At 37.6% G+C, this 144,179-nt stretch overlaps 1 protein-coding gene and 1 long non-coding RNA gene across 2 annotated transcripts; one reads left to right on the top strand and one right to left on the bottom strand.

Annotated features, from left to right (window-relative positions):
* Positions 1-47,655: 47,655 nt before the first annotated feature.
* Positions 47,656-91,754, bottom strand: LOC132424875 (uncharacterized). Its single transcript, XR_009519295.1, has 3 exons — positions 91,506-91,754; positions 90,661-90,725; positions 47,656-48,813 (listed from the first exon to the last, which is right to left on the bottom strand). It is a non-coding gene; the product is annotated as an uncharacterized lncRNA (long non-coding RNA).
* A 401-nt stretch (positions 91,755-92,155) lies between these two features.
* On the top strand, positions 92,156-138,938 carry RRP15 (ribosomal RNA processing 15 homolog). Its single transcript, XM_059998318.1, has 5 exons — positions 92,156-92,320; positions 104,896-105,170; positions 107,615-107,712; positions 110,114-110,315; positions 138,434-138,938. Exons 1-5 carry the CDS (start codon positions 92,176-92,178, stop codon positions 138,575-138,577), a joined length of 864 nt encoding a protein of 287 aa, XP_059854301.1. The 5' UTR covers positions 92,156-92,175; the 3' UTR covers positions 138,578-138,938.
* The last annotated feature ends 5,241 nt before the right edge of the window (positions 138,939-144,179 follow it).

Below are 144,179 nucleotides of genomic sequence, written 5' to 3'. Positions count from 1 at the left end.
ATGTTTCATAAAGTAGATTTTTCTAAGTTATTTTATCTTATAATTTTAACATGTCCTTCAAATAATTTTTAAATGTATTGCTAAACCCGAATAACAAGCTTTGGTTTTTTTTACCCTTAAACATCAAAATACAAAACTAGAAATTAATACAGAATTGGCATCTTCTGGTGCGTATTCAAAGTGACATGAAGTAGCCAGAGAGGAAAGCTTTTGCATGATTTATGTTCCTAAAAGATTTAACCAAACAGTGTGAAAAATGTTCATAGTTAAAAAGAAAAAAACATATCTTGGTAATTGCCTCCAATTAATTGCCTCCAATCTCCATTTTGCTCAGCGTATGTAGGCAAAGTATTAGGACTGCACTGGTTGTTTCTGGTGTGGCTCTTTGATGTCTTCATCTAAGAGGCTGTGTGACACTCAGAACAGAGAATGCCACTGATCTCCGAAAAGATTCCGTCGTTGTAGCATTTCATAAATCCTTCTGTAGTGGCAGATAAGCGATAGTATCCTAAGATCAACATCTGTTTCTTCCTCATTTCTCCACAGCTTTAAATTGAATTAATGTATGGGGTGGGTGGTCATACTGGCTTGGTTATTGGTCTTCCTCATTGATGCCCTTTATATCATGCAGGAGATTGAATTCATCGTTTATTGTGAATCTGCTGAGTAAACTTTCAGGAGAACTTTTCGAATACTCAGGAACACTCAGCAGTGTGAATGGGAGGCATTCTCCTGTACCACTGTAATCAAAGACGTAAAAACACTTCTATTAATTTATCCGTGAAAGGTTGATATTCCCACAAATTGATGAGAATCTTGAAAGAATGTTTTAAAAGTAAGAATCAATTTTACCATTTACATAGACATTGCTCTGTAAAGCCCAGGTAATTTTAGGAATGCTAAATAACAGAAGCCATAGTGTTTTTTTTCCCCCTTTGGAGATACTTATTCTTACATTAAATAGTTATTGATGCAGTTACATTATGTATGAAAACTCTCTCTCCAAGTGCTTTGAAGATAGGATATCTTTCTTAACAGAGACTTGTGAATAAGGAATGCAAAGAAATTTCAAAGCATTTTAGAATAAAAACAACTCTGTGTATCCACTAATGAATGTTGGTGTTCATTTCTCCCGTAAAAATACTCAAGTTTTTTCAGGGCTCTTTGAATGGGAAGCCCGTGTTCTGCCCTCATCACACCCTGTCTCCCCATGCTATGAACTCTCTGCTGTTTTCATAGCTCTGAGAAAAAGGATGATATCAATTTTTTTTCTGGCTTTTGATTTCTCAGTGCCTGTCACATGGTAGGATTTCAATGATTTTTTTAAATGAATAAATAATTAATGAATGAATGCAAAAGTGCTTTTCTTTTTTTTCCTCCAGTATCAGTAATTTTCGCCTAAAAGAGAACATAAAATTCCAATACGCATCTATCCATGCTTGAGAGAAAACAGCAAGATAAATTATTACAACACACACAGTCACATTATGTGTGAAGGCTTTGAAAATTCTTTTCTTTGGACAATAAAAAGAAAAAGAAAGAAAGAGACGAGAACCTTTACAATTAAGCAATCCTTGGGGTCCATGTTATAGAAGTAGGTACATGAAATAGACAACGTTTTAGCTGCTAATATCTGCATTGATAATGTTTATACAGTGAGATGCCATCTGTTATATGAACATTTGCACACATTAATGGGCCCTGAGCTTACAATGATATATTTTACATGCAGAAGCATGTCAGAAATTTGTAACAGATCAAATGTGTGGGTCCGTAATAGGCACTCCATTATCATGTTAATCATAATCTGAGCATTTGGTTTTCTGATGATTTTACTATAAAATTATATATTTTTAGAGCCCTCTTAATTTCCACATCTTTCCTGATTGCTGCTGACCACATTATTTTTTCCGTCTGATTATATCCTGTAATATATACTCTCTATGCTTCTCATTTGCTATCAACAACCCTATAAATATAACTATTCACTAATGACAGAATTGTCTTTCCCAAATGGTTGCAAGTTCCCCAGATCAGGGTGTGTGTCTCCCCTCTTTGGTATCCACGTACTTCGCAGAACCAGGGTTTTCAGAGATAATGTTAACTTTTGAAGGGCCAGTTCTAAATATGTCCTGGATATTTGTTTTTATAGAAATGCTACTAAAATATAAACAGATTCTATGAAACATAAAATGTTTCCTTGTTAGCTGGTTCAACTAATGTTATCTGGAGCCAACCCCACTCTGTACATTAGCCTATTTTTTCCCCCATGGTGTTAATCACCTTCTAAAATTAACTTACTTGGTTGTTTTTTAAAACTTTTTTATTATCTATCTCCCTCACTAGAATCTAAGCTGCATGGTGACAGGGACCTTTCTGCCTTATTCATAGCTCTATCCTCCATGGCTAGAACTATCTCTGTCTATAGCAGGTGCTTAGTAATTGTTAATTTTCCCCTAGACACTCCATTTGGAATTGACAACTTGCTAGGATTTGATTCATAGTGTTAGAAGGGAATTTAGAGTTCATTTAACCTCATTCTATAATACCTCTGAGAGGTACCCATGTGACTTCTGCTTGTATTTTCATGACAGGAGGCTCATCATATATGAGCCATTGTTGGAAAGCTCTTGTTTTTAAAAAGAACTTTCTTGTAATGACTTGAAACCTGTCTTGTCTTTGAATAAAATATTACTGACACTGTCCATTCACTCCGTAAGGTGAGCCAGACAGGAACAATTCCTGTTTTCATGTCCTAGTCAAATGGGAGAGACAGATAACTAAACATATTATGTTTACAACACATGTTAAGCATAATGCTTGAATAAGAACTACAAGATCAAAAAGAACCAAAGTAAAATCAGGTTTAGAGAGAGGCAGCCCCAGGTTCTGCTGTCTCAAACAGATGTACAATGTAACACCCTCCTGCATCCCTCCACAAGATGTACATTACACAGAAACACTTCTGAAACCGGATGAATGGGTTTTTTCTAACTATGATAACATAGTAAGTATGGCTGCAACAGAGTCACAAGACAAGAGAAAAATCTACCAAAAAAGAGCACACTACATTTGGTTTACTTATATGTAAGACTGAACGTTACCATCATCTGCTGGAATTTCATTTTCTTCTAATTATTTTTGTCTCTTGAAAAATTAAATTGGCTTTCCAAATACAGTTTCATATTTTTCCTAATAAAATAATGTGTGATCCTCATAAAGCAATCTTCTGTTTCTAAAACTTGCTTATTTCTGATATGCACTTTTCATTTCCTATTGCAAAGGTTTTTTTTATAAACATTTAGATCACTAAGCAAATGAGTAGCTTCTTAAACTAAATAATGCATGTCATCAGCCATATCATGCAAAGTTGTTGATCAAAAAAATTTGAATGGAGATGCTTAGATGTTATGATATATACTTATAACTAGATTTAATCTGTTCGCAGGGTGAAAATTAACTGCTCTTACAAGGGTTTGCTTTTAAAACTTTTCTCCCAAGTTTGTTGCTTACCTTCAATCTTAATATTTTTATTTTCAAAGTGCCTGCCACTTCTTATCACTCATACTGAAACATACCACTCTCTTCATAGTCTCTTGACACAAACTCATGCTCTTTTATTATTATTATTATTCTCTTCCATTCTCTCACTTTCTGAACTTAGTTTGATCCTTGATATGGAATCCAAGTGGTCCTGGAATTGCATGGAAAGAAAGAATGAGTTCCTTAACTCCAAGGAACTTACAGATTTGGTCATTCCACAGATTTTAGACAGCAAAATTAACACAAAAGAAAGAAGAAAAAAAATAAAAAAAACAAGCCACACAGAAACGTCTTTAATGGTTATGGCAGGTTGTGTTTTCCAAAGATGGCCATCAAAATCTCTCTCGACCCATATGCTATTCTAGAATCTTGTCACTCCCCCATCAAGAGATGGAGTATAATTCTCTTTCCCTTGATTCTGGGAAGGCTTGTGGCTCTCTTGCAAAAATAAAATACAATGAAGCAAAAATTAAGCTGTGTGACTTCTGGGGCGAGATCATAAAAGGCAATGTAACTCCCATTCGGTTTGCTTCTCTCTAGAAAACTTCAGGCCTTGTGAGCAGCCTGATTACCCTGAGGCTGCCATGTTGTGAGGAAGCACAAACTACCCATGAGCAGAGGTCACATGGAGAGGCCCTTGGACCATATGAAGAGATCCCCTAGCTGACTGCTGCTCCAGCCCCACCCCTGCCACTGTTCCAGCTCCAGCCACCATCTGACTGCGATCAGAGTCCCACAGCCAGCTCAACCCTTCCCAAATTCCTGACCCATGGAAATCATGAGGAATAATAAAATGAATGTCATTGTATTAAGACACTAAATTTGGGAGTCATTTGTTATGTAGCAATAGATAACTACAATGGCTTTCAGAAACTTGGTGCTGAAATTAAGGTAGTGAAGAATAATCTTGTTCTATGCACAGCTTGAAAAGCAGTGAAGGCTGAGATTCAGAATTCTTTGGTCCTCTAGAAGGGTCTCCCAGCTGTTGATATTTGTTCTTTGATAGTACCTAAAATTATGCTTTATCATGATGTGTTAAATGTTATTGAATTTTATAAAATATATATCACATTAGTATAATTTCTTTAAAAAACAGTATCCACCTTTCTATTAAATATATCAAGAGATTTTATTATTATGCCCTGTAATGGTAGGTAGCCAAATGGAGGCCTTATAAACTCTTTTATATGTATTACTCAACAAATATGGTAACTCTTGGCATAAAACGGCATATATCCGTTAAGATTACTTCATCAACGAATGATAGAAATCCTCAGCTTACATTGATGTAAGCAAGAAAGAAATTTATTATCTCAAGAAGTCAGGGATCTTCCATGATGGCTTGGGCTCTGCTTCTTTGAGTCTCTTGGGTCAGCCTCACCTGTGGGTGGGCTTCACCCTTACACTGGTAACAAGATGGCTGCAGCAGTTCCGTGCAACACATCCAGACACAGCAATGGCCTGGAAAGAACAGTCTGTTCCAATGAATTCTTATTTTGAATGAAAAACTCTTTAGCATTTAAAATCCATTCATTCAATAATTATTTATTCAACACTTGATAAATGCCTGCCAACAGTCTAAGTGCTTGAAATGCAGCTATCAGCAAACTAGTAGACCTCCACTTATATGTCACTGGACGTCACTGGGTCACATGGCACCTTGTACCCATTCAATGGAAAGAGTTATAAGACCACAATGATTGATTGGAAGCCAATCCAAGATATTTCAGGAAAAACGATCCCTCTTCCCTAAATCATGTAGGAGAGGCATAATCACTTGAACAGATTGGGGCGTTTCTAGCAAGGATCCAGTGGGGGAAAAGGATATTCAGTAGATCACTTAGCAGTGTCTGTAAACAGAATGTATAAGAATATATTGTTATTCAGTTTATGAAGATTATCTAATAACGTAGATATGTCTTGTTACATAATGTTAGGTTAAGTTACCAGGATTTTTAAAAGGTACATATAAAATGATCACAACTATATATGTTTAAATCTTGGCATATTCAAAAGGGCCAAATAGCAATACTAAAATGCCAGTAATATATTGCCTGTTTACTTTTTGTGATAGAGCTATTTGTGTATTTGTATATCCTGTTTCTACTTTTGCCACTAAATTTTCTTTAATGAGCTTTTTCTTCTTTAAATAGTTCTTTAAATGAAAAATAATTTCTTGTCAACTGTGTCCAGCTACATTATCTACTGCCTAATCTAAATCAAATAAAACAAATTTATGGAGCCTGAAGTTTCCTAGTCTCAGATCATAGCAATGACATCTTTTTTTTTTTTTCCAGTACTTCCAGCTCAACCAAGAACAAGCAATTTTAAATAAAGAAAAAGAACTCCCTTGCCAAGAATCTTCAGATCAATGATCAGGAATATATGCTATTTTAGAGTTTAAATATTTGTCAAAGATTAAGATGATTATAAATTCACTAAATATATACTCTTACAGCTATACTAGGTTTTGGTTAATGTTAACATATCTTATGTTTAAATTAATTAATGATTTACCAGAAAATCTGCTTTATAGTATAAAGAGAAATAGAAACCTTTCCTCCAAGCATCCAGATGCCTGGAGCCTACTAAGGTCAAACCCCAAAATAAATCATATAGTTCACTCATCTCTCCTTCTCCTTACTCTTTGGTTTCAGTTTTCATGGGGACTGATGTTTGAGGGGCTAATTATGACCACGTAGGCTGTTGGGAGACACACATTCTCTTGGGAAGAAAAGCTATGAGGTTGAAAAGCAGCAGGGCTTCTTTCTCCCACTGCAATCAGGATAGTCCACAAAATGCACTCAGTAAGAAGTGTTTGCTAGCTTAAAAAAAAAATGAGTATCGTAATTTCTCAGTTGCACTAACACGCCTATGCTCATCAGCAGGGTTCAGTTGAAGATTTAGAAGAAGTAGTTTGGGGAGATGAAACATTCAGTAATTTGCCTTTTAAAGGTGACTACCTATAAAGCAAATCTTCATGGCTAATGTAAATTGATAACCTCTTGCCTCCATCTAAAGAACAGAAGCCTGTCTCTAGCCGTAGAGATGTGTTAACTGTTGGCCTCTCAAAACTGCAAGAACATGGTGAGCACTGCTCTTCCCTATCAGTGTGACATCTAAACAGCTCAGAGCTGATAGGATTCTTCATCAATCACCTTGATCACAATGGCTGTATGGACAGGGAATTTAAGAGAGCTGATCTGCTCTGTCACTTTGGGCTACCTTGTTCTTTTTTTCTTTCTTACTTTTCTTTAGGCCATCTCATCCATCAACTGAACTGCACAACAATTGAGACCTAAAACTAAAAACACATATAATGACACTTAGTTAAATGATTGGGCACTGCTAAACCCACAGGGAATCAGAGTAACCCTCCAGTTTGATTTAAAGAATCAGTCCACCAGTTGTGAGGTACTCACGCAAACAAATGAGTATTTGGCATTACGCATCCTGTACCTAATAGTCTCTGGTATTGCAAAGACTTTAAATATCCAATGTAATAGAATACATTTTCCAAATAAAATCAAAGAGATCAGATTTGTGGTTACCAGAGGCAGGGGGTGGGGGGAGTGAGAATCGGGTGAAGGTAGTTAAAAGGTACAAACTTCCAGTTGTAAGATAAATTAGTACTAGCGATGTAATGTACAACATACTAAATGAAATTAACACTATGATACACTTTTTATGAAAGTTGTTAAGAGGGTAAATTCTAAGAGTTCTCATGACAAGGAAAAATATTTTTTTCTATTTGTTTAATTTTGTCTGTACATGAGATGATGGATGTTCACTAAACTTACTGTGGTCATCATTTCATGATGTGTGTAAGTCAAATCATTACACTGTACACCTTAAACTTACACAGTGCTGTACGTCAGTTATATCTCAGTAAAACTGGGAGAAAAAAATTAAATCACCGGATGTCAACATCTTTGAATGAATACTATTCTGAATAAATCAAAAAGGACATTGTTAGAAAAGACAAAAATGAATACCAAATATAATAGTTCTGGTAAATGAGTTTCACGTGCAGGAGTTTGTAGCTTATAAGTTCAAGTATAAGCGGTGGGTAGATGTGTCAGCCCGGGATGTAGTGATGCATCGTGAGAAACACAAGGAGCACAGCTTTAGCTCTCCCCAGGGACAGCCAGGGAATCTCTGAAGCCTCTGATACCTTGGAGGTCACATCTCCCTCTGAATTTAAAGGTACCTTATTTTGTCTTTTACATCCGTGAATATGATTAAACTCCTGCTGTTGTGCTAAATTTCCAAGATTGTAAAAAGTCAGGGGAATTAAAAAGGTCACTGCAGCATTTCATTTCACCAGCAGACTAATGTTATAGGAGGACATAGGAAATTGCTTGAAAAGAGAACCTGTATCCAAATTCTGGAAAACCTGAGTGGGAAAACCTAGGTGGGAAAGAGAAGATTCTTTTAGGTGTGTAAGGACAATGTGAGACTCCTTACCAGAATGTCTTAGTCAAGAAAATTAAAATGTCATTTTAATAGTAAAAAGAGGCTAGCATCTGGTCACTTAACATGAAAATTTGCCAGGAGTTAGTTGCAATATCCATTTTTCTGTGGACCCCTGGACTTGTTTATAAATTTAGAATATTGCTTTTATACCTTAGAGCTACAAATTAACTACACAACATAACCCTTTCTGTTTTAGTACAATACCACTATTTTACACAACTAGGAGTAAAATGTTAGATGTAAATATAAAATTAAGAAATAGCTTCCCAGGCTTCCCTGGTGGTGCAGTGGTTGAGAGTCCGCCTGCCGATGCAGGGGACGCGGGTTCGAGCCCCGGTCCGGGAAGATCCCACATGCCGCGGAGCGGCTGGGCCCGTGAGCCATGGCTGCTGGGCCTGCGCGTCCGGAGCCTGTGCTCCGCAACGGGAGAGGCCACAACAGTGAGAGGCCCGTGTACGGCAAAAAAAAAAAAAAAAAAAAAAAGAAAAGAAATAGTGAAATCAACAAAGATAGAACATATACATGAATGACCAAATCTGCATTCATTCAGGACAAAATGTAAAACAATTTGCTTACATCTATAAGATGAAAAAATACTCATGTTGGCCTAAAATAAAAATAATTGCAATGCATGTTAATGCATATGTGCTTTGAAATCTGTTGACTCCTATGAGCAATATGATATTTTGTGATAGTTGAAAATTCAAGTTGTTTCAAAGACAGCTCTTAAGCAGATCCATCCAAAAGGACTGCCTCAAGTTTATCCCAATTTAGTGTCTGCACAACATGAGTTATCAACATGGAGCATCTTCAAAATAAGTTAATATTCGTGATGTTTCTGAGGTGCACATCAAAGAAATTATTTCAGTAAGCCCAGACTCTTGCATCTTCCCATACATAGAGAAACACTAAATTCCTTAACTTGAGATGTGGCCTCCTGGGCTTGAAGCCCTCAAAATTCCTGATAACTCTCAACTTTTAGGTTGTGAATATATATATATATATTTTTTTTTTTTTTTTTTTTGCGGTACGTGGGCCTTTCACTGTTGCGGCCTCTCCCGTCACGGAACACAGGCTCCAGACACACAGGCTCAGCGGCCATGTCTCACGGGTCCAGCCGCTCCGCGGCATGTGGGATCTTCCCGGACTGGGACACGAACCCGTGTCCCCTGCAGCAGCAGGCAGACTCTCAACCACTGCGCCACCAGGGAAGCCCGGTTGTGAATATTTTTAAGTCTACAGGTATAAAGCAGACACTTCCAAAGCAGAACAAAAGACAAATCTCAACATTTGGAACACTGACACCGGTGGCGGACACTCTCAGAAAGATCCATCTGAGGAGCTGTTAGAACGTTGTCACCCTTTTTTCCACAAGATTGTGAAATGGACATTGACAGTGGGGAATTGTCACAGGCAAGAGCTAAATCGGACTCCACGTTGGATCTGTTTCTTTGACTTTAACCTTTGCTTTTCGTTGATTTTGCTATTATAATCATACGTAATGGCCTGCCTCAGGGAACACTGCCCACCTGTGAATGGTTGCAAGAAAAAAGAAACCAACACATCCCCTCACTGAGGCTGGTCATTCCCGAAGATGTTTTGCAAGACTGACGGCCCTTTTACTTATTACTTCCTCACTGCCTCTCCCTCTCTGACTCTATAAAAGAAACTGGCATCCAGACCCAGATAAGATGGGTTTTCAGAGGCACTAGTCTGCCATCTTCTCAGTTTACCACATTTCTGAATAAAGTCGTATTCCTTGCCTCAAAAAAAAAAAAAAAATATATATATATATATATATTCGTGATGTTTGATTATATAAAACGTTTAAAAATCTTATAATTCTTTAATATTTGAATTTTGGATAGGATGTTTTTTTAGATTCTCCCAGGGTAAATAGTGTGCTTTATTAGTAAACATTTATTAAATTCATAAAATATGTCAGACAAATGCTTTATAAAAATCATCTCATTTAATCTTCTCAAAAATCCTATGAGATCATATTATTAGGCCCATTTGACAGATTAGAAAACTGAGATACAGAGAAGCTAAGCAACTTGGATGAAGTATATGTTGGAGATGGAATATAAACCCACAGCCCAAGCTCTTATTCAGTGTACTAGTCTGTGTAGAAACAATTTAAGCCACAAACCACAGAGTACTTCCTTCAGTAAATTCTGGTACACCTATAACATCATTATGAAAATAGCTTCAAACTGTTATATATAGAATGGATAAACAACAAGGTCCTCCTGTATAGCACAGGAACTATATTCAATATCCTGTGATAAACCATAACGGAAGAGAATATGAAAAAGAACATGTATATATGTATAACTGAATCACTTTGCTGTACAGCAAAAACTAACACACATTGTAAATCAACTATACTTCAATAAAATAAAATTTAAAAAAAAGAAAACAGTTTGACAACAAGATGTTGGGTAACCAACGCCCTTTAAGTTGCAAAACTAAGTTCTTTTCAGACTCAGATAACTGTCCTGAATGAGAGCTGTTGTGTTAACTGGAATTTGAGGTTAATTCATTTAATAGAGAAGCCGTTTGCCTTTCAAGAAGGCCTTCCTATGTAAACAAATAGAAAGATCATTGAGAACCAGCTCATCTTTGTAGCCCAAACACCTAGTATATTTCGCACATTCTATGTGCTCAATAAGTATCTCCTGCTTACATTAGCTAATCAACTAATTTATTATTGAACATTCAATTAAGTGAATCTTGATCTTATAAGCAAACTCATATGTGTATTAGCGCATGGGCTCTGTAGTTTGTGGCATGCAGGCTCTCTAGTTGAGGAGCTCAGGCTCAGTAGTTGTGGTACATGGGCTTAGTTGTCCCGTGGCATGTGGGATCTTAGTTCCCTGACCAGGGATTGAACCCACATCCCCTGCGTTGGAAGGTGGATTCTTTACCACTGGACCACCGGGGAAGTCTCTGTATTACATACCTTAAAAGAGGTCTCATAAATACACAACATTAACTTACCTCTGGTGATTTTCTGAATTTACTTGTTGGGTAAATCTATAGAAAATACAAAATACTATTCATACTCAAATCAAAAGTTTAAATAAAGGCATTGTCTTAGTTCAGGCTATAATAACAGAATATCATAGACTAGGTGGCTTAAGCAACATTTATTTCTCATAGTTCTGGAAGCTAAGAAGTCCAAGATCCAGCATCTGGTTAGGGCTCTCTTCCTGGTTTGCAGGTAGTCATCTCATTGTATCCTCACATGCAGAAAGGAGAGAGAGAAGAGAGAGCTTTCTCTCTCTTGTCTCTTCTTACAAGAGCACTAATCTCATTCATGAGGGCTCCACCCTCATGACTTAATTATCTCCCAAAGACCCCACCTGCTAATACCATCACATTGGGGGTTAGGATTTCAACATATGAATTTTGAGGGGACACAAATATTTAGTACATAACAGACATTAAATAATATCAAGTCTTAATAAATAATTCTTATTGTTCATTCTTTATTCTGTATATGCCTTCATTCTGAGTTAAATTTCTGCTCTTTCCTTAACAGTCCAATGTTCTCATTTGTGAATTTATTCATGCCTTTGTAAAAATATTACCAATCTCACATAGCAACCTATGTATCATGTGTAATTCCCTCCTGAGTATGACTAACAATTAATCTAACTTGTAGGTGTTAGATAATATACCATAGTTACCCACTTGCCTAAAACTATACCAGAATTTTAGTCTGTGATCAACATATATAAAAATCTCTCTGTATAATTTCCAAATCTTTTTTTCAAAATGTCCTTGTGTGCAACAGAAAGACAGCTTGGCAGTACAGATTTCTGGACATGTTGAAGAGTGATCTATTCTCCGTTTATTGCTTGAGACTGTTGGATTCCCTAGCATGCTGACTAACTGATTAAGGATTTGGACTGCTCTTACTGCAAGGCAGTGATGGTATTACATTGCATCATTTACTTCCATGAAACAAATGTCCTTAACAAAGTCCACTTTTCATGACCAGTAAAAGTTTATGAATAAATGGGGAAATATTATAGCTCACACATTATTGAGGTAAAAACATACCTAGTTGGAGGGGTATACTCAAAGCTCTGGTATCTCTCTTCACACCCTAAAAAACTGGAGGAAATAGACACCATATAAAGTTCTAGGTGTGCATGTTCGCATACACTCTAAACCCTGTATTTCAAACTACTTTAACTTGTTGAGGTTCCTGAGGACAAAAATAGAGAGCCGAGAGCCTGGTGAGTCCTTCCTTTCCATGTTAGGAGGGTGGATGAATTGCTGGGACTGTCGAGCTAGCCTCCTGATTTGGAGATGAGAAATGAATATTAATATTCAAGTCTCTTAATGTCTTTCCTAAATTTCCACATCACAGCATCAGAATAACCAGTTTACAGGCTTTGTATTGAAAACTTGGGTATGAATTGGTGTCCTGCCTTTTTCTTAGGATTCCTTCCTCGTTGTTTACATGAGCAGTCCTTGGGAAGCAGAAGCTAACCCATCACTTCCACTCTCCTCCTCCCATACAAAATTCCTTTCCTGTGTGGCTCACAGATTCAACATTTGTGATTATTCACAATATAACAGAAGCAAAGTGTTTACCCTAAAGGACTGAGTTATCTATTTAAATGATCTGTACAGACAGAACAGGCAATGGAAGGAAAAACCCCTACATTTTGAAGGCAGTCTTAATAAATATTTTATTGAAATATAGTGGTGTTTCACAGAGACAGATATGCTCAAGTTTATCCATTTTATCTTGAAATTTTTTTTTCATTGTTACAGAAAGTGAAATAGCAGAAGAAAGTAGAAACATAACAGCAATCATTATAAATGTTTATAGACATAAGTAAAGCCCTTATCTAAAGTTCATCCTGTTTAAGGACATGTTTTATGTTGTACAATTCCTCTTAGAATATCAATCTAATAAGCACCAAATGAGGCTGAAGACAATGCTGTTATAAAAAATGGAGAAAAATGATTAAAATATGATAATTATACTGATGGCTTATATGTTCAATCTAATCAACCAGGCTTCCAATTTGTCATAATGTACACTCACTCATACATTATTACTTAATTATAGCAACACTTCTATTTGGAAAGGTTGTCAATCAAGTGAACACCCAGCATTTTTTCTTTTTTTTTCCCTAATAAGGGGCATATTTTCAGTAAGGATTTGAAGCTGTCATGCTATTGATTTAACCCTTGAAATACTTTGCATGCAAAAACTATAGTTCCCATTGAATATTTTTCTTTATATACATATAAGTTTATACTATGTAACATCATTCTTTTATGTCAGAACTGATATACCACATTCTAAAAGAAAATTAAATATCGACAGAATTTGGTGATTTGATGGTTAAGATATCCACGTGCTTGCACTAAAAGACAAAAGATGTGCTGTTTTTAAGAGAGGGAAAATTTGACCATAGTGTTTCCCAGTTTGTCTGTGATCCATATTGAATAAGAAACAGCAGTGAGGGTGAAATTTAGACAGCTCTTGGACATGAATGCTTTACAGGCTTTACCCATAGCAAATTAAAGGTTTCCCTTACCTTTTACTTTATCTCTTCTGGCTCCATTGCTCTGCCTTCCATTTGGTAAAAATGTTTAACATATTGCAAAAACAATCATGTAAGTGCATCTGCCAGGGTCACCTACTAAGATGTTAGTAACTTGATCATATAACCAAGTCTTCTCTAGCAAAATGAAGCAATAAATTGAAACAGCTACTCATATTACTGAAATGACTAAAAATGTGTCTCAATTATTTTGAATATATTATTGCCTTTGGAAGATACATTTCTGTATATATGCATACAGATCTATATATATAGATTAAATATGATCTCTGTATGTGTATATGACTTATATGTATACAGTATATTCTCAATTTTTTAACCCAGATTATTTAATAGACCATTTTGTCAAGATGGTCAGATTATTGACTAAGAATTTAGAAATATATATTCTTATTGAGTGTGGACAGTTTGTGTCCTTAAGTCTCTGGATAATTGGTTCTATGACTCCATTCAACCAATATGGTAGATAAGTCCATGGGATCTATTTTTTTATAATTAGTGGGAGAGAGAGAGAGAGACTTTATTTCTCCTTTATTTCTTTAACTATTCTTCTTTGCAAGTGTAAAATAAAGAAGCAAATGTTCATATTTGCAAACCTCCATTATTCTTTACATCTAGTGTTGTGATTACACTAGATGTAATCTAGTGTTACACTTGTTACACTAGATGTTACAATTGCAAACATGGAATATGAGCCCATATATCAACACCACTACATTTCTATCACTTTCATGAATTACTAACAAAAACAATTATATCAAATGTTTTGTTTTTTGTTTTTTTTTGCGGTACGCAGGCCTCTCACCGCTGTGGCCTCTCCTGTTGCGGAGTACAGGCTCCGGACGCGCAGGCTCAGTGGCCATGGCTCACAGGCCCAGCCGCTCCGCGGCATATGGGATCTTCCCGGACCGAGGCACGAACCCGTGTCCCCTGCATCGGTAGGCGGACTCTCAACCACTGCGTCACCAGGGAAGCCCTCTTTAGATGTTTTAACTTCATTTATCCTTTGTAACAACTGTGGGATTGGTATTATTGTTCATTATTTTCAGTTGAGGAAATTGAGGCACAGAAAGATGAAGTAGCGTGCCAGAATTATTTACTAAATATTAGAAAAATTTCAAACTGGAGTCCCTCTCTGAGTTTTCTGAGAATGTCAACAATAATAACAATGAGAAAAGTTTGGGGGAAAGTCAGGGCTTATGCTCCTTGCCTTAACTGCAACCTCACCTCCTCTGCCGCCTTTTTGCCCCATTGTGGGGTGGCCTGCTCTGCAGTTTCCTCTCCTCCTGGCCCCAGGGAGCTGCTTCTCTGGGCTTGGCTCCCTCACTTCCTGATGACTCCATTTTGATACTTGGCTGACTGCTCCAGGGAGGGATCCAGGTTCATCCCGGTACCCTATCTTAAACCCTGGAACTCCACCATTAATTAATCTAGTTGCATTCTGCTGTTATCATATGTTCACACAAAAGTGGATCCAAACATCCTAAGGAGAATTTGTAAGTTGTATAAATATGGCAACCAAATAACATACCTGAACATGTAAGGAGGGGAGATGAGTTTGGGTTTGAAGCTATCCAAAGAATGGATATGTTTTCATTTCTTTCATACAGTAACACAGCTGAAAGCAATCTTCCTTTACCGTGAAAGAAGGCAGGAAAGAGTCAGGAGAGTACTACACTATTAAACTCCAAGGAGGGTAAGAATGAAAAGTACCTGAATTCTGCAGAGTTAGATTGACAGCTCTTCACTGTAACACTCAGGATCCCCTGAGCCCTGATCCTGAGCACATACTCAACAGAGACCAGAACAAACAACAATATTTTAATAATCAAGTAGTGTATCATAAAGAATGTAGGTTAGACATAAGGAAGAACAATCTGACATGGAGAATATTTGACCATGACACTAAAATCCCTAATAAATTTAGATCAAATTTCAGCCAATTGGATTAAGAAGAAAAAAATCCAACCAGGACATATATGTGGCGTCATGAGAGCTATGAAGTCTATTAATGATGGGCTGAATTCGTTATTGGCCTGATTAAATTTACCACACAGTTTGCTATCAACATGGGTGTCATTAGGTACTAAAGATAATGTATAATCTCATTTCATGGAGATGTTGAAAAACATAACTGCCTTCTTGTCTCAAAGAAAGAGGCTAACTCTTTCTAAAGAGAAAAGGGGACTTCCCTGGCAGTGCAGTGGTTAGGACCCCACACTGCCAATGCAGGGGGCGCCAGTTCGATCCCTGGTTGGGGAACTAAGATCCCACATGCTGCGTGGCCAAAAAGATAAAGAAAATTAAAAAATAAAGAGAAAAGAATAAACAAGTTCATGCATTCAAGAATTTTTCTAGTTCTTCTAATCAGTAACTAAGTACATATAGATGTAAAAATCATATAAATCATATAAATTTCAGGTTAAGGGAAGCAGATATGTTGAACATTTTTTCTCCTGTAGTATAACAATTAAAAAATTCAACACACATTTATTGCTATGCGTCTGGTGTTGTAAATAAGCACTTCCATGTCCTCTATCTTATTTAACATTGTTATTAAACATTTTCATTTTCCTTGTAAAAAAGAAATTCTAATCCCTCTGTAGCCTGAGGGAAACCACTAAACCTTTATTCTTCAATTTTATTTAAAATTGAGATGATAATATTTAGCTCCCTAGGTACTATGAAAACTAATTAATTAGCGTTGGCAAAAGATCTTGAAGACCAAAAAATATGAAATTCCTAAACCTAATATTATTATATTTTTATTCTTCACAGTGCCCTCAATATTAGTCTCCTTTTTTTACTCTACTCCCCATCAGTAAATAACATTTAACTTGAAACAATTTGACATGAGCTTAAACCTATGAGCTGTTATCAAGATCTCTTGGCTAAAGACGGTATTTATGCGAATGTTTGTAGTACATACCAAAACATATGTGCTTGTTCACTAAAGATAGGAAAGTTTGAGTGAAAATAATATGATGAAATTCTTTTAACTGGCTCCCATGCGATTTCGGAATGGAATATGATGCTTTGTTTTTCATATTACTGGTGATATGACATAACTGAAGCAGCTTCGATGTTAAGTAAAAAAATGTAAAGTACAGCCAATTGCCTTTTTTTTTTTATTTTTATTTTTTAGGTACGCGGGCCTCTCACTGTTGCAGCCTCTCCCATTGCGGAGCACAGGCTCCGCGGCCATGACTCACGGGCCCAGCCGCTCCGCGGCATGTGGGATCTTCCCGGACCGGGGCACGAACCCGTATTCTCTGCCTCGGCAGGCGGTCTCTCAACCACTGCGCCACCAGGGAAGCCCTCACCTGCCTTTTGACTTTGCTAATGGACATCACTTTCTTTTAGGGTAGTCCCATATCACTGAATATGCTTTGGAAATACTCAGAATAGTATTCTTCTTAGCTTTCTGAAGCTTATTTCACAATAATTAAGCAGCAATTTTATATTCTTAACCCAAGAGCCAAGCTCTTGGAAAAACTACCATTGAATTATGGTACTTATTAAAATTCTCTGAAAATAAACCTTGTAATACTAAGGTTTTCAAATATGACATATTTTATATGGAATTCATTTGAATCAAACCACTGTTTGATTCCTAACACCTGTAGCAATGAAAGGACCTCAGGAATCCTGAAACAAAAAGGAATGAGTTTGCAAGTAAATAGAATGGGCAAATCCGTGAATTCTTAGTGTGCTTTTTTTTAGGCACTATTATGTGTTATATTTTAAATGGAAAAAAAGAAAGAACTCGCTTAATTTCAAGGTCAATGATAATCTCAGTCTCTCCTCTTCTCTTTCTTTTCTATTTCCAGCCCAAATACCTATGAATTGTGAGATGATGCTGAAAACGAATTATCTTCCAACCTAGGGCAACATATTTGCCTTAATTTCTTCCATATTCTGAAATTTAAAGAATTAAATGGAAAATATTTCATAATCAATAGTTGATTGATTAACTCCCTGTCTTATCAGACTCAAAGCAATTCTATCACCACTGTTAATACAACACAATATTTTATGTATACATTTTTTTTGTGTGGTACGCTGGCCTCTCACTGCTGTGGCCTCTCCCGTTGCGGAGCACAGGCTCCGGACGCGCAGGCTCAGCGGCCATGGCCCACGGGCCCAGCCGCTCCGCGGCATGTGGGATCTTCCCGGACCGGGGCACGAACCCGTGTCCCCTGCATCGGCAGGCAGACTCTCAACCACTGCACCACCAGGGAAGCCCTATGTATAAATTTTTATAAAGTGTCCAAGGTGCAATATAAAACTAACACAGCAGACAAAATCTATGAGGAGTTTGCAATCTATCTTAAAGTTACATGTAAAATACTCTTCGAATCCAAATAGGTTGACGTATTGTAGCACAAGATCAAAATTAGGGCAAAAGAGGTAGGTTTATGGGACCTTGGACAATTGATTCAGCCATCTTAAATTATGTATGTAATGATGTCATGTAAATGATAGTATATTAGGAATCAAAAATGAGAACAGAAGTGAAATCATTTTAAACTTCTATACAAATGGCAGATATTATTGCAACTATATAAATTAATATGAACACAGAGAAAAACATATATGTTGAACTACTCCATGTTTTGAAAGGACGGGATATAGGGAAATGATACAACTCTGTTTCAGGTGGACAAGTTTTCACAGGGTGACATTACAATGCTTTAGACCTAGTAAATTACATGCTTAACGTACATGCTTAGGAATATCCCATGCTTTCAAGGCAAGGTCTCCAGAATGAGAATAGAAGGACCAACCGCAGAGGAAACTGGGGGTCTTGGAAATGAGGGAAGTCATGTTTATGAATGAGGGGTGGTGGTTTGTTACCCAAGTGTTTGCTGCCTCATTGCTCCAATTTCTGGGGCCACCCTTGCCTATGACTTTAAAACAAATAAACACTTTTGGACAGTGATATTTAGTCAATTAAGATGTGGAAGAGAATATAATCAAACTCATAAGAGCAGAGAGTAAGTTGGTTGTTACGAGGGGGTAAAGGGAGGGAGAAATAGGGAGGTGATGGTCAAAGGGTACGAAGTTTCAGTTACACAATAAATGGGTTGTAGAGATGTACTATACAACATAGAGCCTATATAGCTAACAATGCTGCATCCTATATTTAAACTCTAAGGGGGTAAATCTTATGTTAAGTGTTCTTACAACACACACCACCCCACCCCACACTCACTAATCATAAAGGGCAGGAGGAAACTTTGGGAGATGATGACTACGTCTGTGGCCTTGATGGTGTGATGGATTCTTGTGTTTAACCATCAAGTTTAGACATTGAATATATAGAGTGTTTTATATGTCAATCATAACTCTACAAAATGGGTTTTTTAAAAGAAATGTATACTTGCGTTGGGTTGCCTGGAATGATGATCACTTAATATAATCTGATTATTATATCTGAGTGGTGAGACATTTTTTAGCAATAATTATTTTTACCTTTGTAACTGGGTTTCTTATACTAGGCATGTATATTTTTTGGAAAAAATCCTTATTCTGCAAAACAATTTGGGAAAATAAGTCCATGGTAAAAGAAAGCTTCACTAGTAATAAAATGAGTGAAAACTTTTAAAATGAGCTGTCATTCTACACTTCTATAATTAAAAATAGTAAAATCTGATAATATTATTAAATGTTAAGGAAGGTTCAATGAGACATGTACCTTCATACACTGCCAGTAAGAGTGTACTTTGATATAACTTATCTGAAAAGCAAGTGTGCAGTATGAATTTCTAAAAAGGCACAGCCTTTGACCCAACAGTATGACTTCTTGTATCCTATCCTAAAGGAAAAAAAAAAATCAGAGATACATACAAAGATACAAAGAAATATTATTCATAACAGCAAAATTTTGGAAACAACTAAAAATTCAACAATAAGGAAATGACTAATGAATAATCGTATATCCATTGAAAATCATATTTAGGAGACCAATGACCTGAAAAAATGATTACTCAATGTGAAGTGAAGAAAAGCAGAACTCGATTCTTATACACGATAAGGTTTCAATTTTACAAACCATGTATGGGGGGAGGGGACTCACATAGGGAAAAGACCATTGGAGTAAACATACTACAATGCTACTAGTGTTTATGTTTCTAGTTTGTAGGATTGTACATAATTATTATTTTCATCTTCATACCTTTCTGTATTTTCAAGATTTTCTACAACTAGAATGGGTTAAAAATCTCTCTGCTTTATCATTTAGGAAAGAAATACCCTTTCTCAAAATTTATTCTAAGAAATAATATTCAATTTGGGGGAAAAACTGTACACAAAGGAATTTATCACAGAATTATTCATAATCTTAAAAACTGAAAAAAACTGTAATGCCCATTAATAGAAAGGATAACTAACTTGTGCAACATCTCTCCAAAGAGTGTAGCACATTAATTTATACCAATGACTAGGATGATTATGTAAAAACAAGGAGAATGCTTAAATGAAAAAACAAAGTCATCGAATGGTATGCAAAGTTTCATTTAAATTGTTGAATAAAAGCAAATATACGTGCACATAAAACACTGAAAGAAAACTTGCAAACTCTCATAGTTGTTATGCTATATCTGGGTTCCCCGGTGAGTGAACATTTTATTTACCTTTCTTTTCAAGCTCTTCTGTAATATGCCTAATTCCTCCTTGATGATAAAACCGATTTATAACACAAACCATAATGTCTGAATCAGAGAAGAACAACTAGTACAGTCATTCATTCCAATTCTGTTTATTCTTCTTTCTTAATTTCTAACCATTTGTATGATCTTGCATCTTTCAGCCTCATATTAAGCATTAGTGTTTGTCAGTGAAGCTTTATGGACTTTAATACTGAGTTTATAAGGTATTGAGTTAATGTGACTCATTTACTTCACATTTCAGGACGTATACATGAAGAGCATCCTTCTAATGTTTACTTGTCTTTTTGGGTCAAGGATGCAGGTACTCCACATGTCTGTGATGTTTGCCTTTTGTAGGCATCCTCAGAATCAGAGATCACTTTTTTTTTTAATGCCATTTATTAAGTAGACTAAAAAATGAGAGGTGGGGTGGGAAGAAAAGCAGGACTCAAGGACACAAGTTGAGTCTAGGATGACTCTCAGTTTCCTTTTTGACAGTTTAAACAAACAAACAAACAATTCCTTCTCTACTTTGTATTGCCTGAGAACCACTATGGTTTTGTAAAGTCTGTAACATTAATGACATTTAATCACCCACGAGTACATTTGTTTTAAGCCTATAAATATTATGTTAGTAATACTAAACTATCTCCATTGGCTTATTTGTAAAAAGAAAAATATATATTTATATTCGTATAAAGTTAACAATGAGGGCAGAGAAAAGGGAATGAGAAGCAGTGTTTAATCACAGTTTCTCTGGACAGAAAAAACAGACTGGGTTCTTACTCAAGCTAGCTGGTCAAGCAGCATCTGAGGAAGAGTCACAGGAGACAGAGATGATGGAATTGCCACTTTTAAGGATGACACACATTGGGTTATATAGGATCAGATAAATTTGCTTTAAAAATCTAAATCTTTTATAACAACACCTCATATATGTTAAGATGATGAGACACAGCCTCAATATTTTATGAGATAGTTTTCTACTACTGATAGGTTCTCATTTAAGTTATTAAACCACCAGCCTCACAATAAAGGGAAACATATGTACTAACCATTTTTCTCTGCTATGAAATTCAGGCTCTATAGAATAAGTAAGTTGACTTCCTTTTGGAAAGATTTTGTCTGACACTAAGTTTTATTTCTTCACTTAAGATAATAAAATTGTTTTGAAATTGTTTGTTTCATCAGTGGAGGGTGGGTGTTAGGTTGAGAAAGAAAATAAAAGTAAAGAGTGAACACATATTAGGGGAATTTTCCTCAGTGAAGTGAACAAAGGCTCCATGGGTTGGGTGAGTTTCCCTAGCATATGGTCTTTGGACTGTGCCCTTTCTTTGCCAGTATTGATACACATTCTCCATTTCACTTTACCCAGTGCCAAAAAGTGGGGAAAGGAGATAATGACAGATTGAAAAAGAAATACACATATATATGTAATCTCATTGGATGAAATATATAAATAGTTGGAAACGTCATTTTAATTACTACCTCGTGAATACAAATGTATTTGACTCCACACTAATGATCTTGATTCTGGCACTGAACCATAACTAATGTCAAAAATTTGCAGAATTTCAAAGAAGAATATCACCTATAATATCAATGTGTCCTAACATCAAGGTCATTCTCTAATGATGAGGATTTTACTCACTTACATAATTTACGTGTGAATGAAGAATATGGATACTTTGTGTTTCTGAAAGAAAAAAAAAAAAAAACTTCTACCAGTTCCAAGTTTCTGATCCCAGGTAGTGCTCTTATTAATATAATTCCAAATGATATCACATTTCCCAAAAAAATCTCTTGAGAGGGACTTGAGAGCTGCACCACTGTCTCTAAGAATTACCAATTACTGTCTTTCACATTTCCTCCTGAGCTGGATAAAAAGTATCCATCTCAAATTTATCAGCAAATATAGGATAGTTCTGGGACTGAGAGTAAAAGAAGCTTTTCCTTAAATTGGAAGCCCTCGGAAGACTGGCCTTTCCTAAATGTTGGAAGATTGAGCCCTCATTACCATGGCCTTTGTCAGTTTGAAGACTTTACCTGAAGAAGCAGTCCATCTCCTGTCCTCTTTACCTTGGGTTACAGGGTCATTTAACTGTTTTCAATCCAGGGAAAATATGTGTCTTTCAAACTGGTGTCAAGATACCCAAATGGGATAACGGGAGAGTGTTCAGTGGAGTCTCCTAGACTATACACACTGCAGAGCTTCAGATGCCTTCTCAGTGAAGATGGGTGATGGGGAGATGACGCTTGTGAATTTCACAAGCAGGCCTCACCTGCTTCTGCCTTCATTCTGTCTGGTGTTTTAGGATCCACTACAAAGCTGCCACAGCCCTAATTGACAATAACACCAAGTGCAAGGGGGAAAAGCCCATTTGTTAAATTACTAGGATAAAGGAAGTGTAGTAAGTTCCATGTGCTGAGATGCCTCCTATAGGGTAGGAGGCCTCACTTGTTAATTTCTGCTACCATATCCTAGAATGAAAAATGTATTTATCCCTATTATGAAGATGAGAAAACTGAAGCTCAGAGAGGTTGACTATCTTACTCCAGGTCACAAAGCCTCTGAGTGGCAGAGACAGGATTAAAACCTGGGTTGATTTGTTACCAGGACCCCTGCTTTTTTTATTTTTTAACCACTTCCCTAAGAAGGAGTGATATCCCAGCATGTGAAATTGTGTGTTCTCCCTGGGAGGTCAGAGAATAAAGAAATCATTGAACCCCGGAATTCAAAAGCTCCAACAGGGTCATTATTGTGAAGAACGGAGGAAGTTATATCCTGCAATGAATAGTTCTGTGCATTGTGGTTTTCTAATGGAAGGCACACAGGCAGAGCAGAAGTGAGATACAGGGGCTGGGGGTGGGAATAATGATCAGACCCAAAAGAAGCAGAAGGTAAGTAATACAGTCATTCAGTGGTGGGAGAACAGCCTAAAATGTACTATATACAGGTCAGTGCAGACCCGCTCGGCTCCAAACGGTGTTTTCAGTCCTTTTGGAAGCAACCGGTTTCAGGCTGCAGGTAGTAATGGCCAAGTTTTCACCTTCACATTTACACCCAGCTCTTCACCCAGAAGATCATTCTTTGAGCTGAAAGAAATAGCAGTCAGGAGCCGTGCAGTGGTGCATGCCTGCTCAGCTTATTAAAACATGGGAAGAAGGCAATATTTCACCCCCCAGAAATAAAAAAAGATAGACAAGTGAGAGCAGCTAATCCATCAGAAGAAATTAGCAAGCAGAGTATGTAGCTGTTTGAAATGATGAACGAGGCTGAAATAGCTACACAGGCTAACATCCAGTGGGATAATTACTCCAAGCTCTCAGGCTAAAATCTGTCTTGGAGGAACTGGGAGGCTTTGATGACTCAATTTCAATGGGCATGCTTATGAAATACATAGTAAAAGCTATTAAAATTGAAATTGTTCTTGGTAAGTATTCTGTGACTAGGCTGCTGACCCTGTCAGGCGGCTTTTAATAAGGTACACACTATTTTTATTCTCAAAAGTGGCATGTGCTTTAGCTGCCCACAAACTCAGCTTTAACCCTATAGTCACTTGCCCTGTGATTTTTCCATAGACGTATGCTGCGTTTACTTTTATTCTTGTTATGTAAAATGGTGAGTTTCCAAATCAGTGTAGACATTGTTCGTTTTTGCTATAAGAGAAGCTGCTTTCCTTGATTCTGTCAACCAGTTTTCCAGCTTCAGAGACAAGGATTTGTTGACAGGACTGATCCTACTTGATGTGCATGGAGCAAATGTCTTCATAATACATACTTGCTGATCTAAAACAACCTCGTTTTCCCACTGGTGCTGATATTTTCAGCCATGACCATCATGACGTTATTCCTGTGGAATATATCCAGGTATAATCTAAAATAATCCCCACATTTTAAAATGAATTAAAACTAAGTAGGGCTTCCCTGGTGGTGCAGTGGTTGAGAAGCCACCTGCCGATGCAGGGGACACGGGTTCGTGCCCCGGTCCGGGAAGATCCCACATGCCGCGGAGCGGCTGGGCCCGTGAGCCATGGCCGCTGAGCCTGCGCCTCCGGAGCCTGTGCTCCGCAATAGGAGAGGCCACAGCAGTGAGAGGCCCGCGTAACGCAAAAAACAAAAAAACCCAAAAAAACCCCCCAAAACTAAGTAGATCTTCCTCTACATACCTGGGCATAATTGTTTTAAGAAAATCCTTAAATGTAAGAAAGAAGCTAGGGCCATACTACTCCAAGTGTGGTCTCCAGAGCAACACATAGGCATCTGGGAGCTTTTTAGAGATGCAGTATCTCAGGCTTCCCCTCAGACCTACAGAATTAGAATCTGCATTTTAACAGTATCCCCCAGGTAATATGCGTACACAGTAAAGTTTGAAAAGCCCTGCTCTCGTACACAACTGGTTTTAGATTTCTATCATCATTCACCATCTAAGCAACTTTGCACTCAGCCAAACCTTTCTCAAAACATATTTGGAGGGAAAACAACTACAAAGAATCAGAGGAAATCCACTCAAACTCCCTCTATTTATAAAACCACGCCTTCATTCAAAAGTACTGAGAGTCAAAGCAACTCAATGATTTGAGGAAATCTAACAGTATAAATAGATGCTAAAGGAAACATGTAATTCAGGGAGTAGAAGAGAATGTTTACAAATTTCCAATTAGCATCTTCAGAGAGAGCTGAGGCAATGCCGCGAATTATAAAAGAACAAGCGTCTTTGAGAAAAGACCACTGAAAGAAAATGAATGAGCTCTTGTGAATTAAAAATATCATGACTGAAATCAAAATACAATTAGAAAACTGGAGGTTGAGGCTAAAAAGAATTCCAGAATGTAGAGCATAGAGACAAGGGAGGGAAAAATTCTTTCATTCATTCATGCACGGAACAAGTATTTATCATGCAACTGCTTGGAGTCAAGCAGGGGCTGGGGATGTTGCCATGAACACAACAAAATATCTGTGCTCTCGGAGCTGATGAGGTGAAAATGATGTAAATAAAAGTTAAGAGCTATGGAACTTCCCTGGTGGTCCAATGGTTGGGACTTCGCCTTCCAATGCGGGCTGGGAGTGGGGCGGTGCAGGGTCCATCCCTGGACAGGGAGCTGGGATCCCACATGCCTCGTGGCCAAAAACAAACAAACAAACAAACAAAAAACTCATAAAACAGAAGCAATATTGTAACAAATTCAATAAAGACTTAAAAAAAAAAAGTTAAGAGCTGTGGAAAAGCAACCAAGGAAGTCTGCGACTCATTCAAAAGGAGGTTCAAAAAAGAAAACAGAAAATAGGACAGAGAAAACTAAATAACAAATGAATAAGTGAATAAAATTTTCCAGGAGTTGAAGGAAAACATGATTTTCACATTGAAAAAGTCCGTCAAATACCTAACCGGGGATAACTATATATATGTATGTACATATATATTGTTTTATATACATATATGTACACACATATGAAATTTCATAATACCCACCAAAAAGTGGATTATCTACAAAGAAACAAGAATTGAATTAGCAACAGAGTTTTTATTAGCAATATTGTATTTAGATAGAAAACAATGGAAAAATACTTCAAATTCTAAGGAAAATGCTTTTCAGTCTAGAATTCTATTCTCAGCCAAAGTTGACCAAAGGTAAGGACCACTTGAGATACCTGAAATAGATTTCGAAGGCACACTTCTATAAAATAAACTTGGACAATATAAAGGTCAGGGTAAGCTGGGAGAGGTTGAGAGGTGGGGATGGGAAAGTGAGGTGAAGGATCGTGCAGGAGCAGGGTTTCCTTCACTTTCGTTCATAAAGTCAAAAATTACTATCCAAACCTGACACAATTAAAAAAAAAAAAGGAGTTTATTACTTAAAGTAGAAAGAGTAACCGATAGAAGTACCAAAAAGTATAGTCTAAAATCAGAAGAGAGGAAAGATGAAAGTTATGGAATTATATTTCTTATCTGTCAGGATGGGGCATCGGAAGATGCTGTTGCCGGTTGTTAAATCAAGAATCAAGACCAGATACTGTAAAACTCTTAGAGGAAAACATAGGCAGAACACTCTTTGACATAAAAATTGCAGCGGTGGGGCTTCCCTGGTGGCGCAGTGGTTGAGAGTCCGCCTGCCCATGCAGGGGACACGGGTTCGTGCCCCGGTCCGGGAAGATCCCACATGCCGCAGAGCGGCTGGGCCCGTGAGCCATGGCCGCTGAGCTTGCGCGTCCGGAGCCTGTGCTCCGCAATGGGAGAGACCACAACAGTGAGAGGCCCACGTACCGCAAAAAGAAAAAAAAAAAAAATCTACAAACAATAAATGCTGGAGAGGGTGTGGAGAAAGGGGAACCCTCTTGCACTGTTGGTGGGAACGTAAATTGATACAGCCACTATGGAGAACAGTATGGAGGTTCCTTAAAAAACTAAAAACAGAGCTACCATATGATCCAGCAACCGCACTCCTGGTCATATATGTGGATAAAACCATGGTTCAAAAGAATACATACACTCTAATGTTCGTTGCAGCACTGTTTACAATAGCCAAGACATGAAAGCAACCTAAAGTCCACCGAAAGATGAATGGATAAAGGAGACGTGATACATCTATACAATGGAATATTACTCAGTCATGAAAAAGAACGAAATAATGCCATTTGCAACAACATGGATGGACCTGGAGATTATCATATTAAGTGAAGTAAGTCAGACATGGAAAGGCAGATATACAATACCGCTCATATGCGAAATCTAAGAAAAAAATGATACAAATGAACAAATTTACAAAACAGAAACAGACTCACAGACTTAGGGAATGAATCTATGGTTAGCATGGGGAAGGGTAGGGGAGAGGGATAGATTTGGAGTTTGGGATTGATTTGTACACACTGCTATATTTAAAATAGGTAACCATGGGCTTCCCTGGTGGTGCAGCTGTTGAGAGTCCACCTGCCGATGCAGGGGACACGGGTTCGTGCCCTGGTCTGGGAAGATCCCACACGCCACGGAGCGGCTGGGTCCGTGAGCCATGGCTGCTGAGCCTGTGTGTCCGAAGCCTGTGCTCCACAACGGGAGAGGCCACAACAGTGAGAGGCCCGCGTACCGCAAAAAAATAAATAAATAAAAATAAAATAAAATAGGTAACCAACAAGGACCTACTGCCAAAAAAAAAAAAATTAAATTAAAAAAAAGAATCAAGGCTCATACAGTTAAAAGCCTTTGAAGAATCAGGGTCGGGTGAGGCAAGGCAATTTATACTCCAACGATGATTATATTTACAGCTGAAGATGATGGGTCATCCTGTCAAAGACCATCTCCCAGTCCTCTCCTTCCTCCTCACACCCCATTCACTGGCCCCATCCTCTTTCCGGAGTCTCTGTTTCCCCTCACTCTTCTCCTACAGTGACATTTCAGCCCCCATTTCACTAATTTCTTTATTTGCTCTTTCTTCTATTATCTAGCCTGCAGTTTATATTTTGAACAATAAGCCCACTGAGGACACCAGTGTACCCAGAAGACGGCGTCTTTTTACTCTAAAGTAAAGACAAAAGCATTAGATTTAGAACCTGGGATTGCTGCATATAAAGGAAGCTTGCTGTTTTTATCCAAGAAATGTCCATTCTTCTGAGTAGTGAGAGGTGGACTTGAGTCAGGTCGCGCACAACAGGAAGCTGCTCTTTTCCAATTAAGAGAGAGTTAAATACAAAAAAGAAGCAGACTCACAGAAGTTATATTCCATCATATATATATATTATATATATATATATATATATAATATATATATACCACATCTTTATCCATTCATCTGTCGATGGACACTTAGGTTGCTTCCATGTCTTGGCTATTGTGAATAGAGCTGCTATGAACATTGGGGTCTAATTTTTTCTTGTCCATGGTCAATCTACTCCCATTCCCCTCAACATATTTTCAAACCTTCAACACCACCCTCAAACTCTCTTTTCAACTCCTGCCTCCTTCCAGTCTTCAAGAGATAATTATGCCTCCTTTTTTATACATAAAATTAAGGCATTATCTCTCAACTGCTACTCCCTGTTCACTGGTTTCTTTCCACCCACGCTCATTCCTAACTTCCTCTCTTTCAATTTTCGAGAAAAGAAGATCTTCCCCTATTCACCCCCAATCTGTGCCCTTAATTCCTCCTTCTACCAACACCGTGATTTTGCTCCCTCAGTCACCTCCTCTCTTACTCCCTCTTGCATCTTCCTCTCCTCTTCCTCTCTCTCTTCCAGCTTATTGTACTCAACTCGTAAGCATAGTCAAGCTTCCCCCGGACAAAAAAGAAAGAACTGACCTTTACCCCAGAGCTCTCTATCTTCAGTCCAACCTTCCTTTCGCATCAAAATTCCTCTCCAGTGTAGTTTTAATTTCACATTCTCAATGCATATCAACCAACTGCCTGTATGACTTCTATCCCCAGGTTGCACTTGCTAAAATGCCAGTCTTATTCTCAAAACCAAGTTGCCATCTTATTATATTTCTCTATGGCATTTGATACCTACTTCTATTTTCTCAGCATCCAAACTCTTCATTCTGCTGGCTGTCCTCCCATCCCTGGCCATTTCTTCCTCATACACACGATCTCCTCTTCCTTCTCCTACCTTTAAATACTGGTGTTCCTACATCTATCCCAAGGTGCAACTGACTTGTTATATTTTATCCTGAGCAATCAGATTTACCCACTTGTCATGGTTTCAGTAACTATTTGTACGCAGATGATTAACAGATTCACACTTTTAGACGTAACTCTCTTTAGGGTCCAGATCGTTTATTCAAGTCCCCTTTTGGATATTTCATCTAGCTACCACTCAAGCACCTAAAATTCATTATGTCCAATATGGGCCTAATCCTTCCCCAGAACCGCACCTTCTCCTGTGTTCCCAATTTTCATGGCATCACCATCCAAAAGACACCAAAGTTAGAACTTTGCTTTCTCGCCAAAGAGTTGATTATAAAGGGCCAGTGATATAAACTTCCTAAATATTTCTGGGCTCAAATTCCTATTTGTTCTTCCTACTAGTTCAGGCAATTATTGTGTCTGATGAGGATTACTACAACCTCCTGCTTTTAGTCTTGATTTCTCAAATTCAACTTCCACACAGACATCAGAGTCCAATATTCATTAGTTGGACCAGGTGAGAATGGCAGCAATATATAATTCCATACTATATGGCAGGGGTCAACCGCTTGTTTTTTTTGTACAGTCCATGAGCTGGGAACGAATTTTATATTTTTACGTGGTTAAAAAAGAAGAGAAGTCTTTCATGACACATGAATATTACATGAAATTCAAATTCAGTATGCCAAAATAAAGTTTTATTGGAACACAGCCATGCTCATTCATTTATGTATTTTCTGTGACTGCTTTCAAGCTAAGAAAGAATAGTTGATTAGTTGTGATAGAGACTATCTGGCCAGATCATCTGGAAGTTCAGATATCTGAAAATATGTACTATCTGGCCCTTTATAGAAAAAGCTTACTGACACCTGCAATATAGTATTTTTTAAAATTTCATCATATAGTGCCAAAAAAATTGGGCGGAAAGTGGTTTAGAGGTGCTTATATTTTATAGACTCCAAAAAGCCTATTTAAGTTTATGTATCTTCAAGTAATACTTTTGGTTTAATAGACATTATACATAAAAATTACTCCTCTGGTGAGTCCAATAAAATATTTGTTGAGTACCTACGCATCAAGTAGTTTTCTAGGCACCGGGCATACAAAGATGATAAATATAGGCCAGTGGGTTAGAAAAATAGAAAATTTTCATAAAATTAATCAGAGCCTTGAAAAGGTTTACAAAGGGTAATAGGTTATAAAAGACAGAAGAGGGACCATCAGTCAAGCAGGGATGTTCAGGAAGGTGTTCCCGGTAGAAAGGACCATTCAGCTAGAACTGAAAACAGCGTGTTCTTACCCTCTTCTGTTGATAAAAGTAATTCATCTGTTACATTCATTTTTCTTAATATTCTAAGCGATAAGAATTGTTCATGTATTTTTTCAAGTGACAAATAATAGTTTAAATTCTCTATTAATACTATGTTGCAACCAGATGAATCTAAAAGCTTTCATTCCCACACAACTGCTTGCATACCAGTATCTTCACCAGGGTAATGACCACTGCCATTTGAGCCTACAATCATAATGAACATGGAAAATAACATAAATCTGATGGATGGCGCCTAGTGCAAATATTTTATACTTGTTAGCTGGGTATGTATGTCAGATAATTGTACATTTACTACTCTGGGATCTCAATTAATACATTCAAGATGATTGGATATTTGTGAAAATAAAAAAATGCAAACACCGTAACATTACCTGAAAGTGTACTTCATTACCTGGAGAATGTAGGAGACATTTCTCTCATTAGTGTCTTCTACTAAATTAGGCTTTTATGTTGTCACAGTATTTGTGGCTTAGTCAAAGCTCATAAAATAGACAGTAGCCAATAATGGAGAGGAATGATTTATTGGCAAACAGCCAAGTCTCGAAGTCTTTTTTTTTTTTTACAGTCAAGTAGACTGAAACTACTAAGACACAACTTTTCATATTTCTTTCAGGAAAAAAAGGAGAGAAGAGATTTTTTTTAAGTCAGGGACTTTTTAAAAAAGAATAGATGTAAATTTAAAGACCTTCAGCATTTTACACTGGTCACTAAAATTTCATTTGTACTGATCCAAGTACCAGTTGCAGATACAGAAGTAACTTGATTTTTAAAAGTCATTTTTCAGGTGTCCCTCCCGTTATATTTGCCAGCTCTACCAGCTAGATAAGGAAATAATTTAAGATGGGCTGAATTACTGACTTGAGGGCGTATTAGCAAACAAGATCAAAACTGGGAGTTAGTTTTCATAACTCATCCAAGATACTGTGCTATTATCGCCCTGTATCCCTAGTGGACAATAGCTGCAAGTGTGTCTGAGCCTATGAGTATTTTTGTAGGTTTCGTTGACTTCCACCAGCCCTACCAGCCTCAAACACTGAAGTGCTGCCTTTGCAACATGGATGTGTTCTATAAATAGGCGGAGTAACTCCCCTCGAAATCAAAATAATTTGAGTTTGGAATAGATAAAAAGGTTGAGGAGGAGTGAGTGATCGAGAATGAGTGTGGATAATATAGGGAACAAACTAGTGGTTACCGGTGGGGAGAGGGAAGGGGGAAGGCGCAAGATAGGCACGGGGCAGGGGGCGAGAAAAGAAAGGGTGATTATGGGATTATACGAAATCATGTGTGTGAAACTTGAAAATTGTAAAGCACTATAGAATTTAAAGAACACTTTATTCCGTATAAAAAAGAATGACTGTGAAAGCCTGAGAGATCATGTACACTCGGTAAACATTTGTTTTATAACTTCTACTGCAGTTTTGGAGGATTTGTCTAAAGCCAAAATATTTAATGGATCTTAGGATTGCAAAGCCCTTTTTCTTAGGGCTTTCTTTATTTTTACAGACCAGATTATTTAAATTTTATTACAAAATGATACTCATTTTAAATATAATTTAAATATAATGAGGTGCAAAAGTATATTGTCATTCAAAAACACATTTTTGAAACAACTTCATGTCTTAGAAATAATATTAAGTAGCATATGCCTTTGGAATAATAGTAGCTAGCATATGTATCATTTAGCAAAGAATTTCATAGAATGAGATAACATTTGTAACAAAATATTTTTAATTAAAGAATTTAGACAATATTGGCCTCAACTCATGTGATTTAAGTTGCAAACTAGATTTTTAATTTTAAAATGTCTAAGATCTTGGAAGTATCCAGTGGAAGTATCATTCTCTGAATCAAAAATATTTATTCAGTGCTTATTATATATAAAATACTATGCTAGGTAACTGAATATATAGAAGTGTCCTCAAACTACTTATTGTCCAGTATTGGAGACCACAATTCAAATAGGTTATATCAGGTCAAATATAACAATAAACTAGGCTTTTCTCTGGTGGAATAACAGAGCTTAGTGTGTGAGATTTGTTTAATTTTATGTTGTCTTACAATTAATTTCTTATGCAGTCCATTATCAAATATATTTACAATCTAAAAAATACCTGTTCACTTCATGTAAGAATTTGCTAAGGGCTTCCCTGGTGGCGCAGTGGTTGAGAATCTGCCTGCTAATGCAGGGGGCACAGGTTCGAGCCCTGGTCTGGGAGGATCCCACATGCTGCAGAGCAACTAGGCCTGTGAGCCACAACTACTGAGCCTGCACGTCTGGAGCCTGTGCTCCTCAACAAGAGAGGCCGCGACAGTGAGAGGCCCGCGCATCGCGATGAAGAGTGGCCCCCGCTTGCCACAATTAGAGAAAGCCCTCGCACAGAAACAAAGATCCAACACAGCAAAAATTAATTAATTAATTAAACTCCTACCCCCAACATCTTCTTAAAAAAAAAAAAAAGACTACCCTTTCAGAACTGCTGCTGTAGAACTGAGGCAGAAGTTTAAAAAAAAAAAAAAGAATTTGCTAAGTTGATATTTTATGATACTATGATTTTGAAGGTTTAACAAAATATAAAAGCCAAGAAAGTACCTTTGTAAATAAAATTCTGTTACTTCAGCTGATGTAACTCCTATGTGTTTTTTTGTGCTTTAGTGACGATATGACTTTCTGATGACATCAATAGCAGAAGTCTTCACAACATATAAATCAACTGTATTTCAATAAAAATTTTTAAAAGTCAGAAGTCTTTTCCAATACCTCCTATGACTTTTTCTATCTATTCCTTTAGCCTGCCTTTTTTTTCTTCATAGCAGCTTTCGCATTCAAAATCTTTCCTGCCTTCTCCTTTTTTCACATAATGAAAGTTTACTCAGTTCTTTGGAACCTACGGGCAGAAATACTATAGCCCTTCTCCTTCTATGTATGTAAATAAAAGATTGTCTGGCTCAACCACTTGAGTACACAATCCGAAATCTTAACATGTTAGGACTTAGATACTCAGTGGATGCTTCACTGATACCTTATAGTCAAAGTCTACAAAAATAAACATTATTTGTAATTTTTGTTAATGTTCAGTCATAATTTGGCTTAATAAAATCCCCAAGTAAGAAAGTTTTCCAAAGAGAACTATGCCAGAAATTCCAATTTAGTTTGCTGGCGAAGTAATGTTTAGAATGTCTGTATCAATAATATAGGAAAATGATGTTCACTTTTTTCTCTTAGCTAATAAAAATGTAATATTTTCAGTTTAAATGAATTTTCCTTTCTACTTATGGATTTTTTTTCAGACTTTTAGGGACCAAATTTAACGTTCCTGCCATTCACCTGTTTCAAAACAACTTGTTTCCTAGGTCAGCATTATTTCTTGGTACAAATAAGAGAGTGCCATTAAATGAATCCTGTGTTCAGACTTCAAAGCGATCAAACTTGACAAGTATTGCAGCCGCTCGCTGTCTATAGCTGATCTTACAGGAGTAGGTGATAATGGACACCATTCAGTGGACTTTTAATTTCCCTATATTTTAAGGAGTTATAAGGAATAAAACATGGAAGGTAAAGAAGTATAATATTCCAGAATTTAGAAAAAATGCATTATTGAGTGTGAAATATTCAATTATAAGAAAGAGTAGAATTAAATTTTCTACTGAATTTGCTAACTATAAATTGTTTCATTCAACACTTTAATATAAATTTCTGAAGCTTTTTAGAGTAAGATATTTCTTTGCCTTTATTTTTTAAACCTATATAAATCAGAGGAATTTAACAACATTTAAGGCAACAATCTATGATAAAACATAATTTCAGATCTTTTTTAAGAAGTTGTAATGAAAAACCCAGTTGATCATCAGATAAGCTCCACTAAAAGACTATTAGATATAACAAGATAACTCAGAAAGTTGACTAGTTGCAAAATAAATATCAAAATCAGTAACATTTCCAGAGAAGAGCACTAATCAGAAAAACAATGGAAAAATTATTCTTCCATTCACGTTAACAACAAATATATATGAAAGAATCAGAAATTAATACAAGCAAGGTATAAGCTTTTGTGAAGAAAAGCACAAAAATTTCCTATGGGATATGAAAGAAGATTAGAAAATAATTGACTTATTTGTAGCTAGTGAGATCTCATAGTATTTCTTGAATTAATTTGTGGGTTGATACAATTTCTATAAACTTCAACAGGATTTTATTTTGCATCTTTACAAAATGAATTTAAGTTTACCATGAGGAAGAATGAGCTAGCAAAACCTCTGTGTGTGCATGCTCATGTGTGCATGCATGTGTGTGTGTGTGTGTGTGTGTGTATAGAGATAGAGAATCATGGGGGGAGAATTGATTTTTATGTATTCAAGATTATGTCTTATAAAGCTAAAGCAATTAACAAAATATACTAGTTGGATGTTATAGAGACTGAACAATGAATGCATTAGAAAACCCCCTATTTATCTACCTTATGTAAGAATTTAATATATAATAAAGATGGTATTTCAAATTAGGAAATGGCAAACTACTCAGTAAATTGTACTAGCACAATCGAAGGAGGTTATCATTATCCTCATTTTACAAATGAGGAAACTGAAGCACAGAGAAGTTAGGTAAGTTGCTTAAAGTCACACAGCTAGCATACAATATGTTTAGGACTCAAACTCAGGCCAATTTACTCGGGAGCCCAAGCTTTTACTATTACACCATCTGTTCCTAATACTTGATTTTTCCAACAACCTTATTTTACGAATAAGAAAACTGAACAACAGAAAAGTAAAGTAACCTCCTAAGATGATGTATCTGAAGTATTCCAGAAACAGTTCTGGAATTTGAGTTCAGGCCATCAGGGTAGTTATTTAATTTTTCAAAATATCTTGTACTTATTAGGACTTCCCTGGCAGTCCAGTGGTTAAGACTCCACGCTTGCACTGCAGGGGGTGCGGGATCTATCCCTGGTAAGGAGCTAAGATCCCACATGCTGTGCAACACGGCCAAAATAAATAAACAAATAAAATATTTAAAAACATGTATATATTTTGTACTTACTAAATCAGAATTTATAAAAATCTAGGTCTTCTAAAGTGGTCAGATCATTTTTCTAAAATACAATTACTAACATACAATTGTAGTAATACCACTAAAATACAATTCACCAATTACTATAAGCTCTCAGATATAGTGTTATTTCTAGTGTCGGATAAGAAACTGTGAGAAAGAGGAGATGTCTCATGTCAACTATGGCCTTCCAAATTTAATAGAGACACAGATCAAGAATTATTTTTATATTGCATAAACGTCTCCAAAATAGGCTCAGTTCAGATTTCACCTTCTCTGAGGATTCTGGGGGGACTTTATCTCACTCTCATCCCAAACTTACGACAAAACTAAATTGTTCCCTCCTCGTTGTGCTGTTTCCCTTTGCCGCCCACCTCTAGTTGAGCACAGACCACATACTGCATTATAGTTATCTGTAAAAATGCTTGTTGTGCCAAGATATCAATAGCAAAGCAAGAACTATTTGTATTCTCACTGCATGCTACAGTGTCTGGCACATAATAGAGCTGAATAAATATTCTGCCTTGTCCTGAATCTGCTCATCTGTACTTACAGAGCATCCTTCTATATGGTACAAAACTGAAGGCTCTTGGGAAACAGACAAGAATTTTTAATCCATAATCTCTGAAGCACTAAGGGAGCAAGTAAAATGCCAGAAATAAGATTTAAAAAATCTGGCTTCAAATCTTGACTCTGCAGCTTTTTGACTATTGACCTCTGAGTTTTTATCTTTCTATAAAATGGGAATTATAATATTTACCTCCCAGGGTTTTTGTGAGCAATAAACGAGAGAAATTTAGTAGAAGGGTCAATTATACCGTCTACTATGTACTACCAGTCAACAATATTTATCCTATTAACATTAATATAGCCATTTTTAAGTTATTGCAACATCACCTCTTCTGCCAGCCATTTTATATATCATCTAATCCTCATGACAGTGCTTTCATTCAGCAATGATATCTTCACTTTACAGGTAAGGAAAGATTCAGAGAGGTGAAATGGGTTGCCCGTGATCACACGGCTAGGAAGTAGCAAAGCTAGAATACCAACTCAGAAGTTGCTGATTACATTTCCTGCTCTGAGCCACTATATATTTTTTTAATAAAGCAATATCTTAAAAAATTGCAGATCAATCTACACTAAGAAAGATGTTTTCTAAAACATAGACACTAAATAGATAAAGATTTGGGGGAAAACAATTTAAAAAAATACAGACTTCCTGGATGACTTAAGTTTCACAAAACATTCTGGAGCTGAAGTAGTAGAGTCAGGATTTAGAGAATGCCAGGTGACTTCCAATCTCCCTCTCTATTCCAAATTTTGATTTTAATCTACTAACTACTGAATATTTTTACTTGAATGTCTCAGAGACTTTTTAAAGTCAAAGATCCAAAATTAAATTAATCCATTCTTTTTTTCTACCACAACTTTTGTACTACTTTCCTCCCTACTAAAAAAGTTCTTTCTTTTTGTTACTATATCTGTGGACTACAACTCCATCCCCTCTTTTTTTTTTTTTTTTTTTTTTTGTGGTACGCGGGCCTCTCACTGTTGTGGCCTCTCCCACTGCGGAGCAGAGGCTCCGGACGCGCAGGCTCAGCGGCCATGGCTCACGGGCCCAGCCGCTCCGCGGCATGTGGGATCTTCCCGGACCGGGGCACGAACCCATGTCCCCTGCATCGGCAGGCGGACTCTCAACCACTGCGCCACCAGGGAAGCCCTCCATCTCCTCTTAATTGCCCATCTCAGAAATCTGGAAATCCTTCTTGAACCTCTTTCTTTCATAACTACCTTCTCAAATCCCTCCATTTCTTCTGCTTCCCATCTTTACCACTATTTCACCACGAACATACCTGGCAAAATTCTTGCCAAGACTAATGTGCAGATTGAGCATATTAAGCACTCTAAGAGCTGAGACAGATTCCCGAAACGTGTGAAGGAAAATGATCAGAAAAAGAAGGAAGCCAAAGAGAAAGGTACTTGGGTTCAGCTGAAGCTCCAGCCTGCTCCATCCAGAGAAGCACACTTCGTGAGAACCAATGGAAAGGAGCCTGAACTGTTGGATGGAGCCCATTCCCTATGAATTCATAGCATGATGGCTGTAAAGAAAATAAAAGACCGGGACTGTAAAAAAAAAAAAAGGAAAGAAAAAAAAGCGCAAGTCATCTACTTGACTTGTATTAAAATTATGTTTACAGGGACTTCCCTAGTGGTCAAGACTCTGCACTTCTAATGCAGGGGGTGCACGTTCCATCCCTGGTCAGGGAACTAAGATCCCACATCCCACATGCCACGTGGTGCGGCCGATAAATTAAAAAAAAAAATTATGTTTACTGTCCATTTCCAAATAAAGAAGATTGTGAATGCACTGGTGGCAGAAAGTTTGTCTTCTTCAAATTCTAGCCTATGCTTTGCAGTAGCTAGCCTAGTGTTTGGCTCCTAATGAAAAAAAAAATTCTATTTGTCTGTGTATGTACGTATGCATCTATCTGTCTATACATCTATCTACCTACTTACCTACATACCTATCTTTATTGGTAGATTGTACACAAACGAATATCTAACCAATTTAAAGAGAATGAATTCTTTGACTATGGGTAAAGTGTTCTGTTTCTCATGATCTAGTTTTAGTTAATATATAGCTCACTTCAAATAAATATCCCAACCTTCTACATAAATGCTGGTTAATTTTTAATACTGAATAACTTTTTAAGTACAAATAGAATGTTTTGGCAAAACATGCTCCCTTCATTTCAGTCCATTCTCAATTTAAACATAGCATTTACTTCTAAAACACTACAGAATTTTGGTATGATCACATGGGAAAAAAATTCCATAATGTAACTGTTTTTGCTTTCTCCAAAGGGTTAAATATTTTGAATTCAAATTCTCAGCCAGAAGTTAATTTTTTTAAAGCTAAGTACGTATATTTATGTCTATCTAACAGAAAGATTTTGAGGACCATATCCCAGGCACGTTGCTAGGTCCTAAGGATAAGCAAAGATTTATGAAACAAGATCCCTGATCATTAGAAGCCCACAGTGTACAAAGGCTGACGATATTCACAGTCAGCAAGAGAGCATGTGAGAATATGTAGTTCAGTGTTTGCTGCATACAAGGTGCTCAATTAATGTGTTAAAAGAAATAATCAGACTATGATACAGTAATGGCTACCTTACTGGTTTATACAGAAATTACTTTCAGCATCCTCTTTGCAGCTGAAATTATTTTCCAGAACACAGAATTCCAAGAGATTAACCAAAGATGTTTTGATTTCAAAAGATAATACCTCTTTGTCTACATGCATCTGATACATATACCAATTTTAATAAAGTGTAACACATTTAGGGGAAAAAAACAATTATTTATATTAAATAAAAGGCAGCTGATTGATAGAAGCAAATTCACAACCCAAGTAACTGCAATTATTTTAGCTATTTCATTTTTGTCCTAATGCTAATATGTCCCTGAATTGTTTTCAATGGTTTTAAAGCAGTGAGGTGATTGTTTTGCTACAGATTCAGGAAATCATGGTTTATTGGCCAAGTCACTGACCTTCCAAGATCCTGAGCTAAAATCCCATTAGCACAAGTTGTTTTAATGTGAACTTGATACAGCAACTCAGAACCTGAGAGAGGAGATCTGAAAGGCACCTTTCTAAAAAACAATTGATTTGCTTCATTTCATTGAAATGGCTAATGCTTTGATGGTTCATATTTACAATGGCTTGTCCTGCTCTTCAATAGAGTTGATATGTTGGAGTCTTTAACACCATAAACTTGATCAGAACTTCCTCAGTAATAAACAGACTGGATGGAAGGGGAGTGCCCCTCCTCACCAGGTCTCTGGAACCTATTTGCTTACCAATTTGTAGCTAAAGACATTGAGAATGGTGTTCTTCATGCTCAACCGCTCCAGGTAGTTGAAAAGAGTTCTGGGAAACTCAATATGCAAACTGGTTTGGGAGCCTGAAAGATTTCAAAGGGAAGAACATTTGACCTTCCTTAGGAAGAGCATGTTGCTCAGTTACATTCACTTTTAAGTATGGAATTTTGGTAGCATTCATAAAACCCATGAAGAAAATCTATTTCCCTTGTAAGTTACTTCCTAAACAACTCAGAAAATTAACAAGCTGGGATTCTAGTTTGTACATTTTTTTCCTACATTCCAAAGATGTGTCAAACTTCACAGCGACTTATGTTGAATCCCATGATTGTTAAAGACAAGAGACACACACCTCTTCTCCACATTAGGGCACAGAGAAAGCTGAGACTGAAACTTAGCAGCCACTAAAGGGCCTGAGTGTGTTGCTTTGTTTTTTCTTTTCAATTCTACTCTTTTGGAGGTGTTAGGGTCAGTGGAATTTTTTTTCTTTACTTTTGAACAGCAAGTCCAATTTAATTGTGATTGCGTTAAAATCAAGACATTCAATCAGCACAAAATGCAGATTTAACCTGCCCTCCCACCTTTTTCTTTTTTTAATATCAGAAGGTTTTCTTTGAATCTCTCCCAAGTTACTTGCCTATCAGTTTGCGAAGTGATTTTGCCATAGCAGTACTTGGGTAGGTGTGATGAGGTCAGGGTTAACTTAACAGTCACCAACAAAAATTCCTACCCAAACCCTAAAAGATAAAAGAATACTGTTGGGGTCATACCTCAATACCCGGAGATAGAAAATTTACCCTCTGCAGGTCTGTAGAAAATCCTTGACAACTAATCCTATCCCAACCTCTCCACACTCCTGCCAAGAAGAATTATATGAATTCCTTATGGAAAATCTCAGGCCAAAATTTAAAACATCTTTTTATGCCTCATAGTTGATTCCTACTCAACTTCTCACCTGCATTTCAACAAAATCCCTCCATGACTCTTAGCACCATTTTTAGTGTATTTCTCTGGCATTTAACCTACTTCTTTTCATGTTAAAAATAACTGACTCATAAGTTCTTCATAAAAATGATGGTAAGGGACCTCCCTGGTGGTCCAGTGGTTAAGACTGCATGCTTCCATTACAGGAGGCACGGGTTTGATCTCTGGTCAGGGATTGAACAAAGATCCTGTATGCCCCGTGGCCAAAAAAGAAAAAAAAGAAAAAATGATGGCAATCATAGAAATACCATGATTAGTAGTAAAAGTCATTTGTGCAGGAGACAAAAGACAAGATAAAATAATTTTATGTCAGGATTTCTTTACTTTTAATTTAAATAAAAATAAGCAGCTAGAGATTGTTTAAATCATTTGGAAAACAAATTCAAACTTATAAGATGGATCAGAAAGCTATTGTATGAAGCTGTTCATTACCAAGGGAACATTATCAAAGAAGAGTTAGATCTATTAAAAAGCAAGATCACAGTTTAAATAAAATTAAACCAAAAAATTAGAAAGTCATTTTATTATTTCAATGTATATTATGTATGTATACATGCGTGTATGTATATATTTGAGAATAGCATGTGCTGCTATCTGTATCTGATATCTAAACTGTCCAGCAATTTGTAAAAGCAAAAAATTAAAAATCTCCTTATTTTTAAATATTTTAATATGTATTGTTATATGTATTGAATAAAATGTGAATATAATTTTCCCCTCAGTTTTCTTCTTTGGGAGCTTAGTTGCCAATTAAATGAGAGAATATATAAATAAACAAAAAATTAAAAGGATAATTAAAGGTAAAGTATCTAGAGTGATTAAGTAATCCAAGTATTTCAGATTATGTAGTTAAGATAAATAATATCAATAAAGATGAAAAATTAATCTGAGGTCTCCAACTATTTACATATTTGTATGTATGTGTGTATTTATCTACTTTGTCTCTCTCAACTTGATAAGTAATAGCCTGGCAGAAAAACTCATAGAAATCCTTTTTCATTTCAACAATGATTCCTAATCTCAGCAAAAATACTCAAGAAAATTCTAAATCCATTCCTATCTCGCAGGCTTGCTAGCTCACACTTCAGAAGTTACTTATTTCTCTTGAGTCTGTCTCAACTACAAAATTAGGCGAAAATCCGTCCTTCTCCAAAGATAACTTGTATAAAATGCTCAAATTAAAAGTTACATATCAAGTACAAAATAATGCCAGTTCTCTTATTTCTTTGAAGAAGAGTCCATATGAAACACAATCTGCACAGTTGTGAATGAAAAGTGGAAATTAAAAGGGAGTAGTAATCGATAGCTGTGAAATCCCAAAGCCTATGAAATCCAATCAGAAAAGGGAAGAGTTAAAATAGGAGAACTCCCCAAAGCTTAGATGACTTTGGAAACACAGATCAAAAACAAAGACAGATAGTATAATTAACTCCATTACTGCTCAGTCAAATGAAAACAGCCATGACATCCTTACTTATTTATGACACCAGCAAATAGCTCAATTCCACCCCTGGATATTGCTGTAGGACAGCACTGGTTCCACAGCAGGTGAAACAGAAACAAGCTGCTAAAATTTATGTCACTAGATCATGTTAGAGATATAAGATTTATGCAGAAGTCCCATAAAAAATAAGTAGCTTTTATATCTTCTTAAAACAATTCTTGTTCTTGAGCAAACCAAAGTCTATACACAGAAAGCTGTAATTTTCTCAAGTGTGTTTAGAATTGTGAAAAGCCTATTTACTTAAGTATATATTTTGCCTCAGGTATTGGAATTTACCAGCAATAATAAAATCTTTGCATCATCAAGCCGTCTATTAACATTTACGAAATATTTTCATTTCTGAGTTGTCTTCCTTAGCAAATTGGAAAATTCAGCAATGTGGTGTATAACCCCCACTGTACAGAAGGTTCAGAAGGAAGGAGAATAAAGGGGATATCCAGGTCACTCGCAGCATTTCTCCCTGAGATGTTGTCTGATTCCTCTCCACCTCTGTTCTTACCTTTCTGACCAAATCTTACCTTCCTGATCACTTTGGTATTCCTACTGCCTAGGGCGGTACATGGCGTGTAGTAGGCATTTGTCTGCAAAGAATTTCACTGTGCATATATATTCTACTCAGACTCTCTTGTATATCTTTGTATCCATCTTCAATGTCTAGGACAAGCACCTTATTTACAATAGATGTATAATATTTAGTTGGTTGCCCGATTTCCTGAGTTAGATAGATCGTTTTACCAATGGTCTTAAATCTTTTCTTCACTGCTGGTGGGAATATGAATGGTTACAACCACTTGGATGGCAATCTGTTTTTTACACTTTTGGTCAAGAATATTCAATGACAAGCTGCAGAACACAGTTTGTAAGAACAAAGGAAAGCAGAATGGGTAAGTAGTGGTATATTCATAGGAGGCAATATGGTAGACTAGTGAAAAAGTATCAACTATCCCTATACAGGTTACCAAGGAGACTCTCCCAAATAGGATGTTGAGGGAAAAAAAAAAAACTAAATTGTACATCATTTATATAAAGTTTTAAAGCATGAAAGCAATACTGTCTATTTTATTATACACTACACATTGAAATTATGTTTTTAAATGCATGGAAATGAGAAACGTTACGTTCAGTGGAGTGGTTGCCTTGGGGAAAGAAAAGGATATTGCAGTCAAGAAGAGTACACAGGAACACGGAACACTGGGGAAGCCAAATGTATTGGTAATGTTTTACTTTTTAAGCTGGATGTTGAGAACATGAGATTTTTTTATTGTTATCATTCTCTTCACCTTTCTGCAAATCTGAAATAGTTTTTAAAGGAATAAGAAAATAACATTGACAAGGTAGTAGTTAATCTACCGTGGGATAAATATCCTAATTAGATTCTTTTTCTCTTTGCCATCTCAAAATTGTTAAGGAAAACAGTGCCCTGAATAGAAATGATATGTTGACATGAGGGGCACCATTTAAATCAAACATGGCAAAGGGACCAGAGCCCACAAGAATAGATATGAAACTTTAAAAAGCAAAGGCAACATACTCTCTTTAGCCACTCAGTAAAATATGACGACACAGTGGCCAGGAAGCCATCAGACACCTCCTTCTGCCAGCAAGCTCAAAAGGCTGCTCAAATTCTTACTATAAATTGGGCGAACACCTAAGTTATCATCCAAGTAACATAGTTTTAAAAGCAAACACGGGCACTGTTAAAAACTATACTGGAACAAAAAATGTAAACCAGGACTGTCCCACCAAACCAGACTATAGACTATAGACTACAATTGCTAGATGCTCCACTGCAGTAACAGGTTTATCGAACTTAGTGGATTTTATGGAGGCAAATATGAATACAGAAGTGTAAACGTTACACTCCATTTGAAATACTAGTTTTAGATGAACTGGGAAATCGAAGAACTGGAAAATAAACTGACAAAACTCAGGTAGACATAGGAGAGGAGTGAAATCCTCTTCTTTGATAGTGGTCTATCTGGAGATTTTGTCTAAAATTGACATTTGTGACTGTCAGATGTAGGCATTTAACCCAGTCATAGTGGCAATTTAAAAAGTTTTAAGTGGTTATCTCTGGGAAGTGGAATAGCAGTTGGAGGAGGAGTGATTACGTCAATATCCTTCCTTGTGGTTGGAGACATTCTTTATCATAAGCATGGTATAATTAGAATTTTTATAATTAAAATGTTAAAAATTTATAAAAATGATAATAGCCAGTACTCACAAGTGCACAGGGTAAATAATGGTAATAGCTCATATTTTTATTGAGCATTTATTATGTGCCATGTACTTTGTTAAATGATGAACATGAGTTATCTCATTTAATCTTCACAACAATCCCATAAGTTATTATGCCCACACTCTAGATGAGAAAACTGAGATATTGGGTGGGTGTCACAACTTGTCGAAAGTCAGACACAGTTCACATGTGCAGGACCTGAGACTTGTACCCAGGCAATCTAACTCCAAAGCTGCCCTCTCAAATCATTCTTCTCTTCCGTCTCCTATTTGAACATGACACTCCAGGGAGTATACATTGGTACAAGTTTTCATATAGTATTTTGACAACATGTATCAAAACTTTTAGTGTGTATACTCTTTGACTCAGAAATTCTGTTCCTATATATTTATGTTAAGAAATAATGGTAAATACGCCCCAAGGGATATTTTAAAGGAAGTCCATCCTTGCAATGCATATGAAAGCAAAAAAAAAAAATTAATATTCATCAATAGAGGATTGATTTTCTTAAATTATGATATAATTCATACAATATAATACACTCAGTCTATACTTATTTACATGGAAGATTAACACGGTTATATTGAAAAGGCAAGTTGCAAAACAATATGCATATATGATCTTGTTTTTGTCAAAAATAAAAATGCATAAACAGAGCCATAGAATACAGTTTGGAAGGCCATACTCTACAATACCACTTCCCAGGAGAGATCATTTCTAATAGCTTGACATAAGTAGTACCTTCCCTGTTGATTTGCCATCATGATTCTCTGCTCTTAGCCATCAGAAAAATAATATACATTCATTTGCTTTCTTGCCTATTTTTTGTATCTTTCACCAATTTTATGTTAACTAAGGGCAGGAACCACATCTGTAATAGTTATCCTATTTACCAAGGCCCAAGTGGTACAGAATATGTGCTTCAGAAATACTTGTTGAACTAATGCCAATCAAATTTGTTTCCAGGTGATTTTCACCTTCAACTTTCTACCTTAATCCACTGTTTCAGCTTTTACAAAGAGAAGGGTGGGGATTGCTGGTATAATTATGGAGAAAAAAACCCCTGTAAAGCTATTTTTATTATGGTAAAGCCAACCAATCAACCAATCTAGCGATGCAGAGGCAGTGCTGATGAAATTAAAAACCACACTAGGGCTTCCCTGGTGGCGCAGTGGTTGAGAGTCCGCCTGCCGATGCAGGGGACACGGGTTGGTGCCCCGGTCCGGGAGGATCCCACATGCCGCGGAGTGGCTGGGCCCGTGAGCCATGGCCGCTGAACCTGCGTGTCCGGAGCCTGTGCTCCGCAACGGGAGAGGCCACAACAGTGAGAGGCCCGCGTACCGCAAAAAACAAACAAACAAAACCCACCACACTAGATTTGCATCCACAAGACTTGAGTCTGCAGCCTGCCTTCCAGCTCAGGCACTTACTAGCTGGGTCATCAGTCTCTTAAACTTCACCCATCTTCTCTTCTTTCCTTCTTACTCTCATTGAAAAACTTTATTCCCATATTTATTTGCAGAGCAAAGAACTGGGCTACCTGCCTCAAGGAGGCTACAGAATCTTCCAGCCCTCAGTGCCCTAGGTGGACCAGGAAGGACCCAGGGGCAGAGACTACAGAGGAAGGGCTGCTGAGGATTTGGTTTAGGTTTTTTTTGGTTTGTTTAGATTTTTGAGTGCCATCAGGAGGTGGAGGCCATAACTTAAAGGGCTGCAAAGCCTGCTTTCTCTCTTATTCTTCTCAAAGAGAATAGGCTGACCTAGCCCCAGCCTCACACTGTCAAAGGTATAGTCACTCCGTAAATATTTGTTACAAAAATGAATGAATGAACATGTAAAACATTCTTTTTCATTGGGCTTGCTGTGGCAGTCAAAGCCCTAAAAATCGTAACTGGAAAAATGTAAGATTTGTTAAATATTGAGTTTAGGGAAGAAAAAAATGTATTTATAAATTAATTTGTTTTCAGTATAAGACCTTGTATGTAAGGTTCCAACACAGTGAATTTTTACAGTGAAGCTATAAACTCTAAAATGGGGATTATGAACGTGGACACTATAATTTATAATACTTGCATAGCTTTCAATTATTCAGGTGCTCAAAGCCCAACAAATTGAATAATGAACAGGGGTAATGAATTGAACGCTGAGAAGATGATAACAGAAAACACTGGGTAGTCACCACGGAGAAATTCACATACAGAAGTAGCCCTGAAAGAAACACACTTGTTTGAAGGACACATTTCCTTTTCTTTCAAGCCAAACATTTACGGAACAGTCATGCAAGTAGGAATTGCTTTCAAGAAATACCTGTTAAAGGCAGAAAGCTGCTAAAATAGTATATTTTAGATGACCAAACGGAGAATTAGAATCGTAAATTGGCCTGTCACATTCTCGGACAGCGCGGTTCTCTATTTCATTATCTTTAACCACATGGAGAAAGGGGAGATGCGTTCATATAAATTATCAGCACCATTGCTTTAGATTTAGGCTGGGAAATGTGTGGCTATTCCACAGATCCTAAAGCACGGGGTTCTTCACGGTATTTCATACAACACTGCAGATCAGAAATTTAAATAATGAGATGGCTTCTGAACTTGCTGTTCAGACCCGGGATGGATGATGCATGCTCGTGTCTGCCAGTGAAGGTTCTGGAGGAAGGATGCCTACTTAGCCTGGTACACACATCTCTGCTGTCAGTGATACTGCAGACCCAGACAGGCACAACGTGCAGTTGGCCAAAATCGTTGAAAGATTCGAATTAACTGCAATTAACTAAAGTCAATAAAAATTAATGGTCCCCGCACCTCTAACCTCCACCACCATCATACACACTACTCAGTCTGCACACCCATCATTTTCCACATAAAGGGTATTTATCAGAGCAACTTAAAAATCATTTGTCTTCTAGACTATTGCAAGCCACGTGGTAATACTGTATAGTGATTAGCGTATTGTCCGTGAGGTCAGTACATCTGGCTTCAGATCTCAGCTTTCCTGTTTTCTAGATGTATTTTAGGCAAACTATTTAACCTTCTAATATTCAGTTTCTTTGTCTGTATAATGGGGATAATAACAGTACCTCCGTCTTCAGATTATTGGGAGTATTAAATAAGATAATATATGCAAAACTTTCAGTACAGTCATAGTTAGCACTCAGTAAGTATCAATATTAGCTATTCTTACTGGCTAAAGCTGTATTGGCAAAGGCTGTTTCTATGTATCTGAAACACTGGGACCTGGCACCCATAAACAAGAGTTGTGCCATTCACAAGAACCATTTAAGTGATCATTTGGGGCTCGAGGCTTTCAGGGGCAGCTATTGCTATTATATCCTTAGAAACGGTTTACCAGCAGCAACATGGAAAAATTCACATGGAAAATGAGTGCCTATTTACCTCTGACAATTGTTTTGATGGGTAGACCAAAGGAACTCGTCAGTTTGATATGAATTATAAAATATGTGTCACGTTTGTTAAACTGTCGTACCTGTATAATTTGAGTTTGATTGTTCTGATCCTAAAATATTGTTCTACCCAGTGGAAATCACGATAATTATCCCAAATCTGTCCTGGAACTACAAGATCAACAGTGCAGAGCTCTAAAACCAGTTATTTTCCTGGGAGAATTTCATAGAAAATTTTCAGTGATATTTCACCACTCAAAAAATAATTTAAACCTATTGAGGTACTTCAAGACTTTTCTCAGATGCAAATGTAAACCTACTAGAACATCTGGACTATTCTGCCTTTTGTTTTTAGTCACTCACTAATCAAGGAAAGTGGAAATGTGTAAGAAGCTTAAAGATCATCTAATCTGACCACTTTATACTAGAAATGAGGCAATAAGGATGAAGAGAGGAAGCTATGTTTCAAACAGCCAAGGTTCAAATGGAATTTTTTCGTGGGCCATAAACATATTTTCAGTGATGTTGGTGGCTGCTGAAATGCCCAGGAAACTTTATACGTGGACATTATAGAACACAAAATATAAATTGTTATTGATCACTTTTACTTTATAATCCCAATAGTAAATTAATGGCTCTCTAAATATTAATACAAACACATGGTCTTTAGTTTCTTTAAGATAAAGCATAGGACACTTACTCCATAGAATTCTCTTTATGCACAGCATTTACACACATACATCAAGTATTTCTTTTTTTTTTTCATACATAAGAATTTCATTTTTCCTCTTGCTATTTATATTTCTTAAGTCTCCAATTCAATTGTAAGATATTAGGTGCAGAAACCTCTTTCCCCTTTTTTAATCACCTATAACATGTGGGGCATGTTCATGATAGGTTCCCATGATTCACCGCCGATGAATGAGTTCTAAAGGGAAGCATTTAAACTATTAAAGCTGATGGACTACGAACTCTGAACTCTTAGAAACCTTGGGAAAAAAATTTTTGTTTAAGGGTGACCTGAACAACCAAAGGACAATAATTCACACTATGACCTTGGATGAGTCAATTAACCTCTTTGGTCCTGGTTTTCTTCACCTGTAAAGCAAAGGGGTTGGCCAGAATGATGTCTAAAGAGCCTTCCAGGTCTCCACATTCTACAAACCTGTGTTACTTCATTACCTTGGTCTATCTGTACAGTGTTAGGTTATAGCCGTCACCTCTTCTAATAGCCATTCAATCTTACTTCTAAAAGCCAGGTCCCGCCGGTGTCGCTGGTAGCGGAGGCTGCATTGCTTGTTTCTAACCTGCAGTGGAGAATTCAGTGGTGGGGAACAGATGAGGATCGATGTCCCTGTTATGGCCACAGCTGGGACACAATCTCAACCTTTGTGCAGAGGGCTCTTTGCTTTGGGGTTGGGAGTATTTGAGATGGCAGGAAGGAAAACGACCACTGGCAGGACAATCCCAGCAGGACAGCTTCATGTTTGGGGATGTCTTTGGTCAGCATATCACTCCCCTCCAGTGAGCATTTGGTCTGGAAAAAAACAAAAAAAAATGTGTATCTGTTGATCTGATAGCATTGGGAGGCTTCCTTCCTGTTCAGCAAAGTAGAGAAATGGGTCCTGTGAAATCACAGACAAGTAGAATATCTCCCCTTTGCCCCCCATCCTTAACTTTTCACTCCAACTGAGATACACGGCCAGTATCAGCAGTCTTTGCTCTACCCTCTGGAGACCTTCAGAGGGTAAAAGAGACTTAAAAAGAAAAACTCCTCCCCCAAATCATAAAACTGGCATGAATAGAACGTCTCCACAGCAGGAAAGCAAAAAGGAGGGAAGAAAGTTGGTTTAGGCAAGAGTGATATGAATATTCAACTCAAATAAATCTTATTAGGTGAGGGTATAGCAAAAGAAACAGCCAGAGGCAAGAGAAACAGGGAGACCCTACAGCAGTATTAAGGAAGGAAAATGCTGCCCACTTTTTCAGCTGAAGGTAAGTTCATTGACAAAGTAGGGTTACAGGGACTTCCCTGGCGGTCCAGTGGTTAAGACCCCATGCTCCCAATACAGGGGGCATGGGTTCGATCTCTGGTTGGGGAATTAAGATCCTACATGCTGCATGGCCAAAAAAAGAAAGAAAGAAAAAAAACCAAAGGTCTAGTTAAAAAAAAAAAAAAAAAAAAAAATATATATATATATATATATATATATATATAGAATAAAAAACAGCATTAAAAAAAAAGTAGGGTTACAAACAGCAGTCGTCTCCTTGGACAAGGCTAATGACTCACCTAAAAGCCTGGAGAAAGAAGACAAGTAGAAAATTACGAAAAATTACAATCTCTTCCTCACCACCATAACCCCCTTTATCGTGTCATTTCCTTAACTGCCCAAAACTTCTCCATTAAGACATTAGTAATGCTGACCAATAAGCTGAAAGAATAAGCAAGCCCTGTCAGACAGGCCTCCTGGCTGGCTTAGCGTTTGCTACTCCCCTGCCCCCAGCCTTTTCCCTGGGTATTTCCATGACTCTGTCTTTCTCAGCCTCAATGTCATCAACTCAGAAAAGCTTTCCCTGGCCACACAATTAAAGTAGCCTTTGCGCCCCACCGTCTATCGCCCAGTTACTTTCTATTTCCTCATCTGATTTTTTTCTCCAATAAAATTTATCAAAAATTTGAAATAAAAAAAAAAGAATAAGCCAGCCCTTAGAAAAGTATGCCTATTTGAGAGTAAAGGATAAAAAAATCTCTTAGGGATGGCAATTTCAAAATTGAACAATTTCAAATTATTCCACCTGTTTCTTCCGAAGACCACCAATTTTGCTTGGAAAGGTTTTTTTGTGTGTGTGTTTTTAAATTTAATAATAGGTTAGAAATCTTGTTGCTCATATCCTAAACATTTTCTACCCCATTATCTTCATTATTTTTCATTCACTTTCTCATTCTCACAATAAAAACTCGAGGAGACAAAAATAATAATTAACATAGGATTCCTATCTTTAGATTTATCAAGTCCATATCTGACTCAGATAGCAGAAGGTTAGAATACTGGCTCTTCTTATAAGCCAGTTATGGGCAAGCAAACTCTTCAAGCTTCAGTTTCTTCATCTGTAAATTAAAAATAAGAACATATTTCTAATAGAGTGTTGTACATAAAATACCTGGAATAGTCCTTGGAACATAGTGGGAGCTCAGTCAATAACAAGAATTATCTTTACCATCATTATTTTCTTGTGTGTTGTTAGCTACCTTCCAATTACGTACAGAGAGCTCTACTTCAATGAAGTTTCAAGCACAAGGCAATAAGTTATATTACATACATAATAAATCATCTTGCTTTTCTTATCAATTTCAAATCTGCAAAATCATAGGAACAGGAGGTGTCATACTCAGCCAAAACTATTCAAGTAGTATGTCACCAACAGGAACACTAAAAACAAATTGTCAGTGACAGTGATAATTGCTACCATTTATTGAGCTCTTATTATATATAAGGCCCATGATAAGGAATTTATATGGATTGTTTCCTTTCATCCTTTATAAAACCTCGTACGGAATTGGTATTTTTATCCCCACTTTCCAGATGAAGAACAGGGATGCTGCAGGGAGTTGCTTGGAAAGAATGCATCACATGTGTCCAAATTTACACAGCTAGTAGCAAATGAAGCAAGACGTGAAACCAGGTCTCTCTATGACAAAGTTTTAGGCTTTTACACAGTATCGAGGGTCTAGTATCCTTCTGAAGAATTATAGCATTTTAGAAATTTAAAGGAGGAAGAAATTTGGGGGGTTTTTTAGCACAAGACCATCTTTTGAGAAAAAGCTTTCTCCCTTCTTAGTAAAATCCCTGTGTATGGAGCCTAAGACATATATACGTCCAAGTTCCCCAAAGTGGTTTTTTTTGGGTTTTTTTTTTGCGGTACGCGGGCCTCTCACTGCTGTGGCCTCTACTGCTGTGGAGCACAGGCTCCGGACGCGCAGGCTCAGTGGCCATAGCTCACGGGCCCAGCCGCTCCGTGGCATGTGGGATCTTCCCGGACCGGGGCACAAACCCATGTCCCCTGCATCGGCAGGCGGACTCTCAACCACTGCGCCACCAGGGAAGCCCCCAAAGCAATCTTGACAAAGAAAAACAGAGCTGGAGGAATCAGGCTCCCTGACTTCAGACTATAGTACAAAGCTAGAGTAATCAAGAAAGTATGGTACTGGCACAAAAACAGAGATATAGATCAATGGAACAGGATAGAAAGCCCAGAGATAAACCCATGCACATATGGTCACCTTATCTTTAATAAGCGAGGCAAGAATATACAATGGAGAAAAGACAGCCTCTTCAATAAGTGGTGCTGGGAAAACTGGACAGCTACATGTTAAAGAATGAAATTAGAACACTCCCTAACACCATACACAAAAATAAACTCAAAATGGATTAAAGACCTAAATGTAAGGCCAGACACTGTAAAAGTCTTGGAGGAAAACATAGGCAGAACACTCTATGACATAAATCACAGCAAGATCCTTTTTGACCCACCTCCTAGAGAAATGGAAAGAAAAACAAAAATAAAGAAATGGGACCTAATGAAACTTAAAAGGTTTTGCACAGAGAAGGAAACCATAAACAGGACGAAAAGACAGCCCTCAGAATAGGAGAAAATATTTGCAAACAAAGCAACTGACATAGGATTAATCTCCAAAATATACAAGCAGCTCATGCAGCTCAATATCAAAAGAACAAACAACCCAATACAAAAATGGACAGAAGACCTAAGTAGACATTTCTCCAAAGAAGATATACAGATTGTCAACAAACACATGAAAGGATGCTCAACATCACTAATCATTAGAGAAATCCAATCAAAACTACAATGAGGTATCATCTCACACCAGTCAGAATGGCCATCATCAAAAAATCTAAAAGCAATAAATGCTGGAGAGGGTGTGGTGAAAAGGAAATCCTCTTGCACTGTTGGTGGGAATGTAAATTGATACAGCCACTATGGAGAACAGTATGGAGGTTCCTTAAAAAACTAAAAATAGAACTACCATACAACCCAGCAATCCCACTACTGGGCATATACCCAGAGAAAACCATAATTGAAAAAGAGTCATGTACCACAATGTTCATTGCAGCACTATTTACAATAGCCAGGACATGGAAGCAACCTAAGTGTCCATCGACAGATGAACGGATAAAGAAGATGTGGCACATAGATGCAATGGAATATTACTCGGCCATAAAAAGAAACAAAATTGAGTTATTTGTAGTGAGGTGGGTGGACCTAGAGTCTGTCATACAGAATGAAGTAAGTCAGAAAGAGAAAAACAAATATCGTATGCTAACACATATATATGGAATCTAAAAAAAAAGTGGTTCTGAAGAACCTAGGGGCAGGACAGGAATAAAGACACAGATGTAGAGAATGGACTTGAGGACATGGGGGGGGGAAGGGTAAGCTGGGACGAAGTGAGAGAGTGGCATGCACATATATACACTACCAAACGTAAAATAGATAGCTAGTGGGAAGCAGCTGCATAGCACAGGGAGATCAGCTTGGTGCTTGTGACCACCTAGAGGGGTGGAATAGGGAGAGTGGGAGGGAGGGAGACGCAAGAGGGAAGAGATATGGGGATACATGTGTATGTATAGCTGATTCACTTTGTTATGCAGCAGAAACTAACACAACACTGTAAAGCAATTATACTCCAATAAAGATGTTAAATAAATAAATATATAGATCTTATGATTAAATACACATTTGGCTTGTATCTTATCAGTGCCCAAGTCCCTAGCTGGGAATGTCTGTTGACAAAAGAAGGTTACTGATACAATTGCACTAATGGCACTCATGTTGCTCTGGAAAAAACAAATCAACCTGGCTTTGTCTCAGAGGGAGGCACTGCAGGCACTATGAGGAAATCAGGTCTATTTTTTTATGTCTGGACTTGTAGAAAAACATGTTTTCCAAAGCTGATTTATAGCTTGTAGGCACGTAGATGCTGGTCTGTTGAAGCAACTTGATCCAAGCCGAGAGAAAGCTGGAGAGAAGTCTCCCTGCTCTGAGCAAGAAACCCATGACCGACAGAGCCAGCCTCATCAGGAGCATCTGTGGTTTTAGTAAACCTCTTCTTCAAGCCTGACTAAATCACAAGGGCACCCTGACAATTCTCCAGAGAGAAAACCAGAAGCAAGAGGCCAAAACGACTCAACAAAAAGCTCTCAGGAGCTTACAGAGATGAGATTTAGAGCCCCGGCACTAACAACACACCAGACACTTATTGAGGACTCGCTGTGGGTCAGGCACCGTATTCCTTGCTTTGCACACATCCAATTCATTCAGTTCTCACAACAACCCCAAGAGGTAGGGATTAATATTATCCCCATTTTTCAGAGGAAGAAACTGAAGTTGAAAGCTGTTAGGTCACGTGCCTTAGGTATCTTAGGTGTAAGAGGTCCCTGGAAGTCTGGAGCCTGAATTGATGCATGTAACGTCTACTATCCTAACTCTAGATCATGAGCCATTCTCCAAGGTAATGCTTCCATTTCCCTGCCCCTTGGCCCCTGGACTGAATTACCATGGACTTCATATTCACCCTTCCCTGGAGACGTGGTGAATGTTGTTCAAAACTGCCTATATGTGTTGAACCCATACTTTATGCATATTTGTTCTATCATATCTCAGTATTGTTTCAAATTTTTCCTCCAGGGAAATCTTTGCTCTTTATTTGAAGGAAACATTAACAATAAAGTTGTGATGGAAAATCGTGTCCTGAGTGTGCACTGATTCATTCATTTAGAAGATATTTATTGCAGTATAATGTAGTGATAGAAAGTGCAGGCCCCACACCAGACTGCTCATGTCTTAATATCAGTGTGACCATTCTCTAGCTGGGTGATCTTAGGTATATAACCTCTTTGTGCCTTGGTATCCATCTTCAACATAGGGGTAATAAGATAATGATATTTCATGGAATTATGAGGATTAAAAATTAATATATATAGAATGTTTAGAACAGTGTCTGGCAAGAATAAATGCTTAACAAATGTTAGCTGTTGTCATAGTCAGTTTGGGCTACTATAACAAAATACCATAGACAGAGTGGCTTAAACAACAAACATTATTTCTCACAGTTCTGGAGGCTGGGGAGTCCAAGGTCAAGGGCAGATTCGGTGTTTGGTAAGCTCTTTCTTCCTGGTTTGCAGACTTGCTGTATCCTCACATGGTGAGGAGAGGGCTTTGTCCTCTTCCTCTTCTTATAAGCACACTAATCCCATAATGAGGTTCCCACCTTCATGATCTCATGGAAAGCTAATTATCTCCCAAAGGCCCCACCTCCAAATTCCATCAATTGGGGGTTAGAGCTTCAATATATGAATTTGGGGGAAGACAAATTCAGTCCATAGCAACTTTGGATGTGATTATGATTATTTGCTGGGTGTCTTAGCTCTGTGCCAAAGATTGTGCTAAAAGCTTGGGTTGCAGAAATGGATGCCAGTGGATGGCTAGCTTGCACAGTTTTTTACATAATTATCTCATGTAAAAGAAAAATGTGTAGTTGGTAAGTAGAAAGGGCTCCATTGCCTCTAGGTCCCTGTTTCAAAATGCTTTCCCATGGAGAAGAGATAGAACTCATCTTTAGCAGTTTGTTGAAAGGCTGTAGGAAATCAGCTTCAGTTCTTTGTGACTAAGTCCACCCAAGGCCATAGAACCTTAGGTGACATCTTCCTAAACTGATGCAGCTGTAATTCCATTGAACTAGTGAGACTTCCTCAATTGCAATATAAAATATGCAATTAACAGCTTAGATATGTCAAGCAATTTTCAAGGCATTTTAAAATTATTAATTCATTAATTTTCAGAATAATCCCATGAATTAAGTGCTATTATTATTCCATTTTAAAGATGAAGAAACAGGCACAGAATGTACCTAGGGACATACAGCTTGTAGGTAGCAGAGCCCAGTTTGGCTCCAGCATCCTTGCTCTTAAATGCTGTATCATAGTGCCTTTTTATACTTAAAGAAGACTGCCTACATCTCTGATAATTCAATGGTTATTCATATAAACTATGATTGATAAGGATATACAAAGAGCTCTGGATTGCGTAGTTCAGAAATTCGGTGTCACATTCATGAGCATTTCTTCAATAAGAAATAACAGTTCCTGGATCTCTGTCTCACCAAGGACTAGAAACTTCATGGCACTAAACAGCTGCACCTCCAGTCTAATTACTCAAATACATGAGCTCATTGGGTTTACACAGAACAAGCAACTTGCCGATTTACTGGTCTTTTCACACATCAGTGAATCGTTTGGTGTTATGAAAACATAACATGATTCAAATGCATTGATAGAGCTTGTTTGAGGAAGCACAGATAGCTTCTATTTGGTGGGTAAAATATGTATAGGTAGTCTAAGTCTCAATTTGACATTTCAGCAAGCATTACATTTATAGAAGGAAGTCTAAGCGAGCAGAGGTCTTTCTAAACAGAGTAACTTAGAGGAGTGGCAGGTAGATTTCCATTTGATGTAGCATCCTATACACAGGTGAGCAAATTAAGGTTGTAGTCCTTTTGTCAATTGGGTGAAATTGTTTTCTTTCTTTTTTCATAACTCTTTCAATTATACCCTCTATAGACTCACTTTTAGAAGTTATCAGTGAGGACCATGCCCCAAGTACTCCTGAGGTAGATGGGAATTTCCCCAGAAGCCAGAGAACCTTCCTTGGTCTTTTCCCCAAACATTCATGTTTCCATTACCCCATACAGCCTGCCTTTTGGTAGCATCCAAACACACAAGGGGGAATTCTACGAATGCCCCAAATCAAATGCCTAATTTGGTCATTCAGTCATTTGTCTACAAATTTTTTTTTTGTTTATTCTTTTTTAGGGATGGATCTATGCTTCAATTCTCTACTGCATTCTTAAGTTATGCACAGAACATGAACAAAAATTCAGTGGAGTTTTACTTTCAAATTTTAAGTCTCTAGTTGCCTCAGGGTAGGTTAGTTCTTCACTTGAGTTCATCCTTGTCTTCTGTGTTGAGACTGCATGAGGATAAATGCAAATGATGCATAGGCAGAATGGTGATCATCAAGGTTTGAAATGAGAATAGAGGATCCAGGATGGAATGCCATTCACTTTATCCATTCACCCTCAATTCACCCTCGTAAAAACTGGTATAAATGCCTTTCAACAATCTGGAACTTCAGCACGGGGAGGGTCTATCAAGTTGCTGGGGAGAATTGGTCTTCTGCCATCTACAGAGCTTAGGTACTTCGGGAGAGCTAAGATTTCTCCTCCTAGCCATTCTCTTACTCATCAGAGCTCCATTTTAGGGGACTCTGTGGATCAGTTACCTATTGAAACCACTCTCAGTTCATATCCATGAAAACAGATAATTAGCACATAGAGATACTTGCTCTATATTTTCTATAGAAGGAGAATATACATCTTGATGAACACTGTCCGATAGAAATAAAATGGGAGCCACATATGTAACTTAAAATTTTCCAATAGTCATGTTGAAAAGAACAAAAAGAAGCAGGTGAAATTCATTTTAATATCGTATTTTGTTTAACCCACATATCCCAAGTATTATCATTTCAATACATAATCAATATATCAATTATTAATGAGATTTTTTTATCTTTGGTACTAAGTCTCCATCCTGATTAGCCACACTTCAAGTGCTCAATAACCACATGTAGCCAGTGGCTACCTTACTGGGCAGTGAAGCTCTAGATCATCAAAAAGAGGTGGCAAATCATTAAGTAAAGTTAAAATAAAGTGCCTCCAGACCATTTTATTTGACTCAAAATTGTTAGTTTCTACCGAGACACCATAATTATATACGATTATATACAATTAGCTTAAAGATAAAGGTTCTATGTAAACAGGAACGTATTCTAAGCTGATAGAGTCAAACTGTAATAAATTTCTTTTCACAAGATCAAAGGTCAAGGATATTTCTATAGTTCACAGATGTTCTCAAAATTTTTGTACTATAATTAACAAAATGCTCCATAAAAAGTTAAAAGTGAGTAATGTGGATTAATAGTAAAATGTGCTTATTTGTTGCTGATTAACGATCTTAATGACCAAAATTATTGCCATCTACATAGCTTGATTACATAGAAATTTAATTAATGTAAAAAGAGATATACATTTAGCAAAATAACAGGTAGCCTCTTCTATATCATTCATTTTAATTTGATTAATAATTTGTGTTTATGTTTTTTCCCTTATTTTCTCTAACAACCAAAATCCCAAAAAACAAGTCCACATTTACCTAAACCCGAAATAAAAGCAGTAATCTGTTGATATGGAATAAGAGGGGGACCATTCTGTCAAACCACCAAAGAGAAAATTTCTACATCTACATACAGAAGAAAATCACAATTAAAATTCTAAACAACCTCATATTATACTTTGCACTGAATAGTATTCATTATATCCTTTTATCTTTTTATGCTGAAGGGAGTAGATGCAGGTCCATTGACAACTACATCAAAAGTGAAGATATTGGCAGTTTCTCCTCAAGTTAAAGATACAAGTATTATAATGACCCAGCAGTACTACTCTTGGATATTTAGTCAATAGTAATAAAAACATGTTCAAAAAATTATTTTAAAATGTTCATGGCTTACTTAATAATAGTAAACAGCTAGAAACAACCCAAACATCCATCAACAGGTGAATGGATAAACAGTTGTGATGTACTCACACAATGGAGTGTGAACACAGCCATAAAGAGGAACAAGCTACTGAGAGGGGGAAAATCTTGAATACTGTGTAGCTCAAAAATAATGTGACAAGCAAAAGAAGTATGTCCCCCATATAATTACATCTACATGATGCTCTAAAACAAGTAAAACTAAGTTATGGTGACAGAATTCAAAACAGTTGGGCAGCTGACTAGAAAGAGGCATGAGGAAGTGTGAGTGATAATTGAATTGTTCCATAGCTTGATTGAGGTGGTGGTCATATTGCTGTATACTTTTGTCAAATGTCATTGGACTGAGCACTTAAAACCTATGCATATATAAATAATAAAATAAATTCGAAATTAAATAAAAAACTTTAAAAATGAATAAAAGGACAACGGTCGCTTTTATTCAGACTGTAGTTACACCCTGTTCTTGCATGATAGCTTTCAGTCTCTTCAACCTATTTTACAGATATTTTAACTCCCCCTTCTCCCTCCCAATTCGCACTAAGAATGAACAATGAAGAGTCTCCTGATGACCGTTTTCACTGAAGAAAGAGCTAATATTAAGTGAAAATATGGATGGGGATTTGTAGTCTACTCACACTTCTCCATCATTTCTACAATAGTTGTATTATTTTTTGGCAGATATTCAATGGTGACAAGTGATTTTTTGAAATGTAAACAATTAGTATATAAGATTCCACACATTAAACAGATTTCATGGTCTCTTTATTCATCTTGAACTTGATAATTTCTGGAAATTTTGAAACAAGGGGTTTCTGGTTACTTTCCAATGATGTTTAACAGTTAGACTTAAAAATACAGAAAAAAGCATTATAAGTTTTATCCAAAATGATTATGGCCATCATTTGAATAAAATACAGATTTTGCAAGCTGTAAAGCATATCATTACTACATACTGGCCTAAGTAAGGTTTGGTTCACAAACTATAGAGCTCTAACCAAGTCATTAAATCTATCGAAAATGGCCTCATTTGAGAAGCAATAAAATTTTTAATCATTTTATTATTAAAAAAGTGTTTAATATGTAGCTAATTAAATGCCAAAGGCAGGTTATCTGAGTTTAACCTTCAAAAAGAAAATGATGTATCAAAGTCTGCCGTTGGCATCATGGGATAGAAATGTCATCCTCATAATCATTGCGTGACAACTAGCTGGTGGCCTTTTCTAGAGCTATAGTTAAATTACCTGATTAAATTAATAGCCATTTAGATGTTTTAGGAACTGCACAGATCTATACTAAATGAAAATTAGGTCCATTACATTTTCTGAGTGGGCTAGATAGACTCTAAAATAAAACACGTATGCCATTGCCCACATTACTTAGATTAAGCAATTAAAAGCTCTTTCTAAAAAGCGACTAATTCCCTGTAAAGTACAGACAACTGGATTTACACTAATGACCAGAGGTAAGTTTTTTTTTTCTGCTTATTTTTCCCTATCCTCAAATTCTCTGTTTATTTTAAAATAAAATATTAAAATTTGAACACACCTAAATATGTAACTAGATAGCTATTTGTAAGTATATTTCTGTAAGACAATGAACAGTGATTATGTGTAAGTAAAACAGTAAATTAGAAAGTAAAATAAAATGTCATCCTAATTGGGAATTCACCAAACCATTATTGAAGCATTCTAGGTAACAGCTTTGAAACTATTCAGTCTCGAACGTTTGGAAAGAATACAAAAAGAATTCATGCCTTCTTTCCTTACTATGTTGATTCTTTCATGTGAAATCCAGATCATCAAGTAAGTAAATACGCCAGAAAATGCAAACAGCATATTTATTAACTTAGTTAAGAAGCAAACTACTATTCTCTCCATACACCTCCAGTTGCAAATGAATACAGATTGCACGTGTAAGTTTTAAGGACAAAAGGTATGGTCACTGCTATATGCCTAGTACCTAGAATAGCATCTAACACATAATAGGTATTCCATAAATATTTGTTGGATTGAAGGCAAGGCTGAAATGTTTTCTCAGTTTCAATTAATAATATTTATTTAAAAGTCATATTGACATATCAAAATCCCTTGTTTTGACAGCATGTTATAAAACTAAATATTCAGCAAGGAATTTTTAGTCCAGTGCCATTTGATAGGTAACTAATAAAAAATGAACTGCATCAGTGTGGGGACTTTATTTATAATTAAGATTTTGCCTAACTTCATTTCATTTCATACTTATCAAGGATACAATGTTGTATCCTATTCAGGGACTTTAAGGTGTTCAAAATAGATACAAACTCTTAACAATATTTCTTAAAATCCTTCTTGTGGCTATAAAGCTTAGATCTACTGTAACATCTGGTACTATTTACAGATAAATTTCACCTGTGACATGATCATGATGTTTTAAACATAAAGCAGAAAGAACCAAGGCAGCATTGATAAGACTGTGTAAACAGATCACTCTTTGGGAATCAACAGTGCTTACATCATAACTTGGTTGCACGTGAGTAGGTCTTTATTCGTTGAATCCTCATTTATTGGGAGGCTTATGGTGTGCCTGCATTGCATTAGACACTTTGTAGAAATACAAAGAGTAATAAAACAGCCGATGTTTTAACTCTTGTGTAAATAAATAACCAACACTGAATATGAAAGAGTAATCAAAAATGTGCATGAGCCACATTAGAAAAGTGGAAAAGTACAATCACCATAGTGAGACAGAAGTGATGAACCATCTCATGGATGGTGAAGGCAAGCTGGGAAAGAAGTTAAAAAAAAGAGTGTTCAGAATTGTTACATGACAAAATGAAGATGGAAACTTGTACATGAGGATGTCAAATCCAAAAAACAAATCCTAAAAACCATGTGTGAGAAACTAGATTTAATTGAATACAGATCCTTCTTAGAAAATGTCAGAATCTGATGTAATGGATTGCATTTTTTAGGTTGTTTTATTGGTATGTCAAAAAAAATCTCTAAGTACTCTGTGATTTTTTTCAAAGTTACCATGGAAAAAATTCCTACAGAGGAACATCATAGGATATTTCCATAATAGAGAAGATAGAGGAATGTTGTTATATTTACAGGAAAGCACAGAAATAAAAATTTAAGACTTTCACGGACCATGGGCTTTCGAATGTATTCTATAGATAGCATGCTGTGTCCCACTGACCCAAAGCCTAATTGTCCTGGTAAGGGAGTTGTGAGGAGAACACCCAAATTCAGCTCATGGTAAGGGAGGAAAGAGTGGGAAGAAATAACCAGGTAATCATAAGAGAGATGGATCTAAGACAGAACATATTGGAAAATCAACCTTGACAAACAATTTTAAATTACCTTTCCAGTCTAAGCCCGTCTTAAGTTTTAGTTGTTTTGCCTGTCAAGAGGCTGGCTATTTGACAAACAGTAACATTGACAGGAAATTCCTTATACATTCATAGAAGCCTGTCTCAACCTAGATCCATTTTGGATGTCACTAGAGCTAATTGAGAATAGTATTCAAGCTGTACAATGGATTATGTACAAGATCTCCAGGGAGATCTTGGAGTTCATTCATAAGGGCTAGAAAAATATTTAGTCTATTCACCCCACATACACAATGCTTCTTTTTTATGTAAGATCTAGTATTGAAGTATTGTAGGTAATGGTAATAACCATGATTTCCTACCCACCTGCTATGCTCTGTACTTACTAGGATTTTTCAACCTTCACACTATGGATACTTGGGCCAGATAATTGTTTGTTGTAGGGCCTGTCTTGTGCTTTATAGGGTGCCCAGCAATATCCTTGGCCTCTGAACACTAGATACCAGTAATATCCCTTCTCTAGTTGTGATAACCAAAAATGTCGCTAGACTTTGCCAAATGTCCCCTGGGGTGGGAGACAGGAAAGAGGGCACAAGGTCATCTCCTATTGAGAACCACTATTATAAATGACCATTTACTTGTTGCCTATTTCTTTTTATAACAATCCTGCATGGTAGGAATTATTATGCCTATTTTAAAAACGAGAAAACTAAGTTTTATAGGAGGATTTAAACCTGGGTCTTTTAACCACAATCTTTATTCTGCACACCATGCTCTATTATTTCCACCTTTAAAGATTTTTTACTCTGAATTTTCTAAAAGATTTAACATTAACCCCAGAAACAACCTTGTGATACACGTCTAGAATTGACTGTCCTTAACATACTCAACCACATTGAGTGTGTGGTTCAGGATTTTCTTTTAGGGTTGCTTTGTCTTATCTACCAAGCCTACTTCTAATCTACTGTTCTATCTTGTTACAGCCTCACGGTCATTTTTGGATGGTAAGCAAGGAAATCAAAAACTTTGGGTGACTTTGATTGTTTGCTGATTTTCAGAAATGTTTTGTATGTGTTTTATGGGGTAAAGAGAAGGAACTCTTAAATAAATCTCTGTAATTCATAAAAATATTGTTTGATGTTCATACCAAACAGTAAAACTTTCTCTCTCATCTTATCATTGTGACTCTGTTTGCATATTTGTGAATCTGTCAAAAGATTTAGGGATTCCTAGTGGTTTTACAAGTTGAATTGATTAGGGCAATGATGAAGGAATTGCGTTATCTCTTTTTCCTGCTACCAACTTCCATAATTACTCCATATCGTGTTCTAAGTTGCTTTTGAAAAGTTCTGCCTAATGGAAGAGTTTCCTCCCTCAGTTCAACAAAAGCAACTGTTTGGTGTTACATCATATATGTTTTTACCTGATTACCCAGCACAGAAGTCGAGGTTGAAAAATGTCTGTTGAATGAATAATAAATAACGAACTAATGTCAGATCCATAAATAATCGGCAGATTATTGAATTCGGCTACACATAAAAGATGTTTTATTGCTATTAGCTGCAGTGAGTCACCTGCAGGACTGGAGGAGAATATTAGAGATGATCATTTCTTTAATTTCTAAAACTCACTCTTCCCCTCTCCTCCACCACTACCAATTTATGTGGTGGGAAGTCAGGAAAAAGGTAGTGTCGGTTCTTTTTAAAGGAAGAATTAGGTACTTGCGAAGTTTGGGCTTTCACACTTAAAACATTCATTAACATGGAGAAAAAAAATGTAGAGTATGAAGAAAGAATAAACTATTACTTTTGTCCGTTCTTCTGAAATAATAGTCTAAAGTTTTCCTTTGAATGTTATAGTATGGCTCTTTAGACTGTAGAAATCACTCATATCTACGATAATTCAATTTTTTTAAAAAAAGAGCTGTGTATACAGATTATCAGACAAACTAGAACAAGGAAAGCAAAATCGTCACTTTACAATTGATTGTACTGATCAAGAATTTTGAATCTTTTTATAATTATGAAATGTTAGCATGAGTGTTATTATTTGATTTACTGACATTCTCATCCTTCCTTACACAAGTATATTATGATTTTTAGGAATTATAGAATGCCACATTTTGAAGCTAAAAGTGACTTAATGTTACCTGTTCCAATCCACATTCCCCTCTTAAAACGAACAAACAAAAAACCCCAAAAACAGCTGAAGAAAAAAAAAAACAATGAAACTTAAGAAGTTACCTTATACCTTGCCTTCCTTTTTCAATTAAGTAAAAATGTAACTGAAATTTTTAAGTTTTAATTTGAAGTTGTGAAATAGGTCATTATTTTGACCCTTTAAGCTCCAGGGAGCATTCCCAGCATTATCAGAACGTATAGTAAAGAGTCTTTCTCTAGATCTGTTGTTCAGATGACATGGGTTGAGATTTCTGCCAGTTTTAAGCAGGGGGCCTTGCGTTAGCTTCTTAACCGTTCTTTGCCTCAGTCTCCTCTCATAGGAAATAAGCGCTTCAGCTTTGATCTCTGAAGACCCTGCTAGCGTTTCTTCTCTGACTATAGCTCCTATTGGATTTTCCTTCTACAAAAAGCAGACTTCTTTTCTTAGCCTTAAGAGGGGTGAGGGTTAAAACCTATTTTCAGTATTTATTTTGGAAGTGTTCCATCCACTGAGCTGCCATTTGATTAACCAAAATTTCTAGGAATATCTCTCTTTAAAGTAACTTTTGAAGTGGAGAGTTAGAATCCGTAATGAACACCAGGAATGAGCAAGTTTCATAACCTCAAAGGGTCAGGTCATGACAACCTAAAAGGATCATGACACACATACTAGTAGTAAATTTCCCAGTAAAATGCCACAAACAGCAAACATTTACTGGGAACCTACTCTGTGCTCAAATCTCATTTCCCTTTTCTTAATCTCTGCAGTGATCTCATCTACATCTGGACTTTAAACTACCATGTGTATCCTTAATTCATCACACCACATCTTCCTTCTGAGCCCTGGACCCATGCATATTGGAAATAATTTCCACATGTTTGTCCCACAGGCACCTCAAATATATTAAGTCCAAACAGTCCTTTCTATCCACCTTCTAATCTCTTCCAACACTTCTCACCCATGTGAATAGGGCTACTACGCCCTTCGTCTTCTAATGCAATAAATGTGAGGGACCCTGAGGGCAAATAAGAAAAATGCGATTAGTAAAGAGGAGGTGAACTCTGACGATGGAGAAACAGAAGGCGGGAAGACAGGCAAAAGATTGTTATGATTGACCAACCAGACATGGTAGGATAAAAAGGTTTGGAATGGGAAATAGGCATGACCACTTCATAAATGAATGATGAATGAATGAATGGCTGTGTGCATGTAATTTGTGTGTGTGTGGTTTATTAAGAAAAATAATAAGACAAAGAAGAGTTGCTGAAGGGAACCACATTGATGCACTAACTCTTAAGTCATCTAAAAGGCATGTTAGATGTATTATTAGTTCTTACTTCTTTGTTGACGAGTTCATAGAAAGGGCAGGCTCACTTTTATTGAAAGCGTGAGGAGAAGGCAAAATCTGAAAATTGCAACCATTTTCAAACTAACTGTGACTTGGCTCAATGTGTTTTGAGGCAAGGAGTGACAATGAAACATCCTTCGTTCAGTGGGGACTCTTCACTCTGAGTTCTTCCTTGGAGAAGGTTAGCAACGTCTTCCTCACTTATGGAGTGCATGATAACTTTATCAAAAGGCTTGGCACATGGTACTCAGTCCTTTTTCCTGTCTCAGAAGTGTGCTGATATGTCCAAAAAGGTGATGTCAGCATGATGATCATTTTCTAGAGAATCCAATATATTTCCATGCCAGTTGATCTTTAGGCACGAACTTTAAGTTGCATTTTGTACTGTTATCAAACATTACCACTTAGATTTTTAATTTACAAAGGTATATTAAAGCTTGTCCAGCAAAAGTAAGCAGCTCATTTGTGCCTTTGTGGATGGGGAAAAGCAGGGCATCAAATATGTGTCTGTCACTCCCACACTCATGATTCTCCAAATGATGAGTAGAGAGAAACCCATCTCTTTCACACATTGAGGGTTGCTAGTTTTATGTTCCTTACTTGATTATAATCTCCAGGAAAGCAAAGGCTGTGCCTCACTCCTAATCGATGAGCTAAAGTTAGAGCAAAACCAATACGTTCCTGCTCCAAGAAGTTTATCATACAATACATGGAGGAACATATGTATAAATGAACCATAATGTAAGTATTATGTCAGTGGGTCTCAAACTTGGCCATGCATGAGAATCACCTGGAAGGTGTGTTAATCCACATATTACTGGACCCCCACCACCAGAGTCATTAATACAGTAGATGTTAGGTTGTAATAAGGAAGAACTTTTGTATTCTGTTAAGCTAACTTTTGTATTCAAGTTAAGCACTAAAGGGATATTTCCTATAAGCTTAAATTATACATAATGGCCCATCTCCAGGAACCCTGCCTCCCAAGTAATGAGCGTTAAGTTAAATACCTTGTTTGGCTCACAGGAAACATCCTGCCCAGGCCCACCATGAATGGCTGCAGGAAAAAAGAGATTAACACATCTCTGGAATCTGGCTAAAACAGGGACTGCATCCCCCTCCCCTTTTAGTATAAAAGAAGCCTGAATTCTAACACGGGGAGGATGATTCTTTGGGACACTAGTCCACCATCTTCTCAGTCTGCTGGTTTTCCAAATAAAGTCACTATGCCTTACCCCAAAAACTCTTCTCTTGATTTATTGGCCTGTCATGTGGTGAGCAGTATGAGCTTGGACTTGGTAACAGGGTGATGCTAAGCCTTTGCATTTTTAATGAGTGATGCTGATTCTGCTGGTCTGGGGACCACACTTTGAGAAGACTAAAATATGGTGTCAGTGGTGGGTAGGTGAGATTATATTTACTCCCAAATAATCATAAGATGGCGGGGCTGACTTAAAATTTTAGACTTGAAAGGGAATTCTGAGATCTTCTAATTTAATTTCTCAAATATTGTGTAACACGAGTGAATAGTGGTGGGTCCGTATTCCTGACCCAACTTTTCTCCAACTTCTTTTCTGCTTCCCAAATGAGGTTTCCCAGATCTAGTAAAATCCCCGAAAGCCATCCCGCATTTGTGTCTCCCATATAAAATAGCTGTGGAAATCTATAACAGTTCTGTGTGTATAGCGATCTCAGAGGTTGCTTATGGGTTTTATTCCACCAGTAGAAATAACAGAAAAAATACACATGCATTAGATTGATTTTGGTCCCTTTGCTCTACCTTTAGAGGAAAAAATGAATATGAAAATATGTGTTCTTTCTGCGATTTTTCTCCCAGGAATTTCCCTTTTTATTTCTCAGGCAAAGTTGGCTGCCATCTGAATAGGAATATAAGGCTCCCTGGTCCTTTTCACCCACCATTATGCAGAGTCAGTTTTCCACCATTTAGAATTTAGTGCATCTTTGGTGAAGCCTGACAGGTACATGGAGGGTTGGTGGAGAGAGGTTGGAGGAAGGTAAGAGGGCTAAGAAAGCAGCTGTATAATTTATAATCTTCATGACCATAAAAGCACAGCAAGCAGATAAGGTTGAGCGCGCTGTCACGGGGGCACTAGCCAGGCCTCCGCAAGCTACAGGGTCTTGTTTCGTTGTCCTGTGACCTGCATCACAGTGCACAAAAGTCCCACTCTAGGGCCATAGCTAATCTGCTCTGACAGAATAGGAAAACAACTGCAGAACTCTGCAGCTTCTCTTTCCCATAACCAGGAGGCCAAATGCAAGCAACAGAACTACATTCTTTTGGAGAACCATCGTGACAAGTTAGAGCATCCAGAACTTACGATCAGGCTTTGACCCTGTGCTTTCATAGCTGCTACTGCAATGCTGCCTAGATGCTAAGTGCGTGGGTTTGGAGTTCACATTTTCGTTCTGCCATTTGTGAGCTGGATAACCTTAGCTTCTACTTCAATAAGTTGCATCTTCTTTAACTATAAGATGGTGATCAGAATAAAGCCAAACACTGAGCGTTGTTAAGAGAAATGAAAAAACTAATCCATGTGAGATACAGAGTACAGGACACGTCCCATAGGAAGCATTTTTGATTATGACAGATACCTCATCAGTATATGTGCGATATGTCAGGCTAATTTACTTAGACCTGCTTATATATTTCTTGGCTGTTCGTCTTTATCTATTAAAGAGACTGTCCTCAATTTCTACAGGTTAGGCTGATCAACTAGGCAAATCACAACAATGAAAAACTCACACCTTGACCACATTGTGACAATTACCTGAATAACCAAGGAAACAGTTACAAATGTGTTCTGCAAAGGAGAGCTTCACAAAAGGTTAACCCTGCATGGGTTTCTTATAATCAGTTCATTTTTTTTTTATTATTGAAGGTTAGCTGATTTACAATGTTGTGCTAATTTCTGCTGTACAGCAAAGTGACTCAATTATACACATATAGACATTCTTATTTTATATTCTTTTCCATTATGGTTTATCCCAGGAGATTGGATAGAGTTCCCTGTGCTCTACAGTAGGACATTGTTTTTTATCCATTCTAAATGTAATAGTTTGCATCTACTAACCCCAAACTCCCCCAAACCCCAAATTCTTATAATCAGTTCTTATCCTTCCCTTGACACAGTTCACCTCGGGATAATGTAATAATCACAATAAAGATACAACTAAAGCAAAGTAATTAATTTCATGTGCTGTTTTGCCATCGATGAAACATGATACCGCCTCCATCAGGTCACAAATAATGTCTTACAATAAAAAGCTCCCCTAACGTTAAAGAAATGCTGCACATAGACTCTAAAAACTGAACTCCTTCAGATTAGCCTCTGTATCAATGAGTCCTTTTGTTAGTGGACAAGGAAATAAAGGAGGTAGCAGTCAGCATGCAAGCGTTACTTTTTAGATTTGAAAAGAAGATGACCCATGGGGATGTTTCTGATCTACAGTGAAACGTAATATTCTGCTCAGGAGTTGACATTAGTATCACTATATTGGCGAAGGAGGGGCAGGGGGACAGAGGAGATGCTGCATATTTTTTGCTTGTTTCCTCTCTCATCAACTGGAAACGTGACAGTGTTAGTAGCAAGTGTTCTATCTGGTGTACAAAAACCGAGCACTTAGGCATTTTTGAGTGATAATTCAATAGGGTTAAATTACACTCGTGCGACAGCTCAACTTCGCTAATGAGGTACATTTCAGTAAACTGTTGACAGAACCGTCTGGAAGGTTTCTTTAATTTACCAACATGTAACAACATGGGAAAAGCATTAGTCAACTAGATGAAGATGAATAAGCAGTGAGGTCTAGGGGTATTTTACATTAATACCTGACAACCTGAAAGGGTTTTTTCACCTGTTCCATTTAGCCCAAGGCAGGCACAGAATCACTGGTACCTGTTAGTGTGGTTGACTTACCAAAGCAATGAAGGGAATTATCTAGAAGAGGGCTGAGTGGAAAATATGTCAGAGAAATTTCTTTTCCTTCCAGTTAACAGGAAGCATGTTCCTTGCAAAGTGGGGGATGGTTGCCCTAAAGTTGAAAGAATGTTTCAAAGCTTTTCAGATGGCTACACCAACATTTTCATTTTCAAATTCTTTGAGTTTGTCTTTACAGATGAAAAAATCTGTCTGTATAGATTTCTAGCCAGATGTTGATTGGGAATAGTGTAAGGTGCTCAACGAAATAATTTATTCCAAGCCAAGAAAAGAAAGGAAGTATAGGAAACATGGAAGAACAGTAAATAGGAGACGAGGAAATATGCTTATGAAGGCATCAAATGTTTATTGAAAAGATGCTCTAGCTAAGATTATACTAGCCAATAAGAAGGCCATAAAATCATTTGCATCCTTTGAAAAATGTCCCCAAACTACTGTTCTTCTAGCATCTGGCAAGTAGTATGTTTGAAGAGAAAAAGCCGACTCTAAGTGGATAAACATGGCAACCATTAGGGGGCGCTACAGATTCCAAAATAGATATTTATGTACCAAAGTCTACCTGTTTCCCTAGACTCACAGACATAGAACACAAACTTATGGTTACCAAAGAGGAAAGGGTGGGGGGGATAAATTAGGAATTTGGGATTAAAATATACACACTACTGTATATAAAATTGATAACCGACAAGGACCTACTTACTATACAGCACAGGGAACCATACTAAATATCTTGTAATAACCTATAATGGAAAAGAATCTAAAAAAGAATAGGTATATAGGTATATGTATAACTGAATCACTTTGCTGTACACCTGAAACTAACACAACATTGTAAATCAACTATATTTCAATGAAAATTTTAAAAACAAAATATAATATAGCAAAAAAAATTGTTATTCTCCATACCTAATCATCCTAAAAATGTTAATGTATTGATATATTCTCAAGGGAAGGTGTGCCACAAAGGAGAGGCAGAAGCAAAGATGGAAATACTTTCTTACTACATCTGTTGGCCAGAAATTCCTCAAAACCACTGAGCATTTTAGAAGAATTAGGAGAAAAAAAGAATCAGTGACACCTTTAACTCTTGAGTGTCAAACACATAAGAGAGGATTGTTGGTTTAACTAACTCAAACTATCAGCTAATCCATAAACCACATCTGTTTAGCTTTGAGAGAATAAAGTGTATAGGGTTTCTCTGCAGCAAGTTACCTTTCTCATTTCATCTTGATATGGTGATTATTCCAGTGGTTTTGCATTTCCAGAACACACAGTGATTTGTTGGAGGCCCTTGGGATGACAGGCTAGGAGGGAGATGATGGAAAGATCTAAAAGACAAGAAACCGACTTTTCATAGTTTCCGCTGTGTCAGCTCAAAGTATACTACCTGAGGGGTAACAAAGGTGAGAAAACCATTCAGCAATATTGTCAACACACACACATACCTAGAAATGTCAAGCTGGACCTTGGAGTAAGACAGAAGTTCTGCCAACAGAAAAGCTCTAGGAGGTCTGAAAATACTGATGAAGGGTATGCTGAACAGAATGGAAAGTATTACAAAAGGGCCAGCTATCCAGAAATGACTCCTTTTGCTGGCCTCAGACACTATCTCTGACTCTCTGAACATTATTTCCAGTCTCAATGATAATCATAATAACAACAATTGCTAAAATGTTCCCCATGTTCTGTTATTCACAAAAACTTCCATCACCTCATTTGCTCCTGTGAGGTAGGTAAAACTTGACAGACAAAGAAGCTGACTTCAGCAACTGCCCACTCAGGCTGCAAAAGCAGCCAAATAAGACACAAACTCAGGTCCTCTGACTTGAAGTCCAAGTACTTCATTTTCACTGTGCTGAAATGTCATGGAATGTCTAGAGGCGAACTTGCAGAGTTTGAGCAGGGCTCGTACAGTCCAAGTGGGAATTAAATATCTTGGCAGGTTTTTGATCAGAGTGATCCTCATAGGGAATTCGAGAGGAAGGATTCCATCTTTCCACAGTCAGGCTAGGCATCTGGATGACCAGCAACTTGATTCTATCTTTCCTTTACTTTTCTCTAACTATATAAAAAACATGGACCTGGCAGTTTCCAAAGTAGTGAAGGCCAAGCATTCTTTCTGAGTTCTTTTTTTTTTTCTTACTCTATTACTTTTTTATTAGTAGAAGCAATAGAACAGAAATATGAGGAACAGTATTTGTAGATTTTTCCAAATATCTCTGTTACATAAATTTCTAGAAGTAGAACCATTGGGTTCAAAAATATGCACATGTAATATTTGATTTATATAGCTAAACTGCTTTCCATTGAATTCTACTTGTTTTTAGTTGAAGTATAGTTGATTTCCAATATTGTGTTAGTTTCGGGGTACAGCAAAGTGATTCGGTTCTATACGCACACACACATATGTATACACATATACAAACACACACACATATATATTCCTTTTTCTATTCTTTTCCATTACAGATTATTACAAGATATTGAATATTGTTCCTTTGCTATACAGTAAATCCTTGTTGTTAATCTATTTTATATATGTTAGTATGTGTCTGTTAATCCCATACTTGAGTCCTTTCACATTACAGAACAATATAAAATTAATAATAAAAGCAAACTAGCAACAGAGAAGGGAAATAAGACATCATGCCTATAAAATATTTTCGTATAAGGTCTCAGTTGAAAACACTTATCTGAACAGTAATACTTTTCTCACCCAACAGTGTGTATATAGTAGTTGCTAAAGCTTGGACCATATCTACTCAGAAGACAGTTCTAAACAATGTTAGGTCAACAGAATTGTCTGGCTGTTATTCTGACCAAGTAAAAATTGTCAAGTAATAGCTTGATGTAAACAGTTTTAAATTAAAAATGAACAATCAAATTTTGTCTGGGATTGACTCAGCTATCTAGTCAATTATTTTGTAAAGTTTAAACAATATTAATAGCCCACAATAGTTAAGATTTTTTGACTGCTTCCTGTGAGCCAGAAACTGTGCGTTTACAAGCATTATGCAATTTCATACTGCTACAGTTATATGAATGTCGGTGCTATTATTAGCCACATAGAGAAGAATGCAAAAAACAGACTTAGAGCCTAGGTAACTTGCCCACATTACACAGCTAGTAATCAGTTGAGCTACCATTTGAACCCAGGTCTGTATTATTTCAGAGTCTAAACCCTTTACTATGTCTACTTGACTCTACCTTGGCCAGATACTCTGTCTCAGTTAACTTCCTAATGTTCTGCTATATTCCTAATTCTGGTTCTCAAACCCAGAGATAGCTTACTTTAGAAAGATGGAATGAAGTTAAATCAACTGAGAGCAAAATAGAACACACATCAATAGGAAAGCCCGCTTTCTGCAATGGGGTAGTTTGGCGCCAAGCTGAGTAACCAGTGCATGGCCAGGAATAGTATCAGAAATGACTCTTTTCAAAAAAGAAATTAATCTTCCAGATATACTTGAATTCAAATATAAAAATGTATTACAAAGATTTTAAAATTGTGTGTAATAGGAAAAGACACACAATTTAGATGGAACCAGAAGAATAAACGAATTATGACAAATACATAGAATAGAGTACTGTGCAACCTTAAAAGAAATTAAATAGATTAACGTGTGCTAATACGGCAGTCACCAAGACATACTGTTACATGAAAAGTCAAGGCTCTGACTAGTATGAGCAGTAAGTTACCAAACAGACCTTAAAAGATAGACATACAAACTCATGCAAAATAGAATATCACTGGGAAGATCTACAAGATCCTGGTATTGTCTCTGGAGGGGGTTAACTGTGATTCAGCGAAAAGAGAAAGTCTACTTTTTACTACATAATTATTTGTATTGTTCTATCTTTTATCATGTACATAAATTACTTAGAAGTATTTTAACATTAATAAATAATAATAGGTGTGCAATCTATGTTTGTGGATCTGAACAGTGATCGGAACACATGGGTCATGCCAACCTAGAAGCACTGGACTTGGAAACAGACAAAAAAAAATTTAACTTGGTTCTGTCACCAACTAGCAGGGCAGGGTTTGTGTAAGGGACTTAAATCTTTTAGCTATAATTTCATGTATGGGAAATTGGTATAACAGCCGCTCCACAGATTCTCAAGGATGAGATGAGACCATATACAGCAGAGCATTCTCTGAAGTGTAAAAATGCCAGGAATTATTATTGTTTGTTGTTGCTGAAGCAGGCTGTGGTTCAGATCAGGAAGCCATGTCTTCAGAAAGGGAGGACTTACCACGTATAGCCTGACTTGCCACGTCAAGCAGATCAACCAGATATTTGCCAAATATTCGCTTCACTTTGTACCATATTCCCATTCTTTTGCAACTAGATGTGAAAATATTTATGATTTCTCCTTTAGAAAGGGGAAAATGTTTGTTTGCAGAAATGGTTGTTTCTTTGGGGTAGAAGGTAAACCTAAGAGGGACCTCGGCAAGATGGAGAGAAACACTCTTGTTCCTTTAAAGAAGAAGGTGAAGAGGAGAGAGGAATGGATAAAGGCTGAGACCAGCGAAAGATAGGGTGCTCAGCAATGTGACCTCACCAGACTGCTCGTCATTAGAATCACAGAATGGCGGACATGAGTAGCGTCTAGAAGAAGCTACTTAAAAAGCTGAGGACAACACACACAGGGTCTCTCAAGACAATAGAGACAGGGAGAATGAGAGTGAGGTTAAGAGAGAGAGGCACAGGAAGTAAAAACCCAGGACCTCTCAGAAACATAAGGAAGAGTCTTGGACTGTCACATAAATGGACTGGGATCCAGGTTTACCCTAGAAGTTCAAGGGGCAGGGGCCCCAGCTGACCGCAGGGTAACGTACTGTTTCCCCAAATACATGCTTGGCCAGCAGTACGCCCGAGTATTAGACTGAGTTTACAGAATGCAACTCCTGGACAGCCAGCCCAGTGGATTGACTGTCCACAATCAGCAGGAACATTCCTGGGTGAAGCGCAAATTGCTTTCCTTGGTGCTTGACCCTTCCAAACCATAATGATAATTGCTGCTGTGTTGCAAGCTGGGCTTATGCACAATGCAGGGGTTAGTGCCCTCCCCTCAGGAAGGCTACCAAGGAGTAGGGACTACACACATCTGATTGTGACAAATGCCTAGTTTACCTGCTAATCAGTGCACAGTAGTAGGTATCTTGTAATCTCACCAAAGCAGAAAACCCCACGCATCTCAGCTCAAAAAAATCAAATCAAATCTACTGCTTCTATATATTTCTGGTAAGAAATGAAATACATTCAGTTTTAATCACATGAGCAGTCAATCAAATATCGAATTGAAAACAATGAACTGCAAAGAGCCACCTCGAAGTCACTTAGCATTGATAAATTAGTAATGTATTATTAAATTATTCATATCTTTTTTTCTTCCTTCGAACTATAATGATATACTGTACACAGCACTGATCATTTACTTAGGCTGAGTCCATTCATTTAATTATGCTGCTGAACTTGGTAGGCCAATTGGTCATCATGAGAGTTTCCAGGCAAGCTTATCACAAATATATAGAACATGTTTCTTATTGCCCCCAGTGGCTAAGTGCTAAAATGCTATTTAGTGCTCAGAAGGTTAATGTCCTGCTTATGTAAATTGTCCAATTTAACATTCAGCAGCGGTATCATAAATTCTGGCTCCAGGATTTCATTAAACGTATGTTCAAACTAGTTGACCTTAAAGGTTAACAAGCACAAGTTAAACAGGACAATTATTTAACTCACTTCTTATCAAGAGACTGAAGTGTACTAGCCGTTTAATAGCTCCGCAGACTTCACAATTAGAATTCTTAGAAGGTCTCTGATAAAACGGCAGGTCATGAATTTTCATAAGGATGTCAGATAATAACTATTTATCTGCACTTGTTTTTTCTTTCTTATAAACTTAAACTTTGATCTTAACATTCAATTAGAAATGAGTCCACAGAGAAGGACTAGGTAACTCAGGTTGCTAGGGTTCACCTTCATTTGGGTCTGCACGGGGATTTAAAACATCACTTACGCATCGTCATTCATGAAAATTAACATGAAAGTCAGGGACTCACCATTAAGTGTGCAGAGCTCAAATGAAGCATGGGGCCCAACGCTGAGTTACAACACCTCTTTTACTGGTTTGGGACATTAGACTAAACATTTGATTCTTTTCTTAAAAGACCCCCAAATGCCTATTAACCTCCTGGAAAAAAAATGCATTCTCCTTTGCTTTTATAACATGATGCGTTTTTTTTTTTGTTTTTTTTTTTTTATGCGGTACGCGGGCTTCTCACTGTTGTGGCCTCTCCTGTTACGGAGCACAGGCTCCGGACGCGCAGGCTCAGCGGCCATGGCTCACGGACCCAGCCGCTCCGCGGCATGTGGAATCTTCCCGGACCGGGGCACGAACCCGTGTCCCCTGCATCGGCAGGCAGACTCTCAACCACTGCGCCACCAGGGAAGCCCGCATGATGCGTTTTAATATAACAGAAAGTTAGATGATTCAAGACATCCTTTTCCTCGCCAGTCTGGTTTCTTCTCCTGCTCTCCTTGGGCATTTTTTTGTGAAATGGGAGCGAATCTCTGGAAGTGATCGCTAAGGCCGTGTTACCTACGCTGAGGTGAAGCTTGGAGCGAAGTCCGTGGGCTGACGTTTGCATGTGCTTCTCTCTGCGGGAGGATCAGGCAGTGGCTTCGGGGATACATTAAACTGGTAACCACACACCAGCTATCTCAACAGTTGGTGGCCACTGTCCACCAGGAAAAGGCACAGAAACCTTCTCTCCTTGCAGGTGTAACTGTTTAGACTGCAAGCTCTTTGGAAAATAAAGCAGCACATAACAGCAAATAGGACTTTATTCATAAATCATGAGCTGAATTTCTGTTAGGAGCTGAAATGAAGCAAAATGGGTCCAATTTGCCTGTAGGTACATTGGGGGTGTGATAAGTAATTTTTAAAATTTGGTAATGTGCGTTAAAGGTAATTAAATGTGACGATAGAAAAGGGAGAGATGGATAGATAGATAGATAGATGGATAAATAGGTGTTAAATATATCTGTGCTTGGCCCAGTTCCTCTTCCTGCCTTCCTCATTCCCCCAGAGGTTACTTATTTTTAGGAGCTGTTAAAAAAAAATAATATAAGGAAGAAATATTTTCTAGCATGAAAAGATGTGACAGTGTTTTATATCCTCTTGTGTTGCTCTTCATCCAAACTTCATCTTTTGAATATTGCCTTCAAATCCTGCCTGAAAGGGGACATAAATAAAGTGAAATGGCTAATGGACTAAAAACACTTATGATCAGGTTTTCATAACGAACATTATTGATAGCTTCTACCGCGCAGCCACCTGCACACAGTGCAATATCCGTTTCTAAAGTAAGATTTAGAGCCCTATTTGCAATAAAAAGGCTAGCACATGCAAATAAAGAATTCGAGAGTGAGGCCGGCAATGGCCTCCCCCAAGAGAGGGAGGAAAGACCTCTTTCCATCGCAGAACTGACCACAGGGTCACAGGACACTTTTTCAGATTTCAGACGTGGCTGTGCATTTCATGGCATCCTGGGAGGGTCTTCAGGGACAGAAAATTGTTAAGTCCTTAATTTGGAAACAACCACTTCTTTCTCCTCAATGGCTTAGTATTTGCACTTGGTCAGGCAAATAAATTTGCATTTCTGTACATTGAAACAATAACAAGATCGTTTTGCAGGAAATGTAACACAATACAAATAAGGAAGCAGGCAAGATGGGAATATTTTTATGGAGTCTGGTGCTTTCCATGTCCATTTTAAGGTGATTTTCCTGTTGTTGTTGTTTTGTTTTTTTTCCTTTAAACATTTCTATTTTAGCAAAGACAGATAAAGAAAAGCCTTTGTGATGAATAGAAATTTATTTGGTGTTCAAAAATTTTTCTTATCAATAACACTCTCTTTAAAAATATTTTAGCTGTAGTAACAATAAGAAGATTATAGCAAAACAGAAAGCCTTTTATCTGCTTCTTGCTATTGAGATAGCGTTTGGAAGGCATAATTTTCTTCTCTTTTAGTTCTTACTATTCCCATCTCAGCAAAAAAAAATTTTTTTTCTTCAAACTCCGGACTTTATTATTCTAAAAAAATTAAGTTCAGATTACATAGGAAACTGGAAATTATGGCTTTATTAAATTAAATTAATTTAAAAGAGCATTGGATTTGTGGGACTTGTATAGTTACTCATATCTACAGCTTCTATTATGGTAGGATCCCCTCCTTCAATTATATTGAAAATATGAATCCCAGTATACAGTCCCCCTTGGAACTGTGCATTAATGTTAGAGATTGTCACCTCTGTACTCTAAAGAATAGTGATAGCTTCCAAGTTATATAGCAATCAACAGCAAAACATTTCTCCCTCCCTTCAGAATCTCATGGTACTGCAAGGTATTACTGAGAGAGAAAAATGTTTTGCATGGGAAATTGCAACAAAGATTTCACACATAACTGCATCAGTGTTTAGTTGTGAGTCCCTATTTTTGTCCTTTCTTTTGTCAGAATTTGAGTGTAACAGAGAGCAAAGAAAGATATGAAAAGGAGGATGCAAAATGACTGCAAACTCTTCATAAATGGCAAACTCATCGCTCAGAGACAAGCTGAGGCCTCACTGCTGATGACAGACACAGCCCAGATGCCCGGATGCAATCAATGCTACCTGGGAGGGAGCTGGGAACGATGAGACAAGTGTGATGCTGCTCCCCCCATCCCCTCACCCCACCCACTCCCACCTCCAGAGCAAAGAAAGGGCCAGCAGTCCAAATCACAAATCCAGCCTGCTGCAGGAGAACACCAATCCAGACAGTGTCTACTATGTGAGAGACAGCTCAAACGGATGCTCAAGTCTTGTGACAGCTAGGTTGTGACACATCAGGAATGAGTGGCAGCTGGGTGAAGACAAGTGGAAGACACCCTAGCATAAGAGAGGGAAGGAGGGGGATTCCCTGGTGGCGCAGTGGTTGAGAATCTGCCTGCTAATGCAGGGGACACGGGTTCGAGCCCTGGTCTGGGAGGATCCCACATGCCACGGAGCAGCTAGGCCCGTGAGCCACAACTGCTGAGCCTGTGTGTCTGAAGCCTGTGCTCCGCAACAAGGGAGGCCGCGACGGTGAGAGGCCCGCGCACCACGATGAAGAGTGGCCCCCGCTTGCCACAACTGGAGAAAGCCCTCGCACAGAAACGAAGACCCAACACAGCAAAAATTAATTAATTAATTAATAAACTCCTACCCCCAGCATCTTCTTTAAAAAACATAAAAAAAAAAGAAAAGAGAGGGAAGGAGGTTGCCATGAGTTGAACTGTCTTCCCCAGAAAGATATGCTGAAGTCCTGATCTTTGGTCCCTGTAATGTGAGCCTATCTGGCAGATGCAGTTGAGTTAAGATGAGGTTGTACTGTATTAGAGTGCACCCTAAATCTAATAACTGCTGTCCTTATGAAGAGAGAGAGATTCAGAGACGGAGAGAGAATGCCATATAATCATGCAGGCAGAGACTGCAGTGATGTATATTCAAGCCAGGGAACTCCAAGGATGGCGGGCAACCACCAGAAGCTAGGAGAGGGGCATGGAACATCTGTCTGCCTCAGAGTATACAGAAGGAACCAACCCTGCTAAAACCTTGATTTCAAATTTCTAGTCTCCAGTATGATGAAAGGATAAATTTCTGCTATTCTAAGCCAACTGGTATGTGGTACTTTGTGGCAGGCCTAGGAGACTCATACAGAGGTGGATAGGAACGTGACTTACTTCCTCCTTCCCATTTTCTCCTAGCAGTCCCTGAACCAGAATCTGTTCTGGTATCTCTCACAGTCTCCTGAACAGACTCTCAGACTGACTGGCACTGATTACACGGAATGCAGAGAATCACCATGCAGAAGTCTTGATGTCCTCTCTCAAACTGGACCTGCCTCTTGGTCAATGATGTCAGTAGCCAGTCTTGATTATGCTCTAGTTCCTCAGAATTGATTTTGAACTTCTAATAATTCCTCCTTACATCCTCAAATTAAAAAAAAAAAAAAAAGGTCCTCAACTCTCTTCTTCCATATTTTCCTCTCAAAACCATCATGGCTTGGGCCTAGCTCCCTTTCACCTTCTAAAAGTTTACCAAGTATCACACTTATATGGTCACGCTCTTTATGGCAGGCAGGAACAGGCAAACGTAACTGCTAGATTGCATTTAGAGCTTAGGTTTGGGGATCAAACTTCTTTGATGGAGGGAGAATAATTCTGGCAGCCTCTGCAAGCCTAACCTCAGATATTATGTCATGGTCTTCCTGCAGTGTTGATGCCTAAGAGCTTTTCAGACAAGACTGCCTGGCAGTAGTTCTCAGTTTAAGGTTAGATAATCATAACGATAATCGTTATGATAATCGCCACCATCTGTAACATCCACAACTCACAACTGTGACTCCAAAAAAGAAAGGTTTGGAGTTATGAATGGCAGACCATTTTGTATCAGGTTTCCAACGTTCATGACCTGCCCAGGGTTGGATTAATGACACAAATGCCAGGACTAATTTTCACCCTCAGTATATGATTATTCAAAATGAGTTACTAATGACACAGCACATATATGTGTGTATGTGTGTGTGTATATCTTCTTGACACCATTACAATTACTCATATACTCTATACAAAGCTCCCATAAGATCTTTCCCCAAAAGAACTCTTTAAAATTTTTTTAAAGTTTTTTTACACAATTTTAAAAGTTACTTTCCATTTACAGTTATTACAAAATATTGGCTATATTCCCCATGTTGTACAATACATCCTGCAGCCTATCTTATACCCAGTAGTTTATACTTCCCCCTCCACTGCCGACCCCCAACTGGTAACCACTAGTTTGTTCTTTATATCTGCGAGTCTGCTTCTTTCTTGTTTTATTCACTAGTTTGTTGTATTTTTTAGATTCCATATATAAGTGATATCATACAGTATTTGTCTTTCTCTGTCTGACTTACTTCAGTTAGTATAATGCCCTCCAAGTCCATCCATGTTGCTGTAAATGGCAAAATGGTGTGCTTTTTTATGGCTGAGTAATATTCCAGTGTGTGTGTGTGTGTGTGTGTGTGTGTGTGTGTACCACATCTTCTTTATCCATTCATCTAATAGTGGACACTTAGGTTGCTTCCATATCTTGGCAATTGTAAATAATGCTGCTATGAACATTGGGGTGCATATATCTTTTTGAATTAGTGTTTTTGTTTCCAAAAGAACACGTATTCAACAATTTAAGGGGAAAAAAACCCACCTTGTTGTATAATTTCCCCTTCACTAACTTTCCTGACCCTACTTCCAAAAGTCAACTATAGTTAACACCCGAGGCGTATCACGGGATTTATGAAACCATCAAAACCTTCACAACTAACAGGAGAGATCTCATTTACTTAAATTTACGTCTATAGTTGTGAAAATGAAACATAATTTTAAAGGACTCCGTCTGCTGTGGAAGTTTTCCTCTGTTATAACTTCTGTGTAAAATTGAATACTCTTTACCATTAACAGGGGGAGTCAAAGGGATTCATTAAAGCACTAGCCTGTTATTCCAGGGGCTTCTAACTAGCTGAAGGGAGAGAGAGAAACAATGAATCATGAGCATCCCTTTTGCTTTGCCTGCATGTCTCTTTCCCCTTTCCTCTTATAGGTCTCCTTCTTATACCTCATGGATTAAACACCTAGTAGACAAATGGACATTAATTAAAGGCAGACATGAAACCGTTTCAAGGATCTGATGTGGAAGAATGAGTACGAATTTGGAAGGCAGGGAATCCTAGTGCATCACTTACTAAGCTGTGACCTTTGGCAAGGAAGTTTACTCATTCATTCAACAAATACATAATGACCACCCACTCTGAGCTGGCCACTGGAGTTACAACAATAAATAAGGCAGACGTGGGCCCTTCACTCAAAATATTTCATTCTATTTAACTGTCTTCTCCAAAGCTCAGCTTCCTCCTCTGTTAATTTGGCATAATTATAACATCAGATTCATGCGGAAAGTGTGAGGGAAGGAATGAGATACAATACATGTGAAGGAATTGTGAAGTCCAGTAAAATTAGCTATTATTTCCACTGGATAGGAAATACCTTAAGAGTAAAAACAGTTTGCTATTTGCCTTTAGTATGCCCTGCACCTTGCACAATGCTTGGCGTTTAGTAGATACTCAGTGAAAATTTATTGTATGATTATGAACACCAGTAGAGATCAGATTAGTCACTTCCTCATCTGCTCTTCGCAATTGGTACGCACTTTGAACAATACACGATGTGAAAGCGTGTTATGTTCCTCTCGGTATTCTTCTCGCCCTTCTTTACCTGACACAATCGCTGGAGCACAGATGGTGCTTGGAATTTATTTCAGTAAAATGTCTGTCAGTTAACAATCATTTCAAATAGAAAACTTAAGCAGGGAAGGGTCAGCACTCGGCCATGTCTGCTCCATGCCCTGCGAAACCCATGTCCATCACATCCTCTCTCACTGGCCAGCCACCAATACTGAGGATTTCATTATCAGCTCCACCCAGGTTTGGAAATGACCCTAAATATGCTTGTTAGTGTATAAGAGACTGGGTGTATGTTGGACAAGGTTTCCTTGTGGAAGGGACTCAAAATAACGTTTAGGTAACGAGAGGGTAGAGTTGTAGGGGAGGGAGTATATCCTTCAGCGAAAATAACATACACGAGGGACTGAAAATGGGAGATGAGATGGAAATTTTGTGAAACAAAGAAATCCACCATGCCTGAAGCATAGGTCAGGAGGAGAGTGGTCCAAGATGAGGGGTGGGCAGGGGCTAGGGCTGGGTTGGCAACCTCTGCAATATTGACATTTGGGGCCAGAAAATTCTTTGATGTGGAGTTCTGTCCTGTGCCTTGTGGGTGGTTAGCAGAACAATCACTATATGCCAACAATATGCCCCAGTGGGATGACCAAAAATGTCTCTGGATACTGCCAAAGGCCCCTTGGGGGAAAAACTTCTGAGATTGAGAACCACTGGCAAGAAGTCCACTGGAGGGAAAATGGAGGTTTTGACCAAGATAGTGGCAGTAGGATGGACAGAACCTGGTAGATTCAAGAGGTATTAGGAAGTAGAATGCGAGTGGTATTCATAATCTTGCCAGGCATCTTTTTTCTGACCTTTTTCACTGTTCTATTTGACCCTACTCAAGGCCTGGGGAAGAACCAGCAGAGCAGGTCTTCTTGTTAATACCCATCTGATTTCAATTGGTTCCATCTTTTTTTCTGATTCAGGAGACCTCTTTGCTTATTACTTATTGCTTATCACTATAATTTCTAACTCTTTACTTCTTATGAAGGTTGACATTGGAACTGTCTGTGAAGGACATTGTTTGCATTTCCTTTTGAAGAGAAGCTCAGGCCACACAGGCCCATTTTGACTATCTACCTGTTTTTCCTGGAGGCAGGAAATTACTAGAAGCTTGTCAAAGCAGTTCCCATCCTTCCACTGATCCCCATTTTACAAGGAAACTCAGGGAGGAATCCCAAGTATAAAGGACCAAAAAAGTAGCATTGATAAGTCTACCACAATCTGAGCTTGCTGAAGTTAGCAGAATGGTCTTCTGGTTATCTCACAGAAAAATCAACAGTCGTCAGAATATATTTATTAACCTACTTAGTGGATTTCAGGAACAATCTCATCATGACCCCCCTCACACAGTATAAGGCCTTTTCCCTTAGTAAAAGGAAGAACCAAAGGTCATAGCTTCCCTGCAACTTCTATCCACTAATTAGAGAGACCCGTTACTAGGTGAGGCTGAACATAATTGGGCCATTACAAAATAAAAAATATACAATTTCATTTCTGTTGGTTTTCCTGTGAGTGAGACACAGATCATCAACGGATAGTCAAAGTGTAACAAGAATATTACTGACGGGTTTTCTAAATGTGAGATTCCAGCTCCAGGGATTCTATTAATATTGCTCACATTAAAGAACCTGAATGGACAGGTAGCCATTTGGGACCTGCTTCTGATCCAAAGCCATGCTAAATATCTAGTTTTACCATTGTGAGCCGTATTCAATGGCAAGCTCAGGAAATAATATTGACACTGAGAGGAAAACTCTCTTCTTTAGTAAAGACACCAAGGTTTCCTTAAAGCCAACAATATTCCAGGAGCAATTTATTAAAAATCCTCCCCAAAAGATCTGTGGGTAAATATACATAGAGGCAAAGCCATGGTACGCACTTCAACCTACAGCCGTATGCACACATCTGGATCAGGACTTCGAAATCTGGTCTCAGGTCACTGGAGGACTTCTAGCTTCATGGAGACACCTTCTCTGGAGGTGAAGCTAGCTACAAATTCTATTGCAAACCCTCACATTCCCCACCCATTTCTCTTGTCTCCTGTGCAAAGGCAAGGCCCTAGTGCACTGAGTTTGATGCTGTTGTTGTTGCCAAATGTGGTCTAGTTTCCATCTTAAGAAAATTAATTTCATGGTTTCTACTTTCATATGAATGAGTCCATTGGAAATGACAAAATGAACAAAGCTTGAAGAAAATTAGAAAAGCAAGTAGGCAATGTGCTCTAGCTTACCTTGAAAGTGTTTGTGGTAGTAATGGCCATTTTTAATGTGTTGTGATAGTGGCTAAGATTAGGCTTCATCAGACACATGACTATCCCCAATTTTTTTTAAAAGGAAAGTTCTGTGTATTTAATACCACAACAACTCGCCAAGGTAGTGGAGTCCAAAATGCTGGAAAGTTAATATTTCAATAGAGCCTGAAAAGGACAGCCTTGTTTTCCATGGAGAGGCAACGTGATGCTGAAGAAAGAACACAGCGCTGGGAGTCAGGCCCGTGAGTGTTGGACAGTTCCTCCTCCTGTGTGGCCTTGGGCATATCAGTCTCAACCCACCTGCTCCCATACATCTAAGGCCTTGTCAGGCATTAAAATTCTATGATTAAAAGAAAAAGGGGCATATATCCAGAGAAAACTATAATTCAAAAAGATTCATGCTATGTTCATAGCAGCACTATTCACAATAGCCAAGACATGGAAACACCCTAAATGTCCATCGACAGATGAATGGATAAAGAAGATGTGGTATGTATATACAATGGAATATTACTCAGCCATAAAAATGAATGAAATAATGCCATCTGCAGCAACATGGATGCAACTAGAGATTATCATACCAAGTGAAGTAAGTCAGAAAGAGAAAGACAAATACCATATGATATCACTTGTATGTGGAATCTAAAATATGACACAAATGAACCTATCTATGAAACAGAAACAGAATCACGGACATAGAGAACAGATTGGTGGTTGCCAAGGGGGAGGGGGTTGGGGGAGGGATGGAGTGGGAGGTTGGAGTCAGCAGATGTAAGCTTTTATATACAGAATGGATAAACAAGGTCCTACTGTATAGCGCAGAGAACTACATTCAATATCCTATGATAAACCATAATGGAAAAGAATACAAAAAAGAATGTGTATATATATATATATATATATATATATATATATGTATAACTGATTCACTTTGCTGTACAGCAGTAATTAACACAACATTGTAAATCAACTATACTTCAATAAAAAAATAAAACAGAAACAAAATGAAAACAATCCACAAGATCACATGCTTTCTTTTAATCCTCCATGACTTCATATGACCATGAGAGGCAACAGAAAGACAAATTTCCTTGCTAAGAAAGGGGAGGTTGTCTTTTGGCGATTCATCCTTAATCTCTTTTCTCAAATTGAGAGCTCCCTCTCCAGACTCACTGCATATTGGGATCCTTTACTGCCCAGGTCCAGGATCATTCTGAAAATAAAAATGTTCTTCTCACACAGCTGGGCAGCAAGTGTTCAGAACAAGAGTGAAAGGCTAGACAAATCTCTCCATTGTCTAAATGTCAAGATTCTTGGTATCACCCATCTGTGAATCAGAGATTCAGAAAACAGAATCCCTGCTTTCTAAGACAAAGAAGCCTGAGGTCTGAGTGGTGCATTGTGCCACGTGCGGAGCCCATATTTTGAACCCAGCAAGCCAATACCCCTAAATTCAATAAGAAATAAACACTGAAAAACTCTGTAGGGTAACAGCATCAGTGCTCTGTGCTTAGCATCCCTTCCAGGTACTGAGAGGAAAGCACATTCAGTGCTCGTGGTAGTTAGTGCAGTGAAACAGCAGAAAATCTGGTGACAAACATCCTTATGGCATAATGTTTAGTGGAAAAGTAGTATATACAACTTTGATCCAAATTATATTTAAACATAAATGTAAATTTTTTTTCTTTGTTTTCATCTTTTCCAAAATTCTTACAGTAAAATTTGATTAATTTTGTTGTAAACAATACAACCAATTCCATTTTGAAACTACAGAAATATTTAGCAAATCTACGCGAGTTGAGAAGTCACCCCAGTTTTAACTTGTATTTTTCTCAAAATTTTATCCACGTATTGATGACTTTGGCTTGTTATGCCAAAAATTTACATGCTTTTTGCTAAGCACAGGAGAGGTGGATATTATGTTACAGCATTCAAATGCTCTCTTATTCTTTTGTGTGTGTGGCCCTGTAGGGCAAGTTGGAAGATTAAGAATAGCAGCTGTAAAATTCCTACCATCCATCTCATAGCACTTGGCATTATATGAATATTTGCCTGCAGTGTTTTATTGTGCAATAACAAAAATGGGGGGTGGTGGGTTTAAAATAGCTAGTTTACAAACATTGTATCTTTACAGATAAAGCTGAATATGGTCAACTTTCCTGAATCAGTGGGGTGGTGCTAATGAAATTACAGTTAGAGAATCGATAAAAATAGACAGACCTTAAATACAAAAGACTATGCACTGTACAATTCTATTTATACGAAATTGTAGAAAAGGCAAAACTAGAGTGTCAGAAAGGAGCTCAGTTGTTGTTAGGGGACTGGTGGTAGATTGAAGGGGTCTAATAGAAAGGGACACGAGAACACTTTAGGGTGAGGAGATGATGCCGTATCTTAATTATTGTGGTGACGTGATTCTGTACAAGCACTCATCAAACTACACTTTTAAAATTGGTCAATTTTAGTGCATGTAATGCCTTAATAATAATACCTTAATAACATAATACCTTAATAGGCATAAAAGAGGAGGAAATGGGCAAGATTTGCTTAGACCTATTCATTTGAGGCAACACCTAAAGTTCTAGAAAGGGGACAAATTACAGCATTTACCATACATGGTAAGTATCACTGGTCTATTAAGGACACACAGATTGGGTTCAACTGTCACCATGAGAAAGAAGTGGCAGTTCCTTGTATACAATTCAGGATGCACTTTGTACTAGTAGAAAGGAGAATCTGAAAATCTGGAAGGATCGAGGTAGTCCACTTTTCTCTTTTGGTTGCTTGATCATTCAAAAATCCAGGGCAAATCTTGCCATGGCTGATGAATACTGCCTAAGAGACTATTAACTCCCATAGGGAGGTGAGTGTTTAATGGAAAGGCTTTATGCAAGGTGGACTATGTCTTCTTGATGCATGAAAGTACCTGTGTCACTAATGAAGGCTCTGAGACCAGGAGTCCAAGAGTAATTTGTTCAAATGAAATAAAGCCTGTTAGTCTTGCCAGTATTCTCCTGCTTCGTTGCTTAACACCAACCGGATGATGTAAGCTGTCCCTTTCTTGTTTACAGGGATGTTTCTAAAGAGGCAGTCAAACATTGCCTCAGTCTGGTTAGGAATAATGAGGCCACTGCCTGGGTCTTAATTATATCACCGGCAGAAGTCCAGTGCCAGAGGAGAGTAAAGATAAAGAGGAAAGCTATCCTCTTTTTAAGGATGTTCCAAAGCATTCAGAAACATGTGTCCTTAAAATAAAGATGATAAGATTCAGAAACACCCGTATGAACAGGAGTCTGAAATGCTGGGGTTTTGTTGGTAGTTCCACTTTTCCTTTAGAGAGCAAAGCTACCTGGTTGGAGAGGGAATGGAGCTCTAGTTAGCTGCTCCTTAATGGATTTCAGAAGCCTTAAGGTGACACATGAAAGATCATTCCTAGGAATTTCTAGTCAATCTCCAGAGGAGACACAGAGCCACACACTCATTGGCATCTAAATTCTGCGAGTCCTCTTTTCCCACAAAGGAAGTTTCCCTACTCTGCTGTGTTCAGAACCTTTCTACACAGGAGAATTTATGTTCATCTTTATATTCTTTCCACTCTGTTACTACTTTAAAAAAACACAGAGTTCAGAGCCAGACATTATCACCATCATCATCAACATCATCATTATTATTGTTACTATTAATTTTAGATTACTGCTATTAAATAACTTAGGAAAAGTTTGCATATCAGTCTTGAACCTTAGATTTTGAACGAAGGGGGGATGGTTTGGGAAAACAATGTCTACCTGGAAATTTATTCTATAATGGCATAGAAATGTAAGCTGAAAAGGTTTTTAGAGTTTATTTAGTGCAGCTCCCTTATTTTTAATATGAGGAAACGGAAACACCTTTACCCTTTTGAAGGTAAAGCAACTTGACCAAAGTCATGTAGTGTATCCAGTGCAATGTTTTTTGGATGTAAAGAACAGAAAACCTGACTTATATTATAAACTGACCTAAACAATGATCCAATTTATCTTACTAAAATGAAGGACATGTATAGGGCGGGAGTATTAGTTTTCTAGGGCTGCTGTAGCAAAACACCACGGACTGGGTGGCTTAAATAACATATGCTTATCTTCTCATAGTTCTAGAGGCTTCAAGGTGCCAGCAGGGGTGGTTTCTCCTGAGGCTTCTCTCTTTGGTTTATAAGTGGCCACCTTTTCTGTGTATATGCATCGTTGGTATCTTTTCCTCTTCTTTTAATGACACCAGTCCTATTGGATTGAGGCCCACCCATAGGCCCTGATTTAACTTCAGTTATCTCTGAAGACTCTATCTCCAAATAGAATCACATTGGCAGTTAGAGTTTCAACTTATGAACTTTGGGGACACAATTCAGTCCCTAACAGTGAATGCAGTTGGGCCTGGTGTTTTCTGTTTGGGGTGGTTATTAATTATTTATTCCATTTATTTGAGAGATACAGGCTTATTCAGATTGTCTATGTCTTCTTGTGTGAATCTGGGGAAAATGTATCTTTTAAGAAATTGGTCCATTTAATCTAGGTTATCAAATTTGTGGGCATAGAGTTGTTCATAGTACTCCTTTATTATACTTTTTACATCCATAGGATCTGTAGTGATGTCCTGTCTTTTGTTTCTAATATTTGTAATTTTTGAACTTCTTGAAGTTCTTTTATTCTTAGCCTGGCTAGAGGCTTATCCATTTTATTGATCTTTTCAAAGAAGCAGCTTTTGTGTTCATCGATTTTCTCTATTGAAATCCTCCCTTCAATTTTATTGATTTCTGCTCTAATGCTTATTATTTCTTTTCTCCTGCTTACTTTGATTTAATTTGCTTTTCTCCTTCTAGTTTCCTAAAGTAGAAACTTAGATTAGTGATTTTAGATCTTTCTTCTTTATATATATATCAGTAGATATATATATAATCAGTATATATAGAGAGAAATCAGTATATATACACATATATATATATAGAATCAGTATATAAATAAGTATATATATATATGTGTGTGCTTTTATTTCCTGACTTTCTATTTTGTTCAGTTGATCTATTTGTCTACTTGATGGCCATACTATACCATTTTAATAACTGTAGGCTTATAATGTCTTGAAATTATATAGTGCTAACTCTTCAACTTTGTCCTTTTTCATTTGTTTTTTTGCTATTCTAGGTTTTTTGAATTTTCATATGAATTTTAGAATCGGATTTTCAATTTCTACAAAAAAAGTCTGTTGGAATTTTGATTGGGATTTCATTGAATCTATAGATCAATTTGGGAAGAATTGATAATAATGTTGCATCTTCTGATCCATGAACATGGTAGACCTCTCCATGTATTTGGATCTTCTTTAATTTTGGCTCAGCAATGCTTTGTAGTCTTCAGCAGATAGGTCTTTCACATCTTTTACCCCTAAGTATTTTGTGGGTTTTGATGCTATTGTAAATAGCTCAAGCCCCTCTCCTGTAAGTCAACCCATTGCACGTGCAAATGTTATCTAGCTCTTTTTGAGTCACTCTGTGGTGGGGCTTGGAGAAATGTCTAAAAAATTGCTGATACTCTTGCTACTACTATTGCTCTGAATAATAAATAATCTGCCCTTCCACTCTTACCCAAAAGTCTTGTGTCTTCTACCAGCATTCATGAAATTTTGGCAGGCTTCTTGCTACCTTGCAAATAAGATAAAATCTCATACCCTTAAGTTTTTGATAGATACTCTAACCAATACTCTGTGTGTTGTGAGATTTTGCCAGTCTGGCTGGTGGGAATAGGCACTATTCCCAGTCCCACGTGTGCATAAGTAGCTGTTGACTCTAATTCTTTTGGGTGGTTCTTGGGTAGTTTCTCACGTGTATGTGTTGATCAGTACTGACCTAAATCCCTGAGGGAGCCTCTTCACAGATCTCCTGAGTTGTCTCTCTTCTCTCTGGTACTCTATCCTGCTAACTCTAGTTGCCTTGGTCTTCCCTGACTCTCAGCTGTATCTTTCCAACTTGAAAAGTCTTCCAGGCTCAGCTTCGATCCCCTCTCTCTGTGCCCAGGTCTGGAAACTTTCTCCAAGCAGTATGCTGAGGAGATCATGGGATCACCTAGTTTGTTTCCCATCTCTCATTGGTCATTATCCTTCATTATCTAATGTCTGGTTCTTGAAAAATGTTGCTCTGTTTATTTTGTCTATTTTTTGTTTCAGGTGGGAGGATAAATTTGCTCTCTGTTACTCCACCTTGACCAGATGTGAAAGTCATATGAATTCTTCATGTAGTCATCTCAAAATCGATTTTCTGTCTTATTCACATTCTATTTACCTTTATATTTTGGTCATTTTCTTAGATACACAGTTTTTGGTTTTTATATAATTACATCTATTGTTCTCTTTTTCAGAATTACTTCCATTGATTTTAAACTTGGAAAGTTGTTTCTACAATCCAATAAATCAGACTTTCACTTCTTTTTTTCCTTATATTTATTTCATATTTAATTCTGGAATTAATTTTAGGGTAAGATGTGAGCCTCTAATTTCTTTTCTCACTAAACAGTTAATTTTACTAAAATAAGTTTTGCAGAATTTTTCTCTTCTCTCTTTTCCTCGTGATAGTTCCTGCATAATATTTTAAGTTTTTACATATTCTAGAATTTGTTTCATTATCACTTATTTTTTCTTTTGATCTGTACATTTTAATTATTGTAGCTTTACGTGTAGTATATTCTAATATCTGAACAGGCAAGCTTTGTCTCAAGACTCCTCTTTTTAAAAAATATTATTATCATTTACTTATTTTGAACCTTAGAATTATTTTATCAAGACTTTGCTCTTTTCCTTTCTTCTCCCCAAACTTTCCAATGGCACTTTTGTTGGAATAAATAAATTGCTTTAGAAAATTTGATCTGTCTTTCAGGAATATAGTACATCATTTCTTTTTTTTTTCTTTTTTTAAGTTTTCCTTTACATCTCTTGTTAAAGTGACAAATCAATTAAATAGTTATGATTTCTTTTCCTGTGAGTCCACATTTGATGGCAATCACTTCTTTTGGAGAATGTGTCCCACTAGTGTTTAGAGACCTAGCATTGCTCTTCTCGTAACTCTCTATCCTCATCCCTCTTTCTTATGCCTTCCCACATAGCAACACTGATCATCATTCCCTATGATCATTCTCACTGATCATTCCCTATGATCCTGAGATATCTTCTTTCCCTTTACACTCTCCTTTTATAGATTCCTTTCTCTGTAGAGAACCCAAGAATTATTACTTTACCCAGAATATCTTTCCAGAGCATGCAGACCTTGCAGACCCAGCACCCCCTGCTCTGGATACACTGTGCAATTACCTCTCCTTCTCATCTCTTCCATGTCCAGTAGTTCAAAGCTCTTTGATGCACTCACATCAGCCAAGCTGCAACAAATCATCCAGAAGAAATTGTTTTATATGTTATCGTCCTATAAATATTTGCATTTTTAACAAGGAACTCTACTCTGAATACCCCCACTCTTCTAAAAATGACTAAACCTTAACGGAACCGTTTAACGGTGCTGCAGGCTGGTGGGGACAGTATTTGGGAACTGATAATATTTCCATCACAACACTGATCTTTGTATCAGTTAAGGCCAATCAGGAGATGGAAACCACTTAGTAATTTGATTCGGAAAGTTTAATATACAGAATTGTTAACTTTAACAGAGGATTGGAATAACAAGGGATTGGCTAGTAAGACGTGAAGACAACTCTAAAGAAGATAGTAATAGCAGATAAAAGGAGCAGAGAGATAACAGCACCCAAAGAAGAAGTGTGCCCCCTCCCCCTTTAGAAATTTTGGGTTTTAAAGAAAAACAAGAAATGCTCTTCCAGGAAAATGCTAAGCTTAGGGAAAGTCTTTAGAATACGCCTGGCCGATGGAACACGATGTAAGAGTTTGCTACATTATCCGTTTGACTCATTAACTTTGTGAATGGTTGTATCCTGTCATTCATTCATTCATTCATTCATTTCTTCCAAAAATATGTTTGGGTTCCTATCACGGGCCAGGCTCCGTTGCTGGCCTCGGGGGTAGGGTAGTGAATGATATATGGTCCTTATTATCCAGGAGCCGACAAGTTAGGGAAAGGAAATAGGGGCAGCTTGTGGGAGCAGCTTCGAGGGAAAGCGGGGCTGGGAAAGCTGGTGTCAAAGGCTGACCTCAGGGAGAAGCTGGCCCCGGGAGGGAGGCAGGAACAGCCCGCGGAGCGCAAAGCTGCTGTTTTCTCGGTCTCCACCGCGCGGTCGGGCGCCTTGAGCGGGCGGGGCGGAGCTAGGTGGGAGGGAGGGGTGGGGGCTGGAACCCTTCACACCTGCGACCCAAGGGAAGAAAGCGAGTTTCTATTCGGTTTGCAATTGGAAGCCACTCAGGGGTTAATCAGAGCGAGATTTCGACCCGTCACGCGACTGTCCTCGCTTCCTCCCTTCTAGTGCGTTTAGTAGGCACGTTCCGGACGTTAGTCCAACACCATAAACCAACATGAAATACGGCAGCAGATACGGAAACAGCCGTGGGGAGGAAATGAAAGTGGACCGGGTCGGGTTGGGGGTCAGAGTGGGGCGGCGGACCAGGACAAGGGCGAGCTGGCAGAGGAGTCGGCCGAGAACGTATATTCACTGATTTTTATTATTATTATTGTTTTTTACTGGAGCAGATAGCACGTAAAGACAACCAATCAGTCCTCTATCCAATCCATATTGTGAGCCTCCAGCCCGAGAACTCCCGGCTAAATGGCACCGCCCCGGAACCTTGTATCACCGGAACTAGATGCCGAAGTCCTTTGTGTTACAGCCGGACGCAACGCTCACGGAACGCTTCCGGTTAGGAATCATGGCCGCGGCCGTTCGAGTGTCACGTGTGAGTGCGGGGAAAAAGCTGAAAAATTCACTAAAGAAGAAGGGGAAGATGAAAATGATATCCCCGGCTGCAGCATCGGAGCTGGAAGATAAGGACAAAGATGCTACCGATAATGAAGGTAACGTACTAGGGCTGAGTTTGGCTGCTCAGAGGAAAGGCCGTCATGAGTTTGCGGGAAGCAGGGGATGCGAATGCATTTGGCGCTAGCCGCCCGAATTTCGTCTCCTCAGGACGGCGAAGGGGCGACTTTGGCTCCTTGAGAAGGCTTGGGAAAGTGGTGTTCAGGGAAGGGTCCCTGTTGCGTGTTAAAGTTTCCAAGTTCTTTTATTAGACATTTTTATCGTCACTGTAATTAATTAAAACAGATGAAACTGCTCCTTCTTATAGCAGCAAAACGAAGCTTATAGTAGCAAGGGACGAAAGGAAGGGGGATATTTGGAATTACAAGAATGAGTTAGTTCTCATATGGAGCAAGGAGCAAAAGGCCGGAAGAGGAAGACGGATGGTATACTTGAATTTTCTTGTGCGGTAGGTGCGTGCATCTGTTGGGGAGTTAGAGATGAGATAGTAAATGAAAGAAGAGTAGGTGGTTAAAGTAGAATAAATAAAAGTAGCAGTTGATAACTCTCTCTCTCAGAGACGTTTGCTATTGAAAGGAAGGAAATATATTTTAAAGCTTTCAACCATGATGTGTCCATGCTTCTACTCTTTACCATCGTTCTTGGCACTAGCTTCTTAGGTTAAAGGGGTCGCAGACGACTCCTGACTTACTACTGGCAGTGATTGCTCCTTTGAACTGTCTAGAGCTTTGTAACAGCCAGACCTATTCTTTTATAATGTACCTCAGATCATGTCAGTTATCTGCTCAAGATGAGCCAGTGGCTACCCATCTCAATAACATACAAAGTCCTTAGCCTGTGTATGATCTAGTTCAGGCATCTCTCTCATCATCTGCCCCTCTGCTCTGCCCCTTACTAGCCACATTGATATCCTGTGGTTTGTTATACATGTTAAGCATAACTCTCACACCATGGGTTCTGCACTTGCTGGTTTCACTGCCTAGAACACTTTTCAGATGCTTGCATGGCTCTCTCTCTTGCTCACTCCTTCAGTCTCTGATTCAGTGCCTTGTCTGCGAGACTCGTCCCTGACCGCCCTATCTAATGTACACCACTACTCTTCTCCGTGTCTCCCTGCCTTCACTTTTTGAGTTACTACCCTGCTTTATTTTCCTCAGCATTTCTCAAACCCTCTGACATATTGTATATTTGCTGTGTGTGTCTCCGAGCCGGAATGTAAGTTCCATAAGAGGAGAGACTGCTCTGTCCCCAGTGCCTAAGACAGTGCCTGCCGTGTTGTGGATCCTTCGCAGCTATTTAAGTAAATAAGTGAATAAACCTCGACTTCCAGGACTAAGAAGAAGAAACTGTCATATACTACTGCAGTCCCTAGGTAATTGGAATCCTTATCTCCTGCCAAAGGAGTTAAGGAAAACAGACTATTCATTGAGCAGGGATTGGAACACCTCCATATATATATATATATATATATATATATATATTTTGCTGTACACGGGCCTCTCACTGTTGTGGCCTCTCCCGTTGAGGAGCACAGGCTCCGGATGCGCAGGCTCAGCGGCCATGGCTCACGGGCCCAGCCACTCCGCGGCATGTGGGATCTTCCCGGACCGGGGCACGAACCCGTGTCCCCTGCATCGGCAGGCAGGCGGACTCTCAACCACTGCGCCACCAAGGGAAGCCCTCCCAATATTTTTTGAACTCAATAGACTGGTTCCTGTGGGGTTGTCAGAGAAAGAAATACTACTGCATTTGGAGCAGAATATCAGTATTGCTTACAGATTTAGGTGGAAAGTAGATTTCTCTATTCAAGTACTGGATAATTTCAAGTTAGAGCTGTCCTGACTTCTCAGTGCATTACTGTAAATATTAGGTTCTAGGGTTCTCTTGCTATTATAGTTCAATTACATTTTGGGTTATGAAGGCTTTTGGCTAATATAGAGACCTTATTATTCAATTCAGTTCAATGAACAATTGTGTTCTTCTGTATTCTGGTCACCCTCTGGGTGTTGAGGATACAAAGGATGAGTAAATTCCTGCCCTAGAATTAGTCTTTGGGAAGATAGATATTAAACACAGGACTGTAATACAATGTATTGAGTATTATTAAGAGCTCATTATAAAGGTTATAGTTACCATGATCCTGGTCCATTTAAAAATGGTAAGGATGGAGACAGAGAAATCCATATCCTATAGAACCCAGCGTAGGCGTTGCTTCCTTCTATCTTATACATATTACTTACAATGTACTGTATTTTTATTTTATTTTAACGTGTCTCTCTCCTTTTGGATATAAGTTCAAGTGCTGGAACGATGTCTTATGTATCTTTATTTTCATAAGGCCTTCCTTACACATTTTGGTACTAAGTATGTTTTCTTGCTGAATGAATATGGATAAGTAAGGTGTCATTTCATCGAAGCCGTAGTTTTCTAAGTCTGGGGGTGGAGAGGACAGTTTTCTCAGACATAGGAAAAGCACATACAGTGGCATGCAGCTTCTTAAAACTCATGGCTGGTTAGGTTGAGATGAATTGTTGGCTATGGCTCTAGCTCTTCAGAGGAGTCACTGAGACTAGGAACAGAGGATAAAGCCAGATTGTAAAGGACCTTGTTTGCCATATGAAGGAAATAGGATTCTCTATTTGTAGGCAGTACGGAGCACTTGAGACCTTTTAAGCAAGAGGGCGGCACATCTTTATAAACATCACTGCTAACTGTATGGTGACTGCCATAGAGAGCCAGAACAATCAGGCAATTGCAAAACTCTTTCAGGGATTGCACTAGCAAAGTACAGGGAAGACAGAGAGAAGGTCCCCACTTGAAATGTGTTTCAGAAGGAAAGCATTCAATTTTCCAGATAACCAACTTCCAAATAAACTTGTAGCACCATAAATTTGGGGTGTACTATACTGTTAGAGGAATTAGGTAATAATAACAATAATATTAGCTTAGGTACTGTTCTAAGCTCCCTATGTATCACTTTAATTCTGACAACAACCGTGTGAGACAGGGTTATTATTATCCTCATTTTACGTATAAGAAACTGAGACACAGAGAGGTTTTATCTTGCTCCCCCAATGCACAAGCTGATAAACAAGTTGGTAAATGACACGACCATTACTGAAGTTTGCTCTAGAGCCTTTACTCTGACCCCTAACTCCGCTGATACGGTTGAGGAACCAGGAGGATAGAGATGATCAAAAAAAAAAAAAAGCTCTCCGGAAAGTAAAAGAGCAAGGGCATAGAATCTTAAGAAAGATTGGGTATGAGGAAACCTTGGTGTTGAGACAGATTTTTCTTCCACTCAGGGAGGTTCCATCACTAAGGGGTGTTTTTGTGGTCAGATTTCTGTAGCATTCCTTCTGCTGTTTTTAACTGTGTAGTCTTCATTCCTTCCTCACTTATTCCAGCCTTCCTTCTTTTCTCCTAATATCCATGTATTATCTCTAGAAATGAATGATCACTTTTACTCAGTTGTATAAGAGGCACCTGTGTTTGTGCTGCTTATTTACTGTGACCTGCCTCAGTTTCCTCATCCCTAAAATGGAGGTGATAAGTGTCTCCTCAGGATTTTTGCAAAGGTTCAATGAGCTCATACATGTAAAGCATTTAATGTTTGGCACAAGGCACCTACTCATAAATATTTGGGTTAATGATCATGACATTTTTTCTGATCTAACAAAACTGCTAGTCCCATCTCTTGACCACCCAATAAGCCTTCCAGCCCTTGATAACCGTGATGTTTATAAGCTGGAGCTTTCTCCAGAAAAAAGATTAGAATTTCCTCTGGTAACCCTGCAAGGTAGCTGGTGGCGTTTCTGTTTTACAGATGCGGAGACAGAGGCTTGGAGATACTGTCTCCATTGTGCCTCCCAATGGAAAACTGTTCAGTCCATAGTTGCAGGATGTTGTCTCTTAATTCTGTCCTTCTTACTCCATAATCTAATCATTTAGTCATGTATTTGTGGTAAAATTCAGGATTAATAATAGTGATTTTGACAACTATGGGTTGTCTATGCTTAGTTGTTCCATAGATACCTCACACTTAATATTTGCAAGGCTGGACAGGAATAAAGACACAGACCTTAAAAAATGTCATGAAGAACCTAGGGGTAAGACAGGAATAAAGACACAGACCTAGAGAACGGACTTGAGGATATGGCGAGGGGGAAGGGTGAGCTGTGACAAAGCGAGAGAGAGGCATGGACATATATACACTACCAAACATAAGGTAGATAGCTAGTGGGAAGCAGCTGCATAGCACAGGGAGATGAGCTTGGTGCTTTGTGACCGCCTGGAGGGGTGGGATGGGGGGGTGGGATAGGGAGGGTGGGAGGGAGGGAGATGCAAGAGGGAAGAGATATGGGAACATATGTATATGTATAACTGATTCACTTTGTTATAAAGCAGAAACTAACACACCATTGTAAAGCAATTATACCCCAATAAAGATATTAAAATATATATATATATTTGCAAGGCTGAATTCATAATTTCATTTTCCCAAATACAGAAGCCAGTGAATGAGGAGGATGGACTATATCATTGTGAACTGGTGGTAGTCTGCATACCCAGCCTCCACGATCTGACGGCTGCTTACTCCTCAAGGCTCACACCTTGTCGCCCCCCAGCTCGCTAGTGTCACAGTTTCTGAACTCCTCGTTCCGTGAACACATTTGCTCTCCTCCCTCCTAGCCATGCTTATGCTGTCCTAGTAGCTGCTATTTTTTCTTCACTTTCTCGTAACCAGCTTCTCTGTGTCCTTTAGATTTCTACTTAGTTGTCTCCCTCTGCTGTTTCTTTCAGGATTTAGAATGTATCTCTTCAATAGACATAAATAATAAAGGGCCTTTTATTTAATAAATTCAGTAATGTAGGTCCTTTGGATGGGACGTTTTCCTTTGGTTTAACTCAGAATTTGCTATTTAATATAAGAAGTTGATTTTTTTCCTCTTGTGAAATCAGATATTTCTGGAAAAAAGTGAACCATGGAAACAGCTTTTCTAGTTCAGATATTTGTGTACATGTGGCCTTGGCAGAACTATTAAGTTATCAAAAATTTATAGAGAATGGATTCTGACAGATTATAAAGGCAGACGATTGAAGCTGACTTCAGACACATGAGGAATCAGCAAATTATAGACTTATTATTAAAGTGTACCAGCTCATTTTATCAGGAAGTTGAATTAGAGACTAGAGACTTATCTTTGAATTTTAATTGGTTCATAAAAATTGATAGAGATGTGCCTTATATCAACATTTGAAAGCAACTTCCTTTAGCAAGATGCTACTTAAATTCCATAGAAAACACACAGGTATAACCCATGTGTTGTTTTAACTTTATTTTTTATCTTCTGGCTTTAACTTCTTTTGACACATTGTTTAAGAAAGGTAGAAAATTGTGCATTTATGAGTGTAAACCTCTTAAGTATTATTTGTCAGACTTTGCAGAAGTTTCCTAGTTCAGTGGGGAGAGACCTTGAAAGCTTTGGTTACAGCTGTGTCTCAGAACTTGGCATAAGAAACATGGTGTAGTACTCAATATCCATTTATTATAAATTGGAAAACTCTCTTAATGTGATTTTTACACTCTTTTCTCATGTACCAGGTATTTTTAGCTGAAGTTAAAAATTAACAGAAGTTGTATGTAATATAAACTTGAATGATAGCAAAGTGATTCAGGCTGAAGTTTTGGTAAATTGTAATACTCTTCAGTAGGGTTTGAAATCTGGTCATAGTAAAATTGCGGATGATCACGAATCAGAGGTATTTGAAAGGTAAAATGCCGTAGTCAACATTCGAGTAACACATAAATGTCAAGCATTATAAAGGAGAGGATGCCACCCCTAAGTGAGTTAACCTGGAACTACTCAGATTTATTGAATTGATACCTTGTTGGAGGTTTAGATACAATGTATACTTGGCTCTTAAGTTTGTAGTCTAAATAAAAAACAAAGGTACACCTAGCCTTCCCAGTCAGTAAATCGTGAAAAAAATGAGAACACTGGTGATGATATCACGTGTTATAAAGAAGAGTATGATAACCTCTACCTCTGAGTTATCATTGACCTACTCAGATTTATGGAATTTATGCACTGTTGGAGGTTTAGACACAATACCTACTTGCTTCTTAAACTAATAGTCTTTATTAAAAAAAAAAAAAAGCTCTGTAGTCAGTGAATCAACCCAAGTGAGAAAAGCCTTGGTCCAGTGCCATGAAGTGATTGACCCCTCCCTCAAAGACTGTGTCCATATGCCTATAAACTAGTAGAGAGGAATGGTAATTTCATTTTTTTCTGAATTATCTGGTTACATACTTGAAAAATGGCCATATACTTCTAACACAAGACTTGATAACAATCGGTTTAGAAGATCCGAGGAGCTATCCCTTCATTTTTGATAAACTACAAAACAGTATTCAAGATGTAATAACCTAGCAGATAAATGGGCTTTTCATCAAACTGTAGCTTATAGCCTCCTTCATCGTTTAAGTTACTTAAATAGCAAAGGAGGAACATGCCTAAGAAATGAAGTATATCATAGTCCTACTTGAGTGGTTTAGCAGTTTATAGGACAGACTCAGGAAACAGACTACTTCCAGGCTCTGTCTGCTCTGGCTTGCCCAGATAGCACACAGTAATCACATCCGATAGTTTGTCCTGTGGTAGAACTTTCATTTTATTTTTGGTTATTTTTATGGAAACCTGGGGTAACTTCCTTTTTTTTTTTTAAGAGGTAAATGCTTTTTAAAAACGTTTTCAAGTATCAGTTTTGAATATTCTAAATTAAGTACTAATGGGCAGGAAAGATCACGTGACATGATCGATCGGAACAGATGATTTAAACCTGGAGTGGGGAGCAGTAGTTTTGTAGAGCTCTGCATAGCTAGGGGCGGAATGAGAATGGGCACAAGCAGTGGCTGTTCTGTTACCTGTGGCCTAGAGAGAAATTCCTTTTTAATTCAAGCTTTATTAAGCTATTTTGTGAATACTTTCTGCATTAGTTCAGTACACATTAGTCTGAGCTGAATCTTTGATTCAAAGCTTTGTAGTGCCTTAGAAATCAACAGCCCTGTCATCCTACCTTATTAACTTCGTGACTTTGGCCATGTTTTTAAGCTTGAGAACCGTTCCCTTTGTAAATAGAATAATAGCAACTCAGAGAGTATTGTGAGGATTAAATGATAACGCATAAAAAGTGTTTTAAATAGCACCTAGCCCTAAACACATGTTTTAGAGTGCTCGGAAAGGTGTAGGATGGAGACATCGACCACTTCTGAAATAGAGTCAAAGGTGGCTTCTCACCATGAACGCCTGGTGCATGGGTTATAGACGATAGCCAAGACGGTGGGTAGAATTATAGTGGAAGGAAAATTTATTCCCCCTTCCCCGCAGTTTTTTGGCATCCTTTTTAAAGCTTTTGGGATTCCCCCCTGCTCTGGCTCCCAGGTTCTTAGTACCTTTGTCTGTCTTCTGGTTACTGTCATCTCTTTAGTGCCTACTATGTGCCAGGGCTGTGCTAAGTGCTTTTCATGTGTTATTTAATCATCATAACAACCCAGTGAGGTAGGTACTGTTTTTATTCCCATTTTACAGAGACACAGGGATTAGGTTACCTGCCCAAGATTATCCTGGTAGGAAGTAATGGAAACAGGACATAGCGCCAAGTCTGCCTAATTTTATAATCTGAGCTCTTAACCCCTGTGCTGTAACTGATCATCTAAAGCTTCCCATTCAGCACCTCACATGTCCTGTAGATTCCAGCCACCAGTTATTTCTTCTTTGTTCCTCTCTTCTCCACAGCCACGTTGTTTGTGTCCTGTGTGTGGTGTGTAATTGACATGTAAACATTTACTATGGGCTAGGCATTCTTCAAGAACTTTGTATATATTAACTCATTTAATTATCACAAAACCCGATGAAGTAGATACTATTTTATTGCCATTTGTACAGACAAGGAAATTAAGGTTGAGAACATAAAAACCTTCAGAAAAGTTACATAGATTTCTGTCTGGAGATACGATTGAATCAGGCAGCCTGAGTTCTGTGTCTTTACTCTTTAGCCACTGCTAGCTGATCTCAGTCAAATTTTTATGAGAGTTCTGTTTGATTTAGAGTAAATTCTAAAGGTGTGAAGTAATATCAAGGTTAACCAATAGCCTTAATGCTCCCAGATGATATTTGTATTTTAAAAGAACAACCTTCTTAATCCAATAGAGAAACTTTTTTAAAAGTAAGGACTTGAGGTAGGTGGTAAGAGAAAAAAGCACTAGCAGTTTGGCCACTTACTGGAAGTACACACCTATAGTGCAGAACTTGGGGCTTGATGTATATTTTATTTCTTGTATGATAAATCAGGCCAGCTTATTTATGTAAAGCAACCAGCTTTTCATACCCAATTCTTACCGTCCAATCCCCAAATCTCCAGTTTCAGCCAGTGTGAACTTCTTGTTATTTTATAAATATCTTACCTTCTTCAACATACCCATGCTTTTGGACATGCTGGTTTCTTCTGCCTGGAATGTCAATAATAATGATGATTACAGTAATAGTTTTAATTTTAATACAGAGCATTGACTCAAATCTAGGATGTTTTTGGTTCTAGATTCAGTGATCTTGCCCCCTGCCTCTTTCAGTTGGCCTCATTGTAGAAACTTATTTCTTTGGCCTTTTTCCTTCTCTTGTCATTCAAACTCTTGCTTTACTTTTAAGAAACAACTTGAAATCATCTTTGTAAAAGATACCCCTAAACAATCACCCTTTTCTTCATTGTTTTTCTTTTAGAAGAACACTTACAAATTTTACAGATTGTAAAACCAAATTTTACAATCGGTTTTAACTAATTTATATATCCTACTAAACATCTGGCTTCTTCGAGGAGAATTTGATTTTTCATTTTCGCCTTTCTTCGTCTTCATTCACGATTCTTGGTAAATATTGAAGGACTGCGAGTCTTCTTTAAAAACTTTATCCCAGTCTTCTTTAAAAACTTTATCCCAAAGGCTAAGGTAAATAGCTCACTTTTCTGCCAGCAGCTAACCATATATCTGGGATCAGGGACAGATGGCAAGTTTGAAAGGCTGGTGGAAGTTTGGGGAAAAGGCAGCAAGAGATGGAGAAATGCCTGTGTCTACCTCATTATCTCAGAGGTCTAACCCTGCCCTGTCCAATATGATAGCCACTAGTCACTTTAAATTTGAAATAACTAAAATTAAATAAAGTTAAAAATTCAGTGACTCAGCTGTACTAGCCACATTTGAAGTACTCAGTAGGCTCTTGTGGCTGGTGGCTAGTGGGCAGCTCTGATAATAGAACATTTCCATGAATGCAGAAAGTTCTGTTGGAACCTTGAGTTATTACTTCCAATAAGCATTCTTTGTAGCCCTTCCTTAATTTCCAGATTTTTAAAATAGAATGCAGAATTAGGGTTAATGTTTAAAATAACACACACAACTTCAAAGGAATTTTTTGCTTATCTACATCCACTTAACTTCTTTTAAATATCAGTTCATGGTCAATTCAAAAAATCTCGTCCTCATAGGCTACAGTAAATTTTTAAGGACCAGTTCTATTTTCTGATTTGCATAGTGATTATCTTTGGTATCCTAGAAGTAAATCCTGTTTTTTAGTATGCTGGAAGACCTCATTACAGTGGCATTTTAAATTTATATAAAATATCATCATTTCCATCGGCAGTGAATGCGTGACTAAAAACTTCTGAGCTGGAGCTTCTTAAAAAAATAATAAAATAAAAATTATGACTTCAGTAAATTATTCTGGGATTTTTTTTTTTAATTGGTGGGGTAAGTGCAGGTGGTATGAAATGGTGTTATAAAACGTCATGGATTTATTGTGTCCATCACATGCATGTTGTGGTAGTCAGGCTGGATAAGAAACACACCAAAGAAAAATAGCCAGGGTTTAGAAATGGAGAAATTGGAGTGGCTTACATTTGGCTGCCTTTACAGTGTAGGTGAAACTGAAATTCGCTGCAATTTGTGTGTGAATTCATCAGGACAAAACACTAGATGTCAGTATTGTAGTTTTGACATTTTACCAGGAGCTAGTAAAGACTTCTGCTTTTAATCACTCAGAGATTCTTCATTGACACAAACTTTTAAGCTGTTGTGCCTCTTTACATTTGGGTAAATGCTTACTTAGAAGAAGTACTTTTCAAAGAATTGTTTATTTTGTTATTCGTGCCTGTCTAGTGCTGCTGACTGAGGAATAAACATATGCGATATTAACATATATGTTTTTCAGCTAAATATGTTCTCCAAACTTTGTTTCTCAACCCACTTCCCAGGGAACACTGATCCTAGGAGATGCTTCTGGGGGAAAAATAATGTGACTCTGGAATCTGGTATATAGCAGAAACTCAGATTTTCATTGAATGATAGTGCTTTCAGCTTTTGTTTGGCAAAATTTAGATACTTTTTCTTATATTGCAGGCAGTAAGATTTCTTATATCACCTTACATTTGCATATCAAATCCTAGTCATGTTCTCAGATTTCTTAAATTTGCCCAGCGTACAGGATACAGAGGAAGCTTCAAATTAAATATGTGGCAAATTAATTTCTCTTTAAAAAAATTCTTTCTCTTTATTAAGAAATATGCAGCACATTAAGGCAGTAGAATTATTAGTGATTCTTGCTTCTTTATCATTTCCTTTAATATTTTTGATACCATTAACATACTTTATGTTTTAAGATCATGGTTTTTAAAAATACAAAGTATTATTTTGCTCTCTGTGTTCAACTCTAGTTTATGTATTGTTCTGTTAATTTTTTGAAGATACTTCATTTTTTTTTTTTTTTGTGGTACGCGGGCCTCTCACTGTTGTGGCCTCTCCCGTTGCAGAGCACAGGCTCCGGACGCGCAGGCTCAGCGGCCATGGCTCACGGGCCCAGCCGCTCCGCGGCATGTGGGATCTTCCCGGACCGGGGCACGAACCCGTGTCCCCTGCATTGGCAGGCGGACTCGCAACCACTGCGCCACCAGGGAAGCCCAAAGATACTTCATTTTTTACTCCTATGCTTGAGGCTCATTTTTATATGTGTATAAAATGTTTTGTTTTATATTTATTTGCTTTTTTCTAATATGTTACAAGTTTAGTTTCAATATGTTAAATGTTTAGTTTTCCATCCTTTTATTTCATGAATTCTCAACAATTAAAAAATAAAGGTATTGGGGCTTCCCTGGTGGTGCAGTTGTTGAGAGTCCGCCTGCCAATGCAGGGGACACGGGTTCGTGCCCCGGTCCGGGAAGATCCCACATGCCGCGGAGCGGCTGGGCCCGTGAGCCATGGCCTCTGAGCCTGTGCGTCCAGAGCCTGCGCTCCGCAACGGGAGAGGCCACAACAGTGAGAGGCCCGCGAGGAAAAAAAAAAAAAAAGTTTTATGCAAAAGTAATACCAAAAAGCAAATATAATGATGACTAGCTAAAAGTCAGGTCTTTTCAGCAGTTCTCTTAATTCATGGCTTAAAGTCAAGAGTTTAGGGAGGATCACTCAGAATTGAAGAGCTGACTACACATTCAGTTCCTTTCACTTTGATTGTAGCCATAAGCTGATATAAAACTACTTTTGAAGTATTTCCTAATAGTTCCATGGGTTTCTGAAGAGCAAAGCAGAAGCTCTTCAGAAGGCTCTGGATCATATAGTTACCCACACACTGTGCTGGCGCTTGTGTTCTTGTTGTTTAAGTACAGTGAGCTTTAGAATTTGAGACAGGCTGCAAAACTTAAAAGTACCCAGAGCTTCTTGGCAAGTTGATTTTTGAGTAAGGTCACCAACTGGATTGTTGTTTAGGCCACTCCTCTGATCCCAGCCATTTGAATCTTACATGATGACATAGTTTGCTGGTAACCTGTATATGCTTGTTTTGGTGGTTCTGAATAGAAAATTCAATAGTATACGAATTTGTATCCTCAACCCAGAACTTGATATTTTCACTCAGTCACCCAGCAGTGCAGTCAAACCCTGGGCACATATCACTTCATTAGATTATTTTTCAGAAATGTTGAAACACCCCAATTGATTAATGTCATATGCAGATTCTATAAAAGGAAGTTGGGTTTTAGATTTTTCTGCACACAAATTCAGAATTTTAAACATCTGGGCCAAAGCCCTCAGAGAACTTAATCTGACTTCTCTGTGCCATGGGATCACTATACCATTTTCTTGACAGATTAAAGTTTTTGTTGTTATTTGTTTTTAAAGTAACCTTCATTAGTCATTTCAAGTAGTTTAATGACACAAAGCCTGGGGATTTGAACACACTCTGCACTGGCACCATGTCAGCGTCTGTCACCACCTTGATGACAAGACGTGGTGGGGCTGTTGGATTTTTTTCTACTCCCTGGGTCCTCGGTGCTGAAGCCACTGCGGCCTCCCCGTCCACATGGCTGGGCCAGGTCTTTGGGGGAGGATGGCAGTAGGATGGAGGGTCCTGCCATTCTCCGCTATTACTGCAGCTGTGGGACTCGGAAAAGTCTCCCCTTGCAAGAATGAAGACTGATGGAGAACCGTTAGCCTTAGGAAGGGCCCCCGGGGTCTTACCGTGGCCTTGCCAAGGTCTGCCTCTGGTTTTAAAGTTTAATTTGTTTCTACTCTTAGGTTCTGTAGGAAGCTGTGGATCGGAAAAGGATCACTTTTCCTCTGGTGAAGAAGCAGTAGAAGCTGACAATGAGGATGAAGCTGAGCCCTGTGACGATGGCAGTGAAAATGCTGTAGAAGCTAGCGTTGGAACTAATGTGGGCTGGGCAGATGCCATGGCTAAAATCCTTAACAAGAAGACTCCTAAAAGTAAACCCGCCATTCTGGTCAAAAACAAGGAGCTGGAAAAGGAAAAAGAGAAGTTAAAGCAAGAGAGACTAGAGAAAAGAAAACAGGTGTGTCCTACCAGTTGTTCTGTAGATTAGGTTGTCTAGTCTAGTTCTTATCTGCACCAGATTGCTCCCTGCAGTGTTTGTCCAACTAACATTACAGTTTGTAACTTGCGTTTTACGTGAGGGTGCATAACCAAGGTTGTGTTCAGAAATCTAGTCTGAATCATTCTGTTGAGCATGTTCACTTTTTGTTCATCTAAGCAAAGCAATAGAAATGTAAACGCCAAGGAAATTTATCCTTTTAAAATCAAGTAGTTATACATGTGACAGTGACTCCTGGGTTTGAGTATCTTATTCAACTTAGCTGTCCAGATACTAACTTTATTAATTCTAAACTAATAGAATCATGTTAGTTACTTTTTGCTCAGAATCTGTTTTATGGTATAAATCTTTGATGATGTCATTGTCAGGGGTTGGTTGCAGTTCTGAAAACAAACTGTTTCACTGTTGGATAAACTTGAGTTCCTGGTACCTTTTGTTAAACCACTGGTGGAAGAAGTTAGACTAGTGCCGCCTACTAATGAAAGGGAAAGGCCAAAAGTTGGACTTAAGTTTGCTGTTGTGTATTACAGAGGAGATAGAGAAACAATAATAAGGTTTTATATCCCCTGATGAGGTATTTCTGGGTCTAAAAATATTTGGTTACTGAAATAGGTATTTTTTAATGAGAGAAAAATAACTTTCTACAATCATACTGACAATATAAAAGTACTCATTTCCAAGAGTTATGTTATAGGTAAAAATGAAAGAAAAATAGATTTCAATGGCATTTATTTCCTTTTAAGTTCACCATCCCCTTATCTTGTTTCAAGATGAATGTTTTCTTTGTTCCTAATACTGGTTGGCTCTCTGTAAGAGGCTATATAAAGATGGAACTTTTCAAGTGTTGCTCTTAGAAACAACCGCTCTTTTATTAATTCGATATTCTCATTGTAGTTTATTTAAGATCAGTTTTATCTCTAAATCTTACTGATAGCTTTTCAACTGAAAATTTGAATCTTTGTTTTCTATCTGGCAAAAGCTAGAAGAGGCTTTAATCCTTAATTACCTGTAGTCCTCGTGTTCCAATGAGAGAACAGCATTTTGAAGCCAACAGAAACGAGTCTGTAACTCTGCTCTAGGCCAAAGCTTTGAGTGCTAGAGATGGTACTGTCCACATAATGCATGAAAGCACTCGTGTGGATACCAGAAACACAACACAGCAGCCGCAAACACTCTGAGTGTATATTTTTGGGTAGAGGCTATGTAAATTATCATCGTTTTTTAATGTTAAATATTACTGGTTTCCAGAATATTGGCTACTTATTTCTAATCATAAGTATAAAAGTACATTTCAAAGTTAAAAAAAATTTTGGGATCCTGCATGCCTGTTATCCCCTGGGTACAATAGAAAATTAAGAATCAACTGTTTTAAAAGTAAGATTTTTTAATTTCTGGCATAGTCTGATAATGAATTTCATGATAGTTAAAATAAATTACATGATTTGGGGAAGAATCTACTCCTTTAAAAAGGAATCAGAGTAATCTTGATACCAAGAGCAAAGATTTGGTTTTACCGTGATCAGATGTTTTTATTAATACAAAATGAGAGATTAAATGAATGGAGAAAAGGAAAAGATAAAAGGAGACTTTTTTCCACTGATTCTTACTTGTTTTGATGTTCATCAGCTTCTTGGTGATTAGTTCATCATTTCAGTATATTTGATATTGGTGATAGGTTGGCCTGAGGAGGGGACCTGGAGAAGCTGAGGTACCTGAGCTACCAAATCAGGTACCTGAGACCAGGATACCCCCGGAAAACAGTTTTGAATTAGATTGTGTTGTCTTTGAGATTTCCTTATCTCCTGATCCCTTTCTATTTCTGTGTTATAGCAAAGAATCCATTTGTTGTAGTTTGTGACTGATATGCCATATTTGGCAAGGATATTGGTCAGATGTGCCATAAGAGAAAAGAAAAATAGTCACTGTATAAACAGGGTATATCTGGATACGACGCTATTCTTTTCAAAGCTGATACAAATTCTTAATAGTTCTGACTGCTGAGGAAGTCAGTTTCTAAAAATAAAGAGAAATGGTATTTAAACTTGTGGTTACGGAAGAGGGTAGTTTGGAGCCTTGCTGATGCTCCCCTCCGAGGATCTGGTGATGGCAGGGCGGGAACGGGGCTGCGCACACCCTGCCTTGTCCTGCCCGGCTGGCGGCTCTCCAGGCCCCTGCTGTCAGAGAGCCTGCCGTCAGCTCACTTGGTGCCTCTCACATGACACTCGGAGTGCTAACCACAGGCTCCCTGAGCCGAACCTCTGAAAGTGTGGGTTTTTGAAAGTCCCTGTGACAAACTAAGCCAGAATGATTTATTACCTTTGTCCTTTCACAGAGTATCATATCAAAGTATGCTGCACTTTCAAAAATGCCTAATATTCTTTCACATAACAATATTTATAACACAGCTTGATAAGAAGCGGGAATGGGAAATGATGTGCAGAGTAAAGCCAGATGTTGTCAAAGACAAAGAAACAGAGAGAAATCTTCAGAGAATTGCAACGAGGTAAGACAGTGTTCTTGCCCTTTAAAAAATAAGTACTCTAAAGCTGTGGAGTGATCCATTTCTGACTAGCTTTGATTCTTAAGGTCTGCCTTCTCAGAGCCAAGTGATTTATGTCTGAGCCTCTGCCTATTTAATACTGGATTCAACCGCAGATTCTGGAGGTCTCGTGAGGCAAGAATATAACGTGCTAAGTGGATATTTGGTATGAACCTATTTCATATCATCTTGTATTTTATAGTCACAAGAACAGTATAATCAGACCTCTTACTGCATTTCTCTTAGGATGCTTGTCTTAAATTATGGCGCTAGATGATTATTTTTGTTATTTTGCACTATATGACGTCACAAATTACACATTATAGCAGCTTCGTGCTGTCCTTTCACTCAGCATTTTTTTAAATCATTGGCACCAAACATTCATTTGTTGCCCTCTGTGTTCAAAGATAAATAGAAGCTGGTGGCTGCTGCATCGTCTTTGCCCACTTACGTATAGGAGTTCTAGTCTCTGTAAATAAAGGTACGTCTGATGTGTTAGGAACATATGATGGGAGACTGTAGGGGAGTTGCAGCAGGCTCCACGGTGGAGGTAACAGTTGGGTTGCTGCTTAAAGAATATAGCAATTACATTTAGTGGAATTCCCTTAAATGTCCTGTTTGCCTACAACAGTCCATCTGGGTGTTGTACAGTAAGACAGTGAGGCTGCATGGGTAAGAGAGGGAGCAGTAGAGCCAGACTGCTGACCTGTCCCTGCACACTGGCTGGCTAGCTGGGTGTCCCTGGGCATTTACTTACTTTCTGTCTGTCTCAGTTTATTTTTCCTTAGAAAAAGGAGAGAATATTATACCTACCCTATAGGATTTCTCTGAGAATTAAATAATTAATACCCGTGCAGAGCTTAGAAGAGTGCAGGATTAGTGCCAGAGAATAAGTGCCTCCTTAAATTTTATACCCTGGGCATCTCACTCTCCTCACTTTGGTCCCAGCCCTGCTGTGAAGGGTATGGAATTTTACCCTCCTTATAAACAAATAAGCCAGCTTGGTAAAGTTTCTTCGATGCTGGCAGGAGACAAGAGGCTTGTGGGCCAGAGACAAAGGACTTTGTTACTCACGGCAAAAGCAGTAGCCAGAGCTTCACGTTCCCACTGGTTCCCTGTGTCCCACGGGGGCAGTGCAGGTGCCCTAGATGGATGCCTGTGCCTGTGGTGGGTTGTGTTACAGGAGAGGAACTCTGTACCTGGGAGTCTGTTGCTTTTATGGTGAATGGTAACAAGCCTGCTCTTTGTCCGGGGGGAGACATTACCTCATCTTTCAAGGTTGCGTACTGCAAACACAACCCTGAGAAATGGCCTGGGTAAAGAGCAGTCGGGGCCTTGCATTCTTGAAGAACCCAGCAAGAACGTGCAGGGATGCTCAGGGCCTGTGGCGGATTGCCTCTGCCAGTGATGATTAGAGCAGGAAAATTAATAGGTTGTAGAATTTTAGAGCTGGAAGGGATGTTAATGGTCTAAATCATTGCTGTCCAGTAGAAATATAATGTGATCCATGTGTGTAATTTAAAATTTTCTTATAGCCACATTGAAAAAAGTATAAAGAAAGAGGTGAAATTAATTTAAATAATACATTTAACTCAGTGTAGTCAAATTACTATTTCAGCGTGTAATCAATATAAAACAATTATTAAAGAGATTTTAAAATTCTCTTTTTCATACTGAGTCTTCAAAATCCAGTGTGTATGTTAAACTTGGAGCACATTGCAGTTCATACTGGCCATATTTTGTGTGTTCACTAGCTACGTGTGCCTCGTGGCTACTGTAATGGACATGACAGTTCTTAATCTTCAGAGTTTATCTTTCGGTGAGTTTAACTATAGGACAAAGTACTTCAAAAAATATTTTTTTAAATTAGTCTTATAAGAGTTGCAGGTAACATAGCTGAATACTTTTTGAGCTTCTTGAGTATTGTTTTTCCCATTTACAGATGAAATTGAGATCCAGAAAATCTTTCCTAGCATCAGATGATTAGACAGCTAACTGTAAATAAAGGCTGTGCTCATTCCATTTACACTGTAAAGCCTTTATATTTTGAGAAGTAGATGTTTGTGTTAAAACATCTTAGTTCTGATTCTTAGTTCTAGTTGTACAAAAGTTGATTTAGAAAGACTAAAGCTGAAAAAAAATCACAAATCAATCCACATATATTTATTCTCTATTCAGAAGTTTATATTCATTCATTGAAATGTATGTTCACTTTTCAGATTTATTCAGCGCTTTTCACTTGAGTGCCTATTAAATTAGTGCCTCTTTTCTGAGCAGTGAAAATACATTGTTTCTGTCCTCAGAGTTTGTGTTCTAGTTGTAATTGTTACTTAACTACATTGCTCTGGTCATTTATGTTCTATAGGGGTGTGGTGCAATTATTTAATGCTGTTCAAAAGCATCAGAAGAACGTTGATGAAAAGGTTAAAGAAGCTGGAGGCTCTATTAGAAAGCGTGCTAAGCTGATATCAACTGTTTCCAAGAAAGATTTCATCAGTGTTCTCAGAGGAATGGATGGAAGCACAAATGAGAAATGTTTGACTGGGAAGAACTCAAAAGCCAAACAGGTAAGACCGTTAGATAGGATTCAGTGCATCAGATGTCAGCTCTTAGAGTTTTGAGGTGAAAAAGCATACTATAAAATTATAGGGTTGGTTTTGTTTTGTTTTTTTTTCAGATTTTATTAAAATGTCTACATGCCCACAGCCTAATTTAAAAGTTTGTATTCTTAAATTTCATGATGACTTATTCAGTATGGAAGTTGCCAGTTATAGATGTTGTTAGAACTCAGGAACCAGTAGATTCAGGTAAATTTTTTAGAGACAAGAGCAGTTTCTCTCCTATCTGAAATCCTGCGTTTTGTGCATTTTGTAGAAGACTAAGTGAGGGATACAGCTTCAATTGAGACTGTTACCCACAGCAGTAATTGTGATGGTGTGTAACTTCTGAAATGAAGAATTGGAGCTTTGGGAAATATGGTGAGAATTCATCCTTGTGCTGAGGCAGCTTTGATGATACTTGGCTGTTTGGGAGATGAAGAACATAAATACTTTTCATGATCTTTGGCATGAATCTCTGCTTCTCCAGCCTTTTGACCTATGAACCCCCACTAGCTTTCTTTTTACTGTACCAGGTGAAAGGTTCTGAAATGTGCTTTACTCTCAGAAGGGCTGTGTTTTTTTTTTAAATTAAAGCAAAGTACATAGTTGGATTTGATGGCTTGGTTTCTATGGCCAACAAAGAGTACTTCAATCAGGAAACTAGAGTTGCTTTCGTAAGTTTTTTGTTTGTATTTTGGGAAGACAATGGGAACTCTGGCAAGAAGAGCATTTAGGAATTTCATGCTAGCCTAGTGTTGAAGTATTTTTCAAGTTTCTTGATTAAGTGGCCATTTTACCTAATTTTGACAAAAATTTTCTAAGCTGTTTATACTTTGCTGATCTCTTGAATATCAAAGGACTCAAATTTTGTATATTTATGTAAATGTGGTGCTCACTGGTGCTGCCTTTTTAAAGTGTTTGTCAGAAGTAATTATGAACACATGAATACTGTGCATGGGGATTTGTACTTTTTAGTTAAAAAGTCTAACAGGCTGTGTTCTGTTCTCACTTGTGATGTAATGATATTTTACTGTAAGAACTGGAGAAAGATCCAGCAGCATTGGATGAGAAAGAGCTAATGGGGCAATGGAAAAGGAAAGACTTTTTTTCCCTTTTCCTCGTTGGTTTCAAAGTAAGTTTTAGTAGAAGCATTTGTTTTTGCTTTGGGATTAGTTTTTTCATGAGTTATGAAAATACATGAAGGGTTCTTTTCAGTGGAATTATTGCATTTTCTTTGTTACCATTTGCTCTTTTGCCCTTGACCTTCTTTTTTTCTACTTGAGTGATCACAGGCATGGTACTAATCTGAGACAAGGTCAAAAATTCCTTGAGATTTAAACCAAAGTGGCTTTGCTTTAAAAGTAATTTGTTTCTAGAACTACCTATCCCACACCAGTGCTACCCTGGCACATTTTTTTCTTTTAAAAATGTTTGTTTTCATTTTGATCTTATACTTATGGAAAAACGTAAAGTACCTATTTGTACCAGGTGCTATCCTTGTATCTTTTAAAGGCTTACAATTCAGACAGACACATGATCTCAAGTAAATAAGATTAACATGACAACATACAAATTCTCAATTAGTATGTCTAGACTATTATCATCAATTACACTAGGTACAATAGACTATAAATTAAGTGGCTATTCCCATCTGTGGGGAGAATTTCAAAGTAACCTACATTATTCATTTAGGACATAGAACAGTTAAGTCTATGTAGGTTACTTGAAATAGGTGGACTTTTAAGGCAATTGAAGAGAAGGAGGGAAGGCCAAGGTGGGAATCGGTTTGGTGTGCCAAAACACCATTCGGAAATGAGTCATGTATTAATGGACTGGATAAAGGAGGACGTTAATTAAGTAGAGAATAAGATTTCAGCTTTTTCTCTTAGTTCACCTTATCCTAGCACCACTGCTGCTACACATTTGCCTAATAAATGCGCCTTCTCTCCTCATACAGTCTGACAGAAGAGATTTTATGGAAGTTGCTCATTGGTGTCTCTTTTCTGAGCATAATGGTATTCAGAACACAGGCTTTTAATCTCTTATTTCTAATATTGTGAAATCTTTAGCGTCCATCCACATATAAACTGGATTCACTGGCAGCTGTCTGTCAGGATACCAATCTAGAAAGACCTTCATATCTTCAGGCCCTTTACCCGGTGGTTGTGACATTAAAGTTCAAAACAAACAAGAGCCAGTTGTGTTATATTAAGCAAAGCTGGGTAGAGTGGTAATAATCTAACATAGAGGTCGGGTCCATTACTGTCAGTATACCTCAGGAGTGCTCTTGGTGTTGTGTGTGGTTGGTTGGTTTATTTGTTTGTCTGTTTGTCCGTTTTTGAATCCTTAGGAAGACATGTGACTTGGGGATTTAAGAACCCTGTTTCAAGAATTTCCATACTCCTGCAAGATATTAGAAACTTTGAGACATTGTGACAAACGTTTCTTAGCTATATTACGGCCCTGAACAAGTTACTTTTCTCAGAACCTTTTCTTTTTTGCTGCATTAATTTTTTTTTTAAATTTTATTTGCAACGCAATAGGAACACTGCTCCAAAAGGGAACTATAACTAAATAAAATACCCTTCCCCATCCCCCTCTACCCCTTGTCTTGTCCCTTCGCCCCAAGGTAATAGATCTTTCTTCTAGTGTTTACCTCCATATATTAAATAATATTCATACTGTGTTGTTATCAATATTAGATATTATCTTTTATGGAAGGTAAAGAATTGGCATTCTTAACATTCCTTCGACCCCATACATCTCATACTCGGTCCTTCCAATATAGTATATTCATGTTTTTGGCTAAATCTGTATTCAATGTAAACATTATTCACTGCTAAGCCAAGTAATATATGATAATATTTTCTTTCTTTATTTCCTTACAGTTTTTGTTTTCCTGGAATTAACATTTGCTTTGTTTTATGCACCAAAGGCTTGCTACACTCTTCAAAAGAACTCTTAAACCCTTCTCAGTACTATTTTCTTCATGGTCACCCTGCTACAGTCCAGACTGATTGTTTTTTACCTGCTAGGCACTGTCTATTTTCGACTTTGCTTTATCACTGTCCTGGGAATTCCCTTTGCCTCTTCCCTGTGCAGTAGTCTCTGTTTCTTGGACTAAATGTCTTATTTTCTCTTGGCTTTCTCCCTCATTTTGATGAGGTTACATTTACCAGTAGCTTTCTGGGAACGTATTTGGGTATCCTCATTTTTAATTGATGCATTGGCTAGATATATGTAGTGGGTTGAATGGTGGCCCCCGAAATAAGTCCACGTCCTGATACCTGGAAGCTGTGATGTACCTTACTTGGAAAAAGGGTCTTTGCAGATGTAATTAAGTTAAGGATGTTGAGATGAAGAGATCATACTGAATTATCTGCATGGGCCCTAAGTCCAGTGACAAGTGTCCTTGTAAGAGACACATGGGAGATCTGACAGGCAGAAGCAGAAGGGGCAGTGTCACAGCGGAGGCAGAGGCTGGAGTGACAGCCACGAGTCAGAGTGCCGACAGCCCCCAGGAGCTGGAGGAAGCACAGAAGCGCTTCTCTCCCACAGCCCTCAGGAAGGGGGGCCTGGCCACACTCTCAACTGTGGCACGCTAAATGGCTGTTGTTTTAAGCCACCCACTTGGTGGTAGTGATATTATGGCAGACATGGGAAACTAATGTAGTATAGATGTGTGTGTTAGAAATAATCTTCCCTCAGAGATTTGAAGTTATTGTTTCTTTCTTTCTTTTTTTTTTTTTTTTTTTGCCAGTGAGAGGCCCTATGCTGTTTTGATTTCTGGTTCTTTACCCCTTGGAACCTTTGGGCTCGTCTCTGTATCTCTGCTGTTCTGAAACTCTGCAGTGAAATGTGCCGGGCGGCTTGCTCACTCCCTGTGCTGAGCCCGTGGTGGCTCTCTCAACCCAGTGAGAAGTTCACGTTCCTCCCTTCTAGACACGTTGTTTGGTTTCTTGGATTTAATATCTTTGATGATTTTTGTGCCTTTTTTTTTTTCTGTGTTCTCTTTCTGGAATTTCTGCTAATTGGTTGTTAGATCTTCTGGATTGATCCTCTTATTTTCATAACTTTTTTCCCCTCTAATTTTCTCTCTCTCTGGCACCTTTCTGGGGGAAGTTCTTTGATTTCTAGCCCTTAAATTGAGTTTTAAAAATATATGACTTCATATTTTTTAATTTTGAAGAACACTTTTTGTTCCTTTGTTTTATTCTTGGGATCCTATTATTGTTTCACGAATGCACTGTCTGTTCTCTTTGGGGAATTAATTATAGGCATCTTAAATTTGTCTTCTGCTCTGCGTTGTTTTAGTCTCTTCTGAGCTCATTTTTGCTGTTTGCTTTGGCCTCAGTCTTTCCAGTTGGAGGCCTTCCTTAGTACATGGCGATCCTCAGTGTCTACTCATATTTACGAGTAAAGTACTAGAGAATGGATTGAGCATCCCAGCATGAGCCCAGGCTTTACTGGTTGGTGAGCTCAGCTATAGAAGAGTCAAGAGAGTTGGTGCTTTTGTTGGGGAATGTCCAAATGTCAGCTTCTGTAGGACTTTCTTCTGGAAGTTTATATCTTTTCTAGAGAAGACTCTTAAGAATCCTCTGCCTATGTATGGGGTAAGAACTTGCTGCCAGTATTCTTGGAGCAGAATGTAGGAATAGTCTTTGGGGCTCCAGCATTCAGTACGTAGACTTATCCAGTACAAGCTCTTTGTGTTAGCCAGTGCTCCAGAGTCCAGGACCTCTCTGGTTTAATATTTTCAGGGAGTAAACTGCTGTCCATGTTAGTGTCAGTCACCTGCCTCCATAAGCTGGCGAGGGGGCCAAGAGGTCTAATAACTGCTGCTTACACGGACTATCAGCCATTCTTCTGTTTTATCACACCCATTACCCCTACCTCCGCCCACTGCCCCCAGTTCCTGAGCATGGATCCACTGTTTGTCATTAAACATCAGCTTATTTTTTTCTCTGTTAATTGGTTGCTACTACTCTGTCTAGTTTTCATCCCCCCAAAATTTGCTGGCGTATTGTGTCTCCTATTGTTTTCCCTTCTGTATTGTTTCCTTGTATGTTTATAACTTTTATACCTTTATTTTAATTTTTGTAGGCTTTCCTGTAAGAATTGGAGATAAATACATGTCTGGGGGTTAATTGGAAGACCTCCTTTTTATTTTAAAAGCAAAAAGGTTCATCTGTCGTAGCTTCTTATTGCTTTAATGGAATTACTGGTAGTCTTAAGTTGATTATAAAGTATTTCACAAACAATAAACCTTTAAATTTTGACATTTTTAATGTTTTGAAGTGAATTGTTTGAAAAATACATTATAGGCACACTTCCTAAAATTTTAGCCATATAAAGAGGGAAACGTCCACGTGAAGCAGATATATTCACCTCTATTTCTATGGGTTTGCATCTTTGGAAACAATCGTTGTGATTATCTCTCTTCCTTTGAGAGTCTTTAGATATTTAGATTCATGCTCTGGCACATGTGCGTTTAGCATTGTTTCTTAGAAAATAAAGAAGAAAAGAGAGTATATGCTTTTTAAAAAATATGACTAGTCTGTTAATTTTTGTTACGTAATCTGATTGATAGATAACGAGAATTACTAATTCATTTCTTTACAAGTCACATATCTATGATTTATAACTCTTTTTTAAGGGTGATATGTATTTGTGCACTATACATCTACATTTGACTTACTTCATTTTATGTTTTTATATTTACTGTTTTTGTGAGCTACAACTTCAGCTGTTTAAAGTCTGCTTATTTCATTTAAAACCATGATCTTCTTCAAGGCTTTTGGTGCCCAGATTGGAGTACTGTTTGATATGTTCCAAGACTGCCTTTCATATCATTAGCTCTTTATCAAGACATTTCTCCTCCTCTGATCCTGCTGACTTGGACAATGCTGTTGCCCTTAGAAGTTTTTAAATCTTTTTCTTTCCTAATTTTGTTGTAGGTAGTCATTATTTCTAGAGCAAAGTACTTGGGAACTCATATGTTAGAAACCCCTCCTTAGGGCAGAAAAGGTGTAATTGCTTTTTAAAGATCATTTTTAGGGAAAGAGATTTCGAAATGACTTACAAGTATTTTGAAAGATGTCACACTGATATATTAAATTACATTTGAGTCACCAATTACTGTACTTTACTCCTTGGAGCTGAGCTTGGGTACTGTGAAGTAAGACAAAAAGTTACTTGATGGGCTTGTTTCAGAAGAAATAACAGCTAATATTTGTAAATCAAAAAAAGCCTTCACTCTAGTGCCTAGGGCAGTTATTATTCTAAGTATTTTTCATCTCTAAAAAAATGAGCTGTTTCTTCAGTTACATATGTATGGTTTATTTTTTTTTCTTAATAAATAATTGTGTATCTCTTTCATCATGTTAAGCCAGGTCATTTGTACAGATGATATACATCACGTTAATAAATGTAAACACATTACACCTTGGCATTCACAAATTTAACACTTTTTTTTTTTGCTTTTTCCTTTTTTAAAAAGTTCCTTATATTGTAAAGCTTATATGCAGAAGTATGTCACTTACTGGTGAGTTCACTACCCAGTATCCACTTTTATGCCCATTGTTTTCTCTATTCCCTATCATATCATGTCACAGTAAATCTTGTTAAATCAATACAGGGGACTTAGTTTATTTTTATTTTATTTATATTTTGTGAGATAGGGCTATGAAATGCAACATTGTTAGTGGAAGTTAGAAAGCCTAAGAAAAGAGTGATTCTTAGCCAAAAAATAAAAATTTGGGGTAAAGTATTGAATGTCAAATTCAGTGGAGGTTGGTTCTTTGAATGAATCAGTCCATCGAATATTTCACATAGAAACGAGAAGAGAAACCATTTGAAAAATTGTTTTAGTTCATGTTCCAGGTGGTATAGATGTTAGCTCATGAAATTAGAAAGTTTTAAAGTTGGAAAAATTATGATGTGAGAATGTTCATAGAAAACGTGACTCTCAAGAGGAATGTGCTTTGGAAGAATATAAGAACCTTAGCTTTGATTTTAAAATGTCATGAAGCAAACGTAGTGGTGGCACTAGTTCATCCATTGAACCAACCTAGCCTGTAGGTAAAGGTGCTTTGAGTAACTGAAGAAGCATTTTTCATTGTATAATGGTGAATTCAGATGATAACAGGGAAGGAGGCAGCAGTGAGTGATACTTCTGTTGAAGTGTTTACCTTCAAGCTAAAGAATTTCGTGAAGAAAGTCATAAATTGGAACAAGTGTTCAGTGTTGCTGAAACCAGCCTATACTGAGACAGTCTTTGAAAACACTTAAATGAAATAAGCATCAGAGAACGAAGCCATAATCAGTAGACATTTTCACTAGTAATAATTCAAGGAAAAAAGAGACCGTGCATCTCATTTTTACTTCTTTTCAAGGCACACTTAAGCAGTTGGTTAGGAGGAAAAGAACTGCCAATCTTTGTACTACTGTAAGGGGAAAAAGCCTAAGAGTTTTCCAGTTTTTCACATTCTTTATAATTTTCTTTCTTTTCTCTTTTCTTCTTCCATAGGGGTTGGAATATAGGGTGTTTGCTGACGGGTGGGGAGCTAGTGAGTAAGTTGGGATCAGATTTTTTAGTCTCGTACCTTCAGTTAAGGAATTTGGACTTTATCCTTTAGGCATTTGGGAGCCAGTTGTAATTTTTCATCAGGTAAGTGATGTGATAAGGTTTGATTATTTTTAAGAAAAAGAAGGCTGGAGGATGTAAAGCCAGTGTCAGAAGACCAACCAGTGGGAGGCTATTGTGGTAATCAGAGCAGGAGGGGAGAACTAAAAGGGGGTGAGCTAAGGTTGCATGGGGGTGAGAAGAAAAGAGGAGCCAGATTTGACAGGCAGTTTTGAGGTTGACTGGGTCTGGGACTCACCTGATTCAGAGGGATGAAGGAGAGGGAGGGACTGTGGGTGGGGTGACTGTGAGGTCGACGACAGCTTGGGAGATTCAGAAATGGTGACAGCTTTCACCAAATCAAGACTGTAAAAGGTGGAACATGTCTGAGAGGTAAAGACTTTTGGAGGCAATGTCTGCTCCAGGTTGTAATGAGAAATGAGACGAATGACAGTAAATCAGGTCAAAAACGTCAAGCGCGGGGCAGAGGCCCTGGGTTAGTGCGGGAAGCCTGACACAAAGGAACAGGCGGCCCGAAGAGCAGTGTGTGTGTGAAGGCCGCTTAGTGCAGGAGCTCACGAGTCTGTCTGTCTCTGCAGGGTCCCGAACACAGAGGACAGTTAGTCTGTTTACCCAGTCGGGGAAGGTGAATAGTGTACTTTAGAAATGGAAACATTTCTAGGTTTAAAGAATTAATTGTCACCTATTCGGAGGGAATGCTGTAATCCAGAATCTGTAAATCCCTCCCTTGGACCAAATAAATGCAGCCCTGAATGTACCAGCCACATACCAACATGTGGCAGGGCACGTTGGCTGCTTCCTTGATGTTGACCTTGAGTGAATTTCTTTTTTTTAAGATAAGATTGTATTTAGGGCACTCTGTTTAAGGAAGCAACAAAAACTTACATTTTGTATAAGAAAAGTTTTCACTAGAGATTAGTTTTAATCCTTAAGGGAATAGTACCTTCCTTCCCCCATTCAGAACACATACCAGTCTAGAGTGATGTTTTCCCAGTATGTTGAATAATCAAGGTTTTAATAATTAGAGCTGCTAATTTTTTTCCTTACCTTTCAAAGTTGTGATTATTCCTTTTGCTCTTTTCTTGAAAAGTTGACTAAAATTCAGTAAGATTTCTTGGAACTTAAGTGCCTGTTTCCTTAAAGGTGGCACAGAAGCAAAGGTGATGCAATTTAAATCTGTTAAGTCTCTAAGGAGAGCATATTGGCTGCTGTTAGGAGATCATTGACTATATGTTATTAACACTCTTGAAATTACAGACTTTCTGCAGTGTTTTCATTTATTTGAAATTGTCAATATATCAATTTGGGCTTTTGTTAAAACGAAACCGCAATAATAATTTTGTAGTAAGAGAAAGTGCTAGCTAGTTTCTGTTAGAAAGTAATTTCCTTACTGATTGCAGGACAACAAATTTCAATCAAAATCAAGGGGAAAAGTTACTGGAAGAGACTAGGTATTTACTTTTTTCTGATTTTGTGATGTGAGTGCTTTAAGTGTCAAGCATAGAGGTAAGTTAGGGGGCTCTGTTTCTCATACATTTCTCATAAATGACAACTATGTGATTTCTTCACAGCTAGGTATTTAGTGGTGGGAATACTTTTGAAATACCTGGCTTCTTTGGTATCTTGGTAACTTAGACCTAGACTCTGAATTGCTGTGTACTTTTAAAATTGTGCATTCCTGTTGATTCATAGACCTACTGAATTCTCCTCCCAAGGGAGAAAGCCTAGGAATGGAGGGACTCCTCACACAGGTCCCTAGGTGGTCCCCCAGCCATTTCCAGGCCTCCGTTTTTAAAAGGAGTTGGGGGTGTGGAAGGCAGGCAAGGGGGTGGAGAAAGATGCTGTCCTTAAGTTGCCCCTACATTGCAGGGCAACACTGTTACTCTCACATGAAAGCGGCTCTAACAGGAATGTGTGGAATGCTCACTTTGTAAATAATTCAGCTTAATGTTTGTTTACTGAAAATGCCTAAATAGATTAGAGTTTAGACAAAAGAGAGACTCCAAGTTTGAAGTAAGAATGAGCATGATTGTACACTTTGCTGTTGATGGGAACAGCCTAAAGCCAGTTTCTCTTTGTACTCACTTTTAAAATATGCTGTTTAATTTTAACATAGGGTGGTTTCTGATTTGAACAGCAGTTTTAATCAAAGTGAACGTACGTTTGGCAGTGTGGTGACATACAGCATTTGACATGGGGGAAATATGGGTATAAGTGAAAAATATAATTATGGAGCTGCTGTGGAAATCTTTAGTTACTGTTAAAATAAAAATTAATAGTGGTGCCGTACATCTTCTGGCCTGCTTTGAAGAAATGTTCTATTTGAAGGGGCTGAAGTGGCTGCTTGCATAGGATTTTCATCAGTGAGATTGAGGCTTTTTCTTTCTTTCTTTGATTTTTGTTTTTTAATTTAAATGTCCTGCACAAGATGTGTCTTACACCCATGTGTTTGCACTTATGGTGCATTTTTAAAAATCAAAAGAATTATTTTACACACTGACTAGAGAACCAGACCGCCTGGGTTCAGAATACTTGGTCTGCCGCTAACTGCAGATGGGTTGCTTACCCACACCAAACCTAGGATACTTCTCTGTTTAAGACAGTCATTCTAGGAGTTATAACGACCTCACAGAGATACTGTGAGAGTCAGGTGATTTAGTATACGTAAAGTGCTTAGAATTAGAAAGCTTGGCATCTAGGAAGCACTATATAAATGTTTGCAATAGCATGTCATTAGAATGAGTTTCTTATAGTCAGTTCTTATTTTTTCCTAACAGATAATAGTTAAAGATGAATCTGAATTTGGAAGCTAGTTTGTAAGGAAACTGTTGTTACTACTGCTGAATTACTGGATCGTCCAAAAATTATCTAATAATTGAATAAAAATTGTGTTTAGATTTGGAAGGTTCTCTCTCATTTAGGTGTGTCTGGCCTAGTAATGCATTCTTCTTACACAGTAATAAAACTAGATTTTGAGGACCTAGAAATGTGTCCACTTTCTCTTACCCCACACTTCAAGCTGTGGTTGAACTGTAACTTTCTTCCTTAGCAAGGGGGATTTGGTTTCTAAGTGGGTGCTTTCCTACTATTTGAACGTTCTCAACTTTGTGAATAGTGCGCAGAACATTAGAAGATCACAGATGTCCTCAGTCGGGGGCTCTGTGTGTACGTGATGACTCAGGGCATTAGTGGTAGGGACAGGGTAAATGGGCTGGGAGGGGCCTTATTATTGTTTGCTTTGCGCCAGGTACTATGGAAGGTGTTTTTATATAATTATCATTTTAAGAAATACTAGAACTCTCATTTAAAGATGAGAAACCCAAAGTCAGATTAAATGACTTGCCTCAGGACACACTGATAATAATTGACAGACTCGGGGTGAAAACCTAGTCTCTATTGCTCCAGAACTGTCTTTCAGCCATTAGTGCCCGTGTGCTTAAAATAGTGAGGTACTTTTTTAGAAGCAGAACAGAAAACTGTCTCCATTCTCTCACCTAGATGAGCTGGAAAGAAGGGGGGCTGTCTGGCGAGCCCCAGTGTTGCCTGCCCAGACTAGACAGAGAGGTAAGCAAGGCAGCTTGCTGAGTTCTGGGTCTCACCTCCCCTTCACTGGTTATGTAGTAGCACTTGGGGAATGACCCACTTTAAAACCTCATTCCTTAAAACTGGTTAAGGAGGAAGTAAGATAAAATATTATAGTAAAACACTTCAGAATTATGAAACTCATTAGACTCATTTAGAAAATTCTTTGGGGAATTCTCTGGTGGTCCAGTGGTTAGGACTTGGCGCTTTCACTGCTGTGGGCCTGGGTTCAATCCCTGGTCGGGGACCTAAAATCCCGGAAGCCACGCAGTGTGGCCAAAAAAGAAAGAAAGAAAATTCTTTATAAGTTTACTGTTAGAATTGACTTTCTATTCATTTATCAAGGAATTTAAAGTTATTGGATATCATTTAATCATTGTTTGCCTAATAGAAATTTTAGAATCCTTTTTTTTTCAGTTATTTTATAGAAAATTTTCAAACAGGAAAAACATGTGAAAGACCAGTATTTCTGTCACCTAGTTTCTAAAATTGTTAGCACTTGTCCATGTGTTTATTTTATACCTGTCTGCCTATCCTCTCTCCACCTAGTTTTTGTTTGTTTGGGATGATTATTTGAAGGTAGTCCCTATACTGTCCCAGAGATTCTTTTTTAAAAATTCGGTTTATTGTTGTATGATTCACATACCACAGAATTCAAAGGATTCTTTAATAACTTCGAGAACTGGAATCCAGTCGAGGTTCACACCGAGCATTTGCTTGTATCCTGGTCTCTTTTCTTCTTGACCAGTCCCTTGTCCTCTCCCACCCCACCCCACCTTTTTTTAAGAAGAATATATAAAGAGACAAACCAGTTGTCTTGAAGAATGAATCCAGATTCTGAATTTGCCTGATGGTTTTGTCATGATATCTTTTAACTTGTTCCCCTCTGCCCCTTTTTTAGTAGGCTGGAAGTTAGGACTAAAGGTTAGGATTTAGGTTAAACTCTTTTGGCCTATTTCATAGGTGTGATACTTAGATGCTCTGTACTTACTATTGCATCACATCCATATTAGTGATGGTAGTTTTTCATTTGGTTAAAGTGGTAATAAATAGTCCCTTATTAAAAGTGCATTTCCCCCCTACAGTTATAAAGTAATTTCTGGGATGAATAACTTTGGAAGGAGCAAGTACCTTTCTCTATCTTTCCTTTGCCTTTTAGCATCAATTGATGATCCTTGTTTAAAACAGTTATGTCATTGGAGTTTACAGAATGGTGATTTTCTCATTTATTTTTTATTTATTTAATTTTTCTAGGGATGAATTTAATTTCCTAAAGATGGGGGCTAATGTTCCCTTCCCTTTAATTACTGCTTTCTGGAGTGAGGAGTTGGGTTAGCAGTCATCTCCAGTGCTGGCAAGAGAGCCTTCTCTCCCCCCGCCTTTTGTTGTTTTTTGTTTAGTATCATGGACATAAGAATTTTTATTTGTTCAGTATTTTACAAACATTATGCTTTTTGATGCTTAAATTCACAAATGAGGTAATGGGAACCAGTGCAAAGTGGCTCTTGTGCCCTTTTGACATGACCCCATTTTTCTTTGAGTACTTCTTGCCTTCTGGGATAACAAGATGTCCCAGACCAAACCTTGAACTTCCTGTGTCCCAGACTTGGAATCACCCATTTGTACAAGGAACTCTAGTGAGACAATCCATTTATTTTTAAATCTTTTGTTGACTTCACTAGATTGATTGATAGTATGCATATTATCTACCAGATATAACTTAGTTTTGTTTGTATAGCTAGCTTTTCATGGTTTTACAAAGAACTTTTCCATATTTTGAAAAAAAATTTTTCCTTGTTGATACCCCGTCTCATAAACTAACTGCAGTGTTGGACTAGCAAGAAGTCTGTACGTTTCATTGCTGCAAAGACCTTGGGGGTTGGGTACTTCAAGAAATTAAGGAGAAGAATGGAGGGATAATAATCACATATTACATTTAAAAGAATGACAAGGAGTTTTGTGTTGGCAAAAGCAGCCATTTATTTATATCAATGACCTTTATGGCTATGTGTGTATGTGATATGTGAGGGAGAGAGTATTTACTATTATCGTCCCTCATATTTCAGAAGAGGAAATAGGTAACATGCTGTCTTAGCCCATTCAAGTTGCTATAATAGATTAACACAGACTAGGTGGCTGAAACAACAGACATTCATTTCTCAAAGTTCTGGAGTCTGGGAGTCCAAGATCAGGGCACTGGCAGATTTGGTGTCTGGTGAGGACCCGCTTCCTGGTTCATAGCCATGTCTTCTTGCTGTGTCCTCACATGGAGGAGGGGCTTATGTATGTTTTTTTTCATTTAAGCTTTTAACAAAGTTGTGATATTAAAACATTGGTGTCTCTTTTCTAGATAAATTCATAGCTCTGCTAATTTGTTTATAAATCTCAATTCTCACTAATGTACTATGTAATGTAGTAGGTATAAGAATAAGGATGTGCTTTAAGAGACTGACTGGCAAAGTGTATTCTAAATATTTCATGATCCTAATTGAGTATGAAAATGTATAGAGCACTTGTGTCAAAAGGCTCCTTGAGATGTTCTGTTTGTCTTTTTAGGCAGTATAGTCAGCTTTTAACAATTCTTAAGAGAATATAAACAATGAAGAAAATCAGGGATGCAGGAATGTTTCCTAAGACTTAATTTTGTGGAGCTAGATGTATATAGATAGCAAGTTAGAACAGAAGAAACCAAATAGAACCACTTTGAACAAGGACATAAGTGTTAAGTGCATAGTAAAGTGAAGGGCAGCAAATGAAATAAAAGCAAAAAACAGTATAGTGGATGAAAAAAATGCATCAAAAAAGCTTGTTTTCCAGGAATATTAGGCCTGAATTCTTGGAAAGCCAGGCAGCATTAGGTTTTCTTAGAGAGTTCTGTACATTTAATATGTGCTTGGGCTGTAATTAAAGGTGACATGATTTCAGCATCTTGATCTTTTTTCCTGGGATCTCTTATTAAATGCTTTTCTAGTTTGCTTGGATCTTAGAAATTACCCATCTGAATTTGTAAACTGTACAAGAATCTGGAAACTAAACAAAAAGTTAACAAAAATGAAGCCCAGTGGGCTTGTTGCCTGGAATACCATCCTAGTAAGAGTTAAACAAGCTTGTGAAGGAATAGAGAAGGCAAAAATTGATAAAGGCAAGTAGGAATTGCTTATTAAGAATTCTGTGGGAATCAGAGAAAAGTTTGAGTTTGTTCAGATATGGGATCTTTCATATAAACTTGAATCAGTAGGTTCTTCACTGGAATTCTCGTATATTCTAGATTGAAAATTTTCAGTCCTTTATGATTGAATTTTCAGTTCTTTAGAGGTATGTTAACAATGTCTTGCACAATTAGAAAATCATTTGTGCTCTTATTTAAATTCTAAAGATTTGGGGCTATATTTTACTTCTTTTGATTTCTACCAGAATACATTTTTTTATATAAAGGGATTTCTCATATACCCTTCATTTCAAGGCAGAACTTTTAGATAGGATTTAATATGTCAACCAAAAAAAAAAAGAAAAAAAAAAAGAAGCAGGAGTCTGCAAATAAGAAAAGAGTTTATTTGGGGTCTTAAGAATTGCAGTTTGGGAGATGCAGACGATTCGGTTGATCCCAGAAGAGTGTTACAGGGAAGAGAAAGTTTCATCATAAAGATGAAAAGCCATGAGGTTGTTAAAAGGCACCCGACGAGAATTGTGATTGACTCTGACTGAAGTCAGAAAATATTTTTGTCCTTAAGAAATCATGAGTTGTTTTAGGGTAGGGTCCAATAAGTAGATAGGCTATGCTGTCACGAATTTCTGGTAGATGTTCTGGATGGCTTCATCAGGTCAAAGGGTGAGATTCCGTCCAGGCTGAGATGTGCATAAGTCACACTTCTTTAATGGCCCCTTGGCTGTGTTTTAGAGGGCTCTCTTAGCAATACTGACTCCATTTTGATTTTCCTTTCACAAATGTAGGGGAGATTACTAACTACAGCTGTAAATAGCTTACAAAAATTTGCAACAACAAAGGTATTAAGATGAATTTAACCAGTGGTATGAACCTTTTTTAGTTTAGGTGAAAATAAATTAAAATGGAAACAGAACGCTCTTCTTAGGGAAAGCAATGAAATCAGCTATTGCTGATTGCTAAATTTAGATATGATTATAATGTTTATTTTTTTAGGATTTGACTTTAATTTTCCCCCTTCAAAACTGAAATGAGGTTAAGCTCTTAATTATTTGGTATTAGACTAATGAATAATTCCAAACCTCTGTTTTCAGTTTTCTTTTCAATAGCTGCCAGTGTATGTTTGAACCTTGAAATGGAAGCTGATTAACATTTTTAAGGGTTGTCTTCATCTTCAAAATCAACACAGACTGCTTCTGTATGATCTTGATTAAATATTTGTGTAAAACCAGGCCAGTGAGGGTGGGGACTATTTTGTTTCCTTGCGTCATATGGTTTTCATTAAGTTTTTTGCATTTAAGTCAGTTTTATTTTTCAGTTGATGTAGGCACAGAGAGTTGTCTTGTAGGTTGCTTTAGGTCATTGAGTCATTGCTGCCTTGCAGTAACCCTGACAGACTTCATAAGTTGCTAAATTTTTATCAATCCCGTCTTAGATGTCAAGACATCCAGACTTAGGTGTCAAAACAACTTCCATCTGATGGTGGTAAATATCTGTGCCTCACATGTACAGTATGATTAACTGTCTCTTACATTACATTTATACCAAGGTTAAGAAAGGGAAGTACATTTAATTTCTTTCAGGTCTCGGACCTCTATCTAAACTTTCTCATTTGTAGTGTTGTAGTCAGTGGTTAACAATGATTCACATCCAGAACTCTCTTGGTTTTTTATTCCTGTTGTAAACATAATACATCATATTGCCACTACTTCTATTTTACAAATAAAACAAAAACCTTTAATTCTCGTGATGTCTTAACATTTAATGAAACCTATCTAGGGATCACCCTAGGGAAATTTTACCAACAAATGACACATTTGGAATTTGCTTCAAGCTTTCTCCTTTTCTTATATTAATCTCTGATCCACCTTTTCTTTGTGGGTGCTCCAAGCATTTAGGAGGTTTTCTACTTAATGGTTAAGTCATCTTTATGGAAAAGATCCAGTAAGTTGAAATTATGTAAATCTGTTGTATGAGATAATTTGCCCAAGTTTTGACTTTCGTAGAAATTATCTGAAAGTGTATTCAGTTGTTTTCAGTGTACTTTAGTACTCACTCTACTGTGTAATTTTTAGGTTATAACAGATGACTTAGTAATATATTGTGTTCATATTGATTAAGTTGTAGAGCAGTGTAGTATTATGGAAAGAACTTGGGCTTTGGAATCAAATGGATCTGGATTTAAGTATTGACTCAGCTGTTTATTAACTCTGACTTAAATAAGTTGCTTCACTTCTTTGAGCCTTAGTTTCCTTATTAAAGATGAGAAGGATGATGGCAATCTGGCTAGGAAACTTAGGAGAATTAGAAGCAAGGGAATATTATATAAAGTGTCTGGCACATAATAGCTTCATAGTATAATTCTTTTTTTCATTGAATAAGTTAGAAAGGAAAGCAGAATCATTATGGTTAATAAAACCAGAAAGGTTTCTTGGGGGAGATTTTTTTAGGAAGATGTTGGAGGAGGCTTGTAAAACTTGGGGATTTGTGGAAATGATTGAAGAATAGTTGGTTTTCTCCTTGTTGTCCTATTTTTTCCTTTTTAAATTAATTTTTACTTAGGCATATAGTTTAAAAGACCACATTTTGCCAAAAAGTTCATGATCAAATAAAGCAGTTTTCTGCACCATTCTGTCTACTCTGCACGGCTCTGACCCCAGGGCAACCTGGGCAACCAGGACAGCTGGCTCCTGTGGCTAGTTCTGCTGGCACTTACACATCTCATATTCCCAGCTATCACAGAGCCAGATCTTTTGATTTGTCAATTTGAGGTGTTACCTGTTGGCTTTCTCTTATTGTAGGCAAATATTTCATTCCTCTTACACATTCTGTTTCCTCCCGGATGTCCTTTCAATATAGTTAGTTTATAATTTTTTGCTAATTCAGTGTTCAGCATATATTATTATGCCTGTACAAGTATTATTTACAGCTGAAGATTGTAATATTCCTTACTTATGTTTCCTTTCTATTTGTTTTTCCTGAAATGAATAATTGCCTTGATTTTCATATTTAATGTCCACAATTTATTTAGTTTTTCAAAATGAAATTACGTCAGGTAATGTATCTATTATAAAAACTTTATTGGAGACATTCTCTCCTAGAATCCTCTATTTTCCTTTTTCTGGGTTGATTGCTCCCTTGGGCCGCTTCACAGTTGTCATCCTGGGACGTAAATTTCTTCTGATCCTTGGAATGTCTGCTGGATTGGATTCCCTATTTCCTGGATCTCGTATCTTCTTCTTTCTTGGTTTACTCCCACTGTTTCGGTAAAGCATACCCTCTAGGGGTTTTGTCCAGTTAAAATGATGGGACTGTGGCAGTTGGCTGGTGATGACAGCTCTCAGCAGCCTTTCCTGAGGTCACTGCTGCAAGCTTTCCTCCCTGCCTGACTAGTCACCGTGCTGGAGTCTCCATTCAGTCTCATCCTGGACATGCCCTTCTCTTTCCTGCATTGGATGTCCTTATTTTTTTCTTTCCTGTGTCTTTCTCTTCTTGATTTACTCCACCTTTTTGTGGAGGGCATTCTCAGTAGTTTCTCGAGAAAGGCTTAATTGGAAGTAAAGTTTTGGGTACCTCATGTGTCTGAAAGTGCCTCTATTCTGTCCTCACACTTGAATAACAGTGTATCTGGGTATTAAATGTTCAATTGGAAATTCTTTTCTTTTAGCATTTGGAAAGCATTCATCTATTGCTTTTTTGCTTCCAGTGGTGCTGTAGGAAAATCTGAATCTTATTCTGATTCCTGATCATCTGTATGTATGTGATTTATTTGTTTGCTTTCTGGCAGCTTATAGCGCATTCTTTTAGCACCCCTTTGTTCTGAAATTGTACATGGTGTCCTTGATGTGGCTCAATTTTTCTTTAGTGTTTTGGACTTTCAGGAGGGCTCCTTTCACTCTGGAAATGTGTGTCCTTCACTTTCGGGAAATTTTCTTGAAGTAGTTCATCAATTTTCCTCCTCTCCATTTTTGCATATCTCTGTCTGTAGACCTGTTATTTGTATGTTAAACCTCTTGGACTGGTTCTCCAATTATCTTACTTTTTCTTCTGTTTTCCATCACATTTTTCTTTTTACTCTTTTTTGCGTGGTTTCCTTAACTTTATCTTCTCACCCTTATAATAATTTTTTTATTTCTGCCATCGTGTTTTAAATTTCAAGCTCTTTGTTATTCTCTTAATGTTTATTTTAAAATAGTAACTGTTCTCTCTTTGTGGATGCAATATAATCTTCTAACTCTTCAAGGATATTAATGGTATTTTCCCCTAAATTTTCTTTATTTGAATAGTTTCTTTTTTTTTTTAAAGAAATAAGTGAAAAAGCTCAATTCCCACTCTTCTCCAGTGATCATATCAGGAGGATTATGAGAAATACTATTAATATGGACTATGCCCCAGGCACTAAAAACCAAACCACACCCAGGCAGTATTGTCCTGTCATGCATTTTGTCCTAGCAGAAACATCTTGTTTTCCCCAGAGCTTCTTGTTTTTGTAAAAGACACTAAAAGCAACTGACTAAAGTTTATCTAGTGTATTCTCTTTTTAATTTAATTTAATTTATTTTTTAAACAGCAGATTCTTATTAGTTATCTATTTTATACCTATTAGTGTGTATATGTCAGTTGCAATCTCCCAATTCATCCCACCACCACTCCTCCCCCCGCCGCCACTTTCCCCCCTTGCTGTCCATACGTTTGTTCCCTACATCTGTGTCTCAGTTTCTGCCCTGCAAACCAGTTCATCTGTACCATTTTTCTAGGTTCCACATATATGCATTAATATACGATATTTGTTTTTCTCTTTCTGACTTAACTTCACTCTATATGACAGACTCTAGATCCATCCACATCTCTACAAATGACTCAATTTCGTTCCTTTTTATGGCTGAGTAATATTCCATTGTATATATGTACCACATCTTCTTTATCCATTCGTCTGTCGGTGGGCGTTTAGCTTGCTTCCATGACTTGGCTATTGTAAATAGTGCTGCAATGAACATTGGGGTGCATGTGTCTTTTTGAATTATGGTTTTCTCTGGGTATATGCCCAGTAGTGGGATTACTGGGTCATATGGTAGTTCTATTTTTAGTTTTTTAAGGAACCTCCGTACTGTTCTCCATAGTAGCTGTATCAATTACATTCCCACCAACAGTGCAAGAGGGTTCCCTTTTCTCCACACCCTCTCCAACATTTGTTGTTTGTAGATTTTCTGTGGATGCCCATTCTAACTGGTGTGAGGTGATACCTCATGGTAGTTTTGATTTGCATTTCTCTAATAATTAGTGATGTTGAGCAGCTTTTCATGTGCTTCTTGGCCATCTGTATGTCTTCTTTGGAGAAATGTCTATTTAGGTCCTTTTTTGGAGTGGGTTGTTTGTTTTCTTAATATTGAGCTGCATGAGCTGTTTATATATTTTGGAGATTAATCCTTTGTCCATTGATTCCTTTGCAAATATTTTCTCCCATTCTGAGGGTTGTCTTTTCGTCTTGTTTGTAGTTTCCTTTGCTTTGCAAAAGCTTTTAAGTTTCATTAGGTCCCATTTGTTTATTTTTGTTTTTATTTCCATTACTCTAGGAGGTGGATCAAAAAAGATCTTTCTGTGATTTATATCAAAGAGTGTTCTTCCTATGTTTTCCTCTAAGAGTTTTATAGTGTCTGGTCTTACATTTAGGTCTCTGGTCCATTTTGAGTTTATTTTTGTGTATGGTGTTAGGGAGTGTTCTAATTTCATTCTTTTACATGTAGCTGTCCAGTTTTCCCTGCACCACTTATTGAAGAGACTGTCTTTTCTCCATTGAATATCCTTGCCTCCTTTGTCATAGATTAGTTGACGATAGGTGCGTGGGTTTATCTCTGGGCTTTCTATCCTGTTCCATTGATCTATATTTCTGTTTTTGTGCCAGTACCATACTGTCTTGATTACTGTAGCTTTGTAGTATAGTCTGAAGTCAGGGAGTCTGATTCCTCCAGCTCTGTTTTTTTCCCTCAAGACTGCTGTGGCTATTTGGGATCTTTTGTGTCTCCAAACAAGTTTTAAGATTTTTTGTTCTAGTTCTGTAAAAAATGCCATTGGTAATTTGATAGGGATTGCACTGAATCTGTAGATTGCTTTGGGTAGTAAGTCATTTTCACAATATTGATTCTTCCAATCCAAGAACATGGTATATCTCTCCATCTGTTTGTATCATCCTTAATTTCTTTCATCAGTGTCTTATAGTTTTCTGAGTACAGGTCTTTTACCTCCTTAGATAGGTTTATTCCTAGGTATTTTATTCTTTATGTTGCAATGGTAAATGGGATTGTTTCCTTAATTTCTGTTTCTGATCTTTTGTTGTTAGTGTATAGGAATGCAAGAGATTTCTGTGCATTAATTTTGTATCCTGCAACTTTACCAAATTCATTGATTAGCTCTAGTAGTTTTCTGGTGGCCTCTTTAGGATTCTCTATGTATAGTATCATGTCATCTGCAAACAGTGACAGTTTTACTTCTTCTTTTCCCATTTGTATTCCTTTTATTTCTTTTTCTTCTATGATTGCTGTGGCTAGGACTTCCAAAGCTATGTTGAATAATAGTGGTGAGAGTGGACATCCTTGTCTTGTTCCTGATCTTAGAGGAAATGCTTTCAGTTTTTCACCATTGAGAATGATGTTTGCTATGGGTTTGTCGTATATGGCCTTTATTATGTTGAGGTAGGTTCCCTCTATGCTCACTTTCTGGAGAGTTTTTATCATAAATGGGTGTTGAATTTTGTCAAAAACTTTTTCTGCATCTATTGAGATGATCATATGGGTTTTTTTTTCAATTTCTTAATATGGTTATCACATTGATTGATTTGCATATATTGAAGATTCCTTGCATCCCTGGGATAAATCCAACTTGATCATGGTGTATGATCCTTTTAATGCGTTGTTGGATTCTGTTTGCTAGTATTTTGTTGAGGATTTTTGTATCTATCTTCATCAGTGATATTGGTCTGTAATTTTCTCTTTTTATAGTATCTTTGTCTAGTTGTGGTATCAGGGTGATGGTGGCCTCATAGAATGAGTTTGGGAGTGTTCCTTCCTCTGCAATTTTTTGGAAGAGCTTGAGAAGGATGGATGTTAGCTCTTCTCTAAATATTTGATGGAATTCACCTGTGAAGCCATGTGGTCCTGGACTTTGGTTTGTTGGAAGATTTTTAATCACAGTTTCAATTTCACTACTTGTGATTGGTCTGTTCATATATTCTATTTCTTCCTTGTTCAGTTTTGGAAGGTTATACCTTTCTAAAAGTTTGTCCATTTCTTCCAGGTTGTCCATTTTATTGGCATAGAGTTGCTTGTAGTAGTCTCTTAGGATGCTTTGCATTTCTGCGGTATCTGTTGTAACTTCTCCTTTTTCATTTCTAATTTTATTGATTTGAGTCCTCTCCCTCTTTTTCTTGATGAGTCTGGCTAATGGTTTATCGATTTTGTTTATCTTTCCAAAGAACCAGCTTTTAGTTTTATCGATTTTTGCTATTGTCTTCTTTGTTTCTGTTTCATTTATTTCTGCTCTTGTCTTTATGATTTCTTTCCCTCTACTAACTTTGGGTTTTGTTTGTTGTTCTTTCTCTAGTTCCTTTAGGTGTAAGGTTAGGTTGTTTATTTGAGCTGTTTGTTGTTTCTTGAGGTAGGATTGTATTGCTGTAAACTTCCCTCTTAGAACTTCCTTTGCTGCAATCCCATAGGTTTTGGTTCGTCACGTTTTCATTTTCATTTGTCTCTAGGTACTTTTTGGTTTCCTCTTTGATTTCATCAGTGATTTCTTGGTTATTTAGTAACGTATTGTTTAGCCTCCATGTGTTTGTGTTTTTTACATTTTTTTCCCTGTAATTGATTTCTAATCACATAGCATTGTGGTCAGAAAAGATGCTTGATATGATTTCAATTTTCTTAAATTTCCTGAGACTTGATTTGTGACCCAAGCAAGATGTGATCTATCCTGGAGAATGTTCTGTGTGCGCTTGAGAAGAAAGTGTAATCTGCTGTTTTTGTATGGAATGTCCTATAAATATCAATTAAGTCCATCCTGTTTAATGTATCATTTAAAGCTTGTGTTTCCTTATTTATTTTCATTTTGGATGATCTGTCCATTGGTGTAAGTGAGGTGTTAAAGTCCCCCACTATTACTGTGTTACTGTCAATTTCCTCTTTTATAGCTGTTAGCAGTTGCCTTATGTATTGAGGTGCTCCTATGTTGGGTGCATATATATGTATAATTGTTATGTCTTCTTCTTGGATTGATCCCTTGATCATTATGTAGTGTCCTTTCCTTGTCTCTTGTAACATTCTTTATTTTAAAGTCTATTTTATCTGGTATGAGTATTGCTACTCCAGCTTTCTTTTGATTTCCATTTGCATGGAATACCTTTTTCCATCCCCTCACTTTCAGTCTGTATGTGTCCCTAGGTCTGAAGTGGGTCTGTCATAGACAGCATATATAAGGGTCTTGTTTTTGTATCCATTCAGCGAGCCTGTGTCTTCTGGTTGGAGTATTTAATCCATTCACGTTTAAGGTAATTATCGATATGTATGCTCCTATTACCATTTTCTTAATTGCTTTGGGTTTGTTTTTGTAGGTCCTTTTCTTCTGTTGTGTTTCCCATTTAGAGAAGTTCCTTTAGCATTTGTTGTAGAGCTGGTTTGGTGGTGCTGAATTCTCTTAGCTTTTGCTTGTCTGTAAAGCTTTTGACTTCTCCATTGAATCTGAATGAGATGCTTGTCAGGTAGAGTAATCTTGGTTGTAGGTTCTTCCCTTTCATCACTTTAAATATGTCATGCCACTCCCTTCTGGCTTGTAGGGTTTCTGCTGAGAAATCAGCTGTTAACCTTATGGGAGATCCCTTGTATGTTATTTGTCGTTTTTCCCTTGCTGCTTTCAATAATTTTTCTTTGTCTTTAATTTTTGCCAATTTGATTACTGTGTGTCTCGGCATGTTTCTCCTTGGATTTATCTTGTATGGGAGTCTCTGCGCTTCCTGGACTTGGGTGGCTATTTCCTTTCCCATGCTAGGGAAGTTTTTGACTATAATCTCTTCAGATATTTTCTCTGGTCCTTTCTCTCTCTATTCTCCTTCTGGGACCCCTATAATGTGAATGTTGTTGAGTTTAATGTTGTCCCAGAGGTCTCTTAGGCTGTTTTCAATTCTTTTCATTCTTTTTTCTCTATTCTGTTCCACAACAGTGAATTCCACCATTCTGTCTTCCAGGTCACTTATCTGTTCTTCTGCCTCAGTTATTCTGCTGTTGATTCCTTCTAGTGTATTTTTCATTTCAGTTATTGTATTGTTCATCTCTGTTTATTTTTTAATTCTTCTGGGTCTTTGTTAAACATTTCTTGCATCTTCTCGATCTTTGCCTCCATTGTTTTTCTGAGGTCCTGGATCGTCTTCACTATCATTATTCTGAATTCTTTTTCAGGAAGGTTGCCTATCTGCACTTCATTTAGTTGTTTTTCTGGGTTTTCATCTTGTTCCTTCATCTGGTACATAGCCCTCTGCCTTTTCATCTTGTCTGTCTTTCTGTGAACGTGGTTTTTGTTCCACAGGCTGCAGGATTGTAGTTCTTCTTGCTTCTGCTGTCTGCCTGAATAGTTTCTTTTTCCTGCAATTTGCTTTTTATTTTTCATTTATTTATTGAATTTTATTTATTTTTTATACAGCAGGTTCTTATTAATTATCTGTTTTATACATATTAGTGTATATATGTCAATCCAGTCTCCCAAGCAAGTTGCTTTTTAAATGCTTGTGTTTATGTTATTCTCTGTCTTCTTTCTGATAAACCTTAGTTGTCTGTTCATGACTAGAACAAATAATCCTAAAAAGGTTACTGGAAACTCTGAGTATGTGGATATTGTCCACATGACATGTGAGCTTTAATGTAGGCTTCTCTCTATGGGTTATTTGTTATTAACTGGTCAGATTTTCTAGAGTATTCCTGATCTCCTGCCTGGAGAAAAAAGATCTGCTGACCAGCATTTTGGGAGCCCAATGTGAGAAGAAGGCTGGGACTCATTGTTGGAGGTGGAGTGTGTGTGTGTGTGTGTGTGTGTGTGTGTGTGTGTGTGTGTAAGTGTAACCTAATCCCTTGGTTTTGGTACTGCACCTGTGCCTTCATCTGTGCTAGCTCATAACCTCTCCAGGGGTTAAGCCTCAAATGTTCTGCCAGGGGAGTGTGGAGGGGGGAACGGATCTAGAGACCTGATTGTTTCTTAAGATAACTGTCACCCAATTCTCTTTATTTTGGTTCCTCTGTTCTTACCCTCACTTCCAGAAGTACCCAGAACTGCCCGTTTCTAACTTTTGGGTTTTTTCCCCTGAACATTCTGCCGTGTGATTTGGGTTAGCTGTCAGCCTGACAGTCGCAGTTGTAGGATTCACCTTCCTTGGCTTTGCCAAGACAGTTGCCTCCAGTCCATCTGCTTCCACCGTCTAAAACTTTGTGGCTGTTTTTCTCTTTGGATCTTGTCCTAGTGGATTATGTCTTTAAAACAACAGTCACTTTTCCTTTGTTGCTTAAGCTGTGCAGTTGAGCAGGACTAGTTGTCTGTGTTCAAACAGCCGCCTTCACACGGATCCCCTGCCTTCTTTCTTGCTGCATATTTCTTCAGCACGTGGAGGCATTAGAAGTTAAAGGGTCATCTTGAGAGATGTTTTTTTTCTTGAGCTGCCGTCTTGAGAGATACTATAGAAAATACCTGGTTTTAAACTATATTAACCTACACTTGTTAGTACTAAATTTTGTGTTGTCAGTTTTTTTCTCCATATTGTTGCTTTGTGGTATAAAAATGCCACTGTAATGAAGCTTGAATGGTGGCAGTCTGTCAAGCATCCAGTGCTGTGTCTGCATTGGATTCCAAAATCTGAAATCTTTTCTCTCTCAGCCGTAAAGTGTACTTAGTCTTACAGCAGTGAAAGAAAACTGTCTCTAAGAAATATTTGTCCTTTCATTTGGTGGTTCTCAGGCTTTAGTGAGCATCAGAAGCGCTGGTTGGCTTATTAAAACCGATTAAACCAGAGTTTCTGATTCAGTAGGTCCGGAACAGGGCCCAGGTTTTGGGGGTTGTTTTTTTTTTTAATGTTTCTGTGTTTATGGGCCTGAGATTGTGAATTCCTGACAAGTGATGCTGATGCTGGTGTGAGGGCCACACTTTGAGACTGACTGAAGCAGACTGTATGAGTGCTTGAAAACCAGAACGCCACCACCAAGACCCTCCAGTAAAGCTTTACTTCATTATTTTCCAGTTGGACAATTGAGAAGAGCTTTGAATTTATGCTATGATCGCTCTCTTTGCCTAAAACATACGTTTACTTGATCGTCTTGATCGAGACAGTAGGTCTAACCATTTAAATTAATGAATCCTTTCCTTTGGTCCACTGTTATTCCTTTCTTTCTTTCTGAACTGCCTGTTTGAGATTTTGTCCTCATCTCCCCTTCTTCCTTCCCTTGTTTCTTGTGGTGCCTGCAACTCTGTGATGCGGCAGAAGTTGGCTGTCAGGGTGAGCTCTCATGTAGAAGCAAGTCTGCATTGAGGTCGGTCACGTGGGGTCTGCCTGCTCTGGGTCGGTAACGTGTTCATAGCATGTTGGGTGTAGCTATTTAAACATGGAGCCTTACCATTAAGGTTGTGCATACTCGCATGTAAACACAAACATTAATGTCAGGCTGTCTTTACTAGTTAGTAATTTGTGTATGCCTATACCAGGAAGCATACACTTTTTAGAATTTAATTGAAAACTTTGAATAATTAATTTGGCAGGAGAAGTGTTACAGTTATTGGTTCTAAGTGGATCTCTGTTCATTGGGAGCAACTGTCTCTTTTAAGTAAGGTGAAGAGATTGGCAAAGAAAACTTCAGTTGAATCAGGGAAAATGGCCTTTTATCCAGTTAGGTAATTTAATCTGACAGAAGCAGAAATCGTTTTTAGGAATGTAGGTTTGACACTGTAGAGATGAGGGATGGGGAGGTGTTAGCATCCTCTGTGAGCAGCGTTATAAATTGCCTTTCTACTTCATTACTCTCTATCAGTGTGGCGTGAAAACCATTGGAACTGTTTTACTGTTGGGTTTAACCTAGCACAGATATTTTTGTTTCTTTATGCTGGTTAAATTATAGTACAAAGTGCACTGTTTGATTCACTAAGTCATTTCTGCAAATCTTTGGTCACATTTATATGCTGTCCAGTCTTTGGGTTCTACTGAGGGACAAGCCCTGAGGAGTAAGCCAATAGGAGATTTTTCCCGTTTGTAATAGTGTCCTTTTTTTTTTTTTAATGGTATGACTGTTTCAGGGCTATATTTTTTAAAATAAAAGACAGCTTCAGCAGAATTAGATAAGTAATCTCTTAACCCAGTTAAGAGATCTTTTCCCTTAATAATTGCTTTTTATATGATTAATGGCTCCCATAAGGTAACAGTATTTTCTAACCAAATGGGTTCCCGTATATTTAGAGAGATTTTTCCCACATTGTGTATTTCTGTGAATGGCATGAGTAGAAAAGCACAGACTGTTAGCTCCATGAAGACAGGGACTTTGTTTTGTTCATCACTCTGTTTCTAACACTGAGAAAGGTATTTGATATGCAGTTCTCAGTAAATATTTGTGGAATGAAGGACAGAAACCAGTTTAGAGTTCAGCATCCTGCATTACCTAATTAATGCCACAAGGTGGTACTGTTGTAGCATGAAATAAGAGGCTGTAATTCTTAGCCTCTCTTACATAGTTTTATATAAATCCTATGAATAAACAAAATGAATTGACTACCTATTATGTTTATTGCCTGTTTCAGATATTTATGGTTTTGGCATGTGATTAGTCTTTTGAGTCTATGATTTGGCCAGGCAGTGAGATTATAACCTAAATAAAGAACATTTGGTTCAATTTTTTTTTTTTTTTTGAAATTTGGAGTGAGTTTTATTAATTAATTTATTATTTTTGCTGTGTTGGGTCTTCGTTTCTGTGCGAGGGCTTTCTCTAGTTGCGGAGAGCGGGGGCCACTCACTATCGCGGCCTCTCTTGTTGCGGAGCACAGGCTCCAGACACGCAGGCTCAGTAGTTGTGGCTCACGGGCCCAGTTGCTCCGTGGCATGTGCGATCCTCCCAGACCAGGGCTCAAACCCGTGTCCCCTGCATTAACAGGCAGATTCTCAACCACTGCGCCACCAGGGAAGCCCTGGTTCAAATTTTTATCAAATGTTAAATGAGATAGCATCTATTAAAACCTAGCACAGTATCAGGTTAGTTTCATTTTCTCGCCTTTAATTTATTTTGGGTTAAAAACCTTTGTTAAATTTTTCTTTGTGTTAAAATAATTTGCCAAACATTTTCTAATAAGTTATCACTGAATGTTAAACGATATTTTGTAAGTCTGCTTTGATTGTCAGAAGATTTTAAAAATTGATACCAAACCTAGATTTTACTGTATTATACCCCCCACTGCAAAAAAAAAAAGTTTAATTCTGCTCCATGGTTCTTTTATAAGGCTGAAATATTTTAACATAGTACTACATATTTGTGCATATATGATCATAATGTATAAATAAAGTCAGTCTATAATTTGTCTTGATTTCACTCCTATTATAAAAGTGTTGACAGGTTTGTTTTATAGCTTGGAATTTTAAAATTTCCTTATGATGAAATTGACTTCTGAATATTTTGATTGTATAATTTTCCACAGACTGAAGCAAAATCAGAAGAGGGCCCAGGATGGGCTATCCTACGTGATAATTTCATGATGGGAGCATCCATGAAAGACTGGGACAAAGGAAGTGATGGACCAGATGACAACAGACCGGGGTCTGGAAGTGACTCTGACACATAAAGCTATATAAGAAACACAGTTTCCATTTTATTTTTCCTAGAAAAATACTCGTGCTCTGAAAGTTGGGGAATTATAAAGATACCATTTGTAAGAGAGCCAAAAGACTTTCACTGTTATCAACTTTGGTGTTTCTCTTTTTCATGTAAACTTGGTTAAAATGATATTTCAAACCTTGTATAATTTTAAGCATTGTTCTTTAGAACGTTCGTAGAAAGAAATATTTCTACTTGAGATATGCATTTTGCCAAGTTCATTATAGGTTTACCTGTTGCTTTTGGATATTGGTGTTTTATTTAAGTATCACCAAGGGTTGTAGAAATGCAATATCAATTCATAATTAAAATGAACTCCTTGAAGTTAATATTTTTCAGCCTCTAACTTACAGACCTATATATGTATATTTTTTGTGGGGAAGGGTTGGTGTGTTTTTTTTGGTGAGCTATTGAGAAAAACTATGTAGCAAATTTTTAAATTATAGCATTTCTGATTTGGGGTGATGATTTTATTTTTAGACACTCTGGCAATTATGATTTAAGAAACATCAAATTTCTACTTTTATATTATTTCCTTTTATATGCTAAGTAATATATATAAATAATGGCTTAGATTTATTTTAAGTGTTAGGTTATTTTTGTATGAGAGATTTACTGAGGTGGAAATTCTCATATTTAACTTATGCAATGAGGCATAATTTCTTAGGAAGCATATTTGACATGTTCTCGTTTCTCTTATTTTCCCTAAATATTTGAGTTAGCTTAAATTCTTTTTTTATGGACTGGCTGACCAGTGAAATGGTAGTTAGACAACAGATAGTCTGCATCAGATACTGCATCTGATCTGAGACTTGATTTCTTATAGTTGTCTTAAAGATTATTAAATTGGATGACTTTCAGAATCTAGGTGTTAAACAAAAAGAGAAGAGAAAGCAGGGCTATTTAATATCATTCCAAAATTTCTGTGAAACTGGGCCTAAGATGCAAACTTTGTAGGGGAATTATTTAATAAAAGTGATCTGTTCTTTTTTAAAAGGGTCCATCCCTTACTCCATCTTTCCATAGTAAAAATAGTTCCCTCCTACTACCAAATTGCACATGCTTGCATCTGTTATATATCGAAGGATAATCCTCCCCTCAAAACTGTGCTAGAGCAGAGACGTTTATATTTGCAAACCCATTTGGGTGTTACAAGTATTATGTAACCAAAGTTAAATTAGTCCATGGCCTGGTATTTGTTATCCTAAAGGAAGGTATACATCTAAGATATCAAATGATTAAACCAGCAGAGCTCAAAGTACATTTTTGTATGTATCCAAACTTTTGAAATTTAGTGTCTTCTTAAATTATAGAACTGCTATTTTGTCAGTGTAATATAAGTAAATGTGAACAACTAGTCCTCAGTAGTAACATGAGCATGCTAAACATCTCAGTATAACTTAACACAGATAAATATTTCAATACAACCTTACACGTAGATAATTTTGAGAAACAAATTTGCAGCACCTAAAAACTTTTATCTTCTCAGAATTAAAGATTTTACTTTTTTTTTCCTGCTATTATTCTGTTTCTGAATCATATTAAAGCTTTGCAAAATTTCTTCTGAACAGGACATCAGGTGATAGAAATGGGTAAATAACTTCTTGTTTAGTAAAAAAGTTGTTTTTTAACATAAACTTATCATATAGTCATTAGTTTAATTTAGAAAAATTGAGCAAGATTTTCAAACTGAAAGGAAGGAAGAGAATATTGGCAGATTTTCTTCTTTCAGAAATCATTTTATTCCAAAATAAAATTGAGTTGCTGCTATAAGAAAAAAAAATCACTTATGTTAGAAGGTGTAAAGCATATGTAAATCACGTGAAATAATTTTTGTCATAAAGATAGGATGTTTTATATGTATTAATATCTCTGCATATTGGCAATCAAATATCTAAGCAAAATACCACCATATATGAATCCAAGGATGAGCGTATTATTTTAAAAGCTCTGTATCTTTAGATGGATGTTTTAAATAATCTAGCTCTGTCATCTCTACCCTAAATATTTTACCTACAACATTTATTTATTTATTTTTAAAATTTATTTATTTATTTATTTTTGGCTGCGTTGGGTCTTCGTTGCTGCGTGCGGGCTTTCTCTAGTTGTGGCGAGCAGGGGCTACTCTTTGTGGTGGTGCGTGGGCTTCTCATTGTGGTGGCTTCTCTTCTTGCGGAGCACGGGCTCTAGGCGTGCAGGCTTCAGTAGTTGTGGCTCGTGGGCTCTAGAGTGCAGGCTCAGTAGTTGTGGCGCACAGGCTTAGTTGCTCTGCGGCACGTGGGATCTTCCCGGACCAGGGCTTGAACCTGTGTCCCCTGCATTGACAGCCGGATTCTTAACCACTGCGCTACCTGGGAAGTCCCCCTACAACATTTAAATTCTGACATCAATCAGATAAATAATTCTGCACCTAACTTCTGATATTGTCTTTGAGTTCTTTAAGGAGGGAAAAGAGAAAGAACAGCATTACTATACCCCTCCCCCCCATAGTTATCTAAAAATAACAATATTTGGATTTTATTTTTGGTAACTATTTAGGGTAATAGAGTAATAAAAAGATTTTATTTTTGTTTGTTTAAAAAGAACAATGGAAAATAGTAACCAGGTAGCCAGTACCTAGGTATTATCTTATTCCCTTATCTGGATATTCAGATGGCTAGGGTGAATGTTCTCAGTATTAGCATAGTTTAATATTGCTTATTTTTTGCTTTTAGGTGTTGAAATCTCACAAAATTAATACCTGTTACAGACTGACAATAACTTAGAATCATTACAGTAGTTTAGTACTTTAACTTAGAATACTGAATTTAGTTTCAAGTTACCTAGACTTCTACATAGATTAAGTATTATTCTACTCATTGAAAAATATATCTTGGAAACGCTTTGGATGGACTAATTCAAAGGCTCGCTTTCAGTACTTAGAACCTGAAATGACTCCATAGGAAATTCTGGAAGATTTATTTGAGGGTAAGTCCAATCCTTTAAAATATTTTGTCTTTTATAATATGAATAAGTGGGTGAAAGGGAATGTTTAAATTTTGGAAAACCTCTTAAGGCTTTTCAGTCACTGTGTTTTGCACATATGAACATACTTAATATTCAGTGGCTGCCAGCTAAACTAATCCTTCCTCCCGTGCTGGTCTTTAGGACATGTAAACACAGTACTTAACCATAAAGCCATTTAATTGCAGTTTCTAGACACCTACAGATGTCCCAGTTAACATATAACAGCAGAGAAGTCCTAAGGTTGAAGTGTGAACAGAAACATGGACAAACTGAGGACCTTGTAAGGAATTGTAAGGCCTGAGAGAATGCCTGTAAAGGACTCATCATAGAGCATAAATATTTAGAAGAGATAGGAGGAGGTCAAATAAGTAAGTTGATATTACATCTTTTGGATAACTTGTTTCTTCCCTATACGGATTTACTTACTTTATTTTATTATAGATGTTTATTAATATAAAATTATATTATACTAATTTTAATATATATATAAATTATATTAATATAAAATTATATAATATAAAAGAGTCATAAGTGAAATGGGATGGAAGTTTTATTTTTTCAGTTTTTTTAATGATCACAGAGTACCATTATTGCACTTAGTATTAGTGATATATTTGTGCCCCGTGAATTTCACTTTTAACACATACATTTGAAAAATCAGTAGATACTTTTTAACATTTGTAATTTCTTAAGGAAGTGTGAATGTGTGTGTGTGTGCGTGTATGTGTGTGTCTTAGTCCAGGACATTATACCAGATACCATAGACTGGGTGGGAAAAACAACAAACATTTACTTTCATGGTTCTGGAGGCTGGGAAGTCCAAGATCAAGGTGCTGGCAGATTTGATGTCTGATGAGCACCCTCCTCCTGGTTTGTAGACAACTGACTTCTTGCTGTGTCTACTTGAGGCAGAGAGAGATCATCTTTCTCAGTGCCTCTTTTATAGGGGCCTCATGACCTGATTGCCTCCTAAAGGGCTCCACCTCCAATATTATCATATTAGGAATAGAGCTTCTACATATGAATTGTGGAAGGCGGGGGATCAAAAATTCAGTCCACAGCAATGCATAAAATAGCAAATGGTACATTTCTAACTTAGATGTGAAATAACTGTAGCTACCGTTGATCCTTTTCTTTAATAAATTGTTTTTTTATTTTTGGCTGCGTTGGGTCTTCATTGCTGTGCACGGGCTCTCTAGTTGCGGCGAGCGGGGGGGCTACTTGTTGTGGTGTGTGGGCTTCTCATTGTCATGGCTGCTCTTGTTGCAGAGCACAGGCTCTAGGCACGCAGGCTTCAGTAGTTGTGGCACGTGGGCTCAGTAGTTGTGGCTTGCGGGCTCTAGAGCGCAGGCTCAGTAGTTGTGACGCACAGGCTTAGTTGCTCTGCGGCATGTGGAATCTTCCCAGACCAGGGCTTGAACCCATGTCCCCTGCATTGGCAGGCAGATTCTTAACTACTGCGCCACCAAGGAAGCCCTACCATTGATTCTTGACTTAGATTTCCTACTAGAATTAGAAGGTTAAATGAAGCATTTATCTGGCATTAATTGAGCACCTGTTCCAGGAACTGTACTAGAATCATTTGAGTCATATTGTTTATGGCAAAATAACGGGTAATTTTGCTCCTGTAAAAAATCAAAAAGTCAAATCTCCTGTTCCTTTTTAAAGTCGACTTCCTGCAGTACGTGCCCACTGTATGATTTGGATTGTGTGCCAATTTGGATTAACAGTGATAACTTGAAATAAATCAGTTATGTGCCATGACTTTAAAAATGTTTGTTAAAAGATAACCTTTTAAAGAACTATTATAGTGGAATCTAAGTTGTACATTAAAAAACTATTGTAACAGAATTGTACAGTAATTGTACAGTAATAGGAGTCCTAGAATAATGAAGCTTGTCTAGGGGTGTGAAGAGGTTAATTTGTCGGTACTCTGTCGATGATAAGTTCATTTTTACTTGGAAACGGTTTTCAGTTGAAGGAAGCAGAGTTCATACTGCTCCTTCCTTAAATGTATCTATTAGGATCAACATGACTGATGTTTGTCTCCACTCAGTATATCTGTGATAGGTAGTGAGTCTGTTGAGTCCTGCAGATATTATGAGTACGAAGACTATTTGAGGTGAATTGGCAGTTAGAACAAATTTTGGAAAAGGGAGAGAGAACTCTTCCATGCCTACAAAAAGCTCTCTCATTCCTTCCCCAAGAAAGCAGGAGTCTGAATTTTGGCCAGCTGGATAGATGAATCTTACTGACTATTGCAGCAAAGGTAGGCCTCCTGGTAAATTTTTTCCCTGTGTGAGCTTTTCAGAACTTGATTAAATATATCAATCAGGAGGACCAATGAACAGATTTGGAAGTAAAATGGTGTCTGAGATAGGTGACAGGACATTTAGAGTAGTGATTGGTGGTTAACAAAATACTACGAGTTGTAATAAATCTAATCAGAATTTTGTAGTTTGAAGATATCGTCCAACAATTCTTAAACAATTTTAGATTCTCTAAAGGATGTTTTGTAGCTTAGAAACACATTAATATTTTTCATCTGGTCTACTGAGCCTACT

Source organism: Delphinus delphis, chromosome 1, assembly GCF_949987515.2.
Source record: "Delphinus delphis chromosome 1, mDelDel1.2, whole genome shotgun sequence".
In the NCBI taxonomy this organism is placed as follows: Eukaryota; Metazoa; Chordata; class Mammalia; order Artiodactyla; family Delphinidae; genus Delphinus; species Delphinus delphis.
The sequence above is the reverse complement of the archived record's forward strand: the minus strand, read 5'-3'. Positions and strand labels throughout refer to the sequence as shown.

What these genes read in the sequence shown, in the direction of transcription:
- RRP15 (XM_059998318.1), top strand. Translation starts at nt 92,176, where the DNA reads ATGGCCGCGGCCGTTCGAGTGTCACGTGTGAGTGCGGGGAAAAAGCTG. An exon ending in CTTCAGAGAATTGCAACGAG is followed by an intron (nt 107,713 to 110,113) that starts GTAAGACAGTGT and finishes TATGTTCTATAG; the next exon opens with GGGTGTGGTGCAATTATTTA. An exon ending in AGAACTCAAAAGCCAAACAG is followed by an intron (nt 110,316 to 138,433) that starts GTAAGACCGTTA and finishes AATTTTCCACAG; the next exon opens with ACTGAAGCAAAATCAGAAGA.